Source organism: Magnolia sinica, chromosome 5 (genome assembly GCF_029962835.1).
Source record: "Magnolia sinica isolate HGM2019 chromosome 5, MsV1, whole genome shotgun sequence".
Lineage (NCBI taxonomy): Eukaryota > Viridiplantae > Streptophyta > Magnoliopsida > Magnoliales > Magnoliaceae > Magnolia > Magnolia sinica.
This window is the reverse complement of record NC_080577.1, coordinates 93133899-93250307: the sequence shown is the minus strand read 5'-3', so window position 1 is coordinate 93250307 and position 116409 is coordinate 93133899. Positions and strand designations below refer to the sequence as shown.

Genomic DNA, 116409 nt, shown 5'->3' with positions numbered 1-116409 from the left:
CCCATCCAAGAGTTTCACTTGCTAAACATGTTTGCAATGCATATGGTGAGGAACTCCACTCCTTCCATCTACACACACATCATAACAGCATTCTTCCTGCACCGACATCAGCTACATGATGCAGGTTTCATTTTCAAAATGGTATGTAAAGTCCTCCAAATGTAGATCAAGATGTCTGTGGGGGCCCATGGTTTCTTCACATTACCTTCATTGTCGAAATTATTATAAACAATCTAACCATAATCATCATCATTACAGCCTTTTTGCAGCAATTGGAGTCTTATCTTGTTTCCTTAATTAATCGTTGGTCCCTATCCTCAGTAAGGGTCATTTAGATGGTGGGATTTTCCAATCCCAAGAATGTGATAAATCCCATGAATAATCAATCATGAATTGGTGACTTTTGGATTAACCAATTCTCTGGTTGGTTGGTTTTTTTCTTTTTTTTGTTGGATTGTGATATGGATATCTTGAAATTTGTAGATCTGCTGTAGGTGGTCTAATGATATTCCTACAATGACTCGATGATAGTCAGCGATAAAGGGGTATTGGTTAAGGTGAGGGGGTGAGAGAGAATGGGAGAGGATTGATCAATCGTGGATTGTGCCCTAGTACCTTTTTTAGTGGAGCTGCTAAGCTCTACTTTTTGGAAATGGGCTATGGGAGGACTTACCAATCCTAAGCTTTGGAAACCCCAAACCAGGGTTTCCAAGTAACTGCTCACATTGGGCCAATCTAGGATTAACAAATGTGCATTCAAACAGCATTAAGTGAATAAACCTTTACATCCCTTCTCACCACCTCAATTCTAGTTCTTTTCTGGTCTTCCTCTCATCTTCTATTTAGGTACTTTAACCCTAATCAAAGGTCACCTTGTCATTGGAATTCTCTTCAACTTCATTGTACACATCTGAACTATCTCAATTTGATCTCATCTCTTGGGGTCAGTTTGGATAGAGAATTCCATGGTAAAAGAAATCAATACCACAATTATTGTTAAATCATTTTCCACTTAATTGGAAATGGCTTGGACTTCTTTTCCGAAGATTTCATTGACAAGACAACGATAGATGTTTGGATAGATGGATTCCACAAATTCGTTATTAGGCTCTTTCATGGTGTTTTTTGGTATAAGATACAAGGTGATCATTTGTATTGAATATTGGATTTTTTTCTTGCTATTCAAATAAGGTTTATAAATTTAGAGTCTTGCTTCCTATAATAAAAATAAAAATAATGACCATAATCATTATAATTTTTATATTCACACCTTGAATTCATTTCAATCCAAGCATAGAAAAATTATAATTATTTCAAGTGTCGACTTTGACATATGACTAATAATTTTGACTGAAATCTCACCTATGCAAGCATTCTTATCAAAGCTGGATTCCGAATATTTTGTCTTGCTAAAGTCAAGGTACTTCGTCAAACATAGTGCTCAAAGCTACTAACAATCCATTGTATATCTTCAATGGTTTTTGAACGATCTCTTGAATAAGAGTTGAAATTATCCTTTTGTTGATAAACAACTTGAGTTCTGACACCAACTAACATAGGAAAAAATGTTTGAACTTTGATTGAGTTGCTTGTAGGCCGCCGTTCAAAAATATACGTTGGTCTTCACCGAGATGCTTATATTGTGGCACCTTAGTTATGTGTTAGTTTTTCTTCTTTAAAAGTTTACTATGCTCGTCGCATAGAACCCTACTTGAAGTTATTTGCATGTGTAATTGCATCAAGCCACGTCAAGTGGTACCAAAGTTTAAGATCCTATAGACCCACTAATCTTATGGCGATGGTATGTTAGAAATCACACAAGGAGATGTGCGAAAATTGAGATACGAGGTATCAAGGTAGAAGCCTACTACATCTCTAGCGCATTGGATGGGGTTTCTTAACGTCGAAATGAAGCTCGCGAGGAATCTCTATCTAGCAAAGTTCAGGTACCTAAAATTCAATGGAAATTCGATATATGGTGAATCTAGTGCGTAAGGAGAAGGCATGCATGATGAAATTTAAAATGGTTTACATGCAATGGAAGCAAAATAATATCAAATTGGATATATTCAAGGGATGCATGAATCGACACAAACATAAAAACGCAAACCTTTATAAACATGGGAAGAGGAGGAAGCGGATTGGCTGCCGTACCACACACCAGCTATATAGCTGGTGTACGTACGTGTTGTGCACACCCTGATCCATAGCTCAAGTGGTAGACTGAGTGAAAGATACCTCCTTTCAGCACTAAGGTCTTGGTATCGATTCCCTAGTGAGGGTGGCTAACAGTGATGTGTGAGCTGACAGTGTTGCGTACTAACAAGCTAACCAAAAAGAAAGGTGGTGATAATGATTTTCACCAGGGTGGCTAACAGTGATGTGTGAGCTGACAGTGTTGTGTACTAACAAACTAACCAAAAAGAAAGGTGGTGATAATGATTTTCACCATTAAAGACCTGGATGATCCCAAAACTTCTGTGAACCCCAAAAGGGTTCCAATGGCAGACGTTCAATCCCCACTGCTTTTTTCAGTCTGGTCCACTTGATCGTTACATCTGTCTTATTTTTCATCTCAAGCCTTATGATGAGCTCAAAAAATGGATGGACGGTTTGGATATAACACATATGGGACTCACATGACGTCAATACACCAGCTATATAGCTGGTGTGTGGTACACCAGCCAATCCGCTTCCGGAAGAGGAAGCCATATTGGGATGTGAAACTTTACAGGGCTTTTTAGGTTACTCTTTCATAACTGGTAGCCTGTGTCATTTATCTTTTCTTATAACAGAGAGATCTCTCTAAAGCAATCCAGTACATTAGGTAAACTGTAAGTAATACCCACAATATACTCATCTAACCACATGAAGACTTCAATCAAGTCAAACTCATTTAAGCTTGGATATTATGTGCACTAGACATGGACGTATGCAACCACTCTATTTTATGCTATTATACATATTCTTCTATTGCACTACCTTAAGGCCGAGTGTATCTACAATCATGATTGATCAACCAAAACAAATTTAAACTTCTAACTTTATAAAACAATGTACATAATTGAAATCAATTATTCAATCAAATTGATTTACAAAAAACAAGTTTGACTAGCCATATTGATAAGTCATTTCAATTCTTAATATGAGACTAAACCTATAAGGGTCATAGATCCTTTGATGAAAATCCCAATTCTCATGAGAACATGATCACACCGAACTTATAATGGTCCACCTAAAAGGTCCATATATTGGTGGATTGAAGTAACTAGTTTAGTGTTTACGAGCACCCTAAGTCCTCTCAAGTCCAAGTATAAGCTTAACAAACATAGAAAATACAAGCTAATACCAAGTAATAAAATCCAACTTGATTTTCTAGATCCGAGTAATATGTATGCATGCATGCATGCACTTACGCATATGGGAACAATATCTAATGGTAAAACACTCACACACAAAACAGTCACACCATTTGTAAAGGCTCGTGGTTTAAGCTATTCTAAATTATTTGCTAGTCATGACAATATTTTATGTTTACAAAAAATTAAACAAGTTAATCTTGACAATGCATACATAACTTGTCATACTTCATTCCTTAACGAATACAGAGAAACCTTGATGAAGTCTTCTACTTAGATCCCTCACGGTCATATCTATTCTATATATGTTTAATAACAAAGTTATTGGAATAATTTCGGAAACGTATGTAAATAATTAAAAAGAATAAGATAAATTTGGAACCCCACATCTAAATACCAAAACACAGAGAATAATATGAATTTTCTGTTGTTGTGAGGCGCAGGCTCAATTACACACAGGAAATAGTGATGATCGAACACCCAGCATCATCATAAAACTCTCTGGGGCCACACAAGCTTTGGATCAAGTTGATATTCCTGCTTTCCCTTCATCCAAGTTTGTGTGAACTTATTAATAGGTTGGATGGCAAATGAACATTACAGTGGGCCCTAGGAAGGTTTCAACGGTGAGTGTTATGATCCCAATTATTTCTTGTGGTGTGGTTCACTTAAGCCACAGGTCCACACACAGGAAACAGTGATGATTGAACACCCAACATCATCGTAAAACTCTCTAGGGCTACAAAAGCTTTGGATCAAGTTGATATTTGTGTTTTCCCTTCATCCACGTTTGTGTGAACTTATTAACAGGTTGGATGGCAAATGAACATTATAGTGGGCCCCAGAAAGGTTTCAACAATGAGTGTCATTATCCCCATTATTTCATTTGGTGCAGTCCACTTGAGCTACAGGCCTACTTTATTTTTTAGTTCATGCCCTAAAATGAGGTGGCAAAATGGATAGTCTGTACAGATATAAAACACATATATCACTAGTGGGTGGCACAATGTCTAACGCATCACCACACCATTGCTGGGTCATGGGTAGCGCCACCTAATTTGGGTCCCAACATTGGAGAGCACATCACCACACGAGAGGGTGGGAGGTTGATGTGGAGGATTCATGCAGGTGTAATGCATGTGTTATAAGGGTCATTTGGCATCGTGGATTTAAGTGCATTCAAAAATCAAAAGGTATTTTGCATAATTGGATTAAATGGTATTTGGAAATGGAGGTATTGTTTTGAATTTTTTTGCCTTTTGGTGTGATTTGGAATCAAATGTCCTTTTTTATGCTTATTTCTAAAGGCAAGAGGGTCACATGAGTAATAAAGGTGTTATTAGGCATGATACCCAAAATAATCAAATTATCTATTACATCACCAAAATTGCATCAATAGAATAATATAAACAACCAAAAAATTGGACATGTAAATCAACAATTAAAAACGTTGGCGAGTTACTTATTTGTAATCCAATGCTTGTGGCCCACCTAGGTATTTGGGGACCGCGAAAACAAACCCTGAGTATAATCAAACACGCGAATGATAAACGCAATAAAGCATGCACATGAACACACAATTTTACATAGAAAAACTCTTGTGAGAAAAAATTACGGCACAAAGTGACAAATATGAAAAATGAATTACAAGAGATAGATCTTACAGATGCAAAACCCTTTTGAAAACATTAACCTCCCTCTAAAATAAGTCATTCAATCTCGTAGATACTCTAATCTCGTATTATACACATGTTTATAGTGTTACAACCGGAATAGGAAATAATTCATGCAATTACTCATAATCGCACGCGCTATCGATTTAAACATCGATCAAATTCCCATGTTCGATTAATCGAACATGCTCAAAATTGTATAAAGACTTTACAAGTATTTTTCAAATTGTGTTGATTAATCGAACCCCATAGTTGATCGATCAAACCTGTTAAAAAATGTCCAGAGGCTAATCTATATAATTTGAGGTTCACTCGATTGATCGATCAGTCTAGTCCATCGATCGAGATAAGAATTTCATGTATGATTAAAGACATCTAGACAACAATCTCCATCGTGGCTTCAATCATCATGAGCCACAACTCCAGGCTCCATCTCTAATCGCCTCCATCAAAGTTTCATCATCGCCGTCGCTTCTTGTAAACACTTTTTCTCCATCAAACCCTTGTTAGACTTAAAAAAGTCAAATAGAATTTGAACTTCTCCGCAGGATCCACATTTGTAAACATATTCGTTGGATTCATACTTATGTGGATCTTATCAAGAATAACTCCTCCTTCCTCAAGCACATGTTAGATAAACTGATGGTGAACATCAATACGTTTATTTATAGAATGGTAAACTGGATTCTTTGCGAAGTTGATCACGCTTTCATTGTCATAATTAACCGGCACGGCCTACTACTAGAGCCCAAACTCATTTATCATTCCACGCAGCCAAACACCTTCCTTAAAAGCCTCCTTCAATGTCATATACTCAGCTTCAGTTGTGCAATGAGCAACCACAAACTAAAGCTTTGACATCCAACTAATTGCTTTATCCGCTAACATAAATGAATAATCAGAAGTTGACCTTTTATTATCCACATTTCCTGCGTAATACTTGTTTCTCCTTTGATTTTTTAAATTTCAAAACGCAGTTCACTATACCTCGTAGATAATGAAGTAGTCATTTCATTACCTCCCAATATTGTTTGTCGAAGTTTGACATGTATCTACACACAGCACCGACTGCATATGAAATATCATGTCTCATAGAGACCATGACATACATCAAACTACTAACCGCACTCGAGTAGGGCACATGAGGAATAAATTGATTTTTTTCATGTGTAATGGAACATTGCTTTAAAGAAAGTCAAAATTAAGCAGTATGGGGTGTGCTAAGAGGTTTAGCCTTGTTTATCCCAAACTCAACCAATATCTTCTCAAGGTATTCTGTTTGAGATAATTATAGCCTATTCTTCTCCTATCTTTGTGTATGTCAATACCGAGAATACTCTTTGTAGCCCTCACATATTTCATTCAAAATGTCCCTCATAACTGAGTCTTTAATATATTGATCTCAGACATGTTATGACTGACAATAAGTATGTCATCAACATATAATACCAATATGATAAATTCTTCATCACTCAGTGCTTTGAAATAAATACAATGATCATATTCACTTCTAGTGAATTGTTGACTTACCATAAAAGTATCAAATTGCTTATACCACTATCTAGGCGACTGTTTCAAGCTATATAACAACCTCCTCGACCTGCAAACCTTAATCTCTAATCCCTGCACCTCGAACTCCTCTGGCTGCTTCATGTAAATCTACTCTTTCAATTTTTCATGTAGAAAAATAGTTTTTCACATCCATTTGTTCCAGTTCCAAATTGTATTGAGCAACCAGCACCAACACAAATATAATAGATATCTGCTTGATAACATGCACCAAGATCTTACTGAAGTCGACGTCTTATTTCTAAGCATACTCATTCGTAACCAATTTAGCCTTGTATATATCATGTTTCTTCTGATAGATATACATACATCTGATGTCTTTATGTCCAACGGAAAGCTCCAATTACCATGTCTCATTCTTGTACAAAAAGTTCATCCCATCTTATATCTCCACCATCCACTTCTCAACATTCGGGTCATCCAGTACTTCCTAGAAGGTATACGGATCCCTCATCCGTAATGGGAGCAAATATAGTATTCGACTCACCTCTGTATCTTACCGGTAATCTGCGATATTTCAGTGGATTTCTCATCACAAGTGGTTGTTCCACCTGCTCTTGTACCTCTTCCTACAACTCGACTTTTTCCCACGTCTCACATTTTTTCGACTTTAACATCAATAACCGTTGATTTTTTTTTTTGTTTCTTAGTGTTCATCCTTACAGAACAAGTAATCATCATCAAACTTCATGTCACGACTAATCGTGATCTTCTATGTGACCCGGTCATACAACTTGTATCCATTCACATTGTCATCATAGTCAATAAATATACACTTCTTCATCCTTTGGTCTAGTTTATCTCTCTCAACTGACGATATATGAAAGTAAATAACACAATCAAATACTTGTAGTCCTGAGTAGTTTATATTATAACCACTTCAAGCTTTTTCTGAAATTTTATAGTTAATCGTATAGACAGAGATGGATTTACTAGGTAGCAAGCCATGTTAACGGCCTCAGTCCATAACTATACCCAACCCAACTTTGCTCAACATGCTTCGAGCAGTTTCCAAGAGAGTTCGATTCATACATTTTGCTATATCATTTTTCTCTAGTGTGTACCTGACATTATTATGTCGTACAATCCATCCATCTCTACAAAACTGATTGAATTCCCTTTAAATGAATTCTCCACCATTATTTGTTCTTAATATTTTTAACTCCCTGCATATCTGTTTTTCTACCATCGCCTTCCACATCTTTAAGGTGGAGAAAACATCGGATTTATTTATAAAGTAAACTCAAACTTTTTTAGAGTACTCATCTATGAATGACAAAAAAAAAAATGACCTCTCTCTGGAAAGAACAGGTAAGGCCCCCATACATCTGCATGCACGAAATTCAAAATACCCTTACATGTTTTCCATATTTAAAAGATAATTGTGATTGTTTATCATATATACAATTCTCGCATATATTTAAATCTACACTTTTAAAAGTATAAATAAAAAATAATTAGAAAATACCTTTATACCATACTCGCCCGTATGGCCTAGGTGCACATGCCACGAACGTGCTGACATGGACTCTGCTACGGATGCTGCAGCTCTACCTGGCACGGTATTCCTGATATGATTGTAAAGGTTACCACTTCGTTGTGCCTTCATAACAATGAGTTCTCTTTTTGAAACATTCATGATACGATAAAATCCAATAAACTTACACCCAAGTGCATCGATAGCTTCCATAGATATCGGATTCTTTCTTAGTTCAGGAATGTGTCTCGCATCCGTTGGGATGCACTCTGTTCCATCAAACATCTTAATGTGCACCGATCCGATTCCAACAGCCTTATAGGCAAAGTCATTGTCCATAAACACCTGCCCACCATCACACTGGTTGTAACTGATGAACCAACTCCGCTAAAAAGTCATGTGGTATGAAGTCCCCTATCCAAAATCCTCTCGTTGTTGAGATATCTAAATTTGGATGTAGTTAGAATGTCGTAACCACCCACCTCCTTACTAAATTCCGTTGTGTTGGCATCTTTCAGTGTTTTATTTGATTTCTCCCCTTTATGGGCTTTAGGATTTCAACAATCATTTTTCATATGCCATTAACTCTCATAATTCTAATACTTCATCTTTCCCTTATCCTTAGAATTGGATTGAGATTGCCAGTTTCCGTTCTCCGGTTCATAAATTTTTTTTCCTAACAACCAAGGCATTTATAAAGGAACCACCGCCACTGGCATTCTTTCTCAACTCTTTCAAATGAAGGGTTGAGATGATAGTTTCAACGTCTATGGTATCCCCACTGTGGCATATAGTGTCTACTAGACTCGAAAGACTCTGAAAGAGAGTTTAACATAATTAGGGCTTGGTCTTCCTTACGAATATTCACTTCTATAACCGACAATTTGCAAAGTAATTGAATTATACGCACCAATGTATTTATTAGTATCCGACCCTTCGAATATCTTTATGTTAAAGAATTGCTTCTTCAAATACAGACAATTATTAAGAGATTTCATAATGTACAAGCTTTCTAACTTTATTCAAAGTCCTACGATGGTTTTTTAATCAATGGCGTTATAAAGAACCTCGTTGGACATACATAATTGAATTAAGGTTTTTACTCTCTCATCTAATTTTCCTCACTTTCTCATCACTTATAGTCGCAGGACGCTGCACTGCACTAAGGAGTATATGTTGCAATTCTTGTTAAACTATAAAACCCATCATCTTCACATTTTAAAGTTTCAAAATTTTTTTTTCTGATGAACTTCTCAGTTTCATACTTAATGTTAGATCATTTTTATCAACATGTTCTAGATTCAAACTCAAATACCAACTTATAGCTTTGATACCACTTTGTTGGGGGACTATGGGAGTAAACTTAAAATAGAATCAAACATGCAAAAAGTAAACGTAACAAAGCATGCACAAGAACACACAATTTTATGGGGAAAAATCCATACGAACAAATTTTACAGCACAAAGCGGCGACAAATCCATTATGAAAAACGAATTACAAGAGATACATCTTACTTAGATATGTTAAACTCTTCTTAAAACCCTAACTTCCCTCTAAAACAAGCTTTTCAATCTCTTAGATACCCTAAATTTGTATTATACCCATATTTATAATGTTATCGTCAAATATATGAATCAATTCACGTAATTATGTAAAACCACGCGTGCCATTGATCTAAGCATTGTTTGATCGACATCAATTGAGTAACCATGTTCAATTAATCGGATATACTCAAAACTGTCTCGATAGTACAAGTATTTTCCAAATTGTATCGATCGAATCGATCGAATCCGTCCAAAATTGTCTAGAGACTAATATGTAAAATTCAGGAAAATTGTCTAGAGACTAATATGAAAAATTCAGGGTTCACTCAATTGATCGATTTGTTTTGTTGATCGATTGAGACGCTTGTTTCATACACAAATTGTAGACATCCATACAACATTAAGCTCGTGATTTCATAAATTTTTTAAAACTATATATTTTAATAAACTTATTACCATCATTCTATTAAATATTACGTATGTATACTAATTTGGAATACTAATATTGATTTAGTAATCAAATTCAAATCCGTAAAATTTTACTAAAGAGTTTCAATGCATTCTTATTTTTAAATTCCATTGCATTTTAAATGCAAAATGCCAATCACAACTAAGGGCTCATTTGGCTGGGTGGATTGGAAGGGATTGAATGGTATTAGGGTGGATGTCATGAATTTCAAGGTAATGATAGTGTTGTCCGTGGATTGTCTTAAGATCCATGGGATTATTGCTATATCCCGTGATTTCTATATCGAGTTTGTTTGGCACGCCAGGCCAAATCCTAGGATTAAGCCTTCCCATCTCTTCCAATCCCTGAACCAAACACATCCCAGGCAAATTTGAACAGATTAGGGTGGATTGGATGAGATTTAAAGGTAATGATGGTGTTGTCAGTGGATTGTCTTAAGATCCATGGGATTTCTATTTTGTTGGATCAGATCACCCACTCTGTTTGGCATGCCCGGCTAATCCTGGGATTTAACTTCCAAAACCTTCCAATACCATCCAATCCCTTCCAATCTGCCCGGCCAAATGGGCCCTAAGGATTCAAAATCGCCTTGGTTTGTGAATTGAATTCCAATACGATTCAAATACAAACTCCCAGACATGCCTGCACTCTGACAATCTATTTCTCCACTCATTTTATGACAAAAGCCCAAACGTGAGGCTGATATAAAACTCAAGTGGACCACACCGCACAAAACATAGAAATAAAGATATTCACCATTGAACACTTCCGAGTTCTGACCAAAATGTTTGTACACCATCCAACTTCATTTGTACGAAATCACAAACATCAGGTTGATTACAAACTTCTGTAGCCACGATGAGTTTTCACAAAAGAGTGTTCAGTCGTCACGGTTTCATGTGGTGTGGAAACGGATGGACGGTGGATATAATACATAGATCATGAGGGGCCCAACAGAGCTCATGGCTGCAGGCAATCCGCATTCCAATCGGCTAAACTACATACACTCTGGGAATAGTTCACCACCGTCCAGTAAAGAGCTGTGATTCATCAACTCTACATGCGCCATTGATGTACAGCATCTGGACCATCAAAAGTGTGCATCGCATCGTGAATGGATCATATCTCTATACCGACAAATCAACCTCTACCAACCAATTAATGGCCAACAAATGGATGGTTAAAAGTAAAAATATTGTGTGGTCTAAATTCCAAAGTCGAAATCAGATGGTTATTGCTTTCTTATCATTGAAAATTTTGGATTATGATTCATCTTTCCAATCATTGCAGAAATTTGAACGGTCTGGATTGCATTACAACAATGTCATTGGGAGGGTTGAAGAGTCGTTACGAAATTTTAAATGGCAATAAACTAGCAACGGAATGTTTCGCCGAAAAATAAAAAGATAAGATACGGGTATATTTCCCAGTCCATGAGATAATAATAAAAAAAAACCCCTTCATTTCACGCTCCCAAACCTTTCATGGAAAATCTCCGATAGGAAGAGAGCAGATTGTAGGGTTTTTCTAGGGTTTCTCATCCAATCTCTCAATGCTACTTCTGTAGCTGATTCCACGAGTAGAAGAAAATGGCTTCCGTTAGCGCCCTTTCTCTCTGCCCTTGCAGCAAACTACCATCTCCTCGCAATAGCAATCTGAAGAAGCAGAGCAGAACATCATCATCATCATCATCTCCCATTTTCACATGCTCTCTTGGATCTTCTTCTACCGTTATAGGTAATACATGTATGTGTGTATATATGTTTGTATATATGTATGAGGAGTGGTCCTATGTAGTCGACTACAATGTGGGGCCTACAATGGTCTGTGTATGACATCCAACACGTGCAATAGGGTCTCCCAATGTGAAAAATGGGGACACGGATTAGCTACTGAACGCAACAGTAGAGAGTTTCACTACTGAAGTGACGTCATCACGTTCTGTGGGACCCACCATGGTGTATGTGTTGTATCCACACCGTTCATCCATTTGGAGAGATCATTTTATGGCACAAGCCAAAGAATGAAGTAGATCCAAAGCTCAAGTGGACCCCACTACAGAAAACAGTGGGACAATGACACCCACCACCGTTGAAACCTTCATAGGGCCCACCATGATGTTTATTTGACATCCAACCTGTTTATAAGTTAACAAAGACATGGAATAAGGGAAAACACAAATATCATCTTGATCGAAAACTCGTGGCCTGGAGACGTTTTTAAGGGTAGGCGTTCAATCCCCACTGTTTTCTGTGGTGATTTCCTCTTGAGCTTTGGATCTACCTTATTCTTTGTATCATTCCCTAAAATGATTTCTGCAAATGTATGGATGGTGTGGATACAAAACATACATCATGGTGGGGCCCACATAATGTAGTGACATCACTTCAGTAGCAAGTCTCGCTACTTCCAGGTTCAGTAGCTAATCCTTGTCCGAAAAATGGGTGACGCGGATTGCGTAATGTAGAACACATCACAAACGTCGGTACTGTGTATAAGCGGTAAAATTCTATCGGCCCTGCCGTGATGTATGTGTTTTATCCATGCCATCCATTCATTTTGCAAGATTACTTTAGGGCATGAGCCAAAAACTGAGGTAGATTCAAAGCTCAAGTGGACCACACCACAGGAAGCATGGGGATAATTACGCCCACCATTGAAACCTTCTCAGGGCCCACCATGATGTTTATTTGCCATCCAACCTGTTCATAAGGTCACATAGACATGGATGAAGAAAACACAAATATCAGCTTGATCCAAAAATTCAGTGGGCCCCAAGAAGTTTTAAATGGGAGGTGTTCAATACCCACTACTTACTGCGGCGTGGTTCACTTGAGCTTTGTATCTGCCTCATTTAATGCCCAAAAATGTTCTGGAAAAATGAATGGACAGCATGGATAAAACAAATACGTCATGGTGGGGCCCACAAGAGTTTTGCCACATATACACAACACTGACATCGAGCTGTGTTCTACACTACGCAATTCAATTCCGAAAATGGGATGCCCAAAGAATCAGGCCGATCGAATCATTAGGGTTGGTTCCATGTGAATTTGGAGGTTTTTGGGAGGTGTCCATTTTTTCTTATTGCGTTGCTAGCCTGATGATCAAGTTAGCCTGATTTTTGCGCGGGGTGATTTTCATCAGGAGGGGTGGTTGGACGGGTTGGATGTACACACACCACGGCCTTTCTCGTGTAGTTGACTACATGGGATAGTTCCCCTGTATGTATATATGTATGTCTGTAGGTAGGAAGGAGATCCGGTCCACTTGTAGTCATCCGACACGTGGCCTGTGTATGATGATCTGGACCCTTCATTTGTTACATGGTTAGTTCCCCTGTATGTATTTATGTATGTCTGTAGGTAGGAAGGAGATCCGGTCCACTTGTAGTCATCTGGCATGTGGCCTGCGTATGATGATCTGGACCCTTCATTTGTTACAAGGCTCCACAAATGGACCGTAGACCAAAAGTCATGATGGTTGGACAGTCATAAGTTCAAAATCATGGACTGGATTTTCATTTTTATTTTTATTTATTTGTATGACAATTTTAAATGCTTAGGGTTTTCCAATCACTGCATGTTTTGGTGTATGATCCATTTATTGTTGTCTCTAATGAATGAATGGCACGGATCATCATATGTCTATGCCATGTACAGTGTACACAGTATAAAACCTTGGAAAAGTGGCATGGATCTTATCCCATAGACATTTGCCATTTTTTATCAGTCTTTATTTTACTTTTTTCTATTTTCCTTTTCTTTTGGATCGGTGAGATTCAACTCAATTTTATTGTTTTGATGAGATCAGTGAAATATGATTCGTTTGATGTGCTTTTTGTTTTATTTTTTAATGTGTTTGTTAGATATTTGTCACTGGTGTGAGCTTGTGTTTGAAGATATATGGCCTTATTAGGTTGTGTTGGTACTTCTTCTTGCATGTCTCCGTACTTAAGTTCCCTTTACTTCGTAAATTTGTTTGTCTTAGGTTGTGGTTGGATGCACAGTTGAATTTAAAACTATTTGTCTTATAAGGTGGAAATAACCAAATCACCCCTTCCTTCAGTTTTCATATTAAGGATTTGCCACCTAATGGCAAATACATTGCTTGCAACTTGCAATGTATTCTGTATTGATCACCACTGTTACTGGTGCAACGATTGTTCCACCCCTTGTATTGGCCGTTTTTTTTTTTTGCCCAAAAAATATGAAAAACATCCAGAAAATCCCAAATAATATAAATATTTCATATATATATTGTTTTGAACATGTTTTTGGTGTTGTAACGGTCCACTCTTTGGTGAGAGTGTTGTATCGGGTTGTTTGATGAATTTACGAACCTGACATCTTGGGATTGACTGCAAAGCTTTTATATTTAATTTTCTAATCATCTAATATGATGCTAAATATATTATAATGATTATAATGCCAAAATATCTCACATTGAAAAATTTTAAGAAAAAATTGAAATTAAGTTCGAATGAATAATGTCGCTGATTTAGGGGGCCATTCGAATGCCCCTAGATAGCCCCAAAATTCATGTAATATATGGCATCCATTCCACTAATGTATATCTCTAAGCATTTGATATCGCTCCTCCAAGTAATTATAAGAAAAATATAAAATTAAATTTAGATGAATAGCGTCTCCGATTTGGGGGCGGCTCAAATTTCCCCAAATCGGCCATAAATTCATGTAAGCTATAACACCCATTCCTCTAATGCATATCTTTGACCAGTTGACATCATTCCCCCAAATAAATTTTAAGAAAAAAATGAAATTAAATTTGGATGAATAGTGTCACTGATTTGGGGGAAATTAAATTTGGATGAATAGTGTCACTGATTTGGGGGACCACTCAATGTCGCAAATTGGCCTCAAATTCAGGCAATCTATTGGCACTCATCCTACTAATGTAATTGGCCTTGGATCGACGAACATTTATTAGACGATGAAGAATGAAAAATATTATTTCAAAAAAACAAGTGTTCACCAAATGAATGGTTAAAGTCGTTCAAACAATTTGATTTTGGGATCGTGACTTGGCAACAATGGGTCCCATAATTAATTGGTTAATTTTAAGTTAATATATACCACATTTACAATTTTTTTAGGTTGTGGATTAGGTGAGGTTAGGGTAATAGCTTAATGGATGATGCCCTAACCATGGGCCCACCCCGATGTATATGTTGTATATCCATGCCATTCATGTTGTCCATTCGTTTTGCTAGCTCATTTTAGGGCAAGGTAAAAAAAAAAAAGCAGACGCAAATCTCAAGTGGACCACACCACCGGAGGTGAAGAAGAAGAAAAGAGGTGTGCATATTTTTCGTGCATAATGGCCGTTATGCCTTGTAACAGCCTTTACGGGGGCTATACTGGATTTGTGCTATGGAAATTCCAACCCCCACTATTTCATACCCGTATTGTGTGATGGTCATGGCTGTTACCATTACGTATCAGCTGTTATAGCCAAAACATAACCGTTTTGTTATACCTTGATTGATTGCACACTGGAGTGGAAAGGAATGGAACCGCGACTGGGAACTACTTTCTCATTTCGAGTCTTAGAAGTGTGATTAATTTGTCATTTTTTTTTCTTGATTAAATGGAATTTTGCAATTCAATTTACTTTTGTATCCAAAAAGAACTTAACTCTGCTTTTGTGTTTACATTTAGTTAGAGTATAATAACTAATGATGTGTTGGATACACTATTGAATTGAATTGCATATACAAGTTCAATGAAGTTAAAATTGCCATAACTGTGACGAACTTCTAAGTATGTTAATGCATGGACATTTTCACACTGGGCTCGAGTGGGGTGGCCTGTGGGATGCAGGGGACCACTAGGGGCGGGTGGCTTGTGTGAGGCGGAACCCATGTGATATGGGGCCCACGAGGGGGGTTTGGCCGAGGACCTAACCCTTGGGATCTGGGGCCTGGGCTATGAGATAAATGGATTGATTCACCACTATCCAACTTAAAAGCAATTTATCACAATTTGAGCCTAGCCCCTTAGTATGGATGCTGGCCATGAGGCGGGTGGTTCATGTGAGGCAGAATCCATGTGATGTGGGGCGCATGGGGGGGGGGGAGGGGGGGCGTGGTTTGGTTCAACCAAGGACCTAACCCATGGCATGTGGGGCCTAGGCTATGAGATAAAGGGGTTGATTTGCCACTATCCAACTTGAAAGCAATTTATTGCAATTTGAGCCTCGCCCCTTAGAATGGATGCTTACGAATGTAATTGCAATTTGGTAAGTGTCCACTCCTGAACTAGTTATTGCTCTAGCTATTACAATTTAGTTCAACGGGGCACCCAAGCGTAACCTGTTGCAACAAGCTGGAATCTACCTCTTAAAAAAAAAGAAACCTAGAATGTCTGATTTTCCCTTGATTTCACTTTGTTTAAAGTGAATAACTAGCATCCAGTTGCAGTTATGTTTATTTTAAGTTTGATGTGAAACCATGGTGTTCCGTAAACGCTGTTATGTAAAGGTAACAGTGGCAACCGTTACACGTTATGGGGTCGTAACGGCCGTAACAGCCATTATGGAAAAAAAAAAATGACCTGTAATTGCCGTTAACAGCACGTTATGTTTCCTATAAAGGCCATAACAGTCCCGTAATTGTCTGTTATGGGGCATATACGGGTTTTCCATACTTTTTAATCAACATTACAGGGGATATACGGGTTTTTCAGGATTTTTTTTCAATAAAAAAAGAGACCGTAACGGCCGTTACGGGGGCCGTAATAGCTGTTATGACCCGTATTGTAAAGGTAATAGTTGTGGCTATTATGACCACCATTACTGTTACAGAACACCTTGCGTGAAACAAAAGCAATTGCAATTATGTGAGAGATAGATGGAATATTTAGCAAGAAAAAAAGATCTCAATCAAAGTCAAATGTACATCCAAACACACCTTTATATGCTTGCCCATGTGCATGTGTTTGTTTGTGCATCATCATCATCTAAGCCTTGTCCCAATGATTTAGGGTCAACCACATGTATCCTCTTTTGCTACTCCACTATCACGGACCATATCCTCAGTTAAACCATAGGTCCCCAAGTCTTTTCTTATGACTCCCATCCTCACACCTTTCGACCTTCCTCTTGCCCTATTAGATCCTTCAACTTGAACCAAATCACTCCTAGTTGCAGTTCTTGAGCTCCATTGCACATGGCCAAACCATCCAAGTCTACTTTCCCTCGTCTTATACCCATTCGTGCTACTCTTAGGTTCCCTGAAATACATTCATTTCTAATTCTACCTTCCCTTGTCTTGTGGCTCTTGCCATCTATTCATCTCAACATCCACATTTCAGCTATGCTCATGCTATGAGCATGTTGTTCCTTGACCGTCGTTCCGTCCTATTAAATATGGGTAGCCTTATAGCTTTCTTATAAAGTTTCCCCTTTATTTTCATTGGTATGTTGTGATCGCATCGAACTCTAGAGGCACATTTCCGCTTCATCCACCTGGCTTTCATTCTATGAGCAACATCCTTCTTATTGCCAGTCTCAAGCCCAAATAAAGGAGGGTAGTGTCAACTTGATAACCGGCGTGAACCTTTCGCCACAACTTTTATCTTGAATACTGACGAAACAGGATTTGTGTAGCTGACTTCAATTAGTTGGGAATTGGGATAAGGCTTAGATGATGATGATGAACATCCTTTTCAATCTCTTGGTTCTCCTGCATTCAATGTTTTCAATAGCTTTGTAGTGTACACTACGTGGCATGTAAAAAAGGTACACTACAAGGCTCAAAGGGTTGTAGCGCCAAAAGCTACGTAGTGTGTAGTGTACGCTACACCATTCTTTGCTTAAAAACATCCTGAACGCTGTTAATTCAATCATTGATGTAAAATGGTGGTGACCCATCATTCTCACATGTGGCAATGATGTAGAGCTATCCAAACCATCCAAATGGTGGGTCCTATTGTGGATGGAGAATATAAATACTTGTTTCCATATCAAACAATCTTAACCATCTATAAATGGTCCTCTATGTGTATGGCTGAGGACGTATGAGATATTGTAAATGGTATTGAACTCATATTTAAATAAATGTCTTAAAACTAAAGGTTTTCAAAAGAGGGGTTGGTTTTCGAAAGAGGGCTTTCAAAAACCTTCCTAAACCCTAATACTCGACGCAAGCATCCCTTCTGCCCCCAAATCCAATTTTTTGATTCTCTCGACCCACAAAGGCGTTGAAGAGTAGATTTAGGCTGATCATTTGACCCTGCAAGAAGGTCTGTTTGCTGTATTTCCAAGAGCATTGGAGTAGAAACAATGGAAAAAAAAAGATTTCCCCCCTTTCACATCTGTACGGCTATAAGCTCAAATATTCAATTTCTTGATTGATTGAATCCTTCTTGAGCTTGATAGAGGTATGTTCTTGCCCCTCAATAACTATTAATGAATTCTTTTTCATTTCGGATGAAGGTTTATGGCTTGCTTTGGGTTTTTTTTTTTTTTTTTCGTTTTAGGAAGTTTGCTATGCAATGTTGTAGGATGCTGGTCGTGCAATTTTTCTTTTTATTTTTATTTTTAAGGGGGATGCTGTGGTGTGTATATGGCATGCATGCAACCATCCAACCATCACATGGGCCACCATGCTTCAATGGAGGTGTTTGGGTTGTGGTGCATTGTTTTCCAATTGAACTTGCTTTTACCTGAAAAAATGAAGAATTTTTAGGCATTTTTAATTTTGCATTTTTGTTTTTTACATTTATTTCTTACTATTTATTTCATTTTCTCGTATTTTTAATTAAAAAACAGCAGTATGGTGTAGCTTATGCTACACTTGATGTAGCTTACACTAGTAAGTAGTAACACTACCCACTATAAAGGGCTGAACACTACACAATACGCTATGCACTATTTAAAGCATTGCTTGGATTATTGACCTAAGATTGGAAAATGGTCATTTTAGGTACTTCTTGTTACTAAAATTGCATTATGCATACTCTGTTTTAGTTTGACTAATTGAAAAACCTTTAGGCTTTAAAGCATTCCTTGATAGTTCTAGCTTTGCGTTTACCCCCTCCTTTCATCAATCAAAACTATGTCATCTGCAAATGATATACACCACAGGATCTCTTCCTTGTAAATGCCTCGTTAACTTCTCCGTAACTGATGTAGAAAATACAGTCTTAATGTCGAACCTTATTGCAAGCTTACAACAATTGAGAACTCACTTGTCTCTCCTCTAGTGGTCCTTACATTTGTTATTGCTCCATCATAAATATCCTTAATCATGATAATATATCGTCTTGAAACTCCTTTCGACCTCATCTTATGTCTTCTCTAAGTTAATAAAGATCATGTGGAGATCCTTTCTCCTCTCCTTATATTTTTCCATCATTTTTCTAAGTAGGAAAATAACCTCAATGGTCAGTCTTCTTAGCATGAATCCATTCTGATTTTCTGATACATTTGTCTCATGCCTAATCTTTGCTTGACCAATCTCGCCCAAAGTTTCATAGTATGTCTTATAGGTTTAATCCCACTATAGTTAGTGCAACTTTATGTGTCTTCTTTATTATCAAAAGTAGGTACCACATTACTTTTCCTTCATTTCTCTGCCATTTTCTTCTACCATACAATCTTGTTGGACAACTCTATCAGCGAAAATAGACAATTTTTGAAGGACAAGATGAAAATTTTATTAAAAGGAACAAGCTAATTACAATAGAGGAAGGGTATCTCCAAGAGATTTGAGAGTAAATTCCATCTTGATCAATCCATGGGCTATATCATTTCCTTAGGATAATAAGTTAAGGAAACCAAGTGGCTTCCCCTCAATTCCTTAATTTCCCCTACCCATCTCACTGACCTCCATGGATAACGTTCTTAGAGGAAGCTTGTTTTATGACATTCATGGGGTTAATCCAATCCTTGTGGGTAGGCTATGCATTTGGCTAGGATATTTCATTCCCATCCATAGGGCTTTAACTTTGGCCTCACTGGAATCCCCAACCTCAATAGGATTGGGAAATGCGGAACGGTTGTTGAGTTGGCATCTTAATCATTCTCATGATCCCACTAATCTTGGTCGTGCTCATGTTCTCTTTGAAGTAGCCATTGAAGTTAAGCTTCCACTTGCCATGAGGCTTCTATGCCACTAGGGAGACAGGAGGTCTCCTCCCATCCTGAACAACCTCTAGCGAAAATCTATTTTATCTTATTTGATTTTTTATTTTTGTGTGATCTTGTGTGAAAACATTATAGTCAAAGGCATTTCGGGCGTATGCATAGGGTTACACATAGGCATTTTGGGTCATCTGTGCCTTACCTAGGTCCTAGGCGAGGCTCTATCTCCGGCGTGTGCCTAGCGCATGATGCCTAGATGCAGGAGTGTCATCTACATAATATTGTGATGCAATCATTTCCTTAAAAAAATGGTATTGTTGGTATGTACTATGTCGATGCCCATTAAGGGTGGAGAGGTGTCTTATAAACCCCCTTGGAGATTATTTTACCCATCTTTGTTTTTAGATCAAAGCTTTGATTTACAAAATATATCCTCCTTAATTTCTTGGAGTTCTTATGAACTCATGGTATCTTCTTCTTAATTTTGTTTCTTCTATTCGTGTTTTACGCAATACATTGGACTTCTTAGAAGCACTTTGAGTTTCCATCTGTGCCATATGAGAGAAGAAAAATTGTGGATTTTAGGGGAATTGGAAGATTTAGATTAGAGGATTTGAGGATATTGAAGATTTGGATTTTTAGGGTTGGAATATTTAGGGATTTTAACAAAACTATGGGTTGGGGAAATTAGGAAATTTACGGTTAAGATTTGAATAATTGGAACATTATGGTTTATAATTGAAAAAATTAGGAAAAAATGATGTCTTAAAAAAAGGAGGAAAAATTGGGAATATGGGGGTTTGAGCTAAGGGGAATAGGGAACTTCGTGAAATTACGGCTTCTAGGTTTGGGAAATTGGGATGAATTTCTAGGGTTTTGTGTATTCATTGGAATCTTTGAGTAGATGCTTTGGAATTGGTGTCTTACTATCCTCTGTTTATAATATGTAATAACTTTACAATTAGTTTTATTTTATTGTGTTAAAATTAGAGCTAAAAATATTAAATAAAATCAATACATCTGCGTATACATATCATCATCATCATTTAAGCCTTATCCCAATTAATTGGGGTCGGCTATATATAACATATAAAATATTAAAATAGATTTGAAAAAGGCCCTCCTAGAATCTCTAGTTGTGCACCTAGGCGCACCTAGGCGTTCCAGGGGCAGTTGCTCCTACAGTGTGCATAGCGCATTTAACTACACCAGTTTTTTGTGCTGATGATAGGAATATCTAGTGCAAATTGGAGAAGAAATGGTAGATATGAATGCTAGGTTGACTAATAAAATGATTACATTATGCATAAATATGTTTGAGTGGAAAGAATATATCTTTTATCAAAAAAGTCTAAAGAAGGGGATATCCCCATAATGTAATCTAAGCGACTTACATTTTGGGGTATCTATGTGTTGGGCACGATTCTCCACCCAACTATTTTTGGAATCTTGTTAGGTCTCCTTTTCCAACTTTGAATCTCACCCCTTCTGGAAAAGTTTCCCCACCTCTTTTGATGTGTCATTAATTACACAAATAGCTTTGTTACAGTCAAGCTCCTTCCATTCCTGACTTTGGAATACCACCTCTTTCCTTATATTTATTAGCTACACCAATCCTCCAAAACTCATTGTGATCATTGCTGAACTGCCATCAATGCTTAGATGACGAGGCCAATTTTTGTTGTTGATTCTTATGATATTGATACCCCTCTTTTTGGATTTTTGAATGCCATTATAAGATGGAATTTAAGGTAATTTTTATAACCTTACCAATGGAATTCTGATGGGCATTTTCAAGTTTCTTATTTAAAGTTGGAACTGTAAAGAGCGAGAGTACGTCAGAAGATCGATGAGTATAGATTTGATAAGAGTGATTCAGCCCCACCCCCAAAGATAAGAGTGATTTGGCCCCGCCCCCAAGTGAAGGATAAACCTTTTCTTCATCGTACTGATCTCTGTTCAAATCTTTTCATGATTGGCTCCCAAGTGGATAGAGTAAGGATTTGCTCCAAGTGGGAGCCATAAATACATACATACATACATACATATATATATATATTTATGGTACAGGCTTATTTGCACCCAAGAACTGTAACCATTTTCTCAACCACATTCGTTCGGTCTCAATGCTAACAATAATTCTCTCAGTGAGGTTAATTCAGAGGCCAAATACTATGTCAAAACATTGGAGGATGTCTTTAATAATAAAGGCTTGAGAAGGACCAATGTTGAAAAGATGATCGCGTTGTCCTTGAACTGGGGATGTAAGATGACTATCTGAGAAGTATAAATCGGAAAGTGATCCCCATGCCTTAATATCTGTCTAGTTTGTAAAGAATCCAGCAGCAGACTCATTATATAGGATGGAGAGATGGGCCAACAAGAGGCATCCTTATATCCATTTCCACCATTTACTTCCGAAATTCATTCCTCTTAAACCATACAATGAAATCCCCATCCTTCTGCTTCTTTCCCTCAAATTGACAAATTCATTTGCAAGAAGGATTCTGTCTAATATTTGATGATAATTAATGAAAGCCCTTGGAAGTCAAGACATCACGTGTTTGAATTATCTCTGATATTATCAAAATATCTCCGATATTATCTTCATCTCCAGCTCAGCTTTACCGATAAAACTGGTAGCGATACCAAGAACGCTGGTAGTATCAGAAATTCCAGGTATTAGCAATGTATTGCTAAGTATCGCCAACGTATCAATATCGCTAATACAATTGCCAATAGTTTCAACTATGTAACTTTTAGGTGTCGCTTGTATTGCTAATGCATCAATATCGCCAATGTATCGCCAATATTTTTGACCATGTAAATTCTAGGTAATGCTTGTATAATAAGTGTATCGACAATATTTCAATAATATCGCCAACGTATTGATATCATCAAAATTTTGTTTATTAGAAATTTTTTTATTTCAATTTTTTTCATGGGCACATGGTTATATGTAGTGTTCAATTTGTCATTGATAATATTGATAATCTCTCGATCTTATCGATATCGCAACATGCGCGATATTAAGACCATAATCTTTCGTTTCCTTTCCAATTGTTGATGATTTCTTGGTGAAATATCATGTGTTGTTGATATTTTGCAATATCGATGGATATTTGGATAGAAGGTTGGATGGTTAAATAGGCCAGATGGGATGGTTGGTCTGATTTCTTATAACAACACATCTTTTAAGGACCCATTAAATGGAAACTTGTTATGTATGCATTCTTTTTGCATTTTTTAAATAAAAATTTTCTAAATATACAAATACGTACATTTTAACATCTCCTGAAGTTTCATTGAAAATCCCAGCATTTTCCCCATATTTTCTCGCATTTCCGGTTATCGGCGATATTATCTGCGATATTGATATTGTTTCCATATCCCTGGCCAGCGAAACTTGTAACGATACCGATACTTAGAACACTCCACATAGCTAACCCATTATCTCTTCAAGGTGGTTGGCAAGTCTGAGATATTGTATAGGCTGCCCACCAGGGCAAAGGCCTTGTCTCTTTGTAGGAACCACACAACTTCTTTCATCTATTCTTCTAAGAAATTGAGCCTGAGTCATAACTCCTTTTTCTGTGTTTTCAGTAAAGGAAACACCCTTCAGGAGTGAGCTGACTAATGATTCTATGGTCTCGAGCCTTCAAAAAAAAAAAAAGAAGCAACAATGTGATTTCGAAGATTCATTCTGTCCTCCAAAGTTCTGTCAGCAACCTACAATCTCGAATTGCAATGTGTCTTCTAGTGTGTCCAGCCATGAAAATATGTTGTGTTTCTAGGTTGAGAATGGTATGGAGTTCTTCTATTAACATTGTGTTCTGTTTCCTTAACTCTTCCAGTATGGGTTCTCTTTCTTCCTGGAAATCGATTTCTGTGATTTCACCCAAACTTCTGTTTTCTTGTCTTCAAGCCCGCTGAATGTTGTATGATTTCCTTCTTTGATTTTTCACTTGATAGAAGAGATCCTCTTCCAAAACCTGAAGGCTGCCTAACCATGTGCATGGTTGGCATCAAGATTGGCACGAGGTTGCATTTTCTGGAAGCTTTTCTGTGTAGGTTTCACACTATTCTGGCATCCTGATGTCCTTACCATATATTTGTTGGTAAGGCTTGTTTCAAGCTTTCTATGTTGAACACCTTTCTCAGAACTGTTATCTTGTCGTTGGCCTTATTCCACATGGAAATTGTAGTTCTTTTGTGGCTGCTTTGTCAAAATCGTAATTGTTTACTTGTATATTTTCTGTGGATAAATTCATACTGCTACAGTTATGTTTTTTCTTTGATTGCTTCTCTTGTAAAGCAAGGTGTGCTCCTTTTCTATTATAGTATTCAATACATTGTTATGCATTCTGTATTATTATTTTGATTGCTTCTTCTAATAGGTACTCGGGGATCTACACTTCCCCGTAAGAAATCTAGAAGAATGGAAGGAGCTGGAAAAAGCATAGAAGATTCAATTCAGCGGAAAATGGAACAGTTTTATGTAGGATCCGATGGTCCACCACTTCGTGTGCTTCCCATAGGTGGACTGGGTGAAATTGGGATGAATTGCATGCTTGTAGGGAACTATGATCGCTATATTTTGATTGATGCGGGTATCATGTTTCCAGAGTAAGTTCTCAAAAATCACTGCTGCAGTTCTGTATTCTGAAAAGACCTTATTTAGTTTCCGCTGTTGCATTTCTTAGAGACTTGGAGATTGTTTACAACTTTATCTTACTATATTCTGTCGGCAAAGAATATTCATTCCAACTGTGGAGACTATATTTTATATTCAACGTGAGCATGAAAAACTAATGAATTTGACAAAACCTTAGGTAAAGGTGTTGCCAGGTTGTCCGTTAATACTGGGGATGTTTCCCCTAATTTGATGTATTCTTTTCTTTTTAGCGAAGTTTGTGCTATTGATAAAAAGAAGAATCCCTTTTCACTATCCTCTTTAACCAATATTCTAGATTCCTTTTAGACCTGGTCCTCTTTTGAATTATCAATGCAAGGATCTAGTTTCATTAATTAATTATGCAAAATTGAAACTCTCATATTACTTCTGTTAGAGTTGTTCTTGCATTGCTGATACTCGCAGGTAGAATATTTCTGTTTATAGTAGTTCCTGATGACAGTGTCTATCAAAACCTGATACTCCTTATGAGACTAGTGACATTTCAAATAGATTTGAAGAAATGGGTTTCTAGATCTTCAATTTTTATTGGATGGTCCCCTTGCTTTATCTCCCTCTCTTTTAGTGAAAATATTTTTTTAATCAGAAAGTAAAACCATCAGATCTGATGCTAAAAGTGTTATGCATAGTTTTGCATTCTTGATCCCGTTGGATTTTAAAGATTTCTCTGATGCTTGTATATCAGCTATGATGGGTTTCCAGATCTTCAATTTTTATTGGATAGTCCCCTTGGTTGATTCTATTGCTTGTATATCAGCTATGATGAGCTTGGTGTCCAGAAAATTATACCTGACACAACATTTATCAAAAGATGGAGCCATAAAATTGAGGCAGTTGTTATAACGCATGGCCACGAAGATCACATTGGTGCATTGCCTTGGGTAAAGTTTTCATTCCACTTCTGGTACCTGCACACCTGCTTTGATGTTTATTCTTGTAATTTTGTAAGATTGCAAATTTTGGGTTGGTAGTTGTTCTTATCGATGAAAGGAAAAAAGAATAGTAATTGCTATTTTCACAGTTTACATTCCTTGCCCAATGCTCAGCTGTGCACCAGTTCTTGTGAGAACTTTTTTAGAGCGCATCACATGTGTGATGTGATCCCAAAATCTGAACGGTCCACATGATGCAACACCCCATGAATCCCCCAAGGCCCAACTTTTACCTTGATCCATAACTTTGGTGGGCCATGGCAAAAGAAAACAGTTTCCTCCCTTGATTTGCATCTCTCTTTGCTATGGCCCTCCAGAGTTTTGGATGAGGGTGAAAATTGGTTGTTGGGGGTTTCATGTGGTGCCGCATCACATGGACCGTTCGGATTTTAGGCCCATGACACGTGTGCAAAGGTGTGCACGTGTGTGCGTGAGCATGCCTGTACACACACACATATAGAGTCATGCTCACCTGTGCACGTGTGCACCTTTGCACATGTGTCATGGGCGTCTAATTCGAACGGTCCATGTTATGCGGAATCCCGTGAAACCTTAAGGGACAAATTTTCAGCCTGATCTAAAATTCTGGTGGGCCATAGCAAAGAGAAATGCAAATCAAGTGATGAAACTGTTTTCATTTTTCATGACCCACTAAAGTTTTGTATCAAAGTAAAAATTGGGCCCTAGGGGTTTCATGAGGTTCTGCTTTACGTGGACCGTTCAGATTTTGGAGTCACATCATGTATGATGACTTCTCAAAAATGTTCGCACGAGTTCTGTGTGAATTGGTGCGCAGCTGCGCATTCGGCTATATATATATATATATATTCAAGGAAGTATCTAGGCCTCTTCCATTATTATTTTTTGAGAGGTAATGCAAATTTATTAGAAACTGTTAAAAAAGCTAAAAGGAATAGAAAACAACAAAAAGAAAAGGAAAGTTGAAAGCCCTAAAAGCGCTGCAATGATACAAGGGTCCAAATCCTTCGCACCGAAGCCTACTCGATGACTGAAGATATAGCCTTGTGAAAGATACAAGTCACCTCTTCAGACTTGTTCTCAAAGCACCTCCTATTTCCCTCATCCCAAATAGCCTATAGGGTAGCCATTGCCGCCAAGTGCCAAACCGCTTTACCTTCTTTACCCACCTCTCCCTCATCCTAAGAAGCTAAAAGGGAAGGAATTGAGGTCAGCAACACCCACTCAACATTCAGAGTTGCAAGGAAGGACTCTCAAATCCTCCTCGCAAAAGGGCAATGTATGAACAACTGATCTAAGGACTTCGCATCCCTCATGCAAATGAGGCAAATGTTTGGGAGCATTATACCTCTCTTTTGAAGATTGTCAAATGTGAGCACCCTATTCCTACCCGCCAACCACACAAAGGCCGCTACTTTTGAAGGAGCTCCATACTTCCAAAACCGAAAGTTGAAGTTGACAAGAGAAGCGAGAGCAGATATAATGCAGGGGCATTTTCACATTGGGCTTGAGTGGGGTAGCCTGTGGGATGCAGGGACACACTCGAGGTGCGCGGCCTGTGTGAGGCGGGCCCCACCCGTGTGAGACCGGTGGCTCATGTGAGGTGGTACCCATGTGATGTGGGGCCCACTAGGGGGGTTTGGCCGAGTTCCTAACCCATGCGATGTGGGGCCTAGGCTATAAGATAAGGGATTGATTCGCCATGCTCTATCAGTTTAAGCTTTTAGAGCAAGTGGTTAATTATCCTACATCAAGATAACTTTCTGTAAAAAGATCAAACCGTATGGCAACCGTTCTTGTGACCTCTCCAATATAGTGAGTCCTTTGGAACATCAAGTGCTAGGAGTTTGAGCCTATCCATCCAGTCCTCTACGACGAGGGGTCCACACAACTCCTTCGGATGAAGAAAAACAATTGGCTATGATGACGTTCTTATCTGGTGCTAACGCTGCTAAGGATGGGACTCGAGATTCGTTTCCCACTGCATAAGAGACTTCGTCTTTAAATATAGGGTCTATTGAGAGAATAGCTTTCTAAGGACTCGAAACTTTGTAGAGTGAGGAGGAATCTTTAATACACCACTAACGTAGGGGCATTTTTTACATCGGGCTCAAGTGGGGTAGCCTGTGGGATGCAGGGACACACTCGGGCTGGGCGGCCAATGTAAGGCGGGTGACTCGTGTGAGGTGGTACCCATGTGATGTGGGGCCCACGAGGGGGGTTCAGCCGAGGTCCTAACCCATGCGATGTGGGGCCTGGGCTATGAGATAAAGGGATTAATTTGCCATGCTCTATCAGTTCAAGCTTTTAGTGCAAGTGGTTAATTGTCTTGCATCAAATTGGTATCAGAGCTATTCGAGACTCCTCATCGGGGGTGGTTAATTTAGGGGCATTTTTCACATCGGGCTCGAGTGGGGTAGCTTGTGGGATGCAGGGACACGCTTGAGGTGGGCAGCTCGTGTGAGGAGGGTAGCTCGTGTGAGGCGGTACTCATGTGATGTGGGGCCCACGAGGGGGGTTCGGTCGAGGTCCTAACCCATTCGATGTGGGGCTTGGGCTATGAGATAAAGGGATTAATTCGCCATGCTCTATCAATTCGAGTTTTTAGAGTAAGTGGTTAATTGTCCTGCATCAACCACCCTTCAGGACCTGTGTGATATTTACTAGCTAGGACGTCTCTCTATAGACTATGGTCTTTTGTAGCAAACCTCGATTACCACTTGCCCAGTAATGCATTTTTCATGATATCTAACACCCTCCGTTATTGTCGGAGCATATCAAGTTTCTTTTTGCTTGTTGGTCCATGTTTACTGAAGATCTTAAGAGGGTGAAAATGGCTAATCCTTGAAGATGTTGGAGTTTAGTCATTCGGGGGGGATAGTCTATAAAGCTAGTTTATTGTCTCCCTCCTGGGTGGTGGAAGCTAGAATGTTAGAGGTGGTTCCGTAGAGTATCATGTAAATTCTGCAATTGCCGGGGTGATCCACGACTGCCAAGAGGAGATTAAGTTGATGTTCTTGGTCCCAGTAGGGTTTGGCTATGCAATTTTTTTGCCAAGCTCCTTGCAATTTAGGTGGGGTGTCACTTTATTGAAAACTTTCTCAATCCTCTTAATGTTGAAGATGAATCTAGAAATGCAATTGCTTGGGCCTCTGGTAATTGTCTGGCCCCTAAGAAGTGGGCTTTTGTTGTAATCAATGTTTTAAAATGATTGTGCTTTTAAGGATCGAGTTCAATCATCTTGCGAGAAATGCTAACTGTACACTGATGCTCTTGCAGAGGAAGGTCCCTCAAAATTGTTTCTGTTAGGTCCCTATATCCATAACCTTAATGGAGGGTTATAAATCTTGTTTCTTGCAATATTTTTTTTTTGTTGATCGATAAAAAATATTTTGTCATCAATCAGAATAAAAGAGCAAACGTTTTTGTTATACAAGTGTCCACCATTTGCCAAATCAATGGCAGGTTCCTGCTAGAACTTTCTTTTGCTTTATCTTTTGCATACAATGCATTTTCTGAAATTCAGTCCTCTCCTTTTCTCTCTTGCTTTCCCAAGCTTCTTTTTTGTGGTTCTGCATTTGAAGTTTTTGCTGTTGGGCTTCTGAAAGATGTTGGTATCATGAAACAGCGTTTGACATTGGCATCCTTGCCTTGTTAGTACACCAACGAAAAGACAAGTTTGAGCATATTTAGTCTAACCACACGATTTCTTTTATTTGTATGATGAAAATTTTGGGTATTTTGAGTATTGGAAATTACTCTTCTGTGGACTTTTGAGCTTTTTCTTATTATTTTGGTATTGTGACTAATGACTGTGCCATCTGAGCAGGTTATCCCCGCTTTGGATTCCCACACTCCAATATTTGCCTCATCCTTCACAATGGAGGTATGTCTTGATAACAGCATTAGAGATTCTAAACAGTTTATTTTCTATTTCCTATGATGTTTTTGAGCGTGAATCATTGTCCATGGTTGGCTAGGTGTGGTTGGTGCCCTTGGGGCCCTTTGGTTCCTGTTATGCTTATTATTCAGTTTTTAAGCGTGCCATCCAACCTATTGTATGACATTTATAGACCTCACAGTGGTCTTGACAAATTGATTTTGTAATTTTGGCTATATTAGCTCATTTTGGCATAGAAGGATGACACTTCCACTCTGTTTTTTCTTCAACAGCTTATAAAAAAGCGCTTGAAGGAGTTCGGGATTTTTGTTCCATCTAGGCTCAAGCTTTTTAAGATTAGGAAAAAGTTTCTTGCTGGGCCATTTGAGGTAGAGCCTATCAGGGTTACCCATTCTATTCCTGATTGCTGTGGACTGGTCCTTCGCTGCAGTGATGGCACAATCCTTCATACTGGGGACTGGAAGGTAAGTGATCCTTATAATCCATTCCATTTTTGGTTTAAATTATAGTTGCATGAAGTGGCAACAAATTCAGGTGCAAGAGTTGGGAATTCTCTTTCAAAATTTAAACAAGCATAAATAGGTAGGAAGTGGGGGCGAGAGTGAGAGTCCGAAGCTGGGATTTGATGCGAGAGTGACACCAAGTTAGAAGGATCCTGAAACTAAGGTTTAAATTCTGCTAACTGTGTGGAGAACCTCACTGTTTTACAGATAGATGAGTCACCATTGGATGGGAAAGTGTTTGATCGTGAAGCCTTAGAGGAACTCTCAAAAGAAGGTGTTACTTTAGTAAGTATCTCGGATCTGTGCATCATATATACCTTTGTTGGTAGAAACTAGAGTGTGAATTATTCTGTTTAGTAATGATGTGGTGCTCCTTTTGTAGTTCTAGCACATAGTACTATGGGGCAGACTTACAAATACGAAATATTGTGTTGATGATGATATGTTATGAGTACTTAGATGGAATCCAATCGAGAATTACCCCTTTTTATCAGTGTACTACTTCAGAGTTCCCTTGAACTTTTGTAATTTTTATCATGTCTGATTTTGTGGGATTTAAGTACTTATTCCAAACTTATTCTAAGGTTTACACCTTGCAATCTTAAGGGTGGTTTGCCTTTTGCTGATGCACTACATTGCAAGTTCCAATTTGAAGGCTGGAGACATTAATCCTAAGCATACAAATGTTAATCCTTGGCCTACATGGCACTGGGACATGCAGGATTAAGCATACTCTTAGTTATGACTTATGAAACATTTTATCTTTGTTTAATCTGACTTTCTTGTGATTCTATGAACATGTCCTTAATTAGTAGTTGTTTTTCTCAGATGATGAGTGACTCGACAAATGTGCTATCACTCGGAAGATCTATTAGTGAGACTGTTGTAGCAGGTGCATTGTTGCGACATATTTCAGCTGCTAAAGGGAGAGTAATAACCACACAGTTTGCATCTAACATACACCGTCTTGGAAGCGTGAAAGCTGCAGCAGATTTAACTGGTAGAAAGTTGGTATGTTCCTAACAGGTTTTCCTCAAGTTATTTAATGGCTATCCAAATTTGTGTAGATGGTACTATTCATCTTTAGAAGTTTTAACTCGACCAAAGTTCCTTATCGATTTGACAATATTAGTATTTTCATCACGTGACAGGTATTTGTTGGCATGTCACTAAGGACATACTTGGATGCTGCTTGGAAGGATGGAAAAGCACCGATCGACCCATCAACATTGGTAACCCTTTAACATTAGTGTATGACTTTACACCTTTTTCTTGTTAACAACATGGGCTTTTTGATTATTGGTAGGGGAGAGAAGGAAAAGCATGTTAATTGCTTGCAACACATGGTTAGACAGAATTTTGTTATCAAATTTGGTCTTTTATCTTTGTTTCATGACGATAAATGAAAAGGAGTAGCGATGAGAGTGAGAGATGATATGAGAGCGAGACTAAGATCGAGAATGAGAGGAAGACTAAGAGTTAGTTCTGGTAGGTGACCGAGTGGAGGTAGAGTTGGGAGAGAGAGGTTAGGGAGCAGAGAAGTTAGGGCATATGGGGATGGGAAATTGAGGATGAAGAGAGGCATATCACTAATGATAGGGGGTGCATATAGGTTTAAGGGCAGAGGAGGGAGAAGGTGAACCAGTGGCTCCGAAGCAAGCTTGTTCTTATTGTGTGGTGTTGCAAGGAAGTCAGAGGATCAGTGTACTGAGGCAAAAGATTGTACGAAGGGAGGGGAAGATAAGGTTGGAGAGGTGGTGCAATGGGTTTGGAGGGAGGAGGCCTGTGTAGGCATAGTGAAGAATGTTCATCCCCTGGTTCTTGAGAAGGCACCACTGTTGTTCTAGTGGTGCTTGGTGGCCACTGCTAAAGCTGGTGTGTCGTTGGAGCAGTTGAGCTACTGGCTTGTGTAATGCGACATGGTGGAGTCCAATCGGGTCCTCAGTCACTTTAGTGAGTTGACGATCCTGATTTCGCGCCACCCATATGCCGAGGTCAGTAGGATTATCTTGGCTGGTAATCTCTTTAGAGGAAGATTTGCATTGACCATTTGCTGGTGGGGGGAGTGGTCCATCTTGGGTTGGGAGATTGTCTGGATTCAGTTGCCGGGTCCAATGATTGTAGTATCAAGAATATTAGCCGATATTATTGCTATTGCACAATACCAATATGATCCTAGGCTTTAGTTTGGCAACTTCCAAGTATTGGTTTATATATTGAAATGTATCACATGTATTGCAATGTATCGGCGATACCTTAAGTGCATCAGTCCACTCTGCGAAAATATTGGAAAATTGCCAAATATCCCAAAAATCTGTTTTTTCCTGATTTTTTTTTTCTTTCATTACATTCCTGAGGAAATTTAGAGCACTCCTTTTCGGTTGTTTTGGAAAGGAAAGGGGATTTAGTGGCAGAAATCAAGATCGGAGAGCATGCAACACTGGAACCAAATTGGTGAGTTTTTGTAAAATTTACCAACCTTTTCTTGTTTAAATTCCTTAAAATCAACAAAATGGAGTTTGTAATTCATGATTTTGCATGTTTTGCATGTTCAATCGAAGGTTTTGTCCTTAGATTTTTGAATTTGGGAAAAATGGGGAAATCCAAAATTTCCTCCATTTCACCCATTTAACTTGCAATTAGAGGTTGAAAAAAAATCACATCAGAGTGCTTGGAGGCCAATCTACAAATTGACAAAATTTTTTAAAATTAAAAAATATCCTTAGCTAAAAAATATTGAAAATTAATTAAAAATAACTTTATTTGAAAACAATGACTAGATGTATGTATGTGCCCCAAACTTGGGGATCAGGCTCACTAAATTCCCGGCCGACGAATCCGGTGCCAACAACCTCCATAGTACCTCAATCTCTGCTCCTAGCTTTCATATGCCAGGTTCCGATCCTGGGATCCCACAAGGAGGATTTCATGGTGAATTTTCTTTTTTTGTAGATGAGTATAACCACAAATGTATTAAAACTAAAAACATAATCACATATCAGCTATATAATTTGTTTGAGTACAATGCTGGAAAGGAAAATACAAAATGTAGTAAAAGTCCAAAGATCAATCACACGCTTCAGGTTTAACGTTGCTGATGCGCCCTAGCATAACCTGTAGCATAAACAGATGTGCATAAGCCTCTTGCGAAGCTCAGTAGAGTGCTTGCATGTGTACGCAATGCATATGACAAGTATATAGATATCAGAGTAAGCGAAAGAGATGAAGGGCTAAGTTGCCAAGTCCATGAATGCTATCATCTATACCGAGGCTATGCAATGCAAGGGCCTACATGGCCGAGCATCTTATGCTAGAGATGCAACGCAAGCATGTCAATCCTCAACTAATCTACATATCATAACGGTTCTCATCTGGAACATCACCGAGGTCTTATACACAAGCATTGGTTTGCAGTGCACAAGCATTGCAATAATAAGAGACCTCACTACTTGCCTCGTCAGTGGTAACACTACTACCCACTCGGCTCACCAGTATTGAGCCCATTTTTGAGCTGGTCAGACTAGACGTCAATCACCTCTACACCTCTAGGCAGGTGAGGTCGTACCCCTTTGCAACCGACCCCAACACAATAGGAGATGCAACCTATTAGTATTTGGGACTTGTGTGCTCATGAATCCAGTCGGTCTAGATGCTGGAGCATCTTACTGGTACCACAGGGTTTATGGACTTTCACCCAAGGACATCCATAGTACCCAAGTGTTGTAACAGAATTTCCGGTGTCCATAAGCTCATCCGCTAGTCATATCAAGGTTACGGGACTACATCTCTGGTGTTGCTAGGGAGTAGATACAATCGTGACATACATGATGCATAATGCATGAGTCATACTATCCAAGTCATGCAACAAACCCGCGCGTACCATGCGATCATGCGGGGCGACCTTATCTCGTATGGGTCCCCTAAGTGTCTCAAGCCAAAATGTGTATGCTATGATCAATCATCATCCATAGCCAGGCATACATATGATGCGTATGAACAAATGAATGGGCATGGTATCCGTACACTAAGCGTATTATCATTGTTGACCTATCAGGCTTAGTACACGAGCATGTTATCAAACATATCAGCTTTAAATGGCCCAATATATATAGAGTGGGACCCAAACGACGGGCCCCATTAGCAAAGAAAAGGTCTTTCTGGCGTGGCCCACATTAGACTAGCATTGGCCCCACACCTTAGGCCTTCACACAGGGTGGAGGGCCACGACGGGCCCCAACGAATACACTAGTGGGGCCCACATGTTGGATGGCATGTGTAGGCCCCACTATCCAACGTGGGGCCCACCTGGCTAAGGATTTGTCTTGCTTTGGGTCCATGCTATCAAATAGATGGGCAATATGAATATACAATAAATGCTTCAAGGTGGGCTCCACAATGGCCCATTGGATAAATGGCGTGGATAAGACACATACAACATGGTGGCCCCTACCAGGGACGACCTGGATATACAAATAAACATGGTGGGGTCCATAGTGGGCCCTACAGACAAGTTGGATGTCAAATAAACATTATAGCAGGGCCTTGAAAGTTTACAATCGTAGGCACTTTCACCACTATTTCCTAGGTGTGGTCTACCTAAAACTAGGCCCCGCATATCCCTTGGTCTGCCAAGATGATTGGCCATAATCAAATACATCAAGGTGGGACCCCATGACCCCAGGTGGCTGGAAAATAAACATTTCGATGGGCCTAAGGAAGGTTTCAACGGTCGTCACTCAATATCAACTGTTTCCGTTCGTGTGGCCCATCTGAATTTCAGATCAACCTCAATTTTGAGCTCATGGCCTAAAATTATATGGCAAAGCGGATGAATGACATGGATAAAACAGATACATCATGGTGGGTCCCATAGAGGGGCCACCCGCAGGGCAGCGTGGTCCCCTGGGGACCCCAAGGTTTTGAATCACACTGATATTTGTGTTTTTACCTTTTGACATGTCACACAGACCTATGCCACATGTTGGATGGCAAATAAACAACATGGTGGCTGTATGAAGGTTTCAATAATGGGTGTTACTACCCTCACTGTTTCTTGTGGTGTGGTCCACCTGAGATCTGGATCTTCTACATTTTTGGGCCCTAGCCCTACAATGATTTGGCGAAATAAATCGACGGTGTGGATTAAACATATGCACCACAGTGGGTGATGCAGGACAATTAACCACTTGCTCTAAAAGCTCGAATTGATAGAGCATGGCGAATCAATTCCCTTATCTGATGAAGGTCCTAACCCCCCTTCGTGGGCCTTACTTCACATGGGTTCCGCTTCACACCGCCTCACACGAGCCGCCCACCCCGAGTGTGTCCCTGCATCCCACAGGCCACTCCACTCAAGCTCGGTGTGAAAATGCCCTTGCATTAATCGCCCCCGGTGAGGAGTCTCGAACACGAGACCTCCCGCTCTGATACCAATTTGATACATGACAATTAACCACTTGCTCTAAAAGCTTAAATTGATAGATCATGGCAAATCAATCCCTTTATCTCTTAGCCAAGGGCCTACATCGCATGGGTTAGGACCTCGGCTGAACCCCCTCGTGGGCCCCACTTCACATGGGTTCCACTTCACACGAGCCACCTGCTTCACATGGGTGGGGCTCGCCTTACATGGGCCGCCCACCCCTGAGCGTGCCCCTGCATTCCACAGGCCACCCCACTCGAGCCTGATGTGAAAATGCCCTTGCATTAATGGGCCCCACGAGTGGGCCACTTGTCACGCCCCAAACTCGGGAACCGGGCTCACGGAATTCTCGGCCGCCGAATCCGGTGTCGGTATCCTCCATAGTACTCCATTCTCGAATCCTAGCTTGCATAGCCAAGTTCTGATCCTGGGATCCCACAAAGGATTTTCAGGGTGATTTTTTTTTTTTTTTTTGTAAATGAGCAGAACCCCAAGTGTACCCAAGTCACAAAACATCATTACCACATATCTACTAATAATAATATTTGAGTACAGTGCTGAAAGGAAAATACATGATATAACAATATTCCAAATGATCGGGCACATGCTCTTGCCTCAATGTTACTACGGTCTAGCATAACCTGCACGTAACGAACGTGTAAGCTTACCACGAAGCTTAGAGAGTGCGTGCGTGTGTGCGCAATGCATGTGCCAAGCATACAAATGTCAGAGTAAGCGGAAATGATGGAGGGCTAAACTGACAAGTCCATAAATGATGTTAACCATATCAAAGCTATGCAATGCAAGGCTTACGTGGCCGAATGTCATATGCTAGAGATGCAACACAAACATGCTGATCCTCAACTAGTCCACATATCAGAATAGTTCTTCGTTGGAAATATCACCGGGGTTTAGTACACTCCAACATTGGCTGTCGCCCCATCACGCACATGATCAAATGAGTGGAAGAGACCTCACTATTTGCCTCGTTATTGGTATGCCAATGCCTACCCGACTCGTCGACAATGGACCCTTTTACGAGCTGATCAAACTCAACCTAGCTTACAACCCCCAATCCTCGGGAGGATAAGGTCACACCCCTTTTCAACCGACCACGACATAGTGAGAGACGCGGCCTATCGGTATGATGGGGACATCACGTGCATACGCGCACTCACGCCCCCCCTCTACGCACGTACGCTAGGAGGGCCCCATCGTCAATTTGGATCGATGACGACGCCTAGGGAGAGCCTCCTACCTAGAAGACAAAGTTTTGATTCAAAAGAGTGGGCCCGTTAATTAAGAAAAGCCTATCATGGGATCTCATGATCGTGGCCCACTAGTCAGATTAATTTCATATTTTAGGTTTTGCTTATTAATGTTATTTAGAACATCATGGACGCTTTAGATTTCTTTGATTAGTTTTTATTTTGGTTTACTTCATCGCCAAGTAATAGGTTGCGCATATGGCGCGAGTTTTGGGGTATAGGGTTTTCTTATAAATAGGCACCCCTTGTAGCTTTTTTTTAATTGATTGAAGATTAATAAAAATTTTGCGTTTTCCTACTCTCTGAGTTGTGAAGCCTAATTGGGTGCGAAACCTTTCATTCATCGAAGGGTTAACTACCGTGGTGCGAAGCCACATCTATCCCGATTCACCCCCATCCATCGCCATCTCTACTACCCATCTTCTACCATCCCTTCTTCTCATCTCACCCCATCATTTACACTTCGAATCAATCATCTATTGCAGCAATTCTCCTCCCCATAGCAGAATTTCAGAATCTGGCCCTACGAGAGGGCTGAAACTTCGGCGGAGCACCACGCATAAACCGTACATCGGATCGAAGTGAGATTTGGGAGTTTTGGAGTCCATCCCTGTCCGACCAGGGCCAAGGTGACCTTTTTCTGAATAGTGGGCCTCACACACGTGCGGCCGAGATCACACGAATGTGTGTCTGGGCCATTGTTGTTGTCCACGCGTGCGGTACTTCTCTGGTTCGTCTCTCTCCTCTCTTTCACTCCGCTTTCACCCAAAATCCCTAAACCTAACCCTAAATTACTCAAATATCCAATTTTATGCCCCTTTTCTTACCCTAGGGTTCCTTGATTTGAAATTGGTGAATCCCTTGGATTAGGGACTGATTACTATGCATGTGTGGATGATTATTTCTTATCTTTGAGTATCGTTTGGTTCATAATTTTTATTGATCCAACCCTATCATGTGTAGGCCTGGACCCGCATAGATTCCCTTTAATTGAATGTTTGGACTTTCATGTGGGATATGGAATTTGCGTAATTGTTTCTGAACTAACGTGATCTTAAGCCTGAAATCTCGCATATCATATTTAATTTTCATGTCCTGCATCACGGTACTTGGCACTCGGGCGCTCATGTTATCCACTTGGTCTCGACGTTAAAGCATCCTACTGGTACCACAAGGGTTTAAGGACTTTTACCCAAGGACATCCATAGCGCCTTAATGCTAGAACATGTATTTTTGGTATCCAATCCAGCCATCCACACGATATATCTGTGGAGGCCATAGCCCTGATGTTGCTAGGGCATAAAGTGATCGTGACATACAAGATGTGAAATGCATGAGTCATACCATCTAAGTCATGCATCAAACCTGTGCATACCGTGCAATCATGTGGGGCAACCCTATCTCATATGGTCCCGTAAGTATCTCAAGCCAAAAGCGTTTGACACGATCAACCTTCATCCAGAACAAGCATACAAATGATGCGTATGGGCATGATATCCATTGTACTAGACATGTGATCATTGTGTCCTATCAGGCTAAATACATCAACATGTTATCAGACATATCATGAGATAATCGGCCTTAATTGACACATCATAGAAAGTGGGAGTTGAACGACAGGATCCACTATAAGTATAGAAGTCTATGTGGTGTGGCCTACGTTAGACTAACATCGGCTTCTTATGTAGCCAGCAAGGCATGAATAAAATGCATATACCAAGATGTGGTCCACTGGGAGTGACCCGGATGGACACCCACATGTATAATATGTGTGCCACTAGCTACCAATCTATTTGGGCAGATGGCTCAATGATGATGTCCCAATATAATCAGATTATCAACGGCATCACTTAATTACTTTAATAGGATGATCTGCACCGTTTGATCATTTCTGACATAAACCGACGGTTACAAATCATTGGTTAGTCACTAGGATATGATCCTATGCTTATGGCCCATTAGAGTCTTGGGATTTCATCCTTTCAAGCAAAGCATCTCCCCAGCAGATTAATACAACCATAATGTCAACATTACATACATATACTAATTAAGGATTTTAAAATGATTTACTAATTAATTCCAAATTATGAAAATACATATCGCTTTTAACTTAGTATTATAGGGACTTTGAATCTAGGATGCCAAACATGGCCAAGGGATTCCCGAAATCCAGGAATCCAGTCCTAGAAAGCCCGAATTTAAAGAATCTGGAATCCAGGGTCCAGGGGATCTTAAAAAGCAGGGATTCCCAAGTCCCAGGGGTCTCAGATCCAAGAATTCCAAGTCCAATGGGGTTCTCACCCGCATAGATCCCCATGGTACGACCCACCTGAGATTTGGATCAACCTGAGTTTTGGGCCCATGGCGTAACATGATCTGGCAACACGGATGAACGGGGCGGATAGGATACATACATAATGTAGGGTACCATGTGTGGCCCCACTTCCACACCCCTAGCTGGGCGTCCGCACGCCTAGGGTGCTGGAAGATGCCTTATATATATTTATATATTTTACATGCACTATCAAGGTCGCCCTCAAGTGGATGATCTACTCTATCCACCGTCTTGGCTAGCTCGAGTGGGGTCCAATAGACTCTGATTTGGATGATCAGTGACTCCATAGTGGGCCCTAGAAGGTTTCAATAGATGGGTATTGTTTCCCTTAGTACAACCCACTCGAGGCTCATATTTGCCTCATATTTTGGCCCATGGCCTAAAATGATCTGGAGGAGATGGTGGACGGTGTGGATTAAACGTATACTTCACGGTGGGGTCCATGAGTGGGGGTAGCCAAGGACGCTTTCGGCCCTCATGTCGCTGGGCAGTAATGCCCAGTGTCACTTCTTCCCTTTTTATGTTTTTGTTTTTTCTTTGTTTTTTCTTTGTTTTTTTTTTTTTTTTTTGTAGAGTGGGGTTCACGAGTGGATGATCCACTCCATTCACATTGTCGGCCTGATTTCCATGGACCAAAGGAGTTTAGGATTGGGCATGATTCATCATACGCGCGCACACTCACACACACAACAATGGGCCCTAGAAAATTTCAACAGTGGGACTTTGTTTCGTTTCCTTTAGTGCGGTCCACTCGAGACTTGGATCTGACCCATTTTTCGGCCCATATCTTAAAATGATATGAATAAACTGGTGAACGACGTGGATTCCATAAATGCAACGAGGTGGGGTCCACGAGTGGCTCCCCCTCCACGTTGCATGGATGGCGTGAGGAGGTGCTACCCTCCCACTGTCGCCTGTAGTGTGGTCCACCTGATGGTTGGATCAGCTTGATGTTTGGGCTCTAAGGTCAAAGTGAGCTAGGAAAATATATGGATGGTGTGTTTTTAACAATTACATCAGGGTGGGTCCCACGAGTGGGAACCCACTCCAAACCTCTCATGCAAGGAGAGTTGGTGATGCTATGAACGTTTCAACCCCTTGCACCTCATGGTCTAACCCATTTGAAATTTGGATTGACTTCATATTTTGGCTCAACACCTAAAATGATCTGAGGAAGCGGATGGACAAAGTGGATTAAACATATGCATCGTAGTGGGACCAACAAGTGAAGGCCCAACCCTTAACTTCCTAGCGTCTAGACGCTGGACAGTTCTAGCATCTCTGACGTTGTGAACGTCCATCGTCTGGACCCCTTTTCTCTTTCATTTTTTTTATATAGTATGCATGTGGGGTCTACGTGAGACATCTACACCATCCATCAAACTGGATAACTCATGGTGGGCTAATGAGCTTTGAATCACATCACTTTTGGTGTATTTTCACCATCCAAGTGTACTTATATAAATCAATAGGTTTAAATAGAAAACAAACATCATGGTAGGCCACACAAAGTGGTCCATGCTATGATAGTGTGTGGGACACACTTTCCAATAACATAGCCCACTTGTGGGTCCCACAACACCATGAAGGTAAGAAAAGAAAGGGAAAGGAAGGGAAAGAGATCCGGCCAATGAGGTGGGCCCCTGCCACTATGGGGTCCACCCTATACTCCACACACAATCAAGGTGGGTCCCACCCTTGTGGGCCCACCAAAATAGAAAAATCACAAAGAAAGGGAGGATTTTAATCCTTCCATGCACTCACTTCGAAGGATGGACGATTGGATCGGCTCGGATCGGCAATCATATGGTCCACCAAGCTCCTTTCCACCCCTAATCTTCTATAATCACTTTTTTCTCCTCTTACTTTCTTGATCCTTCCTAATCCACTCACAAGCTCTCTTTTCTCTTAATCTCTTCATAATCTTTATTTCTTCTCTCTCTCTCTCTCTCTTAATCTCTCCCTAATTCTGTAATATTTCTCTCGTAATCTCTCTACTCTTGCTAGAAAATGGTAGAATTGAGAGGGAGTTAGGGAGTTTTTGTTGCAGAGATTTTTGGTTAGATAGGGAATTATGAAAAGAGGGGTAAAATGCGGAAAAAAGAAGGGAAGAATGATGGCTAGCATGGGTAAGGGTATGGGTTGTATGAGAAAGGCATGGACTTATTTGACTACTGGGGAGAGAGGGTGACATGAGTAATGGATGGGTTGATTGATTGATGGATTGATAGATTGATTGATTTAACAAAATTGGAATGTGTGCAAGTGGGGCCCGCGTGCGTTGCGAAGCCCACCTCGGATTGTACCAAAATTGTAACTTCTAATTTAGCGACCAAAATGGGGTATGCTGCGCGGCGTTGGAATCGTAGCGCCCACGCAGTTGTTAGGGTACTAGTCTCGGGGTATTGCAGTAATCAAATAGGGTCACGATCAAAACTCATTGATCTGGTCTGCCAGGAATGTGACGGCACTGAAAATGAAGTGTACAGTCGGCCTCACAGAGTTATGGGTCTTATAACTAAAATGATTAAGAGAAGTCGGTGGACGGCGTAGATTCAATATAAACATCAGGATGGGTCCCGCTTGTGAGACCCATCATTGGCTAGAACGATTACCATGGTTATTTCTTTTATTATTATTATATTTATTTTATGATTTGCATACACTATCAAAGTGGGCCCCAAAGGGGATCTACTCCGTCCACAGTCTTGGCCAGCTTGATTGGGGTCCAGTAGACTCTTACTTGGGATGGTTTGGATGATCAAGATGGGTCCCATGTGTAAGACCCATACTTCGCTAGGAAGAGTTACTGCCCAACATGCATCAACGTGCTTGGCTTTATTTTTGTATTATATATATATTGTGTTTTATATAGATAGAGAATTATGAAAAGAGGGGTAAAATGGGGAGAAAAAGAAGGGAAGAATGATGGCTAGCATGGGTAAGGGTATGGGTTGCATGAGAAAGGCATGAGCTTGTTTGACTAATGGGGAGAGAGTGGCATGAGTGATGGATGGGTTGATTGATGGATTGATTGATTTGACAACATTGGGATTTGTGCAAGTGGGGCCCTCGTGCGTTGCACGGCCCACCTCGAATTGTACTAAAATTTTAACTTCTAATCTAGGGATCAAAATGGGGCGTGCCGTGCGTCATTGGAATCGTAGCGCTTGCGCGGTCGCCAGGGGATAAGTCTCGGGGTATTGCGGTACTAAAATAGGGTTACGATCAAAACTCATCGATCTGGTTCGCCGGGAATGCGACGGTACTGAAAACGAAGCGTACGGTTGGCTTTACAGGGTTACGGGTCTTATAACTAGCATTCCGAGAAATGAATTCGGGACCTCTTTTCATAATTCCCCATCTACCAAAAAATCTCTATTACAAAAACTCCCTAACTCCCTCTCATTTCTACCATTTTCTAGTAACAGTAGAGAGAGATTAAGAGAGAAATATTAGAGAGAATTAGGGAGAAATTAAGAGAGAGAGAAAAGAAAGAAAGATTAGTGAGAGATTAAGAGAAAAGAGAGCTTGTAAGTGGATTAGGAAGGATCAAGAGACTAAGAGAAAAGAGAAAATAGTGATTATAGAAGGTTAGGGGTGAAGAGGAGCTTGGTGGACCGTACGATCGCCGATCCAACCGTCCATCATTTGAAGTGAGTGCATGGGAGGATTAAAATCCTCTATTTCTTTGTGATTTTTCTATTTTGGCGGGCTCACAAGGGTGGGACCCACCTTGATCATGTATGGAGTATAGGGTCGATCCCATAGTGGCGGGGGCCCACCTCGGTGGCTGGATCTCTTTCCATTCCTTTCCCTTTCTTTTCTTACCTTCATGGTGTTGTGGGACCCACAAGTGGGCCATGTTGTTGGAGAGCGTGTCCCGCATGCTATCACAACGTGAACCACCTTGTGTGGTCCACCATGATGTTTATTTTCTATTTAAACCTATTGATTTATATAAGTACACTTGGATGGTGAAAATACACCAAAAGTGATGTGATTTAAAGCTTATTAGCCCACCATGTGTTGGCTAGTCTGATGGACGGTGTAGATGTCTCACGTGGACCCCACATGCATACTATATAAAAAAATGAAATAGAAAAGGGGTCCAGACGCTGGATGTTCATAGCGTCAGAGACGGTGGAATTGTCCAGCGTCCAGACGCTAGGAACGTAAGGGAAGGGTTAGACCTCCACTCGTGGGTCCTTAGATCATTTTAGGCGTTGAGCCAAAATATGAAGTCAATCCAAGTTTCAAATGGGCCTGACCACGAGGTGCAAGGGGCTGAAATGTTCATAGTTTCACCAACTCCCATCATAACAGGTTTTCCTGTTTGGAAAATCAAATTTTTTATGGAAACCACCCATAATGAGTATTTTCCATGTTTGAAAAGCAGCCAGCAAAATGTAGCAGAGAGACGCACGTTGTAGACCACCGAATGTATCAGTTGCGAGACACGGACGATTGGTATAATCGTCACTTGTTCATGTGGGGCCCATCATGGGGTGTGGTTTATATCCACACCGTCCAACTAGCCGCAGATATCATTCTGGGGGAAATCCAACAAAAATAATGACTTCCGTCTAGGGGCTCTCGTAGACCCCACCACATAGTTATGGTATTTTAGCTAATGGTGCTCTATCGTTGATGCTTCTAGTCGATGGATGCATCATAGTACATTTACGGGAGTGGTCCAATAGCTTTACCATATAGGGTAGATCCATGGACCATTTGTAATTTTGGACGGGTGGTTTTTTGGTTTACTTGGGAAAGTGATATCTGATATTAATGGGTGATCGCCATACATTAGTTGTACGAATTACAACCCATGAAACTTATATGGGTACGACCGGAATTCATCAAGTGAGCAAGTATGTCCGAAATGGGGGAATAAGCGGATTACGCACACCAGCTTGAGAATCACCTGATTTATACAACACTCTGATTCTTTCACGCAGGCCCTTTGTGATGAATGATTCAGATCTTACACAGGCATGCTACACATACACCAATCGATCTCATTGTATGGCATGTGCTCCAGCAATCCTAACTGTATAATTGGAGAATTATACAGTATGATGCACCAAGCCATAATTGTGTGGCCTGTGGTCTAGCGATTTCCTAACCATTACTCGGAGAGAACATTCAAATGGTTAACATCATCCAATCTAGTAAATATTAAAGGTACAATCCATCCTTAATGTGGTGGGGTCCACAAGAGCCCCTGGATGGAAGTCATTATTTTTGTTGGATTTCCCCCAAAATGATATCTGCGGCTAGTTGGACGGTGTAGATATAAACCACACCCCATGGTGGGGCCCACATAAACGAGTGACGATTATACCAGTTGTTCGTGTCTCGCAATTGATACATTCGGTGGTCTACAAATTGCGTCTCTTTGTTACATTTTGCTGGTTGCTTTTCAAACATGGGAAATACTCATTATGGGTAGTTTCCGTAAAAAATTTGATTTTCCAAATAGGAAAATCTGTTATGATGGGAGCTGATAATTCACCAAAAAGTAAAGTTGGAAGTAATAAATGCTCTGCAAAGATGCATTTACCGCATCTCTACGAAATCAAACAGGCCCTAAGGGTGCGATACATTTGTCGATACTGATGCTGAAAGCATCGGCTGGGTCTCCCCTTGGAGCTTTGGGTCCGAGAAGTGCTCAAGGAGATTGGGAAGTGATGTGGTGAGGTTGTAGCCATTGATCCGAGGACGGAGGGGTGCTTGGAGCTTCTTATGGCCTATATATGTGCGCTAAGGAGGACAGTGATGCTGGAGTTGGTAATTGTGGTGGTGATAGGATTTGGGGGGGGGGGGGTGGGGGGGAACTCTCGTTCGGTGCTGTAGAGCAAAGAGCAGGGGGTTTCCGGCTAGGCGGAATATAGAGAGATGCCATGTGTCCTGCTATTCGATTACAATGAGACTTTGGAGGCGGTGCTGTAGAGCAAAGAGTAGGGGGTTTCTGGCTAGGCGGAATATAGAGAGATGCCATGTGTCCTGCTATTCGATTACAATGAGACTTTGGAGGCGGTGGGGGAGGACGCTTGTGATGGTCGGTGGCAATCATGCTTGAATTGTGTGAGGTAGTTGTCTATCGAGTTGACAACGGTAGGGGAGAGGAGGCATTTACGGCTGATGTGTGGACAACTATGTCAGAGGGCTGCAGAGTGTCATTTATGCAAGGTGCAAGTGGTAAAGGAGAGAAGCACGATGATGTCTTGGTAAACTCTGACACCTTAGTGGTCCTTCAGCTAACACGTGCTCGACACTTGTCGTATCTGGCTGCATGGATGAGACACGTAGGTAGGGTATGAGGTTAATGGTTGACACATCTCCATCTTGTGTCTTTGAGTTCTCTCGTGTGAAGACTCAGGTTTTAGAGGCATGTCCCTTTAGTGGCGACATGCTCGACCCCAATTCTCTTTAGAAGGTAGTCAATTCCAACTCTATTTCTTAGATTGTGGAAGGTCCAACGTCTGCGACTCTGTTGGACCAGTCATCGAAGTTTGAAACCCCTCCTCTCTTGGGCAAATGGCATTGGTGGTTTGCAAAGAAAGAAGGCAATTGTTGGAAGGAATTTGTTTCCAGAAAGTATGGCTTGGGAGTTGGGGCATGGTGGACAAGGGACTCTTCTTTATACAGGGCCTCGGTGTTTTGGAAATGACTTTTCAGGCTTATGAATTTGTTAAAGGAAGGGAAGTGTTTTTGTTTGGGATTGAAGAAGGATTGAGTTTTGGTATGATGTCTAGATGGGTGATAGGATCCTCTGTGACGATTTTCCAAGGGTTTCTAGGCTATCCTTTGGATTAGATATGTTAGTCGAGTGGGGTTGTGTTTTGAGCTCTTTTGGTGCTTCTTGGGTAATGTTGGAGTCGATTGGTGAGTTCCTTATGGCTTAGCATGGGGGAGGGGTGGGGAAAAGAGGTAAAAGGGTGTGGTGGTGGGCGTTATTAGCGGGCATTTGGGCTTTATGGGGGAAGCGAACAGCCATTATTTCTGCAATATTAGTGGGACAATAGAGGAAGTTTTGAGATGGTAGCCGTGGTCCGAACTGGAGTCATGCTTAGGCGACATATAATGAGGAGGTGACGTCAATAGGGTTATTGATGAGGGCCACGTTTGACGCGTGGCAAGGCTACAACTGCAACGTTGAAAGGGAGCCGATTATAGAGTTGACACGTGGTAGGGACGAGGTGACACTCTCGAAGGCAATTATTGTTTTTCGGCACGTGTGGAGAATTCGCTTCCTCCAGCACGTTTCATTAGTTGCCGCACGTGGGAAGCAAGGTGTTCCATAACTGTAATGGTGGCCGTAATGGCCATCATTATTACCTTTACAGTACGAGGCGTAACGGCCATTATGTTCGTTATTGGACCATTATGACCTATTCCCCCCCCCCCCCCCCCCCCCCCCCGTAATGGTCATTATGGCCGTCTTGGCCCCATAACCCAACGAGGTTTGGGCGAATGGTCTTCACCGTAGGTTTGCTCCCTATAGGTGAGGGTTCGATTCCCCTCATTGGCTTTACCCGATACATGTGGTTGCGGGTATCCGTAGGGATTAGTCTCACTTCAAAAATGAGGTGGGGACAAGTTGTCTTCAAAAAAAAAAAAAAAAAAAAAAACGCATAACGGTTATGACCCTTATTGTTACGTAGCCGATTTGGAATACCATGCGTGGGAGCCTATTCCTTCAAGTATTTAGAAATATGGGCAGCCCCTCTCGTGTCAAGTTGTTGAGTTTGTAGGCCATGTGAAAGGAAATACTATGGCAAACCTTGCTTATCCAGTAGAAGCCTCTAGCTTGTAGATTCTCACGGCAGAAGCGAAAGATAGAGCGTCAGAGATAGCTAGTCAGGGCAGCTACACATCGGATGACCAGTGGGCTAATATTGAATCTCCAGAGGAAGAGCAGGCAGTGGAGGTTCGAGAGGATGAGCTTGACATGGAGGGTCCAAATTCAAGAGATACTTTGGAAGACGTAGTGGTTATCACTTGGGCTATCAATGGGCCAGGCTCTGTCCAAGCTCGACTCGCAATTTTGAACCTAAGCCCAAATCTAGCTCGGTCCTATGATGGGTTGAAATAGTCCAGCCAGAGTCCGGCCCGGAACATTTACACAAAACCTGACCCGAGTTCACTCGAGCCTGAGCCTTGAATATCTCTGTGGATAAATAATATTTTGGTGTGCCTCATGTGTGAGAGAGGGAGAGAACGAAAGAAAAGGGGGAAAATTAGGTTTAGAAAAGACCTATCGAGCCGGGTCGAGTTTATGTGCTTTTGAGGTGCTAAGCCTGAGTCCGACCCGATTTACAATCGAGCTCCTAATTTAAGCCCGAGCCCAACCGTCGAGTTTCATACACCACCCCAAACCTGGCCCAATATGGGCCAAGCCTAAAGGCCCGTTGGGACTACTCGACCCATTGATAGCCCTAGCTATCACCTCTTTGAGCCTCCAGCATTTTGGATGGTAGAGGATTTGATGATTAGATAGAGATGGTGGTGCTAACGGGGGACCAAGAAGGATCTTAGGGGTGAGGTGCAATAACTGAGGAGCAGTATCGATGGTCCAAGGATGTTCTCAATGTGGTCGGGGCTCTGGTTTGGATATCTTTTGGAGCTTGAGATGAGGATGTCTTAGAGTTCTTCCAATTTTTTAAAAGCAGAGCTACTTAGAGACAACATCGGGTTTACATGGTGAAGCCTAAGAAATCCCCTAGAGGATGGAGGGAACTACTCAGCTTAGAATGCTCTATCAACTACGACTAAGCAGGAAAAGCTAGTGGAGGAAAGAGAAGAGTGGGTAAAGCCAATGATTAGTGATTATATTGTCTTGGAATGTCAAAAGAGCTGAAGGTTGGTAAAAGACCAAGGTGGAGATTATTGCTTTACAAGACACAAAGCTCTAGGTTATTGATAGAGGTATTCTCGACTCTATTTGGGGGGTAAAAAATTGGGGTGGGATTTTAGTGACGCAATAGGTGTCATGGCGTGAAACTTAGGTATGTGGAAGAAAGTTTTTTGGGGTCCTTTTTTGTTTCTATTTTGGTGTTGGAAGTTGCTTCTGGGAATTAATGTATCTTTACTACTGTCTATGGTCCATGTTCTAGTAGCATGCGAGACCGATTTTGGGATGAGCCGGTCTTCGACATGCAAAAATGGGACTCACCGTGGTGTGACGTAATCCGCTTCTTGCATGAGAAATCTAGTGGGGGCCATGTTAAGAGCAATGTTAAGAAGTTCATGGATTGGGTGGCTAGACATGAATTTGTGGACTTGCCCCTGGAGGGTGCTAATTTCACTTGGTCTAATGGTCAGTAGAACACCATTTTATCGCGGTTGGACATGTTCTCAGTTTCCTTTGGTCTGTCAACATCAGCTATCAAGAATCAATTCTAACTATTGCCCAATTGTTTTGGAGGTGGCTATAGATAACTGTCGCCCCAAACCGAGTTTAGGTGGCTTGGGTAAATAGAAGGTTTTAAAGATCTGATAGCTGAATGGTGGAGTTCTCTAGTTGTCGAAGGCTTTGCTAGATTTCGGCCGTGTAGAAAACTTAAGATGTTGAAGGAAAAATTCAAAGTCTAGAAAAGGGAGTTCTTGGGTCAACATCAGCTATCAAGAATCAATTCTAACTATTGCCCAATTGTTTTGGAGGTGGCTATAGATAACTGTCGCCCCAAACCGAGTTTAGGTGGCTTGGGTAAATAGAAGGTTTTAAAGATCTGATAGCTGAATGGTGGAGTTCTCTAGTTGTCGAAGGCTTTGCTAGATTTCGGCCGTGTAGAAAACTTAAGATGTTGAAGGAAAAATTCAAAGTCTAGAAAAGGGAGTTCTTGGGGCTCGTGAGGCAAAGTTTGATAGAATGGCTATGGAAATTCATGATTTGGACCTATCGGTTGAGGATAAGGATAAGAGGGCTGCCCTTTGTCTAACTTATGCTAACCGCTCTAAAGAGGAGGAAATTAAATGGTGTCAACGGTCTAGAGCAGTGTGCCTCAAGGGGGGAGATAGAAACTCCCGCTATTTCCATAGCATTGCGAGTGCTTGGGCTTGGCGCAATTGCATTAATAGCTTGGTTGTTGATGGATAAAGGACATTGGAAAAGGGGAACATTTGTGATTCTATAGTTAGCTTTTATAGCAACTTGTTTTTTGGTGATCATTGGAATAGGCCGCAACTCGATAATCTATCTTTTTGTAAGATATCCGGGACGAAAGCTTCATCTCTTGATGTGCCATTCTCTATAGAAGATATCAAAGTCGCTATTGCTTTGTTATGTGGTGACAAAGCTCTAGGATCTGATGGCTACCCAAAAGCCTTGTTCCAGGTATTTTTTTTTTTTTTGGTACTTACTAGGGAAGGATGTCATGCTTTTTGTTTCAGAATTCTCTGAGCATGGTAGGTTATCAGTTGAGACATTGGGGCTTCCTTTATAGCTTTCATCTCTAAGCTTGAAGGAGTAGAGCAACTGAAAGATTTTTATCCTGTAAGTCTTATTGGGAGCCCGTACAAGATTCTCACAAAAATTCTTGCATTATGGCTTCGAGGAGTGCTATTTAAGGTTATTGGTGAAAATCAAGGGGCTTTTGTTATGGGTAGATAGATATTGGATATCGCCCTTACCGCTCACGAGTGCATTGATTTTAGATTTAGAGAGAAGAAAAGCGGTTTAGTGTGCAAACTCAATTTGGAAAAGGCCTATGATCACATTAACTGGGAGTTCTTAGATTACATGCTAGATTGAGTGGGTTGTGGCCAAAAGTGGAAGGGTTGGATACGGCCTTGTGTACAGTCGACATTCTTCTTTGTTTGCTTCTTTAAGGCTTCCAGGGGTCTTAGGCAAGGGGACCCCCTTCTCCCTACATCTTTGTGGCTTAGCAAGAGGCTAGTAGAACGGTTTAGTTAACGGCTTCAAAGTCTCCTAAGGTGGAATCTAAATTAGCCCTCTCTAACATGCAATTGGCACCATCCTGTTCTGTAATGCAGATAATCTTCGCAAAGTCATTGTTGGTTTCAAAGTGGTTTTGGGGCTTAAGATCAATGTGGCTATAAGTGAAATGTTGTCGATGAGGAGTTGGCTCGGTTTGCAAATGTCTTTGTATGCAAGCAAGGTACGCTCCCATTGACGTATCTCGGCCTCCCTCTTTGTATAGGGAAGCCTGCTAAACATTTGCGGGACAATGTGGTTGAAAGAATCAAGAGCAAGCTAGCAAGTTGGAAGTGTCGATGTATCTCTTTGGGAGGGAGGTTGACTCTCATTAAAGTGGCCTTTTCAAACATTCCTGTGTATATTATGTCTCTTTTCAAGTGCCCCGATCAATGTTGGAGTTGTTAGGTAAGTTGAGAAGGGACTTTCTTTGGAAAAGGACTAACGATGGCCGAAAGTTTCATCTCCTTAAATGGGGGGAGGTTGGTAAACTGATTGTTAAAGGGGGTTCGGGGATAAAAGATTTGGGGCTCATGAACATAGTGCTTCTTGGTAAATGGCGTTGGAAACTTGGCACTGAATCGGTAGGTTGGTTTGTGAAGAGTTCCTCTCTTTACCGTGCCTTTAGCATATGGAAAGCAATCACGTCAATGAAAGACTTAGTACGAAGAGGGATTGCATTTGCTCTTGGGAGTGGGAACCTTATCCAGTTTTGGGTGACTGAATTTATTAGTTTGATGGAGTGTCTCAAGTATGCTACGCTTTCTTCTCAGGTGGACTGAAGGATTTGGAAAGGTCACCGATCCGAAAAATTCTCTGTTTGTTCTTTTTTTGGAATTTTATCTACTTCAGGCAACAACCCTGGCCCCTCACATCCGTGCCACCATTGGCACTACGGAGCCCCTCCTCGAGTCGTGACGTTCGTGTGGTTGGTTAGAAGAAAGTGAGTTTTGACTAATGATAATCTGCAACAGAGATCTCTTATTCTCCTCATCACTTGCTTGATGTGCATGGTGGATTAGGAGTCGATTGACTACTTATTTATCGATGGACTCTTATTCTCTTATTCTCCATGCTAAGTTTCACATGGTTTGGGTCATGCTGGAGTTTGTGGAGGCTCTTCTTTGGGCATGGCATGGGAGTGGAATTGGGAAAGTTGGCAAAGTTGTCTGGAAGCTTCTCATTTTGGCTATTTGGAAGGAGCGGAATGCAGTGTTTCAGAAATGGGAGGTCTTTGGTGGACAGGGTGATAAAGACAGTTATAGGTCTTATTGTGGATTGGACTCCTCATGTTAATGCAGTCGGTGTTTGAAGTATCGGTATCACTATAAATTTTGCTGGCTGGGGATATGGAAACAATATTAATATCATCGATAATCTCGTTAATAATTGGAAATGCGGGGAAACATGAGGAAAGCGGTGGAATTGTTTAGTGAAACTTCAAGAGATGTTAAAATACACATATTTGCATATTTAGGAATAAAAAAATTGCAAAAAAATAAATAAATGCACACATAATAAGTTTCCATGTAATTGGGGCTTAAAAGTGTGTGTTGTCATAAGAAACCAATCCAACCATCCCATCTATCCATCCAACCTTACATCCAAACGTCCATCAATATTTCAGAATATCAACAACACATAATATTTCACCGAGAAATCGTCAACAACTAGAAAGGAAACGAAAGATTGCGGTCTCGATATCACCCATGTTGCAATAACGATAATATTATGATATAATCAATATTAACACTGCATACAACCATGTGCCCATAAAAAAATGAAATGGAAAATTTTTTTAGTAAACAAAATTTGAGCGATATCGATACATGGGCGACATTATCGAAATATCATCGATATGCTGGCAATACAAATGACACCTTGAATTTACATGGTCAAAAATATTGGCGATACAAGCGACACGTGAAATTTAGACTATAAAATTTTTTGGCGATACACACCGATACATCGCCGATACCTGCAATTTCTAGGAGTACCAGTGTTGTCAGTATCGGTACCAATGTTGTCATCATCGCCGAGTTAGAGACATGGATAATATTGGGGATACTCCAAACAATCAATGCAGCTGTGGCTGCTTCTTTTCTTCAAATTTTGTGTGTTAGTGCTCCTTTGTATTCTTTTCCTTCCTTTCGGTGGGTGTTCTAATAAATTGCTGTTGTATTAGTCGGCCTCCTTCTCTATTAGTGTTACGTTGTTTTTTCTTTTTGCTCGTGTGAGTTCTCCAACTTTATGTATACTGACTTTAGATAATTTGATAGAATCCCATGGGCCTTTTAGTTTCCATGTCACTGCTGGGATATGATTTTTATAATTAACATATTTGTGCTGGCACTTTGAGTTTGTACATTCAAAATTGGCGGTCTAATTGTTATTGTGAATGAGTGGATTGATATTCATCTGTCCTTGATAGATATTGCTAGCATGTATGCTCAGAGAGTGGCTGATGAGTCACCGACTAAGCTAGACTCCTCAGACCAAGAATATGTTCTCTATCTTATTATGTATTTCTGTCTCTCTGTCTTTCTGTCTAGGTGAATTTTGATCATCATTTACTCTTAGCAACTTGAAATTCATTGCTTACTTTGTGCAGGTTAAAGTGGAAGATATCGATGCCTATGCTCCAAAAGATTTGCTAATTGTTACAACAGGCTCTCAAGTAAGCTATTCTACAGTTCTACCATGCCCACCATAATTGTTCATTACAATGACTAGAATGGTTTTCTGAGGCATTTTAGATAACATCTGACTCTATATAGTAACGTGCCAGGCAGAACCACGTGCTGCACTAAACCTCGCATCATTTGGAAGCAGCCATTCCCTCAAACTGGGCAAAGATGACATGATTTTATACTCAGCTAAGGTAACTAAATCGTTGAATCTTGAAGGCGTAGGCATGATCGTTCCTCAATATCCAATTCAATATGCTTCTTTTTTCCCCCTATAATTCTGGATGTTTCTATGAGAATCAACTGGTGTCAAGCCAGATGGCACTGGCAGTTTATAAAAAAATTGTCATTCTTCATTCTTCAGCAGTTCGTTGAGATCTGCAGGGCTGTCTTTCCACAAAAAATTCAGATCTGGATATAATTTTCTTTCTTAATACAACTCAAGAGCAACTCTTTTTCTTTGCTAATTAGAGCTTTTTTAAATAGGAAAAAAATCAGAGATCCAATCCTATTAAAAATTTGCATATCTGCTTTCGCTATAAGCTGTATAAAGCAAACAGCCATATCCCGTATACCTCTATATCAGTTTCCATTTGTTTGATCAGTTGCTAAGAATGGCATAACCAACTAGCTGTTACTTTTGTTTGGTTCTTGTCCTCTCCCTTGGGATGTTGCTTCTGTTTTTGACAGTTTAAGGTTATGTGCGTATTCCATGGATATTAGTTTTCTTCATTTCCATAGCAAAGCTACTCGTATTGTTGAAATCTTCCATAAATATTCTCTTTGTATAGGGGAGTTTTATACATTGCCTTGATGAGTTCAAGTCCATAGCTCCATGGTAGATAACTTGCATTTCAACATTGAGATCTTGGGTTCAGTTCCAGCTTCTAACAGTGTGGAAAAAATAGTATTTTATAGATTGGTTCTGCTTAAAAACTTCCGAAATAGCATCCAGTTACTAGAAATGGAATATTTTGCACTGAGGGTCGGCTAAATACACTGCAAATAAAAATATGTTGATGGAAACTGCTGAAAACACCAAATAAGCTGCAAGAAAGAGCATCTAATTAGATCTATGGGCCTCATAGTCCAATTATCTAGCAATCTGGGCCACCCAGACCATTCAAATGTTAATCATAGCCACATCCTATCATCAGATGACACATGGAGTCCACCCTTGGGTCCCTTCAACATAGATATGCTTGATGTGTGGCCAGGATACATCACAGTTTTAAGGGCAGGTTGCAGATAGTTGTCATTAATCCCATTCCACTCGTAGAGGAGATTGGATATAGAGGCTCCTTTGAACACAAAGGAAAACCCAATTTATCGACATCTTGATCTTGGGCACAAGAAGTGCCATAGTTAATGGTGTTTCTTCAATTCCTCCATAAATTGGCCCCGGGGCTTGAAAGGCCCTCAATTCCAACCGCCTACAAGCTCACAATTGAACCTGGAGTGGAAGAAGCTGGACCAACTTTACTGTGTCACAACACACTTTACAAAGAGATGATCCAGTGTTTGCAAGCCCTTTCACATAATAACTTTTTCTGGGGTGGATCAATTGTGCTTTCAAAGGTTATTAATAGATAGAATCTTGCTTTATGGGACAAACTGTTGGCATTCAAGGAACAACATGTTCATAGGATGAACATAGCTGAAATGAGGATGTTGAGATGGATGGGTGGCAGTACAAGGATAGAATTAGATATGAATGCATTTGAAGGAACTTGAGAGTAGCATCAACAGGTAATAAGATGAGGGAAAGTAGACTTAGATGGTTTCTCCATTTGCAATGGTGACTAAGACCTGTACTGTACTGTTACTGTTAGGAGTGAGTTGGTTCAAGTCGAAGGATCTAAAGAGGGCAAGGGAAGTGCCCAAAAGGACGTGGGTGGAGGTCATAAGAAAAGTCTTGATTACCCATGGCCTAGCAGAGGATATGATCCTTTGATAAAGTGGAATGGTGGAATAGGAATCTTGTAGTTGACCCCAATTAGTTGGGATGAGGCCTAGATGACGCTAATCATGATGATGATGATGATGATCATTAGGATCTTGTTAGCAGTAGCAACCTAAAAGAAATCCTTTACATGAGGAGGGCATGCTCCCTGCATCGCTCAAGGCGATTTGGGAGCCACCAACCGACACCCCTTTCAGAAAGTTGTTATATGAAAAGGCACCTTTGGAGCACAAGGCCCATTCGAGATCATCCTCTTTCGTAGGGTATAGGATTGTTCTAGTCAAAAGGATCAAGAAGCTTAACCGCCATGATGATTTCCAGTTCCACAAATTTCTACAATATTAGATCAACTAGACAATCTTATTGCCCGTTAATTCATTGGAATTGTTAACGCATATCGCACGACTAACGTGTAAAATCGAGGAAACCTTTAGGCAAAGAGGATTTCCCTCAGTCTAAAAATCTTTTAAAGAACAAACTCTTTTGTTGTCACCACTCACCACCTTAAACTCACTCTAGGTCACCTTAAGAAAGTTTGACACATCCACTTGGCCATATCTCCAAGCCAAGGTTTTGAATATCGGCCTCTTAAGGGCGTATAAACCCTCTCGAAAACCAATAAGATATTTTTGTCCAAAATAATTAGAAATTGTTGGGAAAATTGGGGAAAATGTTAAGCACCAAAATCTATCCTCTATTATTATTATTATTATTATTATTATTATTCTGTTGTTTCTAACACATTCAATTTTGTATTGGCTATTGTTTAAAAAATAATATCGTTGCTTGTCTACATGATGTGTTGAAAGTCAACCAAATAGGCCATAATCTAATGATTTGGTGGAATATTGCATATTACATCGAAATACAACAAAAGGAAGATGAGAATAAAAAAAGTGATGGCTTACCCTTTTTTTTTCCCAAGAAAGATCTATTTCGCTTCGATTCATCGATTCTTGCTCAAATCTTATGTTTTGATCCTTAAAATAGGCCTATATCTAGTCTAAAATGAGTTTTTGAGCTTCCTTTATAGGTTGTAATGAAGGGGAGAATGGAGAAAAGGAGAAAATGGAAAAAAAGAAACGAAAACAAAACAAATGAAAGCCTTTGTGGTTGTGTCGGCGCATACTGGCCATATTGAACCCCCTTTACTGGCCAATGGCCCAATATGAGTAAATTATTATTATTTACTTGGGGCCGTTTCATCCCGCTGTCATGAATTGAATAGGGCTGATACTATATGATATGGCAAATATGGTTGTATCGGAACTGTTTAGTGGAATTTTGCTCCATGCTTCAAAATTACTGATGCAGGACAATTAACCACTTGCTCTAAAAGCTCGAACTGGTAGAGTATGACGAATTAATCCCTTTATCTCATAGCCCTGACCCCACATCTCATGGGTTAGGACCTCGGTTGAACCCCCCCTCGTGGGCTCGTGGGCCCCAAATCACATGGGCCGCCCACCCCGAGTATGTCCCTACATCCCACGGGCTACCCCACTCGAGCCCGGTGTGAAATGCCTCTACATTTATCACCCTCGGTGAGGAGTCTCGAACACGAGACCTCCCCCGTGGGCCCCAAATCACATGGGTCACCCACCCTGAGTGTGTCCCCGCATCCCACGGGCTACCCCATTCGAGCCCGGTGTGAAAATGCCCCTGCATTAATTACTTTCTAAATGAGGACTCATTTCTCCATTTTGTCAGTTGTCACACAAGGCATCCAACCCCTCTCCAACTCCCGACATTTGGAAGTGATATTTTTCTCACAAGTGCTTCTTGTTCTTTACCAAATGTCTACCACCACATTGCCATATGAATGCTTTGGATTCTCCACGTGTCTAATGCACAACTCATTTGCATTATAATATGTAGGTGTATGTGCGTGTGGGACTATGACTAGGCCCACAGGTACATGCACCTGGGCCTCGTGTGTTATGGGCCTTAGTCTTAGCCTTTTTTCTTTATTGTTATGTTTCCTTAGTTGTCCCTTGTCTTTCTTTATTTTTCCTACTATTAAGGGCATATATGTAATTGTACTCTTCTCTTGTTGTTACCAGTGTTTGAAATATCAGTATCGCAATATGTATTGTACCCTTGGGACACAGATACATATAAGTTATCGCACGAGATATATCGCTTGTATCGGGTAATTTATCGCACTTTTAAGGAAACAGGAGAAAAATGGTTGAAATTTTCAATAAAACTTCAGGGATGGTTAAAAAAGACTTTAATACACAATTTTAAATCATAACATCTCAAAAAAGAAGTGTACATAATAGGTTTCCTTTGTATAGGGTCCTAACCTATGCACTGTCTAACTGAATTAATGCAACTATATTCAAATTGAATGCATAACATTTAGAGTGTATGTGATTATCATTTCATCAAACACTCATAAATACTTTGAAATTAGTCTCAATTGACAGCTGGCTGAAGGGAAATTTCGGGAAAAGTAATATTTTAATAATTTTTAATTTAAAATAATTTTTATTTTTTGAAAATTGACAAAGACTTAACAAATTAGTAGATTAACCCTCATACATGCTTGATTTCATGTTTGGAGTGCAACATTGCAAGCAATTTAGGAGAAATTGGGGAAATTTCGAATTTTCTCCCATTTTCCCTAAATCGGACCACCTAGGCTCAAATTTCGAAATTAGAGTATATGTGATGAAATACTCTTAAATACTTTGAAATTAGTCTCAATTGACAGTTGGTTGAAGGAAAAATTTGAAAAAAAAATAAAAAATGAAGAACCAACGGATATCGAAATCAAAGCTCTAACTCCATGATTTTTTATGCAAAACAGGAAGAACCAATGGATTTGTAACCATTTGACACTGATGTAACATAATTTCAAGAAAAGAAAATAGATCGGAAATTGAAAATGCTCAGCAGATTGAACATGTGGGATATATCGGCTCTACTTGGGTGTTTTGTATCGCACAGGTGGGATACAAGATATATCGAGGGATATATCGGCCGCTATCGTCGATATTTAAAACATTGGTTGTTACCCAATCCTATGTGCTTCCCCTCTCTCTCTCTCTCTATCTGTCTGTCTCAAATTATCTCCTCTAAAATGGTATCAAAGCCTAAGTGCTCCAAGGGTTCTTTCTTCTTCTTCTTTCTTTCCTTCTTCCTTTTAACTCTGTGAGTTTTATTCTTCTAATTTTTCTCAACAAGTGGTGTTTCTCTTCCCTTCCCTTCCTAATCTTCTTTTCTTTCGTTCCTCTTTTCTACCTCTTCTTCTAATCATTCTCAACAATTTTTGGCATTTCCTTTTCTTCCCTTCCCAATCTTTGGTGGTTACCTTCTCTTCCTCTTTTCTTCTTTTCCGTTCATTGTTCTTTCTTCTTCATTCTTTTTTCTGTTTTGAGAGTCATGGGGTCTTTTCCTCACTAACTCCTTGTGATTCATGAGAAGGGGGTGACTTGCGGTTGGATTTTTTAAAAAGGGTTTTGAATAATGTGTTGCTAGATTTGAAGCCTCTTTAATATGCGGTTGAAGCCCTCGCTGATTTGTCTACTGTCCGGTTGAAGACATCGCTGAAATATCTTATTCTATTCATTCTTTGAAGAATTTTTCAGAGGGATTTATTGTTTTTGCTGAATGGTTGGAGATACTGCTGGACGTTCAGGTTTGGTAGCTTTTTTAAGTAGTTTTTTCTTCAGATTCTCAACATCCGGTTTGCAGCAGTAAGAGTTTGCTGGCTATTGTCATTTAGGCTTCTTTTCTGATTTATATGTCCAGCCGTGAGGCCCTTCCTCTCATCCTTAGTTCTCTCACTCTGTTTTGAGATTATATATGGCCTCTTAGTTGGCTTTTGAGGCACTTAATCCTGTTGACTCTAAGACGGAACGATTGATTGTTCATTCTGAAAATCCTGGTTTACAGATTACCACATACACCGACATAATATAGCACCAATGAAATCTGTGGATTCTCCACGTGTCTGATGTAATTCATTTACATTACAGTACAGCGCCAACTGCTATAGGATCATTTCCCATGTTTTTGTGCGTGTGCGTGCGTGTCTGGCTGTGTGTGTCATGATCAATGCCATGGGCTTACATTGATATTGACTTTCTTTTGGGGCCTGTTTGGTTTTCTGGCTCAAGTGTAATTACCTTGTAAATGTGTAATCATTATTTACCAAGGTAATTACATGCATCTTTCCCAATGCTGACTTGACCAGTTACTTTTTAAGCACTTAAATCAAGGAATTTGTAAAATAAATATGGGGCCCACCATAATGTGTGTGGCTTATCCACACCGCCCATTCATTATGCCAAATGAATTTAAGGCATGAGCCCAAAAATTAGGCAAATCCAAAGGTCAAGTGGACCACACCACAAGAAATTATGAGAATTGAATGCCTACCATTAAAAACTTGTCGAGGCCCTTAGAAATTTTAGATCAGGCTTATATTTATATTTTTCACTTTTCCATGTCCATGTGACCCTATGAACGGGTTAGATGGTGAATAAACCTCAATGTGGGCCCAGTAAAAGAATCAACTTTCAATGGTGGACAAATTAAGTCCATTGTTTCCTTTCATGTGGGCCAATTGAACATTAGATCTTCCTAATTTTTTCGGGTCAAGCCTCAAAATATTCTAATAAAACAGATGGATGACACGGATATATTATGTACATTATGGTGGGGCCCACGGATTTAAGTCAACATTTTTGGACCGGTTTTCTAGGTGAAATTACTCACTCATTTCCAAACAAGGGAAAAAATATAATAATTACTTATTTACAGCGATTTACCTGGATTATGGAAAACCAAACAGGCCCTTGTTGTGTCATCATTGCGCACTTCCTGTGATGCAATCATTTCATTGCATACTTCCTGTGAATTTTTTTGTTGAGATAGCCTGCTATCATCTTCAGTTGCATATAGTAGTTGAGTTGACCGTATCTTTCCTTTCTAGGTAATTCCTGGAAATGAGAACAGAGTGATGAAGATGTTGAACCGCATAACAGAGCTGGGTCCTACAATTGTAATGGGTAAGAATGAAGGGTTGCATACATCTGGCCATGCATATCGTGGGGAATTGGTAAGCCATGTATCTGTAAATTCTTTTATTTGGTAATTTAAATTGCAGCCATATTTGGTGGTGTTTGATAAATGACATAACCTTCAACAATTTAATCAATAAATCTGGATATATGCCTTGGAAAGCCAATATGATACTTGAATTGATTTGGATGACATTCTTGTTGGACAATTTTCTTCTGTTTAATACGTATCAAGATATGTTTACTAAATGCATTTCACAGAGCAATGTGTACTGTGTGTATTTGATGGGATTACAATAGTCTATGGAAATCACTATTAGGACTTTAGAAGTGAAAGTGTGATCATGTACTTTTAATTCCCCATCCTATTTTGCCATTTAAGTGGCTGAAGCCCAAGTATTTTGGGTGCATGGTTTTTGTATGTAAGGTGGAAGATTATTGACAATTCATCATGAGATCCACATGCTTGGAAGCTTTTATGTATAAGATTGAGATTAGAAAGTTAGATCTATCTGACATGCAATCAATGCTTTGTTGAAAAGGTGTTTCTGTAAGTAACATTATTATTATTATTATTTTTTTAGAAGCAACGAAAAGAGAAACATTAAAAGGAAAAGCAAACAGCAACAAAGCCAAAAGAGAGAAAGCAAAGAGCAGAACTGCTGAGGGAGCAGCGAGCTCCTAACAACCTAAAAAAGTAAAATCGACACTAGAGAAGTTCTTTACAGAAACAGCCCATTCTAAAATCATCCTTTTAGCCCTAGCCCCCACCGCAGCAGCAGATGCTGATCGGTTATTGAAACATCTTTCGTTCCTTTCTTGCCAAATAGCCCACCAGATAGCTAGGATGGTCATACGCCAGATCTGCAGGTTGATTTTTCCAAGAATGACCCCATTCCATGCCATCAACAGCTTTGCGGCGGAATCCGGAACGCACCAGGAGAGGGAAAAGAGCCCGCAGAAGTGTGAAAGAATGGAGGAAGTATAGGAGCAGTGAACCAACAAATGGTCCACAGTTTCCACCTTACACATGCAGCAGATGCAAACGTTCACGATCGGCATTCCTCTCTTAGCCAGATTATCAATTGTCAGAATTCTGTTCCGAGCCGCTAACCAGCCAAAGCATCTGATTTTAGGAGGGGCATGGTATTTCCAGACAAACGGGGTTACATTGCAGGGAGATCTATCTGCAGCGGAAAGGATGGTGTAGAGAGAGCTGACAGAGAATGTATCAGACTTCTCAAGAGGCCATGCAATACTATCAGGGTGCGAGGGAATGATCTTAGAGTTTGATATGAAGTCGAGCAGCGCAATGTACTCCTTCACCTCATCTTTAGTCAGATTTCGGGAGCAAGTGATGTTCCAAACAAAATCGGCAGACGTGAAGTAGCCACAACTGTTGGTGAGCACATTATGATTGGGGGACAGGCGGTAGATATGCCGAAAAGAGAGCTTGAGGGGCTGTTCTCCAACCCATAGATCTTCCTAGAAGCAGATAACTGTTCCATCGCCCAACACAAATCTACTGTTAGCAATGACAGGGTCTTTGGCCTTAAGGATACCTCTCCATATGTGGGACGCCTTGTAATACGAACTTTCTTTAGGCCACCAATTTCCTTGAGAAGCGCCATACTTACCTTTAACTATCGAATTCCAAAGGGAATCCTTTTCCCCCGCAAATCGCCCAGCCCATTTACCCAAAAGAGTGGAATTCATAAGCTTCAGAATCTTCACATTCGCTCCTCCCTCCTTAAAAACTTTGCACACTTGGGACCATTCAAGCAGATGAAACTTGCTCTGATTGTCTTTACCAAACCACAGGAAGTCTCTTCGCGTTTTCTCCATGGTATTAAGCACTGCCCGAGGGCATTTGAATATGGACATGAAGTAGAGAGGGAGACTGGAAAGAGCTGCTTTGATCAGAGTCAGCCTACCACCCAAAGACAGATACCGGCATTTCCAGGACGCCAGATACGAATGGAATTTACTGTTGACCCTATCCCACATGCTCTTCGGCGGGGATCCAACTGGAAGGGGCAGACCAACAAAATAGGTTGGGAACGAATCGATGCGGCAACCGAGAACATTAGCGAATTCTTGGAGAATCTGTTGTAGAACATTAACGCCAAGGAGTTTTGATTTATTTAGATTTACCCTAAGCCTGAAACCGCTTCAAAGCAGCGAAGAGCAATGAGAAGATGCTCAATTTTCTCATCTGAGGCTTCAGAGAATATTAAAGTATCATCAGCGAACTGAATATGAGTTAGGGGATCAGATAAACCAGGCATTGTAATGCCACGTAAGAGCCCTTGCTCTTGGCCTTTCTTCAACAGAAAAGATAGAGCCTCTTCCACTATAAGAAAAAGAAAAGGGGATAGAGGATCCCCTTGCCGTAAGCCTCTAGAACTCTTAAAAAAGCCAAAAGGCGATCCATTTAAGATAATGGAGAAGTGGGTTGATCCAATGCATGCTGCAATCCAGCTTATCCATTTGGCCCCAAAGCCCATCCGACAGAGCAAATAGTAGAGGAAGTCCCAGTCCAGATGATCGTAGGCTTTTACGACATCCAGTTTACAGAAAACCGCCATGTACTTCGACTTTTGACAGGTGTGCAGAACTTCATTAGCAATAAGGGCGCCATCCATGATCTGTTTACCTCTGATGAAGGCGTTCTGATTGTTGGAGATTAGGTTTCCAATAACTTTGGACAGACGAACAGATAAAACCTTAGCCAAAATTTTGTAGGGGCTCCCTGTTAGACTGATCGGCCTGTATTGGCTAAAGGAAGACACGCCTGCTGCTTTAGGAATGAGAGAAATGAAAGTGGCACCCAAACCTTTCGACAGTCTGGCTCTTGAATGAAATTCCTGAAGGAATTGGAGAACGTCTTGACGAACAACATCCTAGAAAGCATGATAGAAGCTGATCGGGAAGCCATCTGGGCCAGGAGACTTGTCCCCTCCCATGGCATTAACCGCTGCTTTAACCTCTTCCTCCGTGAATTGAGCTTCCAAGCTATTAACCTCGTCCGTTTGCAACTTATTGAAAGAAATGTTATCTAAGGTTGGTCGCACCCAGTTATCGGAAGAAAGGAGCTCTTGAAAATGGGACATAGCCAGATCTTGAATCTCCTTTCGATCTTCAATAATGTTGCCCTGATCAGAAATGTTGAGGATCACTTTAGCCCGGGAATGCATATTGGCCATTTGATGAAAAAATTTAGTATTTTTGTCCCCTTCTGCTATCCATTTGGCTCTTGATTTAATCCTCCAGGAAGCTTCGTCTTCCAGGGCTTTGTTAGAGAGCTCTTGAATGATGGAGATGCGCTTGGTCAAGACCTTCGACATCGGGGCTCCTTCAGACTTGACGTCAATGTTCTGAAGCTCAAGGTGTAGAGCTTTAATCTCAGCCTCCCTCTGATGATACTCCTCCTTGCGCCACTCCTTAAGCTTAGCCTTTAGAAGTTTGAGTTTATAGAGCAGCTTATGGCCGGCAAACCCGTTAACTTGAAAGGAAGACCACCAACCAATAATCTTTTGCCGAAGCCCAACAAAATGAAGCCAAGCGGAATTGAACCTGAAGGGTTTCGGACCCCAGTTAATGTCTTCAACGGACAGGATAATAGGGCAATGATCGGAAGTAGTTCGAGGCATGGCAATTTGTTTAGTAGATGGAAACGTCTCGAGCCATTCAGGAGAAACCAAGAATCTATCCAGACGGGATTGAATAGGGGACGCCTGACCATTGGTCCATGTGAAGCGTGACCCCAGGAGCGGCAAATTGATTAACTGTTATTGTTGGATCCAATCAAAAAATTAGAACATAGCAGCAGAAGGACGCCTTAATCTGGAATGATCCTCCGGAAAGCGCGTAACGTTGAAGTCTCCAACCACACAGGAAGGACTAGAGAAGGATTGTCTAGCCTGCGATAATTCAACCCAGAAATCTTCTCTAAGCGAAGGATTAGTGGGCCCATAAATCACATATAAAAGACACTGAATGGAAGTGAACTTATCTTGGAGAGTAACTGTCAAAGAGAAGATGCCTAAGGAGGAAGATATGAGTTCCAATTTAGAGGACTTCCAAGCAATGAGGATGCCACCCGAACTCCCAACCGCATCGACAGAGGGCCACTTCACGTCCTTGGCTTTCCATAGGGAAGATAAGAGATGATTTTTGAAAGAGGATACCTTCGTTTCCTGAAGACACAGAACATCAAGATTTTTTTTGCTGACCGTAGCCTTGATGAGGCTCCTTTTATGCTTGGAGCCTACCCCCCAAACGTTCCAAGAGTTTATCTTCATTGGGTCACTACACTGCCCTGATTGCCCTGTCTCCTTGATTTGGAAACCGCAGCTGAGATGAACCTAGGGCTGGCTTGGAGCCGTTGTAGTTCACGCGAGTTAGAACTCTTGATTAGATGTTTCACTGGAGAAGTTCGCTTCTCAATGGGTCGGCCCCTATTTTCTATGTGTTGAAATAAGGCAATATAGTCTTCCAATCTATCCCCGAAAGATAGCCCAAGGGATCTTCCCACCTTTCCAATGGCCTCCCGAATCTACCTTTTCTTCTGGATCTTGACCAAGAGCTTAGATCTGTTAGATTTGGAGATGGACGGCTTGATCAGAGGGTCGCCAATCATTTGTAGAGGTTCCGGCATAAGGAGATCCGTAGCCATATCATCTTGAAAGAGGGTAAGCGGGCCCATATCTAGTGCGTCGACAGACAGGAGGGAGGAAACCGAATGAGAATGGGGAGAAGGCGACCTAGAAAGGGTTTTAGACAAGGTACCGTGGGATAACAGGTGAGAATCGAAGAGACGATCTGAACCTGAAAACAAGCTCAAATCGTAGGGGGAGCGGGGGTGATGGATAAATGGGAATCAAAGGCTAAGGGAAGAGGCTGGGGGGTAACTACAACTGATAGGATAGGCGGGTTAGAGAGAGTGGGCCCGCTAGAAGGGATAAGCGGAAAGGATGTAGCTGGATGCACCATCTGTCCCAGAGTCCACGACGCGTCATCCTTACCTCCCTCCACGTGTTCGTGCAATTGAGATGTATTAGGCAAAATATCTTCCCAAGCGCTCTCCCCGATTTCCACCCGTCTCTCCAAAGCTTCCTCTCCATGCGCCACACGTCTTGTACTTAGTCTCGAGGATGGAGAGGCCATAATACCACCTGACATAGGGGTGAGAGAAGACCGGGGATAAGGATGAACACTTAGAGAAACCTTTGGACTCACGGACGAAGCCGCTAGATAATCGGCAGAAACATGGTTGCATGACATGTGAGAGCTGTCTAGCATGCCACGCGTCCCTCCATTTGATTCAGTCAGGGCGCTCGCCTGACGAGAAATTGATGATGGCGGCCGAGACGACTGTTCAGCTCCACGTGTCGATTGTCTGAGAAGGGAGTCGTCGTATCGCCTGCTGGCAGAGATGGGGTCGATAGTCCTCTGAGAAGGTGCTCCGCTGGAGCATGGATTTTGTGCACATCCCTATCGCGAACAATGAGCAGCCACCGTTTGTTCCGGCGAAGGATCCTCTCTAATTCTCCAGAGATCACCCCACTGAGGGAGCAGGTCGTCTCGCGTTTCCTTAATCACCGGGAAATCAAAAGAGCGATCATCAACTATGACCTTCATCGTCGAAGGAGGATCCGAACCCTTCTTTCTTTGAACACAAATTTTGATAACCCCTACTTCCTCTCCGAGTTTTGTCTTCATATCCAATTCAACATACGATCCCAAATAATCGGCCACTGCAATAAAAAAACTCATCGAACCACAGTTGTAATGGGACTCCCCATATTTGGAACCAGACAGTTTTGAAGCCAAACTCCGAGAATTCATCCCACCTCATCACCGTAGCCATCGGGCCACCGGAATGAAGTTGGCCAGCCATAATCACCATTTCAGAATTAATCCCGGGACAAACAGACACCCAGAGTTCATTATAACCTAACGGCTTGATCTTGTAATTACCCGGGTGAAATCCCGCTGTTTCTGCTATCCAGTCTTTCACCTGAGATATCGAGGCACCTTCTTTGCAAATAATCACCACCGAGTCTTTGAGATCATCTTTAGCCCTCTGGAAATGAGATTTATCAATAATAATGGGAACACCTATCTTAGAGGAGACAGGAGAAGTGACCGCGAGGTTGGGTAATGAGGTTGTGGGGTGGACGGGTGAGGAAGAGGATCGGGGAGGACAAGTCTGAGGGGACTGAAGAAGGACCTTGAAAGAGGCGGTCCCAGATTGGGGAGAAGGGCGCTGAGGGGCGGGGGGTGGTGGAGGTAAAAGATTAGGAAGAGGATGTGAAACAGATTTAGGCCGGTAGATCAAGGGGGGAGGGGGAGGGCGAGGCTTCTTGGTGCAAGCAGTGGGAGGCCCAAATCTAGCTCTTTGCACTAACAGCGGATTCCCTGCAAATCGAACTCCATGCAACATTGTCACTGCTCTTGCAAGTTCTGCCTCGGAAGACAAACGGACTAACGCAAATCCTCTATAAGCACCGGTCTTCCGATCTCTGGGCATGACCACATCCATGACTGCGCCGGCCCTACCAAATACCCTTTCAACATTAAGAGGGTACCATCCGGACGGAAAAGCTTTCACAAATAAGGTGGGAAAACGGACCCAATTTCTGGCCGGGGCCGCAATATAGGTTTTCTTCTGATGCTGAACCTCATGCCAGCCAGCTTCATGTCTTTCCACCAATTCACCTTCCTCCAAGTGACGATCTGTTCCTCGTGAGATATGCTAAGTTGAACCTAGGTCGGCGTCGCGGTCACTTCTGTCGAAGAGTCTCCCCAGAGACGCTTGTTAGTGTCTCGCTGTTTATCGCAAATTGTCTGGGCAGCACGATCCAAGAGTGATCGTCGTTCTGATTGGAGCAACTGCTCCCGCGGTTGTTTCCGATTACCTTCTAGCATTTCCGATTACCTTCTAGCATTTCCGAACCGCGGTTGTTTCTGATTACCTTCTAGCATAACCACAACATTGTCGATACCAATTGACAAAAAAAAATTGACTGGTATTAGATTACTTACCTTCTGTAAGTAACATTATATCTATTAGATTATTTGAAAAAAAATAAATTTGACTGGTATTCTTTAGTTTCTTACATTTGATTGGAGATCTAACAGTTGAGGTCTAATTGATCCCTCTTCCCAAGTTGGATGCTGAGGATTCTTTGGGTATTTGCGAATATTGGACTCATTTTTTATGGTTGGTATGGAAATAGGCATAAAGTTAAACTGTTTTTGAGGTTTTTTTGAGCATGTTCATTTGCTGGGGCATTTGGTGACCTCTATGACAAAGGGACTATGCTTATTTAAAACAACCATGATGGATCACATACCGAACCTTAACCTCTCTCTCTTCTCTTTTGGAGAAATCCTAGAAACTTGAAAGATTCTCCTCTAGACCCATGGTAGAGAAAAGTTAGGAGTGAAGAGCTAGGGGATTGGATGTGAGAGGCTCTAGGAGATCCATGGGCTTTGTTTCGCATTCCTATATTCATCTAATGTTTGACTAAACTCTTTCTTCGTTGATCATCTGTAGAGCACGAAAATCATAAGCATTGTTTCATTTTGTTGGACTTCTTCGGCCCAATTTTGACCAAAATATCCCTCGGACACCTGACCAGACCATAACCTCCCATCCTCCTACAAAATTATCCCTGACTAATCTTTGGTTGTTGAAATCACTATCCTTCCCTTAAAAAACTTTCGAATTTTGTATTTGCCAAATACTCCTCCATTTAAACCAAAACCTCTTGTAAACTTCATAGAAGCTATTCGTCCTAATTTTGCCTTATAGTACCACAATTCACCATTCTACCACCCAATTAACCATCCAGATTATGCTGCTTGTCAAGCAGTCAAAATCCCGTTTAACTTTTAGAAAAACCTCTCAGTTCCTATGAATTTAATATTAGAACCATTCGCAAGCTAAATAAAGAGAGACCACTCTCCCCCAAGAGAGAGGTCTTGATCTTGAAATCCCCAAAGTTGAGCCATCCCATGGAAAAATTCGAAGGAGAATCCAGAGAAAAAAAAAAAAGAAAAGAAAAGAAAAATCCCACAAGGCTAAGGAGTATGGCCCAACCTAATGGTTGTGCAAACCAACTCAGTAACCTTAGGGAAAGGAATTCCTTAAGAGTACTGACCACCATTTCCATGTGCATTAAAGACCCTTGATGAGACAAGACCCTCTGGTGTGGATTTAAGGAACAAGTTCAAGAAGAGGAGATAATGGCAGCCAATCCACTATCTCCTCCATTTCTCTTTCTTTTGTTCTTCTGAATTCCCTTTTAAAGAAAACTCTGCAGAAATTCCATTTCTGGGATTTCACTTCCCACTAGAAATAAAGACTATGCTTTTTTGCATGAGTGGGGTCCATGGGGAAGGATGCCTGACACCTTCCTTCCCCCATCTCCATGGCCCTTATATGGAATTGCTAGTTTTAGACCTTGTCAGCAAGGTGTTCTATAACGGTAACGGTGGCCATAACGGCCACCACTGTTACTTTTACGATACGAGGCATAACAGCTGTTATGGCCCCATAACGACCATTACGGTCTCTCTTATTTATTTATTGGAAAAACCCTTGAAAAACATGTATCTGCCCTGTAATGTTGATTAAAAAGTATGAAAAACCTGTATTTGTCCCGTAATGGACAATTATGGGGCTATTATGGCCTTTATAGGAGACGTAATGTGCCGTTAACGGCAATTACGGGTCATTTTTTTCCATAACGGTTGTTACGGCCGTTACGACCCCGTAACGTGTAACGGTTGCCACCGGTACCTTTACGTAACGGCCTTTACGGCACACCATGCTTGTCAGTCCCAATTTTAAAAAATCACATGCTTTCGAAAAATTAGGATCATAGGTTCCTCTGTCTTTAATTTCTGTCAAAATCAGTTAGTGGCAATTCCCTAGCCTTTGCCTGCTACCCTCAGTTGTGATTGCTAGTTAATCTACATTATCATATTTAAGTTGCTTGAAAAGATCCTTGGCTTTCGGAATTTTTGAAAATTTATAGTTTTTGCTTCTACCTCTCAGAAAATCCAACAATAAATATATAGGTTCTGTTGCATGGTTGGTTCTATAGGTTTGGTGTCTTCTTTTACGTTTCTTTTTTTCTTCCGAACATGCATATATTGATCTTTGTTACCGTTCTATGTGATGACAGCTTCCTAAAAACTATATTTATTCTTGAAGGAGGAAGTACTTAATATTGTGAAGCCACAACATTTTTTACCCATCCATGGAGAACTTTTGTTCTTGAAAGAGCATGAACTACTTGGGAAGTCAACCGGCATCCATCACACCACTGTGAGTTATTTGCTTTTCTGTTGTTTCTAAAACTTGTGTTCAATATCTAAATGTTTTTACTATTCCTTTTCTTTTATTACATGTGTTTAACCTTTTTGAAAACTAGTTTACATGCAAAATCTTGCACATGAATGTTCTAAATTGAATATGTTTTCTTTTACCTTTTTATGTCGAAGCGGATATTATTATTATTATTATTTTTTTTATGGCTTTCCGAAAGTTAGATATTTATATATAACTATGGAGGGATGTTTTAGAATCTAAAGGTTTTAAAATTAATCAGACTAAAATAAAGTATTTGGAATGCAATTTTAGTAACAATAGGAGTGGCAACAAGGAATTAATTAAGATTGCTGACCAAGAAGTACCCCAAATGGCCGTTTTCATTATCTTGGGTTCATGTAGACCAAAGGTTTAGAAGTTGTCTGGTTTATATATAAGGGCTGAATTTTGTTCGTGAATGTAGATCTAAGGGTACTAGGGGCTCCTACGGTTTAGATATGGGGGCGTATAGGGGCTTACTTGGGGTATGTAACTTGGAGTGGGGTGGAGGGAGATTGGTTGGGCTGAATTTTTAGGTGAAACAATAGATCTAGGAGTTTTGAGCAGGGGCCCAGCTCAACATGACTCGGGTATGGCCGTGTGGGTGTAGCTTAACGGGTGTGGGTTTGGGTTTTTGTTTTTTTGAACCCGATTAATAAATGGGGCTTGTGGATATACCCATTTCATACCCCAAGCTCACCGGAACCCGATTATTATATAAGTAAATAATAAATAAAGAATATCTGTATACATATTCCATGTATTAAAATAGTGGATCGTCCATATCAGACCTATCTATTTTGACATAGACATGTGACCCACCGGAGGTGTAAAATTGTTTGTGGTACAAGTTCCAATTCGTAGGACCCATGTAGAATTATTTATGGCATTTGATACACAGACACTAAAAAATTGTATACATGGCAGACTATCTCAAATTAAACTGACTAGATTGTGGAAATCACTATCGCTAAGTAACAATCCCAAAATCAATTTGGTTTAAACAATCCTAATTTCCCATTCATTGACATTTTTTTTTTTTAAAAAAATTTTATTGAGATGCAGTACAAAATGGGGCCCAAGTTTATTTCATCCATAACCATCGAAATGCTTATAATCATGGCCCGTGATAAACCAGATTTCCGTGGCTTTGCTCGGGGATCTTTGTATTCGATTTGGTGGACAACATTTGCATTTGTTTGTAGGCCCCACGAGTCTACTATCCAATTTGCTTTGCTTTAGTTGCTTGCTTGAGTTTTGAGGTATTTTGGTATTTTACATTATATTAGTTTGAGAGGTTAATATTTTGGTATTTTTACATTATAATAGTTTTTAGTTGAGATTTTAGTATTTTTCCATTATATTAGTTTGTGTGGTTGAGATTAGAAGTTAGAAAAGATTATGAAGGGTTTAAATTGATTACAATTAGGTGTTTAGTATAGATGCCCTCTTTGTAGTGTAATTTTTCAGTTTTTGATGAAATAAGTAAAAAGTTCTCTTTTAGTAAAGGAAGAAGAAGGTGGATTCTCTTTCTATTTCTTGATATTGAAGTTGGGTTTGATCTTTGGAGGATTCTATTATTCTATACTCAATTTGCTCACCTGATTCAAAGTCATTGACTTTTGCAAGCTATGGCGTGGATTCGGCGCGTACTCGACTACATCAAGTGGTAGTAGAGCAAGTAGTGATCTCGGTGCCATTTTGTTATAACTACCTTGTCTTGCTGGCACAGATCTTTGTGATTCCCAACCGCCCAATCCATCTGTTGCCATCTACTACCAAAATGCTACGATGTTTAAAAAAAGCAGTTAAATCCATCCCCTCCATCTTCCACAATTAACCACCCTTGAGACGTTTCCCATCTAAGTCATTCATCAACTCGATTGGCTTCCTGAGATCGAGATCACAAAGAAAAGATTATTGTTAACACTTGGCACAAGTTGAGGAGATTGAATTTAAGAAAATTGTGGTTAAGTGTCTAGTATAAGAAATTGAAGGGATGGTGCAATGTTGGCAATGCAATGCCTAGATCTCAAAGCGGACACCTGCTATGTGTAATGAAGAACGTAGCCCCATTATAGTCCCATGTCACCTATGATTTAGACCAAATCTTTGATCTTAAAGATGTGCCTAGTCACTATGGGGGATCTCTTGATCTCAACAAATGACCCATATTCGACGAGGAACTCGAAGAGATCAACACGATCACTACCAACCATTGTTGCATGGACATTATCAACATCAATATCCACCATCACTTTTTCATCATTATAGACAATCCACTACCACCACCATTGCATCATATGCATCCATCATTTGATGACCACGCCAAGTACATTAGAGTCATTCACGAAGCGCTTGAGGAGCGCTCGCATTTGCTCCATTCAATTAATGTTAGGTGGTACGAATCTGACGTTTGATGTGCATTGCATGTTGTTTGAGGACTCCCAAAGAAACAAACCTCAAGGGAGAGTTTCTTTCAACTTGAGGGTTTTGATGCAACTCGCATCGAGGCCATGTCATCTCCATCGTTGATCTTTAGACGGTCTATGATCTTACCATTCAAAGGTTGTGTTTTCGACACATCGCATGGGGATCAATATTACTATTCCAGGAGAACCACTATTTGAACTGTCTTGATTAGGTTAAGGATAGAATTTTGATGGTTCGCCAAAGATCCACACCTTTGATCTTTGAGGATCACATCAATTGCCAACTACGGGTCCCACGTTCGACGTAGAATATCTAGACCATTCCATGGATAAATTCGATGGTCTGGATTGTTTTGACATTTTGGCTCACTTGGACCCATCAAATGTGGCAGTAGAGATCATTTTGAGTTGGGCTATGATCTTACACACCTTGGGATCTGATTTAGTCCCAACGTTCTATACATAATAATGGACTCCATGGCCCGGCTAACTATCTAGATCCCATATTGAACCTGCTGTCCACTTTTGGGGGACCAAATGGTGTCGAAATGATATGAAATTGATCTTGTTTGAAAGCTTATTGATTCAACTTTCCAATGAGCCGAAGAACGCACAATCCTGATATCATATGGGTGAGATATGATTGAGTGAAGTGCTGTCCGAGCTCTGTGCATCCAAAAATTCATACTCAAGTTGCATCTAGTTTGTGGCTATGGGTCATATATACATGTGATTTCTCCTCTCAAATTCCAGTTCTTTTGAAGGTTTTTAGGGCACATAGCAAATGTGAAGAGGTGGAGAGAGGTTGTGGGCCCCATGAGGAGCCAAAACCTCCAAAGAGTGGGAGTTATCATGGTGTACTGTAATGGCCGTTATAGGGCCGTAATGACCGTTACATAACGGTAATGGAGGCATCCGTTACACGTTATGGGCCATAATGGATGGCCATTACCCAAAAAATGACCCGTAACAGTCCCACAATGGCCTCGTAATGGCTTGTAACAGTCCGTTATGAAGCCGATGCTTTTTTAAAAGGAAAAAAGAAAACCTTAATGGCTGTTACAGCCCGTATTGCAGCAGTAATGGCTTTTGGCTTTTGCAACCATTGTCACCGTTATAGAATACCTTGGGAATTATGCACAAAGCAGCGCAAGTTCTTTTCGTTTTTCCCCCCTTAACTCTTAGTTTCTTTATTGTCATTGGTCCTTAGGAAGTTAGATTTGATTAGTCTAAACTCCTGTTTAAGTATGAGAAGGATTAGAAATGTAATTTTGTTCGGTGTTTGATAAAAGGGAGCCTCATAAATGTGGATGGCCATGGTTTTGAGTTTAGGAAAATTATTTTCTCTTTGTGAAAGAGGATAGAGGGCTTTATACATATTGGATTTTTTGTTTTTGGTTTTCCCATTGTTGAGTCTATCACAGGGTAACTGTACAACCTTGGCCAATATGATTTGATGCTGAGTTGCTTGCCAAATCGCAGTATCATTTATCAATAGGCAGTGTTTTAAATATCGATGATATCGGCCGATATATCCCACAATATATCTTGTATCCCACCTGTTCGATATGAAACGTGGAAGTAGTGGGATATATACCACATGTTCGATCTAGTGAGCATTTTTTATTTCTGATAATTTTTTCCTGTAAATTATGTTAAATTGGTGTCAAATTGTTTGCATGAAAAATCATGGATTGGGAGCTTCAATTTTGAGATTTGGAAGAGAAGGATCAAGTTGTGGAAAATTGAAAAAAATAAAAAAATTTCCAATTTCTCGCAAAGCGGTTGCAATCTTTGTGTCCAAACATAAAATCAAACATGTAACCTGATCTAGTGATTCTTCTTTTGCTTTTGAATGTATTGCTTGTGTTTCCACACGTCTTCTTACATTTATAAATTATATGAATATACTTGCATCAATTCAATTGGACAACGCATAGATTAAGACTCCATACAAAGAAAACCTATTATTTGCACTTGTTTTTTTTTTTTTGTAATGTTTTGATTTGTAAGTATGTATTTATATATTTTTTAACAATCATTGAAATTCCATTGAAAAATTCGACCAATTTCCAATGTTTCCAACAAGAGCGATACATTATGTGATAGAACCGATATATCCGATGCGATAATCGATACATATCTATATCCCAAGGGTGCGATACACAACGTGATACCGATATTTCGAACACTGTCAATAGGTGAGCACCAGCATTGTTCTTTGCCATCATTAAGGACACCCACCTATTGTCTCAATGATAGGAACAATCGTCCTTTGAGAGAGGGAGAGAGAGAGAGAGAGAGAGAGAGAGAGAGATATTTGGGTTTTTGTATTATTAGTGGGGTTGTATGGTTCATGTCAGGCCCCAAAACTGGTTTCTGATGCCCATTCGCTGTAACCTGAATCCAAAGCTAACAACCTCCATGGTACCGAGAGAGAGAGAGAGAGAGAGAGAGAGAGAGAGAGAGATCATTGGGTTTTTGTATTATTAGTGGGGTTGTACGGTTCATGTCACGCCCCAAAACTGGTTTCTGATGCCCATTTGCTGTAACCTGAATCCGAAGCTAAGAAACTCCATGGTACCTTGATTTCGGCTCCTATCTCCCATATGCCAACGAGGATATCACAAAGAAAATTTAGGGAAAACTTAAATAACTGAGCATACCTAAAAGAACTCCACAAGCAACGTACATCTCCATTTAACAATAGTTCAAGGTACAAAGTTGAAAAAGTAAATACATGATATAACAAAAATTTAAAAGATCAGTAGTGCACTCTAGCCTCAATATTGTTGATATGCTATAGCATAACCTGTAGCGTAAACAAACGCACGTAAGCTTCCTACGAAGCCTAGTAGAATGCTTTTGTGCATGCTTAATGTATATGTCAGATATATCACATCAATATCAATATCAATATCAAAGTAAGCAACAAAGATGGAGAGCCAATTATGCCAATGTCCATGCGTGCAACTAGGCATAGCAAGGCTATGCATGTATGCTACCCGAAGGCCAACCGGGCCGAATGTCTTATGCAACCATGCGATTCGATCATGCCAATCCCATGCCAATCCTAATGTCTAATCCACATCTCAGTCCGGTTCTCATCTAGAATCATCGCGATCTAATACACAGCCATTGGTCCATAGTGCCAAACCATTGCAATAGTTAGAGACTTCACTACTTGCCTCGGTGGTGGAAGGCTGATTCCCATGTCAAATCCCACCTGACATGCCAGTAGCAGACCCATTTCCGGACTGGTCATACTGGACCTTAATCGCCACTCCACACTCTAGGTAGGTGGGGCCATACCCCTTTCTAACCGACCACGCAACAGGGGTAGACGCGACATACTGGTATTCTGCACTCGTGCGCTCATGTATCCACTCAGTCTCGGCATTGGAACATCATACGACCATAAGGTTTAGGGCCTTTCACCCATGGGCATCTTGCGTGCCCAATATGCTTAGAATAAATTTCCGATGTCCATACTTGTATACACCAACCATGACAGAGCCATGAAGGCTATAACCCTAATGTTGCTAGGGTGTATGCTACAACCTTGATGTTGCTAGGGTGTATGCTACAACCTTGATGTTGCTAGGGTGTATATGCGAGTGCCTCACGAAAATGTGTGAATGCATGAGTCCATAATCCGAATCATGCAATCATATGTGCATGTATGCAAGGCGGCCCCGTCTCATATGTGCTGCTGAAAGGCCCTAAACCTCCCTCTTTGATTTTCAACCAAATAGGGTTAACGCATGTTCCCGATCATGTGATGGAATATGTGCATTTTGATGATTATAAATGGATGCGACATTTTTTTATGGTAGAGGACGTTTAATATGATGGTCACCTATGCCACTGATTGTTTACATATTTTTGATAGATTCGATTAGAGAGGCCTTAGACCTAATGCACTGTTGGTAGATCTGATTTGAGAAAGTGCTTGGATCTTTGCCTATTGCTATTAGAAATGTGGTGATTGGGGTTGGTCATTGTTGACATAATTGGGAATTTGAGACGGGGAGCATTCAAGTTCTGACTATTATGCTAAGATGTGTGGTTTGTGGCAGGACTTATCTTTCCTGGATAATCTCCAGTTTACTTGTACCACAGATGCAGAGGCATATAAACGAAGTATTAAGAAAAGGATATTCAATTTGTTTGTGGGTCTTAGTTTTGAATTTGAACGAGTGCAGGCCTAGATTCTTGGTTCCCCTACTGTACCTTCCCCAAGTAGTGTGTATGCTTTGCTTTTACGAGGTGAGTGGCATCGTACAACTATGATTTCAACTCAAAACCTGCTCTTATGATTGGATTTAGAAATTATGATAATACTGATAGTGGAAGAGGTAGAGCTATTGGATGGGGAGGTCAGAATGTTGGCCGTGGTCGCGGTCATGGTGCGACCATTTGTGTACTTGTTATGGTCGTTATGGCCATGCAGTTGATTATTGTTGGGTGCTCCATGGTAAACCACCTCAAGGCCGTGCTACTAATTCAACCACTGTAAAACTATAAAGATTTTCTACGTATTGTTGGCAAGGTGGCTCCTATGGCGACATCATTTGTAGTTTAACCAGCTAGGGTTGTAGTTCATCATTCAAAAAGTGAGTATGATGCTTTATTAAGGGGTGCCATACATGATAAGGCCTCTCCATCTACATATTTGGCTCAAAAAGGTAATACATTCTCTGCCCTTCACATTGCTCTTGCGTCCAACCCTTAGATAATTGATTCTAAGGCTACGAATCATATGATAGGTACATCTGTCTTCCTATAGTTCACCACAAAGCAAGTTCCTTTGAACTTAGGCATTGACTGTATTCATACTTGTTTGCCCATTTATTTTGATCCATATTTAGATCCGTCGATGGATCTATCTCTTGCTATTAGGAAAGCTAAAAGACAATGTAATAATCCTTTTCAAAAATTTGCCTCATATCATTCTTTCTCGTAAACACAGATCCCTTATTCCTACCCTTGAGTGTTCTTCTTCTACTATACCAAAGAATTATAAGGATGTTCTTACTTCTCCTCTATGGCATCAAGCCATTGAGGAAGAGATGGCTGCTCTTGAGAAGAATCATACATCTGAGATGACTACTTTACCTATTGGAAAGACTCATGTGGGTTGTCACGAGGTATATGCCTTAAATACTACCCTGATAGTAGTATAACTAGTAGAGGTGTACACGAACCGAGCTAGCTCGGTTATCTCGCTTAACTCGACTCGAAAAAGCTCGAATCGACTTGGTTCGAAGCTGAGTTCGAGCCGAGTCGAGCTGATTTTTTGAGCTCGAAAATGAGTTCGAGCTGGCCCCAGCTCGACTCGACTTGGATCAAACCTAGCTCGAATCGAACTCAGATCGAACTAGTTCGGTGACTCGGTTATTTTGATATTGATGTTGCTCACCAAGTGTTTGATGAAATGACTCAACGAGGTGTGGCTAGTGGCAAGGAAGGTATTGGGAAATTCTACCCATGGTAACTTACACAGTCAATCCATCTGGAAGCTATCTTCTCCTGCACCATATTACACAACTAGTTGGGAAGGAACGAATGGATATTCAACACGTATTTGGCGATCCAAACAATCGAGTCAGTAAATGAATCTTGCAACTCTCTATCATAGAAATTAGCCATCTCCAATGCTGGCAACAACAAAACTTCCTCCACCCTCTTTCTTGGTTTTTATGTTGCTTAGAAGGTGTTTGATAAAATACCTGTAAAACCATTACTGTTGTTTTACAAACAGTGGGATTTTGAAGGTGCAGTCTAGGTGTTTGTGGAAATGTTGTAAAGGTGAACTCGGCTCGATCTTGGCTCAAACTGGCCCGAGCTGCTGACTGAACCAAACCGAGCTGGCCAGTCAGGCTCGAGGACCGAGCCGAGCCGAGTTCAAGCTGAGGTCAGCTAGTGGCCGAGCCGAGTCGAGCTGAGGCCAGCTCGACTTAGTTCGACTCGATGTACACCCCTAATAGCTAGATATAAAGCTCTCCTCATTGTTAAAATAAACTCAATTCGTGTTATTATTTCTCTTGCTGCTAATCTAAATTTTCTATTGCACTAGTTTGATGTTAAGAATGCCTTCTTAAATGGTGATTTGAATGATGGAATTCATATGCTTCCTCATCTGAGTTTTGCTCGAAAGGGGGTGAAAAAGAATGCATTGGAGGGGATTCAGGAGAAGTAGACCTAGATGGTCCAGGTATGTGCAACGGAGACCAAGAACTCCACTGCTTAGAATGTGCGAGTTGGTCCAAGTTGAAGGCTCTAAAGGGCAAGAGAAAGGCTGAAAAGGACGCGATTGAAGGTACCAAGAAAAGACTTGATGACTGATGGCCTAACTAAAGTTATGGCCCTTGATAGAGTGGAATGGCGGAAAAGGATTCATGTATCTGACCCCAATTTCCTGGGATAAAGCTTAGATGATGATGATGATTTTAAGAAAATGTTGAAACGAAAACATAAATATATAAGATTCAGGAAAAGATTACTTTTCATTAGGCTAATTTGGGAAATGAAAAGCAGCGTTAGTTGAAAAAGAAAACATAAATGTATGAGATTCAAGAAAAGATTACTTTTCAGAAGGTTAATTTGGGAAATGAAGGAGCTGCTTTTAGAAATATATTATTTTGAGATGTTATTGGGGTCATTCTGGAATCAACGTTATCGTTCACGAAAATTCTGGAATCAACGTTATCGTTCACGAAAATTCTGGAATCAAGTCTTTAAACTGTTCAAGAAAGTCCAGGAATATTTTAGTGAAATGAAAATAATCTCATAGGAGTTAGAAAAGATTAGACTGTTAATAAGGCAAATTTTAAAACCAGAGATCCTTAATTGCTCATTATCCCTACATAAAGGTGAAGATCAAGGGAGATATTGTGCTGAAGATGGAAATGGTATGGGGAGATCATAGAAGGAATTATTGGGTTTAGTTGTGACTTTAAAAGGTTGACATCATTTCAGTAGAATAGGTTTCATTATGATGATATTTTTCTGCCTAATAGGTTTAGACTAATTTCTTTTGTAGCTTTGGCATCTAAATAGAATATATTTCATTATAATGTCATACTTTTTCTCCACTGTTTGCATTGTGAACCCTTGGGTCACATTGCTAAAGCTTGCAAACAACTGTTTTGATTGTACTCTACTAATGATGCAAACATTGTTGATCCGGTTTTTGAAAGAGACGTGTCTGGGAATTAATCATTTGTTTCAGGTTATTTTTGTAATTTGCCTATCCAGGACTTGTGTGGAAATTTGGCTATTAAGGAGTATTAGAATCAAAAGTTGAAGTGTATTAAATATGGCCATCCATAGAAAATCAACACCTTGAAAGTTCAAGATTTGTATAGGCAGTTGCAGGCATTAGTTGCTAGTCTTGGAAGTCTAGTTGCATACCTAGGAACTTTCATGTTAGTAGTTGTGAGTTATGTCCTTGAGTCTATATAAGGTGTCCAAGTGTAAGACGGCAGTCCATTTCTGTTATCCTTTGATCAATGGAATATTCATGATTTGTGTCTCTTTAGAAACTATTTTATCATCCTATCCAATCCTTCTCTGGATTTATTAAGGATTTGAGTTGTTGCTAACCGGATCATGGCTCATCTTCAAGCCAACCGGTTTTGCACCAACTAATTACAACAGGTTATAAAGAACGGAGAGATGCTTGGAGTTTCACATCTCAGAAACAGAAGAGTTTTGTCCAATGGTTTTGCTTTGTTAGGGAAGGAAAATTTGCAGGTTAGTGATCCTTTAAGTGTTTTTTCCCCCTTCATATTATTTATTTTTATTGCAATACTAGTTTGTATGAAAGTTTCCAATACTTTGTTTTGTTATTGCGAGTGGCAGTTGATGTATAGCGATGGAGATAAAGCATTTGGCACATCTTCAGAACTTTGCCTCGATGAGAGATTACGAATAGCATCAGATGGAATTATAGTTGCCAGGTAGCTAACTCCCAATAAAGCTCATGCTACTGAACTTTGTTTTGCCTGGAAAATCATATTGCTAAGATCTTAGATTGCTATGGTGGACAACCCCTACTGTTGGCACTTATGTTTTCTGTCCTCTTTTTGTACTTTTTGTGTGAAATATGAGTTATCGCATGTGAAGTAACCGATCATCCTAAAATCAAAATGCTTTGAGGAACATAACTACTAAACTTGTATGCCTATATTCCGGCTTTGTGATGTTATAAACTGGATGTTCATACCCTGTTAGCCTTCTTATTGCACACTGTTAAACAAAGTAAATGATGAGAAAACAAAGATTTATATCAAGAGAAGACTGAGGTACTCTTACTTGATTAGAGCTTCTGGGTGCACAATGGGCTACATTGCTTACACGCTCTCTACTAGACTAAAGTGGTTGAGTTCCTTTATATTGATAGGAGTTGCAACGCACTTTACCACAAATATCTGATGTGCGACTCAACTAGCAAGAGAATAAACCTAAGACACAATAGAAGGTTTGGGTTCCAGATTTTCAGTCATAGTCTTTAGATTGGGCCTTTGACATCCACTGAATCTTCTCTTGAAACAGTAGGCATCATAGAACTTTACAACCATCAATACTTCAAAACATGTGAGTGAACTGCATAAGACAATAGAGAATGGGACTACATCTACCACAACATGCGAAGGCACAAGTGCAGTACTGCGCAATAGGTGATTAAACTACAACCACAATAGATAACAAGGCCAAATAAATACATCTACCACAACATGTGAAGGCACAAGGGCAGTACTGCACAATAGGTGATTAAACTACAACCACAATAGATAACAAGGACAAATAAAGGAAGAAACATTCTTTAGGAAATGAAAGCTCAAGTGCTAGTTGAAATCCTCCATCTCAGCTTTGGTCAATTTTTATGTTGAGGAAAAACAAGGTTAGAACTCATTTTGGGGATGCTAGATTGCTCATAAGATAGTAATCCACTGTATGGGTGGCAATGGGCCACGCTACCTGTTCATAAAGGGCTTGGGCCACTAAACTTGGCCCGAGGGCTGGGCTAGGGCTTGAAATCTAGTCCTGCTGTTCGGGCCAGGCTAGCCAGGGCCAATGATGAATAGCCTGGCCCGGTCCAGCCTGTTACCCTAGTACAGACTACATGGTACATTGGTATTAGTAATGCAAACTATAGAGTTCGTATACTAGTGTGCGTAGTAAAATAAAGAACTTTGGTACTCCAGTAAAGTGTGATGGATGGCTTCTTTAGCCCATTAGGGTTTGGGCTGGGCTTAGGGCTCTAGTGCTAGGCCAGGGCCAACCTCGGACCAACCCTAGCTCGTTCCATAATCACGGACTAATCTGCTGCTCCAACTTCTACCTGTAGCACCTATACCATGTTTACATCAACCCTCATAATTCCCAAAAGAACCACATGAAACTCCACTATGCTCACCACAACGCCGACGAATGGTAACATTGACAAAACAAGTTACAATGAAAAATGACGAAAGTGGTGTAAAAATTGGTGGTGGCCAATGGCGTCTACTTGGACAGCTATGCATTATGAAGATGAGCTTCTCCAACAATGACGATTGGCTTTTCACCAAAGGTAGCAGGTTAGCAGCATGATTCTCATTATGCAGGAACACTAAACCCCATTTCCTAAAGGAGAGAATGAAACCATATAATTTCATATGTAGCATGAGCCATTGAATGATCCTCAAAGTTGTTAGAGGAGAGTGCCACCACAATTAGTATCTTATTCTTCCAAGTTACCATATTGCCACCAACGGATGTACAATAGCTAATTGCAAACCTATCATTCGGGGATCCTTCCCAATCAATGTCACCCTACCTCTCAAATTCATGTGACCATCATTAAAATATAGTAGACCCTTTCTTAGTGCATCCTTTAGATAGTGAAAAGTATGGTACACAGCCTCAAGATCTTGAAGAGCATGTAATAAGCTGCACTGATTTGTCACACTGACAGCCTAGGCAATGTCTGGATGAGGTATTGTCAAGTAAATTAGCTTTCCCGCCTGACAAGGATACATGTCTGGATCATGAAGAACTTTCGATTCCTTATCGTGAAGAAATAATTTACTTCGATAAGAATATCCACTGGTCAAGCATCCAGCATTCCTATATCTATAATGTCGTCATCATCATCATTAGTGCCTTATCCTAATTAATTGGGGTTGGCTGCATGCTTCTTTTTCTGCCATTCCACTTTATCAAGGGCCAAACCTTTAGTTAGACCATAGGTCATCAAGTATTTTCTTGCTACCTCCATCCACCTTCCCCCTTCCCTTCTAGCGTCTCATGTATCCATGTCTAGAATACATTTCCTCTTTGAGATAAATCCCTTGTTTTGATCTAGTAACCTCGATTGCAAGATAAAGAAAGAGAATGGAGAGACAGAGGGATTAGGGAGTATCACTGATTGAGATCTTATTTATAATGAAATTAACCATATGGTGCTTGCAGGACCACACAAGATCACACACGCCCACACATTCTACTACAACATCAAACTTCCTTTAGGTGATCTGCATGCAATTGGTGTTGTGTCAGAGAGAATAAAGCACTTGGGAAGCAGAAGACAGTTACTAGGGTGGATGTCCAACCTTTTCCCTTTTACATTAAGTGAATTGCCAAATTACATAAAGTGCCCTGAGCACAAAGGGAAAAAATGAAAAAAATAAAAGTAAAAGAATAAGAGGAATAAGAGAATCACGGTCTTGGTCCACTAAGCCACAATCCACACAAATATGTCTACACTCCCCCTCAAGCTAAGGCATGGATATCAATCATGCTCAGCTTGCTAAGAATAGGTTGTCCAACTTCGACTGTAAGAGCTTTAGTGAAGATATCAACAAGCTATGTATTAGATGGAACAAATGGAGTATAAATAATGCCGCCAACAACATTCACACAAATAAAATGACAATCAACCTCTATGTTTTGTCCACTCATGAAAATATTAATTATAGCCTGATTATTACAATACATGGGAACTAGCTTCTTTATTAGTAATCCTAACTAAGTAACAAAACTTTTCAACTACAAAATTTCACACGAGGTATTCTCCATAGCACGGTACTTGGCCTCGACACTGGATTGCGTAACAATTGTCTTCCTTTTAATCTTCCAGGTAACGAGATTGCCTTTGAAAAATGTACAGTACCCTATTGTAGAATGTTGATTGTATGGTGAGCTTGTCTAATCTACATCAAAATAGCTTTTAATATTAAGATTATTGGGAAAGCGAAATAATATGCCACGTTCGAGAGAAGACTTAATGTAGCGCAAGATGCGACGAACTCAAGGTATTTTGTATTGGTAATGGTGGCTGTAACGGTCACCACCATTACCGATACGGGTATCGGCCATAACGGCCAATACGGGGGCATAACGATCGTTACGACCCCCCGTAACGGTTGAAAATTTTCTTTTGCGTGAAAAATTCTGAAAAAATATCTAGAAAATTAAGAATAATGTAAATATTTCAAATATGTATTCATTTTTTGTTTTAAACATGTTTATGGTAGTGTAACGGTCCACTCTTTGGTGAGAGTGTTGTATCATGCTGTTTAGTGAATTTTTAAATATGATTATCTCTCTAATGTTTACACATCACAATCAAGTATTAGAACTAGAAATCTTAAATAAATAAATAAAAATGCATAAATACTGCTACAATTTTTTGAAAAAAAAAATTGGCCTCGGAGCTTCTATCCGCTCAAATCATTTCAATCTATGATTTTAATCTTAAAAACTATAGTAAGATGGTCAAAATCTGTTGTAAAATGATCTATGAGAGTTTTTGGAATGAGAAAAGTGAAAAAAAGAGGAGGCAAATGAATTTAAATAGAAAAAAAAAAGTGACCGTTTTTCGACTGTTATGGGAGTAACAGTCGTTATGCCCCGTAACAGTCAATACGGTCTCAAAAAACCAACTGTCCCATCTCACCCCTGTATCACGTAACAGTCATGGCCGTTACTTATATGTATCGGCCTTTACGGGCTTATCGCAACGGATATGGAACACCTTGGACGAACTGCCTTAAGATGACTGAAATAAGGAGCGCATGAACTAACTTACCAAACTTATTGCACAAGATAGTTCTGGATAATTAATAATCAAATATATCAATCGACAAACCAAACGATGGTACACGCGAGCATTACCATGTTCGCCATCATCAGCTTGAAGCTTCATATTAATCTCTAATGGAGAATTAATAGGTTTGACACCAAGGTTACTAGTTGAAGTCAACAAATCAAGAGCATATTTTCGTTGAGAAAAAAACTATCCTTCTTTTAGAACGAGTTATATTAATACCAAGAAAATTATTTTAATAGGCCAATTTTTTATGTCAAATAACTTGCTCATATAGAGTTTAAACTCAAAAATCGCACCAACATCATCGCCTGTAATAATGATATCATCCACATGCACACTCACACTGATAATCCCTACATGCATTACTTACCAAACATAGAGTGATACAAGTAAGCATGAGTAAATCCAATACAAATCAAATCTCTTAAACTAAGCTCGATGAGCCTACTTCAAACCATATATAGGCAAGACGACAAACCGTCTGTTCCTCCCCCTTTCTAGTATAGTCAAGAGGAGGATGCATATAAATCTCCTAAGTCAAATCACTAGTCAAAAAAGCATTCTTAATATGATAATATCTAGTTGGTGCAACAACCAATACAAATTAGCAGCAAGAGAAATTATTATCAGTAATGAATTCATTCATCTTAGCAACAACAATAAAAGTCTCAAAATAATCCTCACTATATATTTATATAAGATCTTTAACAATTAGTCAAGCTTTATATTTAGTTACACTACCATCAGGGTTGTATTAGCAGAGAAATCAATCATCTCCCATGTATGATTTTTTTAAGGGCAACCATCTCCTTCATAGCTTGACGCCACAGAGGAAAATTAAGAGCCTCTTTAAGATTTTTAAAAAGTGGAAGAACACTCAAGGGTAGAAATAAAGGGCCTATGTGTTTGGGGAAAAAAAGATAGGAAATAAAACACTAAATATAAACAAGAAGAGCTATAAAATTGTGCTCCCCCCTGACCTTTAGAAAAATACGGAGCATCTTCATAAAATGTAACGTCCATGGAGATGTAATGTTTTTTAGTGACTAAACACTTGTACCCTGAAAAGATAAATATTCCAAGAAAATACATTTGACAGCTCGATTTAACAATTTATTTCAATGAGGATCAATATTATAGACATAACAAACCCACTAAAAGACATGCAATGGAATTTTAGGAATGGGATAAAACGTTGAGAACTATTGAATTGAAGACTGACCAGAAAGAACCTTAGTAGGCAAAAGATTAATAAAATAACATGCAGTAAGAACAACATCCAACCAAAATGACTTATGAATAGGCATACTAATGAAATGCACAAGTAACTTCTTGGAAATGCCTATTCTTTCTTTCGGCAATTCCATTTTGTTACATACCATTCTTTCTTTCGGCAATTCCATTTGTATTAAATTGATTATTAAGCCAACATGAAACACTTAGAAAATAGAACTAACCTCATGTCTATTTTTAATCAAATAAATCCATGTCACACGAGAAGCATCATCAATCAAGGCGACATTAAAAACCATTAGAAGCAATAGGAATTGGACCCCGTGCATTAGAATGAACCGATGAAAAAAAACTATATTAGACTCCATGGGATGATTAATTGACTTATGATATTTGGCTAAAACACAAGCCTCACATTGTAAATTCTTGACAAGAGTCAATTGATTGAGTTAATGAGATTAAATTAGAAGAATAGCCAAACTGATTATGTCTAGTATAAAGTTCTTCCTCTTTTACACTAAGACGCACAAAATTGGCTTGAAGAATTTGAATGAATGATGTGTAATCTATCTTTTTCATGTTCCCCATCAAGTAACTTTTTCGTCTTTAGATCCTAAAGACAATGATCAGCCAAAAAATGTTACATTCATGGTGTGCCGTAAAGGCCGTTACGTAAAGGTAACAGTGGCAACTGTTACACGTTACGGGGTCATAACAGCCGTAACAGTCATTATAGAAAAAATGACTCGTAATTGCCGTTAACGGCACGTTACGTCCCCTATAAAGGCCATAATAGCCCCGTAATTGTTTGTTATGGGGCAAATAAAGGTTTTCCATACTTTTTAATCAACATTACGAGGCAAATACAGATTTTTCAGGATTTTTTTTTTTTCAATAATAAAAAAAAGAAAGATCGTAACGGCTGTTACAGGGGCCATAACAACCGTTACAACCCATATCGTAAAGGTAATGGTGGTGGCTGTTACGGCCACCGTTACCATTACAAAACACCTTGATTACACTACAGTTTAGATCCTTCATAATCTGACTAACAAAACAAATTAGAGGCAATGTTAGGGACTAATAAAACAGAGGACAATGAGAACGATGGTGAAACAAAAACAATATCATTTCCTCCAATAGGTGTCAAGGTACCTTTTTCTAATTTCAGCCGATCCAAATTAGGATTGGGAGTAAATGAGTAAAAAGAAATAGATGTACCTGTCATATGATTAGTAGCCTTTGAATTAATTACCCAAGGGCTTAACGCAAAAGTAGTATGAAGGGATGTGAAAGTATTACCTATCTTAGCAAAAAATGTAGTCAAAGAGGCTTCGTTTTTAGTAGCATCCCTTAGTAAGGCATCATACTCACTTGTTTGAGACATTTGACTACTTAACTTGCTAGTGGAGCCATAGGAGAATATGCAGATGGTACAGCTTCACCAACAATATTCTAAGAATCCTTACCATTTGTAGTTGCAAAATTAGCAACTCAGTCTTGAAGTTTACAATAGTGTTTTAAATAGCGCATAGCGTAGCATTCACCCCTTTAAAGTGTGAGGCGTAAGCTACATACCGTGTAGCGTAAGCTACACACTGATTTTTAATCAAGGTTGTGCTTGGTTACACCAATTCATGATATTTTGCACCAAATTAGAATGGTTTATAATAAAATTTAACAAAAGAGCAACTTAACGCAACCTAACATAATAGGAAAAGGCAATTATCAAGTATAAAGGCAGAAAAAGAGCAATGAAATTGATTTAATACTGTTACTTATATTATTTTACTAAAAGCATTGAAAAGATTAACTAATTTTTATTAAAAATTGAAAAATGTAACAAATCAATGAAATCATTAACTAATTTTAATGTTGTAGTAAAAATAACTTTAATATGAGCTATGTAGCGTGTTGCGTAGTCTATGTAGTTTGTAGCATGTGCTATTTATCATTTAGTGTAGGCTACACTTGACTTAAGCTATTTACATGAGCTACATAGCATTAAGGCTAAACTATGCTATGTAGTGTAAGCTATACGCTGCATGGCGTAGCTATTTAAAAGATTGGTTTACCATGAAGTACCCAATAATAATCTACAATATGTCCATATAGACCTCAATAAATGCATAGATGGCCCAAACCACAATCACAACCAATATCGCGACCACAACCTCCTCTTCCTGTACCTCTACCTCGGCCAACACTAGCATTATCAGACTTTTTTGAATCCCGTCACAAGATTAGATTTCTCAAATCTCAACAACAGTTGATCCCATAGTTGTTCGACACTTCTCATCTCTTAAAAGTAAAGCATAACACTATTAAGTTCAAGGTCTAGTAGGTGAACCAAGACTATGAGCCCAAACAGGTTCAAACTCATAATATCAATAATTCAAATATCATTTTCTTTTCAACACTTCGTTTATATTCCTTTGCATCTATATAGAGTAAACAAATTGAAAATCGTCTAAGTAAGACAATTGTTGCCACAGACCACACATCTTAGCAAATAATCAAACACCGATCACTTACCTTATCTCAAATGACTAATATCCTAATAAATATTGTAAATTTGGGCTATATTATTCTGATCAGCATACAATTCATAAGCAGTCAATCAAATCTTATGCACAATAGACAACATAAAAAGTAAACTAACCTTTGGTCCATAGAAGTCAGAAGCCAGGACATAACTAACTAATTGCTAGATTTCCACTCTTCATAGGAAGGATCAGTCATAGGAGGTTATAATATAGTATATCAATATATTCCTGCTTTGTTTTCCTCCAATATACATCTCAACAGTTTTTTACCATTAAAGATATTTGTTGGAGTTAAGTTTATGAGTTGTAATTTGCAACCCTAGATTCTCATGATGAACAATCAACTTACCTATCTTGGAGTTTAGGGATGTCTTGGAAGTTGATGATGAAGTCATAGTCATATTTAATCGTGAAACAATGTTGTCAAAATCGTTTTTGTATTGCGAATTGTTGTAGGGGTTGAATCGTATCAAATAGCAAATCATATAATAAATTGTAAGATTTTTCTAATCTTTCCTTTATTTTTGTCTTTTAAGAAAATCTCCTTAAAAAACGTGCCAGGATCATTTAATAATTTATGTTCTTGTTACATTTCTTAAATGAAGAGTCACATTGAACAAGCAGCATTTGATTGTGGACCGACAAGAAAAGATATTTTGATTTCTAACCATCATTCTACAATGCAAATTGGTCAACATGATCATTACCATCCATAAAAACATTCCCAGATAGGTCATATGTCAATTTGGTGTTTCGACCAGTTAAGAAATAAGAAATCATTAAAAAAAAAAAAAAAAAAAAAAAAAGAAGCTCTAAGGATTTAACGTTGAAGAGAATATGTATAGTTTAATTTCTTATAACGAAGAAAATAAAATAATTTACCATTTCTAAACGATTCTTAAAGCCCCCACCAATTTAAAAACATAAAATGAAAGCTTGGTGAAGTTTAAAATACAAGAGAACAAGTATAATTTGAATCGTAAATTGGGATTTGAATCGTAAATTGTAGGATTTATAAAAAAAGGTATGCAAGGTGGGATTCAAATCATTTTGCTTAAGATTCGACTCAAATGGTAAATTGTAGGATTTTGACAATTGTCCCGAACAATTAGAAGAATACTTAGTAGCAAAGCTTCACACTAATCAATATCAAACTACTGCTATCAACTATAGCTTGCGGCAATCTAAAAAAAATATATCCAAAAATTCATTAAGAGTAGGGGGATGTTATCACGAAATAACCAATTACCAACAAATCCAGAGAGAGATCAAATGCCTGATTCTAGCCAAATCTAAATTTCCAACAAACCGCTACAAAGGAACTTTTGTAAATCTTGGTCGAATCTGAATCCCTAGTAAATCCTTCAAAAGAAAATCCAAAAACTGCCACAAGATCCCTCCTAACAAATCACATTCAATTAGTGATTAAGCCACCAAGACTCAAAGCGAGAGAAGAAGAGAAGAAGAAAGAAAGGTAAAAAGAGAGAACAAGATCAAGGAGTGAAGATTATATAGAAATCCTAGGAACTTCTTTGCTTTGATATGGTTAGAGAGAATGAAGGACCTAGGAAGAGGAAGACAAGGATGGACGCCCAACTCTCTCTTTTACATTAAGTGAATTGCTAAATGACACAAAGTGCCTTATCATAATGGGAAAATAAGGGAAAAAATAAAAGAATTTGAGGAATAAGAGAGTTACGGTCCATGGTCCATGGTCCAGAGAATCATGGCCCACAGTCCACACGTCCACACAAATATATGTCCACACTCAGGATATGTCAGTAAACTGCATCTCCATTTGCATGAAGATTTGAATAATCACGTATGGTGGCCAAGGTGTTGATGCATTTCCGGAAACTCTCTTAGTCAACCTTCAAAATGCACTCCCATTATCTCCCAAAGTATGCCAATAATTTCTGGTAATAAAGTGGCTGCTTAGGTCTTGTGATCACCATATCCTGCAATTATATTATAACCAGTGTTTAAAATAGCGGTAGCGTGTAGCGTAAGCTACACGATACTTCTATTTTTTTAATTTACAAATGGGACAAATATAATAAATAGTGGGAAAAAGGAAAAAAATATCAAAATGCCTAAAAGATGATTCATTTTATCAATTATAAGCATGTTCAAACAAGTTATTAGTTATCATTTATCAAAAGCCTATCCACATATATAAACCAAATCAAATAATTATCACATCAACAACTTTCTAAGCAAACCACTTTAATTAATAATGTCTAAGTGAAACCACAAGTCACAATTATGAAAGGGAAAAAAAAAAAAAAAACCCATAGGGTAAAAGTATCAAGTACAATACAAGTGTCACATTCCTCGACACTAGATACAAAGAAAACATGAAAAAATAATAAAAAATAAAATAGTAAAAAAATACATTGTAGCGTACGCTACATGCTATGTAGCTGTAGCGTATGCTACGACTCGCTATTTAGGACGCTATGTGGCGCTACAGCCACGCTACGGGCGCTATTTGAAGCACTGATTATAACCTTGTATTTGCTTTGGTGCCCATTTTGAGGTTATCTTTAGTTTCCATAAATTACAAAATAATCATCAATATTTACACAGCTCATGAGAGAAATGGCAGAAATAAGAACGAGGTAATTTCATTAAGTTGGGAGTGTTATTTCTTATGTTTTAAAAGAGGTATGGATTATCCATGCTTCCTTTTGAAGATATCGCTTTGGATTTTATTTGGAAAGACTTGGGGTTTATTAGTCATTCACCAAATGAATAATATTTTCCTATTTTCACCATCCATCAACATGTTTGAAGTATTTATATTTTAAACATGAAATTGAGCATAACGGCATTCTTCTTATTGTGTATCCAGCATGGAAATTTTGCGCCCAAAAAATGCAGATGGTTTATCACGACCACGCATAAAAGGAAAAATTAGAATTACCACTCGATGTCTGTGGCTGGACAAAGGAAAGCTTTTAGATGCACTTCACAAAGCCGCGCATGCTGCATTATCAAGCTGCCCTATAAACTGTCCGACGGCTCACATTGAACGAACTGTGTCTGAAGTATTAAGGAAGATGGTAAGGAAATACAGTAGTAAAAGGCCTGAAGTCATTGCAGTTGCTGTAGAAAACACAATGGGAGTTCTTTCTGATGAGCCGAGGGCTAGATTATCTGGAGAATACCATGGCAGTTTTGGGCTCTCCGTAATGAATGAAGTAGCCAATGCACAAAAGAGGGGATCGAACAGAAGGCTTGAGGAAGTTAATGGTGGTGATGCCAACTTGTCATATGACCTGGTAGAAGACATAGAAGGTGCTAACTTCACCTGGGTTCCATTTATTGGTGTTTTTTAACTTAGTTTCTTAATTACGCTCTCATTTTATATTTATTTACTGCAGAAGTTCTAAATAGTGAGAAAATGTCCTCTTTGATCTTGAAAATACAGAAATCTTCTGTGGAGCGTGTTTGTATGTTACTCCAAATCAGGGTTGCTTTGCCATTTTAGTCAACCCCATCCAGGACACTGTTATGTTCCCTTCTCTGCCTCAAATATATACCGGTTTTCTTTCATTAACATTTACATGTATTGAACCAATATTAATTTGGAAGGAGCGGGAAAAAGAAACCACATTTTTCAGAATGTAGCTTTCCTGCCTTTTCCACCCCAAATTAGATATTCCTTTCAGCTATTGATTTAGGCAAAGCATATTTCATCTGAAATAGGATGTGCATGTGGTCATTCATTCTTCTGGAATTTAACAGATGCCCTTGATTTCCTGAATGACCATTATATAGGTTTTTCTTCTGGACATTATCTAATGCTTAGGTAAAATAACATGATATTAGCCCTTGCGTTGGCTTGGTTTTCATTGTTGTTTGGCAAAAGTTCAATGAATGGCTGCCTGCCTGACATCAACCCTCATTTACCTGGGCTTACCTAGTGGATCCTGGACTGTTATGCTAAAGTTATAGCTTTCAGAACATTTGTTGTGAGCTTTTTTTAACTTTTGGGTTATGCCACGCAGGAAATGATGTTGAATTTGAGCAGCTATTATCAGAGGAAAACATAAGAAGTCCTGATTTGGCGACTCCATCATCATCAAAATTGACAGAATCTGCTGATTTCTGGGAATTGTCTAGAGTGCCTGAATTTGCAAAAGGTGAAAACGGTTCTGTAGAACCTGAGAAATCCACTGAAAACGCAAATGAGAGCAGCAAAAAATCACAGAAGTCTCAGGCAGAAGCATCCAAGCCTGCAAAGCGGAATGAATGGAAGCCTGAAGAGATTAAGAGATTAATTGAAATGCGTGGTGAGATGGATAGCAGATTCCAGACCGTGAAGGCACGCATGGTTCTTTGGGAAGAGATATCTGCTACCCTGATGGAACATGGAATCAAGCAAACTCCAGGGCAATGCAAATCACTTTGGTCATCGCTGGTTAAAAAATACAAGGTATGTCCTCTTCTTTATCTTGGAACACTAATGAAAGATTTTCCGAATGTGTTCTGAACTGATGAAGTTCGCATAATTTTTGCATTAAGAGATTGATAGCACTTCTGCTTTTGTAATGCAGCAAAAGTAAGCATTTTAAAATAAAACTATGGAAAGCAAAGAAACATTTCTAAATCATTCTAACTCATTATTCATGTGATTGTAATTAAAAAACAGAAGGTAGCTGATGTAATTGGTATATTTTAGGCTATCTCTGTGTAGCTGTACATGCTATAGATAACTATATGAATGGATACATGTAGATCTGTTAAGATCTCCTACACTCTACAGATCTCTACAGACCTCGCACCTCCTCCAAATATTCTTGTCATTCTCAATGGAATTAGTAAAACAACAAAATTCTCCGAAATGTAATCTCTAAGATTTAACATGGTATCAAAGCGAATACTGCATCCTGTGTTTGAGTCACTAAAGCGGCAACTTGTGGAATTGACGACCTAGGCCAAAGTGTAAGGTACCACAATGGGCTAGTGGAAAGTGTAACCTTCAAAAAGAGGCCAGTGTGAGTGCCATCATGGATGTTAGCTGTGAAGTGTGGTGGTTTGTTACGATCCCAATGGTTTAAGAGCCAAGTTTGACGTGTTCCATCAGTCTCGAGGTTTTTGGCGTATTGGTTAGGTTCTTAACAATTGGTATTAAAGCCATTCATTGGTCTTGTGTCCACCATCACCTAGCTTCTCCAATCATCCAATTGCATGCACCCTCACACCACCTCTGTAACCTTCTTGCAATCTGCTGACATTCCATCTTGATTCGTGCCATCATCTGCATTATACCTGTATTAAACTTATCTCGAGCATCTGCTCCAGATCATGCATTTGTTCAAGGCCCCGTTTGCAACAGATCCTTGCCGCAACTGGGCTCTTGAATCCACTTCAGTCTCCGCTCAAAGGCTGCGGAGTTGGTGGATCATTTGTTCATCCATTGTTTGTTTGTCTGAAAGGTGTGGGAGAAATTTTTCGCTTGTTTGTTTGAAAGGTGTGGGAGAAATTCTTCACCTTCTTCCTAGATGATGTCGGGGTCCATTAAGGGTCTTTTTCTTACCTGGCTTGGGGGAGGATTTGGGGAAAAAGAAAATTAGTGGTGTGGAGGTTACTTTTATTGGAGAGGAACTATTGGTGCTTTTATAACTAAAGTGGGACAAAGGCAGAAGTATATAAGAGGGCTAACTTGGATGTAATAGGGTGGGTCTCTTGTATGAAGGGTTTTGACCAAAGTGTTTGGTCCTTTCTATCTAGGATGTAGTTGTGGTTTTGTAGCTTTGAGCCTTTTGGGTAGTCACTTCTCAAAAGAAGAAAAGAAGAAGATGAAGAAAGAAAGAAAGGGAAAGAGAAGATGAATGAAAATTCTTGCATCGTCTGCTAGTTTAGCCTTCAACTCTCATCAAGATCATCAACGCAATGACATATTTTCTTAGTCAATGAAGAGAGTCGTGAAAACCCTCCTTGATCTTGGAAGAAAAGAGGCGTAGGATGTCTTTTATTTAGTGCTCCATGGGTGCATCAGTTTCGGTGCTTTACAAGAGCACTTAAGTGGTGCACTTGCGTTGGACCTGTTTCTTCTTTGCTGCCAGAACATTCTAAAGTTACAGGAAGAGTAACGGTTGAAATCCCACCCACCAGTAGTGTGTATCCACCAGAAGAGTGATAGTTGAAATCCCACCCACTAGAAGTGTGTGTCCACCGGAAGAGTGATAGTTGAAATCCAACTATAGGAAGTGCCACTAGATCATTTGCTAGCCATTGGAAGTGTCAATTGTTTGCATCCCAGAAGTCATCAAGAGTACATTGCATGTATATTCCGTTATCCTGTGGTCATCATATTCTCGGAGATGATAGTTGCAACCCTATGTACTTGCCTCATACTACTTGTCGCTACTCAGCTCTACAGATCTCCCAACTCTTCAATATATTCTTGTCATTCTCAATGGAATTAGTACAATAACAGCATTCTCCAAAATATAGTCTCTAAGATTTAACAGTAATAGAGTTTTCTGAAAAACATTTACCCTCTACTTCCTTTTTGGATGGGTAAGTTGGGAGAGAACCAGCAGCCTCAATGTTGTGACACAACACCAGTTGATTGAGCTTCAAACTCTCCACCCTAATCTTTGCAATTTTAACAGGAACATTTGTCATTGTCTGACACAGATAACATGTCAATTCGAGTTCCTGGAGTATTGTCATACTGACATATCTGAGAGGACCTGTGTTTTTGGTGAACAGTCGCCAGGGCCTGGTCATTGCGAACCCCTTTGTGAGGAGGCACCCCTTCTCCCGAAGTTGCAGGGTGATTTTGCTGAGTTTCTTAGAGAGACTGATAAATCCAAGGGAAATTGTTGCAGTCCTTTGGGGGTGTCAGGGCATCTATATGTTGAGGCCCACCTGACGAACAGCTCAGGTGTTGCATGTGTAGTGACATGGGCCGGGATGGCATTTACATACGTATGGAATTAGGAACCTCTAACCTCTTCTATAAATAGGAGTTCATAAAAGCACAAGAGATTAAAATTTCTCCTGATGATTGAAAATACATTAAAACCTATGTAATATTCTATAGGTAGGAGGTCCAGTTCAGTAGTCCACTCAAAAAGCAAGAAATTAAGGTCTTTTTCTTCCCAATAACCATTTCTGGATTTTGAACTCTTAACATGATGAAGTTGGGAAAGCGGTATGCTTGTCACAATGTATTTGGCCATTTCTATGCCCCTGTGGTTTGCAACTTGTGGTTATAATGGGGAATGCCAGCATATTTGCTTGTGTGAGATTAACCATGGGGCTTCATGCTGCGGCAAACATGCAAGATGAGGACCATTTGTAGCCCCATAGGGTACCTTGTGGGCATGCTCTGGACCAAAACTAAGTCAATTGCATGCTTCAGATGGACCACACCTCCATGATGAATATAGATTGTCAGTCATTTCTTTTCCAACTGTCCATTCTTCTCATAAAGTGTGGACTGCTTAGTGAGTGGACCAGTCTGATTTTTGAAGTGACAACGCTCGGTGTGACTGTTGGATGGCCGGATCTTGCATGTGTAACATGTTCCATGTGTGCCATGAAACCCTCAGTACATGTCAAGCAAAAAAACTACTCTTATCATTCCCAATACTTCATTCGTGCAATTGGGATCTTGATATACTTATGATTTTTTGGTTTTTTTCCCTCTGTTGATATTGTTTGTTTACCTTGTGCTGTTACAGGAAAACAGGACTGGCAAGATAAGCAAGAGAAGTTGGCCTTATTTTGATGACATGGATAAGATTCTACATGCTCGTGAAGAGCCAGCAAAATGAACAGTGAAGGAAGCAATCACCAAGTATACAAATTTTGAAGAGGCAAGCAGCAGAGAAGTGTATACTGAATCAGCTTCAAGGGCACATGGCATGGATTCCATCACTCTTTTCTTTCATATAAAAGAATAAGTGAATTCAATCCAAAGGGCACTATCTAGTAGATTGGTCGAAATTCAAACAGATACGAAATGGGCAAGTGCAGATTGTTTGTATACAGTTACCAGTGTTAAATGTTTGTGACTTGGAAATTTTATCTGGACGTGAGGTGCGCCGCATCAGATTCCAGGGCATTGTGTTGTTGTATGCATTCTAGCAAAATGAACATTTAAGGGGTTACAGAAATGCAAAGCACATCTCTGACAGTTGCATCTTCTTAACTTGACACTGGGCCATTTTATTTTGTTGGATTGTGCTTGCATGTTCATTTTCTCTTCTCTGCATATATGTGTTTGCACTCATGTGTTAGTCGCAGTTCCAGGTGTGTGCATGTGTATGACTGCACGTTTGTATTTCAAACAGGTGGTTGAATAGAGTTGTTATCACACTGAATAACTTGTAAAAGCTACCAGATTTGTGGCATTGCAGATGTATTTCATTTTGCTTCTTCCTACTCAATTGCTTCAATCTATGAGCATAATATATACATGAACATATATAGCCATTTGTTTGACCCCTGCGAATCAAACCAAATCTTTTATCCTCCAATATTTTAGTGTTTCCATTTCCTTGAAATTTCGACCAGCTTTTTTTTTTAATGATGGAGACAAACATTGAATTGTTTTTAATTGGATGATTGGGCATAGCAAAAAACTTCTTCCCTGGTTACCTAGTCCACTGATTTGGCCAGAATATAACTTCATATTTACAAGTAATTTTGAATTTATTATTATTATTTTTTTTCCGCATACTCGATTGGTGTACAATATCCAGTGAGTGTTTCTGAGGCCCTTAAGGTGGGGGCCACAGCGTATGGCTTGACCCTCAAGCTAGTCCAATCCACTCATCAGGTGAACCACATGTACACAAAAATGCTGAAAAGAATTGACTGATGGTCCTCATTCAATATACTGGTGAGGCCTATTTTTTCAGTCCGGGTGATACCTAGAATGTGTGGGGAATTTAATGCACTGGGTCCTCTTTGTTTTACTATCTTCCATTAGGGGTGTACATCGAGTCGAACCGAGTCAAGCTGGCCTCAGCTGAACTCGGCTTGGCTCAGTCCTCAAGCCCGACTGGCCAGCTCGGCTCGGTTTAGTCAGCAGCTCAGGCCAGCTCGGGCTGAGTTCGAGCCAAGTTTGCCATTGAGGCATTTTCACAAACACCTGGACTGCACCTTTAAAATCTCACTGTATTCTCACTGTATTTGAGATAGCAGCAATGGTTTTACAAGTATTTTATCAAACACCTTCTAAGCAACATAAAAATCAAGAAAAAAAAGAGTGTTGGTTTCATGTATACCTTCCTTGACAACAGCCACATTTCTTTGAGTCATTTCATCAAACACTTGGTGAGCAAAATCAATATCAAAGTAACCGAGTCACCGAACTGGTTTGATCCAAGTTCAATTCGAGTCAAGCCGAGCTGGGGGCTAGCTCGAACTCATTTTCGAGCTCAAAAAATTAGCTCGACCCAGCTCGAACTCAGCTTTGAACCGAGTCAAATCGAGCTTTTTCGAGCGAAGTCAAGTGAGCTAACCGAGCTAGTTCGGTTCGTGTACACCCGTATCTTCCATATTAATACTCTTTTCCATTGCATTTGTACTGTGAGAGCATTTCCATGCACCTAGTTGCATATGGGCCTGTTGGCATCCACATCATCTATCTGGGGCATTGAATAGGTTCTCAAGTCTACTCTTCTTTCATGGCTCTTTAAAAATTACAGCAATTGATTGTTCCTAAACATTTGTGACTGTACCAATCTTCCATGAACTATATTGCCCATCCATTTCTGCATGCCACAAAATGGACGGTTTGGATCACTTGATCATATGATTTTTCCATGGGAGAAGAAGTGGACTGGCCCTAATGGATGGTCCAGATAGATGATGCGGATGGCAACAATTCCAAAACCATCTAGGTGCATGGAAAGGTTTCACACATTTTTATTTTTCAGATTAGTTGAAATATCACATGCATTCAACTGCATGTATCGTAATTGGGTAGGACCCATTTCCCATCCTACAAGTTACAGGGACAATGGTGGATTGGTTGTCCTACGGATGGCCCATGGTTTTTAAAAAAAATGATTCTGATGGAACAACACCAGCCATCACTTACCTTGATTATTTTTCGTGTGATAAATTTACCTGTTAACAATCTCATTTTACTCTCTATTGGAACGCCGCTAATTGGATGTCTATGATTAACCAATGCGTGATTTTTGGACATCAGGCCCACTGGTTGGATGGTGCCAATCTGCTGTTAGAATTATGCCATTGTGAAGTCTGGCGATGGTGGGTACTCTACACTCAAACAATAGAGCGTTGGGTTCAAGCTTAATATGATTAGCCTGCACAGTACCTATTAAGAAATGATATACAATTAGACCCAGTAAGGTGGGGTCCATCCATCTAATTGCCCCCGCTGGATGGGAATGGTTCAAACGATCCTAGCAAACTAATTATTGGCCTTCAAATGAATGGTGAAAAAACAAACAAACAAAAAAAAAAAAAAACATTTAATGTTCACTATTGAGATTGGCAAAGTGGACAAAAGTGATGAATTTTAAACATGAGCCATCGATAATTAGGCAATTATCACAAAAGATAGATGGCTTGGATTTGTGCACTAGCTTACATGGCAAGATGGGGCTCTACGTACTATGAATTCTTCCTGCTCTACAGAATCATCTCCATGGTACAATTATCTGAAGCAGCCATCTCTTGGATTCCACTGACCGTCTACTGACTAAGATTTGCCTTGATTGGATAATCACATACATCAAATAGATCGTATACAATAATTGTAAAAATAAAAAATAAAAAAAATCACACTAAATACAAAGCCATCGACAATCTTATTCATGTTCCATCCATTATGATTGTCCAATCAGTAGTCTATGAACATGTTAGACAGGAATATTGTGTTCTTGGGTGGTCCTATTATATTTTTGGATGGTCCGGTAGACTACCGTATCAAATTATACCTTAGGGTCGTTTGGCACTATGGTTTTGGTTGGAGGGAGGGTCCCGTCTGTTTGGCACAATAAAATAACTGAGGATATCAAGTTCACTCGAAGGTAGGATTTCATTTAAAATCCTTCCATATGAGTCTCATGTGTGTCACCAGGCTACTAATTTGATTGGGCAGGTGGCGCACTGATGATATCTCAAAACAATCAAATAATCAACTACATATCTAAAATTACTTCAATGGGATGATCTGTGCAGTCCAAACATTGTCCATGTAAATCAACGGTTAAAGATCATTGGTTGGTTGCTTGATTGTGATCCTTTCCTAGTGGACCATCCAAGACTTGGAATTTTATCATTTTCGGCTATAGTATATATTTCAATGGGCTTTTTACAATGTGTGTCAAACATTACATTACATACACTAATTAGGAATATTAAAGTTGATTTAGTAATAAAATTCAAACCCCTCTAAATATGCTATGCATAGCTACTTAGGGATTAGAGGGGAGTTCGAATCCAGGGTGCCAAGCACAACCAGAGGATTCCAAATCCACCGTGCCAAACTAGCCTAATTCTAATTGGCTTTAACCATGTAAATGGTATTAGGTTTGCAAAACCCTATCCCCCAATCTTCTTTCTCTTCTGCCCTCTCTATTTATATTAATAAAATAATCTGATACAACAGCCTGCAGGACCACCCAAAAATACAATATTCTTATCTCTAGCAGAACCATTCACCATCAGACCACCAAAGGACGGACTGAATGTCATCCATCTTGTGCATGGCATTGTAAATACAGAACACGGCAGTAGGCCCCATCCAAAAAATGACACCTATAGACAGTCTAAACCTTCCAACACGATGCCTTTTCGGGAATGCCAGCTGAGTTGCCACAAACAGTCCAACAGGTTCCGCATGGAAACAGAGGGTGCAAAATAACATCATAGTTTCTCAGGGCAATCTCAGGGAAAAGGATTTGGTGGATCCCTGACTGTGGGGCCCACTGTGATGTATGTGTCTTGTATCCATGCCATCCATCCGTTTTCCAGCTCATTTTAGGGCATGAACCCAAAAAATGAAGCAGATCCAAACCTAAGATGGACCACACCACAGGAAACAGTGTTGATTGAATGCACACCATGAAAAACCCCTAGGGGGCCACAAAAGAATTTGATGAACATGAGATTTGTTTGGTCTTTTCATCCAAGGTCAGTGTGATCTTATCAACAGGTTGGATAGCAAATCAACATTACTATGGCCCCTCGAGAAGATTTGGACCTGCTTCATTTTTGGGTTTGTGCTATAAAATGAGCTGGCAAAACAGATGGACAGTGGATATACGACACAGACATCACAGTGGACCCTGCAGTTGAGCTGCATCCATCTCAGAGACACTTCTGCCCGTCTTCACAGTTCTGAGAATTCTTTTATTCCATGAAATATTCAGAATGAAATGCAGTTCGCTAGAAACTATAAACAGATAAATAGAGATCCAGATAAATACAGATAAATACAGATCCTTGGCTCATAAGCTAAAAACCGGTCCCCTAGTTCCGACAGAAGTCGCTTGCAGAAATACATACAGATTGCGGGAGAGGCCAAGTCCTTTCGCACTTTTATTCCACAATAACTGCCTTCAGAATAACCTTCCCTACACCAAAATAAATGATAAATGAGTAGGAGCTATAGCCATGCAGTACAGGTGGGAATTTAAATGACCATGAATCTATACAAAGGGGAACGATGGCTCTCCAGTCCAGATTGTCAATCTGACTGAGGCCTGCCGCAGATGGAAAATTGTGACAAAGGAGTATGCTAGGTGGCCGGAATGATAATTCCTCCAGCCATCAAGTCATTGCTGGGCAGCGGAAATGGTATGTCCGCTAGATAGAGACTATGCCCATTGATCTCTGTTTTGATTGGTCTTTTGCCAAGGGGAATTTTGGGATGTGTGAGGGTAGATTGGTCTTTTTGTTGTGTAAAGTAGTTGAGATCAGTTGAGAGTTGTGATTAGCACATTAATCACAAGAATAGTTGGATAGTATATAAATACTCTACTTTTTGCAATTGTAATAAGTTTTTTGAGTTTTGAGAATTGAATTGAAGAAGAGAGAGAGAGAGAGAGAGAGGGTCCTTACTCTTGCTCGGGTGGTAGACTCTCAGGAGTTAGAGAGAGAGAGGGTCCTTACTCTTGCTCGGGTGGTAGACTCTCAGGAGTTTCAACTCCCGGTCAAGGGTTCGAGTGCCCATAGGTGGTGAAATTCACTGGCGTGAGTGTGTAAATAAAAAATAATAATAATAATAATAAGAGAGAGAGAGAGAGAGAGAGAGAGAGAGAGAGAGAGAGAGAGAGAGAGAGAGAGATTGCTTGTCCAAGCCTCTCCTAGGTTTTTTGTGTGTGTGTGTTGGGAGAGGATTTTCCCCAATTCCTTTGAATTATCCCAGTTTCCTTTTCCCTCGACAATCCCCTGCTCTGAGATTGAAGTTCCTGGCTTCCATCGATTGAAGCAAATGGGACTGTTCACCCTCTGACAACTGACTATTAAATAGACAGTTATGCAATGCTGTGACCTATCTACACCTACACTAACATCCATCAAATCAACAGTCTGGTTCATTGGAACTCAGGCCCCACTTGCATAGAAGGCCCTGCATGCAATATCCTTGGTTGAGGATCATATCATTCCTCTACCAAGACATCTATGTACACGCTCATGTGCATGCACCCATGCACGCACCATACTCGTGCATACAGTGATCAGAACCAATTGCCAGTGGGCCCAGAGTAGAAGGGAAAAAGTTAAAGAATCACACTTATTGGGTAATCCTAAACTGGTGGTTTGGAAGCAGATGACTAACATAACTAAGCCCATTAGTTCACCCTCAATAAGCAAATGTCTAATGACTGGACAGTTACAATTGTCCCACTGCCACAACTGCGCAGTGACAGATCCATGGTGAGTCCCACAAGATGATTGGTCCCACTGACAAACACATATGATGTTACAATGGAGATTGATGCTGCTCCTGAATTGTGCAGCAAGACTACCAATCATTTCCTGTTTGAAGGGGTGAAATTGTGATTTCTAACGACTGGACCATTTTATCGTTAAATGGTAGTATATTGAGAGACCATAGGATTTAAAGGTCAAATTGAGGTGGTTGGTCAACATTGAGGTGCAAGCAACCGATTGGATAAAAACTGTCCTTTCAGTGTCCTTTATTGGGGAAGGAGATTCACTAACTACAGTATGGTAGCTTCTTAAGAAAATTCGAGCCGCTGAGGACCCACGGGTTAACAAAATTCAAGATCAAGCACTGACCCTAATATTGCAGGGGCTAAACAGGGACAAGGTCATCCACCTGGCAGACAAATGGGGGCAGTTTTAATCAAGGTCATCTACATGGCAGACAAATGGGGGCAGTTTTACTCAAGGTCATCCACATGGCAGACAAATGGGGACAGTTTTACTCAAAACCAGCAGTTATGACTGCTTCACATTGAACTGTGGACATACCAACTCATTCAACCTGATTGTTGGACCAGGTCATCCACATGAAGGACAGAACCTGTCACATCAGTCGGATGATCCCCCAAAAATGGCAGATCAGCACCTATGTGCACACTTGAATGGGCATGTATATACATGATGTGAAATTAGCAAAAATCTTTATAGAAAAGGCTAATAGTGTTTTGACACCTATTTTTTATTTTAAATTTCTATATATTGGAAAACCACATAAGATTACATTTAGGTAAAATGCATATTATTTAATTTTCTTTTCTTTTCTATTCTTTTTTGGGTACATTTCATCTATATTTATTATGTTCTGTATATGATTCAAGTGTACTACGTTATTTGATTTCCAGTTTATTCAAAATACTTTTGTCGAACCAAACTGGTCTGATCTGAACGAGGGCTTTAAGGTCCTGCGCACTGGCAAACGAGCAGTTTCTGACACCCTAGCCTGTGTACATTCAGGACCATGGCTCAGTGATCCAACTGTTGGTTTGATGGGCCCCACCTTGGATAGAGGACTAAAATCTCTGATATTGGGGGACTAATCATTTGATTATTGGACTATGTTTGGATGAGTGTTGCACACTGCTGTACTCTCTCCTTAACCGTCTATGTAAGCCACTGACCGAGGGTTATAATCTAAATCAAGTCGAAATTTTGCAATAAAAGGGGCAACTTTTAAGAATGAAAAATGGAACTATTTCAGATGTAAATGATGGATATCATTAATAATTTAGTGAGGATTCAGTGGCATTGATATTATCTAAATTATCAAGCATTCAACATATATACATTCAGTGAATGTGTATAAGATCTGGACCGTTCATCTATTGGGCTCTACCAACACACCTTGAAAATCACCCAAGTAAAATACTGGCCAGTGATTAGAGAACTATTGACAATTGCAAGTGGCTGGCTAGGAAAAATTCCTACCAACAGTTGACATTCAATGGGCACAACTCTAAACAGATGGCTAAGGTCATTGGAACGGTGTCATTTTTTATATGGCCTATCCATTGTTAGGATCCAATAGATGACGAGTCTGATCTCATACATGTGGGCCATGTGTAAAGAAATCAAGCATTTGATAACTAACATAGATATAAAATTTGCCATTGGATACTCTGTACATTGTATCTTCAACTTATAAAACTTGCCCATAAGGCTAAAACTTAATATGACAAATAATAATAATAATAATAATAATAATAAACGGCATTGTTTACCAACTGTAAGAAAGGAAAGGGAATGGAAAAATTGTAGAGGGAAAGTGGAGATTTTCGATGAATTATCTCCCCATTTCTCCCATGTTCTAAGAGGATTACAGAGATGAGCATCTAAAGAAATCTAGATAAACACAACCACAGAAACCAAGATAAACATACCTATGTCCAACCAATTTAAGATAAGATAATACATAGGTATGGTACACTGCAGGTGCACGGATGGCTCTGAATATTATCATTTCATATGGTGCACTGCAGGTGCACCCAAAGCAGTGTTCTCTAACACCAACCAAGTATCATCCTTTATAAAGTGTGTTGAAAAACATGGAAATAGTGCTTTTAAAACCTGGGCCAAACCACAACCCATGTCTGTGGGCAGTTTGGTCCAACCACCAGTCACGGATGTAAACTTTCATATGACATTGCCTACACTGAAATTCAAATATGTTCAAAAAGCTTCCTTGCAAATTGTAACATGGCATTAACAGGGTTTCATTATAGAACCGGACTGTGGCAATCTTATATACACTGACAACCAAAAGGGCATTTCATTAAGCTTGTATTTTCAATGGATCTCAACAACAACATTGTCAGATGATTGGTGGCAGAACATAGCAAAATGATAGTAATTATGATCTTGGAATAGCATTTAGAAAAGAACAAAACAAAACTTGTTCATCTTATAATGAGACTTCACAAGGGAATTCTCTCCCTTTTGTGACAAAGCCTGCTATAAAGGAAGTATATATGCTTTTCACTTGGAAAAACATAAATGTAACTGCCATTTTCAGAGAAAAACATAGAGATGTCAGATCCCTTTTGTCTCAAGCTACAACCCAATGAGAAGAAAACCAGTTCTCTTAATGAAAAAAGGATTTTTTTTTTATTTATTTATTTAAAAAAAACAACCTGTGTAAGAGCCTCAAGCAGTAGCAGCCCCCACCAGCTCCCTCTCTGCACGCTCCCGGATCCTTCTCTCCAGCTCAGGTCTGAAATGCCTGATGAGCCCTTGCACAGGCCAAGCGGCAGCATCACCCAAAGCACATATGGTGTGCCCCTCTATCTGCTTTGTAATCTCCTGCAGCATGTCTATCTCTTCCAGCTTTGCATTTCCAACCTTCAACCTCTCCATGACCATCCACAGCCACCCCGTTCCCTCTCTGCAAGGTGTGCACTGCCCACAGCTCTCATGCTTATAGAAGTATGAGAGCCTTGCTATAGCATCAACAACATCAGTCGACTTGTCCATCACGATGACCGCTGCAGTCCCCAACCCTGACTGAACAGCCTTGAGGGCATCATAGTCCATCAATACATCATCACATATGTGCCTTGGCAGTAGGGGAACAGATGAACCACCTGGAATAATTGCCAGCAAATTATCCCAACCACCTCTAACTCCCCCACAGTGCCGCTCAATCAACTCCTTCAATGGAATACTCATCTCCTCCTCAACTGTGCAAGGCTTGTTCACGTGGCCTGACACACAAAAGAGCTTCGTCCCAGAGTTATTCTTCCGGCCAAAGCTAGAAAACCACTCAGGCCCCCTTCTCAAGATAGTGGGAGACACAGCTACTGTTTCCACATTAGTTACGGTCGTCGGGCAACCATACAAGCCTGAATTTGCTGGAAAAGGAGGCTTCAGTCTTGGTTTTCCTTGTTTCCCTTCTAGACTCTCCAACAGTGCCGTCTCTTCACCACAAATGTAAGCACCAGCACCATAGTGGATATGTACATCGAAATCATAACCAGACCCACACGCATTCTTGCCCAACAATCCAGCTTTATAAGCTTCCTTCCTAGCCCTTTCGAGGTTTAGCCGCTCATTTACATACTCACCCCTTATGTAGATGTAAGCTGCAGTAGCCCGCATGCCTACTCCAGCAATTAAGCACCCCTCAAGTAGTTTGTGTGGGTCATGGCGCATGATTTCTCTGTCTTTACACGTCCCAGGCTCACTCTCATCCGCATTGACAACAAGATAGGAAGGACGGCCATCAGACACCTTTGGCATGAAAGACCACTTAAGACCAGATGGAAAACCAGCACCTCCACGGCCACGAAGACCAGATTTTTTCATTTCATTAACAATCCAGTCAGCACCTTTCAGGACAATGTCTTTGGTTCTATGCCAGTCACCCCGCTTAATGGCACCTTTGAGGAAAGGGTCATGCAAGCCATAGAGGTTGGTGAAGATGCGGTCTTCATCTTTGAGGCCTCCAAAGTGGGTTTTCTCAGGAGGTGGGGGTGGCGGTGGAGGCTGTGGAGTGCCTGCTGTAGTTGCAGCCTGAGTGCTGAATGATCTGCAGACAGATTGCCACCTCTCTCTGTATCGACAAACCAGAGCTATCCGGGGTTGAGATAGAATGTTCTTGATGGGTCCCTAAGCACGCAAGTTATTCAGGTCAGAGAGAGAGAGAGAGAGAGAGAGAGAGAGAGAGAGTCTCAATTGGTCCCTGGTGTAGTACACCAGATATTCAGGTTAGAAAGTAACAAAGATCAGTTAAATTTCCTTTCCGACTATATCGATCAACCAGATAAAATAACTGCAAATAAGAAACTGATAAGCATTGGATCTATCAATTCTATATAAAACAGAATTTATAGTATCAAATAGACATTGCAACAACGGTATAATAACAGTAATTGAATGTGAAAGTCATGTAACATGTACCATATTTTTATATCCATAATATTAAAAAACAATGGCAGTTTCTTCACACCTCATGGAACAAATAATATTGGTTTTAGAGTGGAGAATGCTAATTTTTGGATATCTCATCTTCAATTTGTAGATGACACCCTCCTCTTCTAGGATGCCAATGCGGTTCAGGTAGATAATATGAGGAAAATTGTTGCATGCTTTGAATGGATCTGGGGTATGAAAGGTATGAAAGTAAACATTCACAAAAGTAAGATATTGGAGAAAAGAATGTCTTCAGAGGAAGTCAAGTATCTAGCAGATGTCTTTGGATGCAAAGCAGGCAATCTCCCATCGACATATATGGGCCTCACGTTGTGCACTGGAAAGCCAGCAGAGCATTTGCGGAATAAGGTTATCGAGAGAACTAAAAATAAATAAATCTCAAATTGGAAGATGAGATATCTATCATTTGGATGGCAGTGTGGGGGATTATGCTGATGATGAAGGCAGCATTGTTCGATATGCCAATCTACCATATGTCCCTTTTCCAATGTCTTGTCCGTGTGTTAAATATAATCGATGGAATACGGTACAATTTCTGGTGGCAGGGTTCAGATGACAAGCGAAAATTCCATCTAATGCAATGAAGTAACATATGTAAACTAACTAGGAAGGGAGATGACGGGATAAGAAATTTAGAAGTCGTGAATATGGCTTTTAGGTAAATGGCTGTGGAGATTTGGGTTAGAGGCCGGGTGCCAATCGAAAAGGTGGATGGCATTGAAATACGGGGATGGTTCACAAAGGAATAATCTCAGTAAAGAGCTTCTGCGGCATGGAAAGTGATAGTTAGTACGGTTGACGAATGCACAACAAAACGAGTTTCCTTCTCAGTTGGCAATGGGTCTCAGATAAACTTTTAATCAGACATCTAGTGCTCAAATAGACCTCATCATCATCATCATCTAAGCCTTATTCCCACTAATTGGTGTCAGCTGTTCAAATAGACGTTTTGATGTTTTTCTTCCTAGCCTGGCTGATATCACCTCAGACTTGGAGGCTCGTGTTTCCGAATTCTTTAAAATGGTGGGTGGTCATGTGGTTTGGGCCCCCTTGTGTCATAGGAATCTTTCAAACAAAGAGTCAGAGCATATGGCTAGGTTATTGGAGCTTCTCCACCTCAAACGACTATCCTGATGAGCTGGATTCGTGGGTGTAGAAATGAGAGAAGAATAGGTGATTTACGGTTACATAATTCTATGAAGTTGTTCTGGTTCCAGGTAGGAGGAAAGTGGGGATCTGATGGAGGTTTGACATTATAAAGGTCATCCTAAGGAGGTGGCTTTTACATGGTTAGTGGGGAAGAACAAGGAGCTTACGGTGGAAAACCTTCAAAAGAGACATATGATCATTCCCAACACATGCATCATGTGTATGCGGGATATGGAATCCATGGATCACTTGTTCTTTCAGTGTGCCTTCTGGAGAGCAATCTAGGACAGCTTCCTCAAGTTGTTCCAGTGTCGTTGGGTGATGTCAGGATCCATAGAAGCTCTTCTTTGAACATGGCATGAGGGTGGGAAAGGCTCCAAAGGGAGAATCCTTTGGAAACTATCTTTTCTAGCGGCATTATGGTCAACTTGGAATGAGCACAATGAGAGATGTTTCTAGAATCACCAGAGATCTCATGAGATTTCTTCAGGAAAGCTAAGTTGGATGTCATTTTCTGAGCTTTGTCTCTGCAATACTTTGTGTCTGTTCCTATCATCCTTTTCTATTCTTCTTAGTCTTGTTTGTAATTCCTTGTGAGGAATCTTCTTCCTGCCTTATAAAAAAACTTGTGACTTCTCAAAGAAAGAAAAGGAATCTTTCGATCATCACTTCTTGCATTTTTTTTTATTGTGATGAAGGTGTGGTATCATTTCTTAATCCAGCTTGGTCTAGAATGGGTGTTTCCCATTTCAGTGATTGATCTTCTAAATGGTTGGCAGGAGCATCATTGTCAATCAACGCATGGTTAAAAGATTCGGCGACTTAGAGCAACTCGTTCGGTCCTGAAATGAGTTGAGACTCACCTGAGTTGAGGCTGAATCGGCCCAACTCTCCCAAATCAGGGGTGTCTCAGGGTTTCATATAAGGGTCATGTCATCCTACTGAGTCCACATCAACTTAGATGAGCCACATCCTGCTAGTCTAAGTCTTTAACCATGAACCAAAGGGACAATGTGGGAGAATTTTCAAAAGCAAAGTTAGTATATTGGATTCCATCAAAAGAAAATCTGTAGTTTCTATATTAGAGTAAATGATGGTATTGCAAAATTCCATGGGTCAAGGAAGGACCTTAATCGTGATTGGAAAAGTGTGCCAGGTTGGGAGGAGCATTGGAGTGGCTACTAGAGGGGCATCCATGTCCCATGAGATTTTAGACCCTGAAGCTGCCTGTGTTTTTTCTTCATTGATTTCGCTTTTGCTCTAAGATTCCATAGTGAAGGTAGTGTGGTGATAGTTTGTTGTTAGAACTACAAAAGGATTTCTCATCTGCCTCGTTTGTTGGCTGTTCCTATTACTTTGTTCTTTCAAATGAGAGAGAGAGAGAGAGAGAGAGAGAGAGAGAACAAAAATCAAAGAGGCTGGTTCCTTCCCAATAGCTTTGGAATGGAGAGGTATCCTTGTACTGTGATGTGCGTGTGCCATCCAACCCACTCATTAGGTAAACCCTACCATGATAGGATGCCCCAAAAATAGGCTTATACATTCATTATCTGACCACACTATAGAAAATGATATACAACCGCGCAAGAACCTCCAAGTTCACATGGTGGCAGACGTTATGGTTGGATATGCCTTAATTTTGGGGCGTCAAAATTTTTTGCTGGGACGACCCTGCTGAACAGATTGGATGCCATACACACATCACAGAAGTTGTAAAGGAAACTGCCTCAAAAGCAAATGCCAAAGAAAGAAATCCCAAGATACACCTAAAACCTCCATGACAGAACAATCCCAACCTTCTAATTTGTGGCCCACAAATTGACACCTAAGAGACAAATACAGCAACAGTCCACATTCAACTTAAAAGAAGGGCCCGAGATTGGCAGCTACAATCTCCCAGGCACATCCCATCAAATCAACGATTGGGATCACCGAACCGTGGGGCCCACTTGTAGAAACTGAAAACCCAATTGCCCTGCTACACATCATTGATTCGGGGATCATTTGATTCCTCAAAATTGAAAGCCTAGGATAGTTGAAAATGAACCGAATTTCTTCAGTAATGTGAGCGATGGAATTAACTGAAACGGCGAAATTCGCCACGATCAGATTCTCTACAAATAGCACAAGAGATTCCCGGGCATGGAAATCCCATTTTTCAAAGGATCGGAATGCAGAAATGAGAATCTAAGAAAGAGAAGGTAGAATCCGTACCATGAAGAGGGAACAGCAGAATAGAATCGCCTTGGAATGGAGAGATCGAGCTTCGATCGGTGCTCTTTAATGGCGGAATTTCAGATGAAGGCTGAAGAGCGAGGGTCGCGGCTCCTGGGGTTTCGGTCTTACTGCGAATGGCTGCTGTGTCTGGACAAGTTACTGTCAGGACCGTCGAAATGGTGAGCCCAGATACGGATGATTAGAAGATTAAATGCAGCCATCGTTTTTTTTTCCTGGCCACTGATGGAAGGGTTAGGAATTGATTAGTTTCTTCCAGAGGCCCGATCTTCTGCATGGTGAGTTGATCGGGACCGTTGGCCAGATTGCTTAACCATGAATGACGGTGGATGCGACGCTTACCCCGCTCCCATGTAACCCAAGGTTCTGTGCGGCCCACCCAGATGTTCGTGTTATATCTTGTATTGTCCATCCATTCCGCCAGTTTATTTTAACACGGAAGCTTAAATAGCAGGAGATTCGAAACTAAGGGCGTGTTTGGATTCACAGCCCAGGTGGTGTTGCATTGTGTTTAGACGTGGGCCGTATGTTATCCAATGTTTGTATTCGAATTAAAAGCGGTCGTGGACGAGAGACCCGAGTACGTCGCCGAACCAGAATTCGGCTACCACGCATTATCTCTTGTTAGAGTTCAACGCATCGTGCAGTGCAGTGGTGTCATTGCACTGCACCGCCCTGCGGTGAAAAAGTAAAGACCGAAGTTTTTAGTCTTGCGGACCATCAGACGCATATACTCCATCGGGCGTAGATACTCTCTCCCTCATCCATTCCCTTCTTCCTCACTGATCAACTTAGTTGAGAATATCATTGCAGATCCAGAAGATCCGAGACATGGATGGTTGTGTGGTCCTCTTTGTTCTCTATGAACGTTATGTGCACGTCTAAGGATCGGTAGATCGGCGAGTCGCCGTGAACTTGCCTTGATTCCATCCCGGTTTCAACTACTACAACAATCTTCTCACAGATTTAGTGGTATCCAGGTATTGCGTAAATGTAATTTTAAAACCTTCTGCATGTAATGGAATGTCATTGTATTTTTGGGGAAGAGAGGATCTAAAAACACCGTGTGATAGATCTTATCCCTTTGTAACGTCTCGGAAAAATCCGTACAAGGACCTAAGTACCACCTCAAGCAGAAATCACCCAGGACCAAATCCTTTAGAAATTAGATTAATATTAGCAAGTGCTAAACTAGAGTGCTTATGAAATTAGCACTAATCACTTTAAATATGATCTACAAGACTCAAATTGTACAGTATCATTGACGCTACGTTACCCTGAAATCTAGAATCCGTCCTTAAACCCAATTGCTCTCGGGAGCATCTTGAAACTACGTATCAGACCTGGACCGCATGTCGAAAGTCCGATAACCGCAAAACTATACAGTTATAACCGCATTACTGGACTTGACAACTCCCTCGAAAATTAAGTCTTAATTGTGTCTAGAAATGCACAACTTGAGCCCGGAGCGAAGAGTGTGAGAAACGTGAAAATATTTAGAAATAAAATCTGAATTTAAGTAATCTGAGTCGTGTCACTTGCGGGCCAAATATAAGGATTCAGACCGTCAGAATCTAACCAAAATACACCCTCAGATCAGGAGAAATGTCTCACACTTGTCGGTGTACTTGTGACCCTGATCGAGTGATCGTGACCGTTGAACTGAAACTGGTCTGCCACGGCTGATCTGTAAATTCGATCGGAACAAAAACTCAGCCTGACCTAAATCCATGGTCAGGGAGCTTAAGTCCGACTGCACGTGGAAAAAAGGGCCACGAGAAGTGCTCCGTTGGACTGGGACAGTCCGTATTTGGATATAACCTAAGTATACCTTGGCCCTGGGGCCATTTCCATCAGTCTTGGGCCTATATAAGGACCTTAAAACCCTTCTCTCTCACCCCATACGAATTTGAGAAACCCTAGGAGAGAGAGAAGAGAAAAGAGAAAGGAAAAGAGAGAAAGTGAGAGTGAGAGTTGGAGATACTTCTTGGGATTCGATCCCGCAACTCCACGTACTCAACCGCCATTTCTGTATCACTATACAGGCGATTCCGACTCCGTACTTGGGTAAGAAAACCTAACCCTAACTTGCCTTAGGGTTTCTAACTATTGTGATAGATGAAATAGCTGACCTATTCCCTGATATAGGTTATTGTGGTGCCGTAGACAAAGGCTTAGCTTTAAAACTGAGTTCGTTACGAGTCTACCGGCGAAAGGTGCGGACTATAAACGTATAGGTTATGATTTTCAAGGCTTTCAATGTCGGTTAATGGTTTATTACTGATGTGGGTGCAATTTCACATGCCAAATGCGATGTTTGTATCACGTTTCTGATATATATGAACTATATTGAGTTTAGTGTATTCCATGTATATGTAGAAAGTATCGTATACGTATGAAATTTGAGCGTATGTTTGCAGTGATTAATTGTCGTGTGTTTGTGCTAGTTATATGAGTAACAACTCCTTAGCAAAAGGATTTGCCTTAAGACGTGCTATTACCAACATACGTCATGTATGTTGGAGTGTATAGTCTAAGTGTTTGTAGAAATGTCTGAATGAACAAGTGTATAATAAATTGTACTTTATATGGGCGTTGAGAAGAGATTCTCAACTACCTTAACGAGGTGTATGATTTCCTCCATGTAACTTATATTCTTTGTCTGCTTTACTTAGGGACGGCATATGTGTGAATTCATGTTTAAGTTGAAATCCATCAAATGCTCAAATGCTTGTATGATTGGAATTGTTGATCCATTACTGTTCTGATTAACTTGTATGATTATCTGTTATAATTGAATGTGTTTGGGACTACGGAATAGTCTAGGCAATCGGTAACGGGCATTGAATAGGTGGTTGAGGTTGTCTCACCACATAGGATGTGATCGATGAATCCGAGCCGTACTTGGGATTTCGGCAGTGGTTAGGCCACACGGAGTGCTTACGCACTTCATGTCGGTCAACTCAACATGCGCTCGTATTAGTCGAGCTCGTCAAGTAACCCGATTGACCCGATGTATGTTCACCATATATGGACGCTACTACTTGAATCTAAGGTACCAAACTCACCAGTAAAAACCCTTTTAAACCTTGGTACCTCGATCCGCTAAAACTCATGAGCCGGACATGGTGGTATGGGACACTGTGGTTGAGTTGTCGGCCTACGCTTAGGTGATGAGCCTCCCCGTAGTGTCCAGTGAGCAACACAATCTCGTGAGCCGAATACGGTAGTATGGGACACTGTATTCGAGCTGTCGGCCTACACTGATAAGGTGACGAGCCCTTTGTAGTGACCTCGAGCGTACGCTAAGACTGCGTAGAGGCGACGAGCCCTTACATAGCAACAGGAGTACACTAGGCCTGCACTGATAAGGTGACGAGCCCTTTGCAGCGACCTAGAACCATATCATCGTATGAGATTTACTAGGACTGACGACCTTAGAATGGATCACCGTTTGGGAATTGATATAAGGGAGGTACCTTAGCTTTCCAATCCTGCTGTATGAAAAGGACTAATAAGAACTTGGTAATCACATTCATGTACCGCACTGCATGTGCCGTTTGGCGTTGGGCAGAGCATTGAGGAAGTGACTGACATGCGCGACCGTTAGATGAAGATCGCAGAGAGAGTACGGGTGAGGGCATGCATCATTTATACATACCATTCTTGCATTAATCACAGTACTTATGAATGTTTGATTGTATTGCTTTATCATTACTGCTTGACTGAATTGATAACATGTTAACCTTTGCTTTATTGTTCCACTGAGTTGATCACTCACTCCCACGTTACGGGACGGTGTTGTACACACCAACCAAACTCTGTCTTAGATGCAGATGGAGACCCGACTGATGAGGCGGAAGCATACTTTGTAGACGATGAGGATGCCTTCTCATATATGCAGTATTCTGGCGGGTTTACCTAGACCGTTCTGATCGGTGGGGCTTCAAGGTTACACTTGTAGAGGACTCTCACATTTTTGACATTTTGTAACTTAAAACAGTATTTGTATATTTCACCTGGGAGCTGTTTATACTCTGGAGATGTACCACGACTTATATGCTTTATATCCATCTATTATAGTCTTCTGCTTGCGTAATTTAACTGTCTCTGGAGTATGATACGCTGCTTTGGTATGATCCCATTCATGTTTAATGCACTAATACAGACAACATTTAATCATCATCAAATATGTTGCATAAGTGATGCGTTGAAACTCGGGAGTTGGACTTTTACTCAACCCCCGATTTTCAAGGCGCTACAAATTGGTATCAGAGTATGATTTGGATTAAACTGGACCTGGGTTATGGTCACATGACGTACGCTGACGCATTTAGACTTAGGTGGGTGTGAGGAAAATGTAGAGACAAGCTTAGGTTGTCCAGTTTCGCCAATTGGCGAAAGTTACCGAAAACGATCGCTGAAATCGGGTTTATACACATTCGTGATCACTTGAGATGACCCCGGATCATCTCTAGATTGTCAATCGATGGATTTAGACCATGATTTACCCAATCCCAACCTTCAACAATCGAGAAAAGACGAGGTTACATCAGAAATTACTCGAAATCACCCGAAATGACTCAAAATGGAGTCAAGGGCCAAACAGAATATTTCCAGGGGGACCCAAGGTGGGTCCCACACGTTTTTAGGGTCCAGGGGACAGGAGGACCTCGCCCCACCGGTGAGGCATCGCCGGACAGTCCAGAGGTCGGCGAGGACCTCGCTGGTTCTAGCGGGCCGGCTCGAGCCGACGCTCCTAGGGCGTTGTAAGGCCCACTGACGTGTGTTGGGATGATTTTAAACCCTCCTAACCCACCTTCCCTTCATAATTTACCCCTCCAAGCTTCCCTTTTCCTTCAAAAACCTTTGTACCTCTCTCAAATCTTCCTTCCATCCATCTATTTCGTCATTTCCTTTCAACACACATACCCTCCCACCGTTTTTCATCAAAACCCTCTCCTATCTCTCTCTTTTCCTTTTATTTGAGAGTACAAATCCCTCATTTGTGTCCCACATACCTTCAAGTTCAACAACCCCTCCTTTTTCCACCTATATTCTCTTTTCCATGGCCTTGTTCGAGCTTATGACGGCCATTTTCTCGATTTCCACGCTTCTTTCTCTCATGGGGAAGAAGAGGACTCCTATGGATGAGGCCGGGCCTAGTCGCCCTACTCGTTCAAGGAGGCCTAGAGGCGCCGCTACTAGTGCTAATGTTGATCGGGAGATACGGACTAAGTGAGAGCTTGATTCCCAGGCTCCCCTCGAAAGGATCCTCCTGACAGATATGTCTCATGAGAGATTTCAGGGTCGCAGGGTCCTCTTTGAAGCTCATGTGGATGAGAGGCTCTTTGGGCAGCATCTGGTGATGGACTGCTTGGTTGAAGCCGGGTGGGGTCCTGTGTTCAAGGGTGAGTACCGTGCAAACGTGGGCACACTCCGAGCCTTCTACGCCCACATTCGAGAGCCTACGTTGGAGCCCTTACAGTTCAAGATCCCCGTTGGTAGAGATCGGGAGGCCACAATTGATGCTGGGTTGATAGTTCGGTTTATGAAGATGCCGCTTGGCGAAATGCATGCAAGCGAGAAGAATTTGAGGAGTGAACGTGAAAGGGATCGCCGCACGTGATTCCTTTGTGGACAACTGGCTCGCTGGAATCCGAACAACAGTCTCCTAGCAACTAATATGACTGATGACTTCCGCCTGCTCCACCACATCTTCACATACAACGTGTACCCTAGGTGGAGCAACCGCAGCGAGTGCACCCGTCTGATGGTGGATTTCCTATACCAAGTGGGGCAGGGAGAGAAGTTGTGCGTGCCTACGCACGTTCTGCGACAGATAGTTCTCACCACACGCTCCACTAGAGCGTTTGATTCACTCCCATTCGGCCAACTCATATGCAAGATTGCACGGGAGTTTGGCTATAGACTTGGGGTGAAAGTGCTGGTGCCGATCCATTATATCAACGAGACTACTCTTAATCAGATGGAAATTGGGCCACGAGAGCGGCAAGCCTGACTCGATGAGAGTGAGGACGAGACGACTAGTGAAGAGTATAAAAGCGAGGAGGAAAGCAGAGAAGAGATAGAAGAAGAACCGGAAGAAGAAGTGGAGGCTCAGGATATGGATGAGAGCTCCCCTCCGATGGCAACGGAGCATGACCCTGATCAGGCTGCTTGGGAAGCCCGCTTAGCTCGACTTGAGGAGGGCCAGGCTGCCTTGCGACAGGAGATTATCGATGTCTGGGCCCTTATGAAGTACAAGTTTAAGAAGGTGACCTGCACCTTGAAAGCTATCCTGTGTTGCCTGCAGGATAAGGGCACCCCTCCTCCGTCTCCAGACTCGGATGTCTAGTCATCCATGTCGTTGCCCAGTAGTTTGCTTTGTTGCTGTCTTAGAATATCTGTGTTTCAATGTTTAAGAGCTTAGTAGTATCGTAGGTAAATGGTGTGTTTGTGTTTGTTAGTTGTCTTAATGTTTGCAGCTTTACTTGTAATGGCTCATATGCGTTTCCTGTCATGATTCATGTAATGTCATATTTCATGTATTGTGACAATTTTGGTAAATGAAATGCATAAAGTTTCTTTAAACTGTGTGTAAATGCTGTGTGGTTGAGGTTGTGGGCATGCTGAATCTGACCTGGGTTGCACCCTATGTTGTATATAGGGAATGCCACCTAAGGCCACATGGAATACAGCACGGCTCACTCTTAGCGATTCATTTGACGGGGCACCTCCCCTAAGTGATAGCTATACGGACCCCAGTTCGGGCCCGTTTCCCTCTGACACCATGCCAGATTCTCAGCCGGCCACTGGCCCCACCAATGGGCCTACACCTGTTGTGCCACCGGTTCCAGAGCAGAACCGCGCGTCCTCCTCGACGCCATCTGTACCTCAGTCGGCTCCCCCTACTGATAGGTTGGAGTAGATGATGTTGTTGATGCAGCAGCAGCAGGTACAAAAGCAGCAGCAAGCACAGCAACACCAACAGCTTTTAGCCACCATGGCGGGGATTTTTGCCCAGAGCATGGGTGCGGCTTCGCTGCTCCATTTACATCCCCTACTGGGAATGTAGGTGCCAGTGG

General features: G+C 40.4%; 2 protein-coding genes across 3 annotated transcripts; one reads left to right on the top strand and one right to left on the bottom strand.

Moving 5' to 3' along the window:
- The first annotated feature begins 11522 nt into the window (after positions 1-11522).
- LOC131246315 (ribonuclease J-like) lies at positions 11523-95711 on the top strand. Its single transcript, XM_058246291.1, has 17 exons — positions 11523-11829; positions 24597-24825; positions 25650-25773; positions 29633-29689; positions 29977-30168; positions 30415-30492; positions 31036-31218; positions 31359-31439; positions 52786-52851; positions 52963-53055; positions 59770-59895; positions 69087-69200; positions 79337-79432; positions 79541-79638; positions 90408-90853; positions 91567-91994; positions 95257-95711. Exons 1-17 carry the CDS (start codon positions 11682-11684, stop codon positions 95347-95349), a joined length of 2652 nt encoding a protein of 883 aa, XP_058102274.1. The 5' UTR covers positions 11523-11681; the 3' UTR covers positions 95350-95711.
- Positions 95712-99923: 4212 nt separating this feature from the next.
- LOC131246314 (NADH dehydrogenase [ubiquinone] flavoprotein 1, mitochondrial) lies at positions 99924-109485 on the bottom strand. 2 transcript variants are annotated; one of them, XM_058246290.1, is made up of 3 exons: positions 109301-109485; positions 104140-105613; positions 99924-100129 (listed from the first exon to the last, which is right to left on the bottom strand). In XM_058246290.1, exons 1-2 carry the CDS (start codon positions 109301-109303, stop codon positions 104153-104155), a joined length of 1464 nt encoding a protein of 487 aa, XP_058102273.1. In that variant the 5' UTR covers positions 109304-109485; the 3' UTR covers positions 99924-100129; positions 104140-104152. The 2 variants fall into 2 exon arrangements, with proteins under 2 accessions (XP_058102273.1, XP_058102272.1); XM_058246289.1 differs by having other exon boundaries at positions 99924-100134; positions 109301-109483.
- Between the last annotated feature and the right edge of the window lie 6924 nt (positions 109486-116409).

What these genes read in the sequence shown, in the direction of transcription:
- LOC131246315 (XM_058246291.1), top strand. Translation starts at nt 11,682, where the DNA reads ATGGCTTCCGTTAGCGCCCTTTCTCTCTGCCCTTGCAGCAAACTACCA. An exon ending in ATCTTCTTCTACCGTTATAG is followed by an intron (nt 11,830 to 24,596) that starts GTAATACATGTA and finishes TTCTTCTAATAG; the next exon opens with GTACTCGGGGATCTACACTT. An exon ending in GCGGGTATCATGTTTCCAGA is followed by an intron (nt 24,826 to 25,649) that starts GTAAGTTCTCAA and finishes CTTGTATATCAG; the next exon opens with CTATGATGAGCTTGGTGTCC.